We start from the raw sequence: 144,179 nt of genomic DNA, 5'->3' as shown, positions 1-144,179 counted from the left end.
TTGCCTAGATCCATTATTTCGTTAGGAACTGAAAACTGGTGATAGATCAATTCCATCATTCCTCCTACGTTTATGAGTTGGAATTCTTGTATAAGTAAATACAGTTCAGTGATCCCAACGTGAAGTTCATACCAGAAAGGCAAGGGTTCGATTCTTTCCCTTTATGTAGAGATTTCATATTTCAGTCAACTCCCTAGCCTCCACAAAAGGTAACCAATGAATCATCTTTTTTTAAAGGTCATTATGAATTGATGAATATTAATATACTTGATGTGTTTCTAATTTTTTTCTGATACTTATATTATCCCATAATTTATCCTACAATCATACAGGATATGCATAATTATCCCATTATCCCCTCAGAGAGAACCCCTTTGATTTGACTTCTGGGTTCTTTTGACACAACCTGGTAATCTTAGTTTCCTTGCTTTGGGGTATGACAAGATGTCCTAAGCTACCAGTGTTATTTCCTGCTAAACCCAGACTTAGCAGTGTCTCCAAGAGAACGTTCAGGGGGAAACGGTATATAGAGACCACAAATTTGACTAGGGATGATTATAGCCACTGGGGTGGTTTCTAGACTTCCTCAGTAGGTGAAGCCGGAAAAATGTAAAAAAAAAAAAAAAGTGAATATTATATAAATTTAAATAGTAAATATTATATGAAATATAATATTATATATAATATTAAAATGTATAAATCTATTTTAAAATACATACTTAAATATATAAACACATACTTAAAATATATACTTAATTAAAAATATACAAAATATAGGAGCACCTGGGTGGCTTAGTCAGTTAAGCGTCTGGCTTTGGCTCAGGTCATGATCCTGGGGTGCTGGGATTGAGCCCTGCATCGAGCCCCACACGGGGTTCTCTGCTTGATGGGAAGCTTCCTTCTCCCTCTCCCACTCCCCACTGCTTGTGTTCCCTTTGTGTCTGTCTCCCTCTCTGCCAAATAAATAAATAAAATCTTTAAAATAAAAAAATATATAAAATATAAATATATATCTGAGTTTATACTGATTTCATATAATTTAGGATTACAATGTTTTCATTTAGCTTTTTTATTTCATATTTATACTACATTTTTAAAGCTTGGTAAAAAATAAAATAAAAATCTTAGTTTCTAACAACATTAACATATTTATTTGCTTTATTCTATTTTTTCTTATTCTATTTTTTCTTTATATTTATTATACATAAGGATTTGGGGATAAAAAATTAAATATTGTAACAATATGATTGCAAAACAAAATGAAGGATTATTTGCAGTTGCTTTCTGTCTTTAAGCTATATCTCACAAGCAATGTATAATATTTCTGTGTTTTAAAAGAATTTCATAATACAAAATGATCTCCTGATCCACCATAATCCCTATCAAAATTCCAACAGGGCTTTTTTTAAAAAAAAATTCTTTTTCTTTTAAGATTTTATTTATTTGTCAGAAAGAGAGAGAGAGAGCACAAGCAGGGGGAGCGGCAGGCAGAAGGAGAAGCAGGCTCCCTGCTGAGCAAGGATTCCAAATGTGGGGCTCATTCCCAAGACCCTGGGATCATGACCTGAGCTGAAGGCAGACGCCTAATAGACAGAGCCACCCAGCCATCCCTCTAATAGTGCTTTTTGCAGAAATAGAAAAAAAATCCTAAAATTCATCAGGAACCTCAAGAGACTCTGAAAAATACGACAAAGCTCAAGGTCTCACACTTTCTGATTTCAAGACATCTTACAAAGCTAGTAAGCAAATAGTGTAGTGGTGGCAAAAAGGACAGCCATACAGACCAAGAGAACAGAATAGAGAGCCCTGAAATAAACCCTTATGCATATGGTCAAATAATCTTCAAGGAGGGTGCCAAGACCACTCAGTGGGGAAAAGACAGCTTCTTCCACAAATGACGTTGGGAAATTTAGTTATTCACATGCAAAACTGGACCTTTATCTTACACCTTATACAAAAATTAACTCAAAATGGATTAAAGATTTGAACATTAAACCTACAACTATACAATTCCTAGAAGGAAACAGAGGGGGAAAACTTCATGACTTTGGATTTTGGCAATGATTTTTTGGATATGATACCCAAAGCACAGATAACAAATTAAGAAATTGACAAACAGGGCCATATCAAACTTAAAAATTCTGTGCCTAAAGGTCACAATCAACAGAGTGAAAAGGCGACCCATGGAAGGGGGGAAATATTTGCAAATAATATATCTGATAAGGGGTGAATATCCGAAACAGATATATAAGAACTCCTACAACTCAACAACATAGATGAATCTTTATTTTTTTTAAGATTTTATTTATTTCTTTGATAGACAGAGATCGCAAGTAGGCAGAGAGGCAGGCAGAGAGAGAGGGAGAAGCAGGCTCCCTGATGAGCAGAGAGCCCGATGCAGGGCTTGGTCCCAGGACGCTGAGATCATGACCTGAGCCAAAGGCAGACCCACTGAGCCACCCAGGCCCCACAAATAGATGAATCTTGAGGACATCATGATAAATGAAAGAATCCAGTCACAAAAAGACAGCTACTTACATGAGACATCTAATGAAGTCAAATTCATAGAAACAGAAAGTGGAATGGTAGTTTCCATGGGCTGCGATGAAAAAATGGGGAGTTGTTTAGTGGGTATAGGATTTCAGTTTTGGGGGGCGCCTGGGTGGCTCAGTGGTTTAGGCCACTGCCTTCGGCTCAGGTCATGATCTCAGGGTCCTGGGATCGAGTCCCGCATCGGGCTCTCTGCTCGGCAGGGAGCCTGCTTCCCTCTCTCTCTGCCTGCCTCTCTGCTTACTTGTATCTCTCTGTCAAATGAACAAACAAAATCTTTAAAAAAAAAAAAAAAAAAAAGGATTTCAGTTTTGTAAGATGAAATAGTTCTAGAGATTTGTTGTACAACACTGTGAATGTACTTAACACTACTGAACCGTGCGCTTAAAACGGTCAAGATGCTAACTTTGATGTTGCGTTAACGACAGCTTTAAAAAATAATAATTTGAAATAACTTATCTCTGTGTGAATAAAGCACCAGCTGAATACGCCACTAGATTCATTGGTTTCATTTTGCTTTCAATTTTGGGGGCTTGCTTTTAGTTTATTTCGTTTTGATTTAATTTCGGATTATAATTTTATGAAATAGTCACATGGTCCCAACACCAAACTTACAAACAAATCTACAAATAAGACACATGCGTGGAATCCTAGTTTTTAGCCCTGTCCTCTCCATCCTATTCCCACCCTCTCCCTACACATAATATATGTTGATAGTTTTTATATTCACACTTGCAGGATAACAAAATGATAGCACACTACGCATAGTTTTGCACTTTGCTCTTTTTTCAGAGATATTTGTAAGGACCTATTTAGAAACTGTCCCTGCTCCCCTTCCGCCAGGGGGTTTACTTGGAGACAAGTTGCGGAAACCAGCTCCAGGTAACAAAGCCCAGATAACCAGGGTGGGTCAGACCAGGTGGAGATTTCAGACCAGCGGGGGTTTGCATACTGTCTCCCTGGTTACCAAGGAGTAGGGACCCCCGCCCTCTGGGGGCTTTTGGCGCCAATCCTAATCAAGGTGTAATAGGCTGGTTCTAATGTCTACTAGGGTAAATTGTAATGCAGTTGGTCACCTAGCATCACTGTGCAGTTTTCTGTGTGTGTTACAATTTCATTGGCCACCTGTGCGTGGCCAGGCCCAACCGCATGGCCTTTGCCCTTAAAAGCTAGTCTGTGAAACAGAGAAGGGTCGCCCTCTCTTGTAACGGGTGCGGGCCCCGAACGTTCGGTTAGATTCTTGATGCTTGGTGCAAAATAAAGCTTTGCTTGGCTTTCGCCTTATATCAATCTTGCTCGCTCCTTTAATCACGGACCCATTATTTGGGCATAACAATATTCTTTGGTTTTTTCCAGCTGCATATTATACTATTGTGTGGATGTGCCTGTGATCTTGTAATTTATAGTAAGGTATATATGTATTTGGGGGGCGCCTGGGTGGCTTAATTGGTTGACCAAACGGCTCTTGAGTTCTTCGGCTCAGGTCATGATCTCGATCATGAGATCAAGACCCACATCGAGCTCCATGCTGGGCATGGACCCTGTTTCCAATTCTTCTCTCCCCTGCCCCTTCCCCCACCTCACATGTGTGCATATGCTTGCTCTCTCTCTCTCTCTCTCTAAGACAAATAAAATAAATACAGTTTAAAAGCAACATATATTTGGTCTTTGTCCTCTTTTCTGACATAGAGCTCCTTGGAATTTCCTAAGGGAGAAGAGCTCTAAAGATGCCTTTTATTATGTTAATGAGGCCTTTCTGCCCACACCTGCGGATGGAGGATGGTGGACCTTGGAGCCAACCATGTGACTGGAGAGCTGGAACTTTCTGTCCCACACATGTCAACCTGCGGGGGGAAGGGGAGGAGCTGGAGATTGAGTTCAATCATCAATGGTCAAAGATTTAATCATCCATGCCTATGTAATGAAGCCTCCATGAGAATCCTAAAGCACGGGGTGGGGGAGCTTCTGGTTTGCCGAACAACTGGAGGTTTAGAAAGAATGACCCACTCAGGGAAAACAAGGGAGCTCGGCACCCTTTCTCCATACCTTGCCCCGAGCATCTCTTCCATCTGCTATTCCTGAGTTCCATCTCTGTTTAGAATAAAGTGGTAAGATGGTGAGTAAAATGTTTCTCTGAACTGTGAGCCGCTGCAGCAAACTGAACGCAGAGAGGTGTCCTAGGAACCTCTAATCTCTGGTGGGTCCTTCAGAAGCACAAGAGTAACTGGCATTTGAGGTGGGAGGGGGTGGTCTTGTAGGACTGAGCCCTTAAGGCACCTGATGCTATCTATCTCTGCGTAAATAAGTCAAAATTGGGTTGAATTGTAGGACACTCAGCTGGTATGGGAGAATTGCTTCTTGGTGTGGGAAAATGCCCCCATCGCCCAACACACATGCGCACTGGAATTGGATGCAGAATCTCTTAGTAGCTTGGTTCAACCTGTGGACATTTTGGATTGTTTCTCATCTTTTGCTATCATAAATAATTCTTCAGTGTATAGCCTGTGCATATCTTTTTGTATTTTTGCACACTCTCTCTCTGGGATAGATTCCTAGAAGTGCGATTTTTGTGCCTAAAGTTAAGTGCTATGTAATTTTGCTAGATACTAGCCAAAGGACTTTTTGAGAATTCATTCAAATCCTTTGTTCCTACTCCACTTCAGGAGAAGGTCCAGGCTACTGTGATGGGAAACGGGTGTTGGAGGTGAGGCCTGAGAGGCTCTAGTGGAGAACCTGTCTCCTGAGAGGCCAGGGGAGCTAAAACCAAAGGAGTGAGCAGGACTGGGAACCACATGGAAAGCCAAAGTCGAGAAGCCAGGAAGAAAGCTAGGAGATTCCAAATGGGGGCCAGGAGGAAATATGGAAGCTTTCATCCAGGAACAGAAGCGTAGGAATAATAAATGCAAATGGGCTGGAGCAAAGGGGGAAAGGTCCAAGGTAATTAACCCAGAAGAGTGCTGCTCTTCCACATTCTCTTCTTGGCCGGCTGACAAGGAGTCATCGTATGTGTGTGTATAAGGGCAACTAGCTGAATTTAGATGGGGTAGCTGCAATGCAGTCTCTACCTTACACACCAAAGAAGCATGATGCTGTATCTCCAGGGGCAGAGCAATGAGGGCGGGGGAAGACCACCTTCTTTAAATTTGCACAAAGGTGCCAAATGGACTAACCAAACCTTGCTCAGGTTGGCTTGGTTTAAGGGCTATGCAGAATGGACAACAATTACCCATCCAGCTCCTTCTACCCAAGTGGTTATATTCACTTCTTTCTTCATAATTTAGTTATATTTCAGGCTTTAATATTGTACTCTAGGACTATCTCTAGGAGGAAGGTGAGGCTAAGTTTTATGGTCTTTTGCATTTGAGCCATAGTAAGGAGTTGTTTATTTTAATAAATTGGTTTATTTTAATACATAATTTTTTAAATGAAAATGGCTTTTAGGGAAGACTGTGACTGCCTACTGGTGAAACCTGTGTTATGAGAGGTGAGGCATGTTGATACTTTTGTTAATTTGGAGATGGGAGTGTCAGGAAAACAGCAAACCATGCATTACCTGAAGATGATATAGAGCTTTATTTAATGAGCTTTGAGCTTTAGAGCTGAGAAAGACAGGGAACTCAGGGCTGGCTTGACCATATGCTAGTTTAGATAAGTGGTCTGCAAACATTTCTGCTCACATAACCTCTAACCAGAATTTTGAACAACTATGTAACCTTTCCTCTAACATGGTACTAGAAGTTCTTGCTAATGCAATAAGAAAAGAAAAGAAGAAAAAAAGAAAAGAAAATGTGTACAGATTGGGAAAGTAGACATAAAACTGTCTTTCTTCACAGACGACATGATCATTTGTGTGGAAAATCTGGAAGAATCAACCAAAACACTCCTGGAACAAATAAGCAATTTTTGCAAGATTGCAGGATACAAGGTTAATGTACCAAATTCAATTCCTTTCCTATATACCAACAACTAATAAGTGAAGTTTTAAATTAAAAACATAATACCATTTATACGAGCACCCCTAAGAATGAAATGCTCATGTATAACTCTAACAAAATACATGAGATAAACTACAGAACTCTGATGAATGAAATCAAAGAAAAAATAAATAAATGGAGAGATATTCAATGTTCCTGGATAAGAAGACTCGGTATTATCAAGATTTAGATTCAATGTAACCTCAATCAAAATCCTAGCAAGCTATTGTACAGATTGATTCTAAAGGGAAGCAAAAGACCCAGAATCACTAACACAATATTGAAGGAGATGAGCAAAGTCAGAGGACTGACACTAACAGACTTCAAGACTTCCTATAAAGCTATAGTGACCAAGTGTGGTAATGGTAAAAGAAAAGACAAACAGATCAACGGGAAAGAATAAAGAACCCAGAAATAGACTCACGTAAATATAGCTAACTAGTCTTTGACAAAGGAGCAAAGGCAATAACATGGAGCAAATATAGTTTCAACAAAAGGTGCTGAAACAAATGAACATTCATATATGAAAAAATAAATTTTGAAACAGACCTTATGTCTTTCACAAAAATTAATCCAAAATGGGTCATAGGCCTAAACATAAAACGCAAAACCCTAGAACTCCTCAAAAATAACAAAGGAGAAAACCCAGATGATCTTGGATATGGTGATGCCTTTTTAGATACAATACCAAAGACACGATACATGAAAGAAATAATTGACAAGCCGGACTTCACTAAAAATAAAAACTCCTCTGATAAAGGACTGTCATCCAAAATATACAAAGAACTCCTTTTTTTTTTTTTCTCCAAGATTTTATTTATTTGAGAGAGAGAGCATGAGCTGGGGAGGTGGGATGGAGGAGGGCGGGGGAGGAGGGCACACAGGCAGAGAGAGAGAGGGAGAGGCAGGCTCCTGCAGAGCAGAGAGTTCAAAGCAGGCCTTGATCCCAGGACCATGGGATCACGACCTGGTCTGAAGGCAGACAGTGAACCGACTGAGCCACCCAGGTACCCTACGAAGAACTCTTAAAACTCAACAATAAAAACACAACCAGGGGCACCTGGGTGGCTCAGTGGGTTAAGCCGCTGCCTTTAGCTCAGGTCGTGATCTCAGGATACTGGGATCGAGCCCTGCATCGGGCTCTCTGCTCAGTGGGGAGCCTGCTTCCCTTTCTCTCTGCCTGCCTCTCTGCCTACTTGTGATCTCTCTCTCTCTGTGTGTCAAATAAAGAAATAAAATCTTAAAAAAAACCCCCACACAACCAAATTTTAAAAATGGACCAAAGACCTTAACAGACACCTCACTGAAGAAGAGAGACGGAGGGTGAATGAGACTATGAGAAGAGGCTTGATGTCACATGTCATTAGGAAAATGCAAATTAAAACTACAATGAAATAACAATGAAATAGGTAAGACATACCTATTAGGATTTCCCAACGTCCAGAACACCAAAATTCCAGTGAGGATGTGGAGCAACGGAAGCTCTCATACACGGCTGGTGGGAAGGCAAAGGGCACAGCTTCTTTGGAAGACAGTTTGGCGGTTTCTTACAAAGCAAAACACCCTTTTACCAGATGATCCAGCAATCATGTTCCTTGGTCTTTACTGTAAAACAACTAAGAGTTTCTGTTCACACAAAAACCTGCATACAGATGTTTATAGCAGCTCTCTCATAACTGCCGAAACTTGGAAGGAACCAAGTAGGTGATGGACAGATAGGTTCTGCTACACCCAGATAACCAGCGCTAAGAACAAGTGAGCTAGCCATTATGAAAAGACATGGAGAACCCTTACTAGCACATTTTTAAGTGAAAGAAGGCTACATACTGTATGATTCTAACTATGTGGCATTCTGGAAAACACAAAACTAGTGACAATAAAATGATAAGTGGTTGCTAGAGGTCAAGGATAGGTGGGGAGTGGAGGGGGTGGGGAAGAGAGGAACAGATGTTTAGAGCAGTGAAAACACTCTGTATTTTCTCTGTCATTACATCCTTGTCCAAACCCACTGAATATACAACACTAAGAATGAACCCTTAGGTAAACTATGGATTCTGGGTGATTATGACATGTTAGTGATCCTTAGCACAACAAGTACCGTTCTGGTGAGTGATGTTGGTAATGGGGGAGTCTTTGTGTGTGTGTGGGAGCAGGAGGTATGGGAAATTTCTGTAGCTTCCCTTCCATTTTGTTGTAAACCTAACACTGCTTTAAAAAAATGAGGTTGTGGGGTGCCTGAATGGCTCAGTGGGTTAAGCCTCTGTCTTTGGCTCAGGTCATGATTCCAGGGTCCTGGGATCAAGCCCCGCATTGGGCTCTCTGCTCGGCAGGAAGCCTGCTTCCCCCCTCTCTCTGCCTGCCTCTCTGCCTGCTTGTGATCTCTCTCTCTGTGTCAAATAAATAAATAAAATGTTAAAAAAAATGAGGTCATTAAAAAATAGTAAACTCTGTAAGCTTTCACACTTTTTACATAGATGTTTTGGTTTAATTGGTCAGAAGGAATATAATTTCTAGCATATTGCAAATATTGACATTTTATTTTTTTATGATTTATTTATTTATTCATTTATTTTTTTATAGAGCATGGGCAGGAGTGTGGGCAGAGGGAAAGAGAGAATCCCAAGCAGACTCCATGCTGAGCATGGAGCTCGATGGAGGGCTCCATCTCAAGATCATGTCCTGAGCTGAAACAAAGAGTCAGAGGCTCAACTGACTGAACTACACAGGCGCCCCTTTATTTATTTATTTATTTATTTTTAAGTAGGCTCCATGCCCAGAAGTAGCCCAACCTGGGGCTTGAACTCACCACCCAGAGATCAGAACCTGAGCCAAGATCAAGAGTTGGACGCTTAACTGACTAAGCCTCCCTAATGCCCCCCAAATATTGAGATTTTAAATAAATTTGTTTTATTACTCTTTTAAAAGTGATTTGATATCCACCATTATCCAATGAAGAAATCATGACCAAACTTCTCTTTTACGTTTTTTTTCCCCTTTATTTTTTTCTCTCATGAAATCATACCCACTCCATTTCTCCTGTAGAATTTCATCTGTGTATAAGACATTTTTAATGCTTGAAAGCCTTTTATTTCCTATCCATCCTATGTCTCTGCAACAAAATGTTTATATAACTTTTCTTCAATCCTATGATCATAAGGCTCAAACTATTAAATTTTCTCCTACATTGAGTTTTCACAAATCTCTTTATTGTTATAGTTTCCTGTACCTGATTGATCAAATGACACCAACGAATTTTATTACTTTGTAAATAAAAAAACATAAAGTTTTATCAAAGATGATTATTTTGATGGGCCAGAAGGAGGTTCAGAGTTTATGAAAGGAGGTTTGCAGGCATTGATTTGAATCGTTCTTTTACTTGACAAGGTGGATTTTTTTTCTTATCCCTCAGGGCAATGCACCATATTAAACTATAGGAAGACTGAAAGTTTTGGTAAAGTGGGAGAAGAGCAATCCTGAAATGGGAAGCAGGAGAAGAGTCAGCCTGATGCCCCAGAGCAGGTGGTTACTTTCTCAGGGGGGTCAATATCAAGAAAGGGTATAATTGCAGATTTATGATCCCTGGCCGAGGACCCCAGGGCAAGTCTTCGTCTCCGTCCAGAGATACGCACACCCCGATTGGAAGACCACTGGCTCATGTGAGGTTAGGCGAGATCCTTTATCCATAAAATGGAGAGTAATAAAACCTGCCTTGGAGTTGTGAGGACGAAATAGGACAGCGTGTGAACTGCTCACACACGTCATGCTATGTGAGCACACAGTAGGCAAACACCCTTGGAGTTAGACTTATTCTTTTGCTACTGTTACTGGCAGTAAACCTCTCACTGATCATTAAGATAAGGGATAGATATTTGTTGCAAGTTTGCAACACACCTTTATCCCACTGAGTTGTAATGGCCCGTTTTCTTGTCCATCTTCATTCTTGGACTTGCTGGCTCCTTGACGTTGGGGGACTGTCCGTTGTCAACCATAGATAGCAGAGGATCTGACCACAGTAAGTGATCAGGAAATGTTTGTTGACTGAATTAATGTGATTTCTCCTAATGGTGCCTATGCAGCATTCAAACTAGAAACAGAAGTCATCTAAAAGAAGTGAAAACAGGTAGTTCAAATCTGGCACTTCAGAAAAATAGCTCTTTCTCAAGCTGGTTCGTTTTAGAGACAGACACTTGGAGGAAGAAGCAAAGAAAAAATGGGCCAAACCATTGTTTTTATTTGCACTGTTGCCCACGTGGGGCCATCACAAAGCTCTGGCTGAGTGTTTCCTTGGGCCTAAGGTCCACCATTTCCCCAAGGAGCTCAATGAAGACAAATTATTGTCTCGACCAAAAGAAAGAAAAGCTTAGCCAGCAAAGGAAGAATTCTTTATAAAAATTGTTTAAGAGTTAATATGCTCATGATTGTCAAATTAAGTGTATTTTATTGAATTGAAAGCTGTTACAGTTTCTACAGCTATAAAATCAGTCTCCTGATGAATTCCAGAAACACTTCTGGTTCTAAAATTATGTGTAATGCATAATTTCATGCATTAGAATTACCATATGCGTACCGTTAGTGGCCAGTTTTCACTAGACTACCACATTTTCACCAGCGTTTTTTTATTTTTTAAAGATTTTTAAAATTTTATTTATTTGACAGAGAGAGAGAGAGAGAGAGAGAGAGAGATCACAAATAGGCAGAGAGGCAGGCAGAGAGAGGGGAAGCAGGCTCCCTGCTGAGCAGAGAGCCAGATGCGGGGCTCGATCCCAGGACCCTGAGATCATGACCTGAGCGGAAGGCAGAGACTTTAACCCACTGAGCCACCCAAGTGCCCTCATCAGGGTTTTTTTAAAAGTAGGCTTCACCCACAGCATGGGGCTTGAACTCATATCCTTGAGATCAAGAGTCACATTCTCTACCAACCAAGCCAGCCAGGCGCCCCACCAGCTTCTTTTTTAATTCAAATATTATTTTTCACAGCAGTGTAAGGAATAGTAGTGCATCGAAAGCAGAAATATATTTTCAAGTGGTTGAAATGTTTACGTTATTACAAACTTATTTCTCTTTGGCTTGGTCTAATTTCTTTTAGATCTTTTTTTTTTCTGTGTGTCTAATTTTTTCCCCTAGTTATAAATCGAAAATCTGCACAAGAAAATAAGCTCTGATTCACTGGAGTTTTAACGAATTTGGCAGATCGTACAGAACGTGTAGGGGACAGTAAAAAGCACAGATGTTGACGTCTGTGTTTTGCAAGCACTTCTGGGAGCTGACTGCGGACTTCTCAATCTGCATGATTAGGCAAGAAGTCATGTGGATTTGACAACCACGACCCCTCAGGAACCCCGTGCTCCTCATGTTACCCGCAGATCATCACCCTTTTAATCTGGGCAAGAAATTCCTTGAAAAACTATTAATTGTTGTGGAAAACCATCAGGGGCCAGGTTGGATACTGACCTAGAGATTGGGAAAATGTGTCGGGGACCCCTTCAGGGTGTGGCTTTTAGGAGAAGGAGTCAGGAAAATAATGATCCAGGTAATCTGGCCCAGGAGCTGGAATTTGAGGCTACCAGCTCTCTTGCTGCTTATCCTTCTTCCTTATCTATCATTTAATAGTCAACTAACGTTATTAACACACCCATTGGGGTGTGTTAGGTAGGCGCTGGGGGCAGAGAACTATACTAAGAGCTATAAGCCCCACTCAGAATCAGAGCTATTCAAAGTGTGAATATTGTCAAAATTCGGTGTGCCGTGAGGTGGGGTCCTGAGAGCCATACCTCATAGCACAGAGACTAGACCCTAACACAGCATCTTCAAGGAGAAGAGGCTCTGGCCATAGTTGATCAGGAAGCTGATCAAGGAACTTGATCTGTTTCTAGGAACGGAGCCCTTTGCTTCTATAGGCCCCCACGTGAGTCATAAGGACAGTCTAACCTTTAGCACTTTGGGTGGTTAGTGTGATGGTTAAACCACAGTAGTTAAACTTAAGGGTCAAATCTTTCTAGATTATGCATATGAAAGAGCGGGTCTTCAGAGAACCAGCCCAATACCCTTGGAGGGTTTTCACAAATGAAATCCCAAGATTTGGGAAGCAGGACTGTGCAGGAACCAGTCCAGGCATTTAAAGCTGGATTCAGGGGGTGCCTGGGTGATTCAGTCGTTAGGCTGTTATGGGTTGGGGGCTGGCCCTTGAGGAGCTTGCTGCATGAGGGGGAAACCGCAATCAAAGCAAATCATTTCTTTGACCTGAAGATTCCATCATAAGGCAGTCTGGCTAATGTGATCTCAGAAATATGGGATTCATATGAGTGCTAATGGACGTGTGTCTGCGAATTCAGTGTGCCTTCTCTCTGGTAAGCCAGGTTCCACTCTTCCTTTTTCTTCTTCAAAGCCCCAAAGGCTGAACCTTTTTTTCTTTGCTTTCCTAAATTTGCTGCCATCTACATGGCCACCAACAATCCTTTCAGATGGTGGAAGGGAATGCAACTGGTCTAGGGCTCCCCCCAGCTTTCCTGTCCCCTACCTGTCCCTTCCTTCCTCCCTTCCTTCCTCTCTTCCTCCCTCCCTCCTTCCTTCCCTTTTTTCCTTCCCTCCAAGATTTTACTGGATTCACTCTAGGGAAACCGACAGAGCTTTTGAAAAATAACAAGAGGAACGAAATTGGAGACACTCCAGGAATCTTGTGACTTCCTCATGGTAGTCATTTCTGCATGTGTGTTTCTTCACTTCCTGTCCTTAGGTTGTTGTGAAAGCAGAGCTGAGCCGTATGGGGCAGAGCCTCTGGGACCAGACCATGTGTTGGGATCTGGATGCCGCCACCCACGTGACCTTAAGCAAGTGACTCAACCATTCTGTGCCTTGGGTTTCTCATCCATAAAATGGAGATAAGAGGAGTACTTACCTCATAGGGCCCTGAGGGCTTAATGAGTTAATTATCTGTAACATATATAAACAAGTTATAAATACCATGTAAGTACATTAGCTGTCATTACTTTTAAAATTTGGGAAATCCCAGGTGCCTTTTGGTTTGGCAATGACTTTTGCCATATTTGAGTGCCACAGTTCTTACATCCCAGAGGTACCCCCAAATTTCTCTCATAGAAACAGAAAATAAGAGTAGGTTATACCTTCACTGAACTTGTATCAGATTTTGCCTAGGTCTTTTTTGCAAAATAAGACAGGCTAGGAGAGCCACACCAATGGAGGTGGCAGGAAGTGGAAACGTTTTCTGACTCAAATCCTACAACATAGGCAGCCACTATCCCCACCTAAGTTATGGGGATTTAGGAGGGATGTACAGGCCAGAGCCAAGACTGGGCTTTAGATTCTCCAAGGAAAAGGAGGGTCTTGCTCTTTAAATACCCTTGGCATTTGGCCCTTCTTGGTGTTCTGAATAACTGTATATTCATCCTTGTGCCAGTCATTCTGTTTCGTGATATGGAGAATGAAAAAAATACAACTTCACATATGTGGCTCTTAGAATTAGCTTATTATCTAACAGTTTGATCAACAGGGCACTCTTTTTTTTTTTTTTTAATTTTTTTTACTTATGGGAGAGAGAGCACAAGCATGGGGAGTGGCAGGCAGAGGGAGAAGCAGGCTCCTTGCTGAGGAAGAAGCCTAATGTGGGACTTGATCCCAGGACCATAGAACCATGACCTGAGCCAAAGGCAGATGCTTAACTGACGGAGCCACCCAGGCACCCCAGTAGGGCACCTCTCAAAAGCATAATCAAAACACAGCGATAAAGAGCTGTCATTCAGGTTTCCTGACTTAGCTAGAGTTAAGAAGAGTGTTCCTGCTTTCATTCAAGGTTATAAAGTCCTTCTTTTCTGACTAAAGTGTTTGTCTCACACACAGTTGGAGGTATAGCTTTTAAAATAAATAAATAAATAAATAAATAAATAAATAAATAAATAAATTTGTTACAAACGTGTGTTCCGGGTGCCTGGGTGGCTCAATGTTAAGCCTATCCCTTTGGCTCAGCTCATGATCTCAGGGTCCTGGGATTGAGCCCCGCATAGAGCTCTCTGCTCAGCAGGGAGCCTGCCTCTCTACCTACTTGTGATTTCTCTCTGTCAAATAAATTAATAAAAATCTTTTTTAAAAAATCAGTTAAACGGGGCGCCTGGGTGGCTCAATGGGTTAAGCCTTTGCCTTCGGCTCAAGTCATGATCTCAGGGTCCTGGGATCGAGCCCCGCATCGGGGTCTCTGCTCAGCGGGGAGCCTGCTTCCTCTTCTCTCTGTCTCTCTCTTTCTCTCTCTCTCTGCCTGCCTCTCTCCCTACTTGTGATCTCTCTCTGTCAAATAAATAAATAAAATCTTTAAAAAAAAATCAGTTAAACATGGGTGCTCAGGCTTCTGTGAGATCTCTGGATAAGTACCCAGGAGTGTGATCGTCGGATCATACGGTAAGGGCATGTTTAGTTTTGTAAGAAACTTCCATACTGTCTTCCAAAATGTTTGAACTATTTTGTATTCCCTCCAGCAATGAAGACGCATTCCCATGGCTCCACATCCTTGCCAGCATTTGGTGGAGTCAGTGTTCTGGATTTTGGCCATTCTGAGATGTGTCTCGTTTCCAGTGGCAATTCCCTGATGACATATGACGTGGAACATCTTTTTATGTGCTTATTCACCATCTGTGTATCTTCCTTCCTTTTTATTGAGGTATAATTGACGTTAACGTTATATTAGTTTCCGGGGTGCAACATAATGATTCCATACATGTAGACATTGTGGAATGATCATAATAAGTCACATAGATAAAAAATTCTTTTTTTCATATTGAGAATTTTTAAGATTAGTTCTCTTGGCCACTTTCAGATATACAATATGGTATTGGTAACTACAGTCACCTTGTGGTACATGACATCCTCATGACTTATTTATCTTATGATTATTAGTTTGTACCTTTTGAGTCCCTTCACCCATTTTGCACCCCCCTCCCGTCTCCCTCCCTGGTCTCTGTCAACCACGTATCTGTTTTTCTGTATGAGCTTGTTTTTAGATTCCACGTATAAGTAAGAGCATATTTCTCTGTCTGACTTACTTCACTTAGCACCATGTCCTCAAGGTCCATCCATGTGGACCTACCTTCAATGATTTCCCTAAGCCCTCAATCATTTTTATTTTTTTTTAAAGATTTTATTTATTTATTTGACAGAGAGAGAGAGAGAGAGAGATCACAAGTAGGCAGAGAGGCAGGCAGAGAGAGAAGGGAAAGCAGGCTCCTTTTGAACAGAGAGCCCGATGCGGGGCTCGATCCCAGGACCCTGGGATCATGGCCTGAGCCGAAGGCAGAGGCTTTAACCCACTGAGCCACCCAGGTGCCCCCCTCAATCATTTTAAAAAAGTAAACCAATTTCTAAGTGTATTAGAGATCAGTATTTCCTAAAAGTATTCTAGGTTCAGTCAAATATATTGATGTGCTATCATGAGTTAACCTTCTGTGTCAACCTGACTGGGCCACAGGGCGCCCAGACATTTGTCAAACATTATTCTAGGAGTGTCTGTAATAGGGTTTTTGGGTGAGTTTAACATTTGACTTGGCAAACCCAGTATGCAGAATGCCCTCCCCAGGGTGGGTGGGCCTCATTCAGTCAAGGGAAGACCTGAACAAGACAAGGGTCTGAGCCGCCCACAAGTAAAAGGAAGCTCCTCCTGTCTGATGGGCTTGAACGAGGACTCATCTTCTCCTGCCCGTACATTTCAACAGAAACATTATTCTTTTTGGGTCTTGAGCCAATAGGCTTCCAGACCGGAACTTAACACGACCAGCTTTCCCAGGTCTCGCACTTGCCAACTCACCCTGTGGATCTCGGGATGTATCAGCCTTCATAGTCCCATGAACCAATCCCTTAGAGTAAGTCTCCTTTTGTATTAATATACGCACCCTAGTGGTTCTGCTTCTCTTAAGAACCCTACTACACATGCATTTGGAAATTGCCTCTTTAGCTAGGATGGGGGGAACCTGGCCAGGTAGACCAGAAGCTGCTAGATCTAGCACTTAGTGGGGGAGGGACATGGCTGAGATGGGGCAGTGAGGCTGGGGTGGACTGCCCCATCCATGGGCACGTGGTCAGAAGGGCAGGATCACGCCTACCCAGTGCCTCAGGGTCTGGCTTGGTGCTTTACACAACAGCATTATTTGTGAAAGGAATGAAGCTTTCAGCAACCTTCCAGTGAACGCCCTCCTCCATTTGAAAGTTTTCTGATTAAATATTTAAATGTTAAGTTCAAGCACCTTCACCGATGGGGACAGGTATTTGATTTGGCTGGTGGGGGGGTGGGTGGGAGATAGCAGAGTGCACGGGAAGCAAACAAAGGAATTTAAGCAGAATAGTAATCTGACTTGGGGTGGTGAGGCATAAAGGGAAACTGGTTGGGGGTTGGGGAGACCAGTTATGATGACAGCAGTAGGGCTGGACAAGAGTAAATGAGCCCATGGGCTGGTCTGGGTGGTAGGGACTGAGGCAGGACCAGTGGGACTAGCGATCACTAGCATGTGGTCACGAAGGAGGGCAATGCCAAGCCTGACTTCCGAGTTCCTCACTGGAGTAAATGGGCACTCTTCTCTGAGGTAATTTAAGGGGAAGAACAGATATTGGGTAGGATATGATGTCCGCCATTTTGGATGTATTCTATTTGAGGCAACTGGGACTTGTTCAGTGGACAGTTGCATTCTGTATAGGGGCACAGGAGGTGGTCAGGACTAAGCAATGGGATCGTGGGTTACTAGCAGAGAGGTTGTAATTGAAGTCGGAGAGATTGAGTAGAACATGAGAAGGGCAGGAAAGGAAAAATGCAACACTGAGAGCCACAACTATTTAGTGAGACACTGAGGCAGAGGAAGTCACAAAGGGGATGAGAAGGAGAAAAATCAGAAAAGTAGAAAAGAACTGGGAGAAAATGGAGTCTCAGAAGCCAGGGGAAGGACGAAAGAAAGAAAGAAAAATTTCCCTAGCTTCTCACTTCTCCCTGTAGACAGGAGGCCCGCGGCACCCACTGAGTTCTCTCCAGGCAGAAATGCTTTCCTGGGAGTCGCTGGTGACATCACCTCTGGGTTTTTCTCCCATGGGATCCTCAGGCTTCTCTGGATAAAGCACTTTCTCTCCTGGGCATGGAGGGTCCTTCTCCAGCCACACGGCTGTGGCTCTGGGGATCAAAGGCCCTGCTGGTCCCCACTCAGCTATTCACAGTTCTGTTCTGCCATAGCCAGCCTGGGCAGTCAGGGTGCCAAAGCTCCAGGGGAATTTGTGACAGAGTGAGGGGGCATCGTTCCCTCCCCTTTGAGCCACAGTTTGTCAGAGGTGTGGTATTTGTTGATGGGATCTCCAGGTTTGGGGCATCCACTGGTGGAATATTCTAGAAGCACTCACTATAGTATGCTGAAAACTCCTACTTCCTTCCAATGACTATGTGTTGGTAGCTTAGGAGTTTGTTGTATACTCAGTTCCTTTTCTCAGATTGTGCTCTATCCTGGGAGAGAGCCCCTGCAGATATGACTTCGGTGGGAAGGCCTGTCCCATTCCCCCGACATGTCCAGATCCAGCCAGCAGTAGCCAGGGCTGGAGTCTCAGCTCCGCAGCTCCTCGGATCCCGTGCAACCATTCTCTGTTGGGTCTGTGCTGCCACTTCAGCAACAGATGTGAGCCTCACCAGTGGACACTAGAGGCCACGCATGGAGCGATAAGGCCTGGTGTGGATGAGTGGTCGCCTCAGTAGTTAGAAGGTCATTCTTCACCTCTGCCAGATACTTTCACTGGAGTCAGACTCCAGCAAGTCAATGAATCCAGTGGGAAACTAAGAGTTCTAGACCAAAAGAACAGAAAAATTCTTTCAAGAGGCTAGGCTGTGAAGGAAAGAAGAAAGATGTAGATGGTAGGCAGCTATAGGCAACATGAAGTTAAACTTGTTTTTTTTTTTGTTGTTGTTGTTTTTACAGTGGGAGAAGTTTGAATGGAAAACAAATACCATAATTTATTTGTCTTCAATTTATACTCCCATTTGTTTTTGTGGTCCAGTTGGTTCTCTTACATTATTTACTGAGTCTATACCAAACATATGATGATTTTCTGTAACTTGTACAAATCTAACAGCAACAGCCATGATCACTTGGGCCTCTTTGGTGTTTTGTCCTGTTCTGACCCGGGAAAGGGAGTGGCCAAGGTGCCATCAGGATATGGTCTTTGGATGCATGCTGGCATTGGGAGCACAGTCGCTCACTACACAAACCCTCTGAGGAACCGGATCTTCAGCTCTGAGGCACGTGGAGAGAAGTGGAAGGCAGGGCTCCAGGGTGATTCTTGTCACTCTGCTGTCACGAAGGAGATGGACCACAACTGGCCTGGTTCGGAGGTCACAGAGCAGTCTTTTTTTTTTTATTTTTTATTAATTTGACAGACAGAAATCACAACTAGGCAGAGAGTCAGGCAGAGAGAGAGGAGGAAGCAGGCTCCCTGCGGGGCAGAGAGCCCGATGCGGGGCTCCATCCCAGGACCCTGGGATCATGACCTGAGCCGAAGGCAGAGGCTTTAACCCACTGAGCCACCCAGGCGCCCTGTCACAGAGCAGTCTTAACTGGCTGTTAAGACCAGCTCCCTGTTCTGCTCATTTTCTGGTTTTACATTTATATTTCATTTTATTATTGTTTAGATTTTATTTATTTGACAGAGAGAGATCACAAGTAGGCAGAGAGGCAGGCAGAGAGAGATGGGGAAGCAGGCTCCCTGCGGGGCAGAGAGCCCGATGCGGGGCTCCATCCCAGGACCCTGGGATCATGACCCAAGCAGAAGGCAGAGGCTTTAACCCACTGAGCCACCCAGGTGCCCTCATTTTATTATTTTAAAAAGAAAATTTTGAGTGTAGTTGACACAGCATGTTAACATTCATTTTTGGTCTGCAACCAGCAGCTTCTTGCTGGCCTTTCCACTTCCTGCCTTCTCCCTGCCCGCCCCCCCCCCCGCCCCCCGCCCCCCGCCCTCAGCTGCAGGCTCCTGTCTCTCAGCTGGTCTTTCCGCCTCACTTTTCTCCTGTGGGGGCAGCGGTGATGATTTTTTAAGCTCTTTTCCTCCCCCACTTGGAGTACAATTAACCGTTCATGAGATTCACCGTATTAACCATTTTCAAGTGCCCGATTCAGTGGCTTCTAGAATATTCACAAAGTTGTGGGCCCGTCACCACTTTGTAAATTCCACATTTTTGCTTTGACCTTTTAAGCCCATGGGAAGGAGGGAACGGGTGAACCTCGAGAGGAACAAGAGTTCTAGTGTCCAGAGGCATTCATGGCTTGGAGAGGGAAGCCCCTTGTTTTGTACTTTCTATTTAAAACATTTTCCTCCTCCCAGGCCGTGTAAAGAAAGATGGCTTTATTTAGCATCTTTATTTATGTACTAATTCCATTTCATTCATTCAGCATATTTAGAATCTCTTCGAGGCCAGTTAGTACTCACCAGAGGTGAGTAAAGTGGTCACTTTTGCAGTTCGGGCTGTGGAGTAGACGACAGGAAGACAACCATTCTGGGATTCGGGGCAGTTTCTCTGAGTTACTGGTGTTGAGGGTGAAGCCTGGAGCTGAGTAGGGTCAGCGGGGAAGGGTGCTGTATCCAGGTATTAGTTCACCTATGTGTGGACAGGGCAGAGGAAGCTGCATGGGGTGAAGACACGGGCAGGAAAAGGAATGACAACCTTGAGGACCTAGGATCCAGCGAGGCTGAAGCGCCAGGAGCGGTGGGAGAACAGAGCAAGATGGTGCCGGGTGGGGGGCAGCCTCACAGTAATTTACCTCACAAATCAGAATCCATAGAAGAGGTTAAGATGGTGATGACAGGATCCATCCACTGTGTGGAAACTGGCTGGGAGGCCCTTACAGGGTGAGGAAGGGAAGACTGTTTGAGTTAGGATAACAGCCATGAAGACGGGGAGGAGGGAAGAGAGTTCAGCAACATTCGGGAGGTGGACTTGGCAGGAAAGGAGATCTTTATGCTCACTTAAGCAACAGGGTGAGTGGTGAGATAGGTGACTCTGGTGAGAAGCAAGTCTGGAAGGAAGGGTCACAAGTTCAGTTTAGGACAGGTTGACTTTGAGGACGCATCCGTGTGGAAAGGTCAAGGTCATTAGTTCGTGATATCTGGCAGCTTGGAGGACAAGCCATGGCCAGAGACAGAAAGGTAGAAGAGGCAGGAAGTAACCATAAAATCATCCTTCATGTACGGATACCAGAGTGTCTATTTACCTGTCTTTCTTCTTATCTCAGTGATTCTCAATTTTGTTTGCCCATTCCTAGACCTCATGTACACTGCTCTTCCCAGGAACGTCTCTCATGGTGTACAGGGATTCACCCTCTCTACAGCCTCCTTGAGGGTAGGAGGGTGTTGCTTATCTTTGTATCCCCAGTGTCCAGAACACACTTTAAGAAACTCACTAGTTTTCTGACTGACGACTGACCAACAGATCACATGAATCAATGATCGCGTTGGAATCCACATAAGAGCACCAGTCCAAGATAATGGCTGACATCAGTCTCCAATGTTGCAGTACCCATTGTTAGAGTTATTATAATCTTTAGTTGTTTATAAGAAAAATACAAAATCATACAAATGACATCAAAATGAGAGCAGCTTAAAAAGTACACCGTTAAGATATATAAATGGAGTATCACAGAAATTCAGTCGTTTAAAAGCATCACCTTTATCAGCTAAAGAAATGTCCTCCAGGAAGCTTCTGAGGGCATGCCTCAAAGGAACAGGGGTCACTGGCTGTCACATCACATGGAAGAGCGTGGCTCAGCTTGGGAAGTCAAGAGAAGCTACCCTTTTTTTTTTTTTAATGTTTCCAAAAGTGTGAGTAAACTCAGTCATTTTCATCTCAAGTTGCACTGTTGACTGATGACTTCAGGTTAGCTGTGGAACTGTTTTCTACAAGGTATCCTCAGCCAAGCACAGCTCCAGGAGGGAAGAAAACAGGCTCTTGTCTGAGGTGGGGAGCACCCCACTGAGGCCCCCACACACCCCCAGGCTTCAGCAGGCCTAGCACAAGGGTTAGGATCACGGCCATGAGCTTCTCTACTCACCAGGGAAGCAAGACTTGCCCTCATCCATTTATACCCAAATGCACACGCTTCAGTCTGAATTCCCAAGCAGGAACTCGTGCAGCAAATCAGGGTGACCATTTCTCTTCCCTTCTTTGGGTGAATGTAGTTTTGTGTGTTTCAGTTACAAGGGTAGGAAACGGTTTGAACATTATTAGGCCCAAAGTGTCATTAAATACGAAAAATGACCCAAAGCATCGTTTCTGCTTGTGTAAGTGAACAGAGGAAGCTGATGTTAATCCATACCTGGGAGGGAGAGGGCCGTGGGCACAGCAAGGAAATCTGATTCAGAAACAAGTGAATGGCTCTAAGATAAGAACCCAAAGCAGAAACATGGGCTCCAGGAAAGGGAAAGTATAGAACAGGAAGGGCAGGAGCGGAGAAGGTTATAAGGAGGATGTGGTCTTGGTTCAAAACAAAGTATCTATTGCTTTAAAAAAAAAAACAACAGGAAACCTGCCTAGACCTTAGTTATGAATGTTGTTTTTAAAAGAATATGTTTTTATTTAAAAGACTATATTTTAAAAGAATATATTTTTGTACTTAAATTATACAGGAAGAAGAAAGCTAGTGTTCGTGGTCGACAGCTGCTGTAACAGAGCGATGGCTTCGCCTTTTCACAGGAAAGTCACTGTTGCTCACAGCCACTTCCCTGAATACAGAAGAGCGCCGCTAAATCAAAAGGGAGAAAGAGCAAACATCCACAAACAGCGAGCTCTAGAACTACATGGAGGACAAGTCTCACTGACTGCATTCCCAGAGCCTGGACCTATTCGGAGAGCAGGCTGGTCACACAACTGACGAGGACGAAGGGGCTACTGGACCCTCATCTCCGCTCTGCCAGCCTCCTTCCGGAAAATAACTGAGCTCTTCCCATCTTTCATCATTATAGGTGGTAAACTATAAGGAATACAAGGTTGATTCTGGGCTGGTCTTACTTAGGACAGCAGCCAAACCAGAAAGGATGTGTGTGCCCACTTTATGCTCCAGGAGAGGGCAGCAACACATACAAATTACTCTCGAGGAGAACCTGAAATGTACCATCTTTTGTCTATTACTGCAAATTTTCTGTGTTGTTGAATGATTGTTATTTGGTACCACTAAAATGGGTGCCTTCTCTGTACGGGGTATCTAGAAATATTGGTGGGGCACCTGGGTGGCTCAGTCAGATAAGTGTCTGCTTTCAGCTCAGGTCATGATCCCAGGGTCCTGGGATGGAGTCCCATATCCGGCTCCCTGCTCAGCGGGGAGTCTGCTTCTCCCTCTGCCTCTCTCTCATGAATAAATAAAAAAAATCGTAAAAAAGAAATATTGGTGGGCAATCCTGGCAAACAACTGAAGCCCTAACCATTTTAAGTTTTACAATTGAAGGAAAGTGTGGCTTGAGTCTCTCCCAAGAGCCTTCCTCCTCGTGTATGTGTCTTGGGTGTGTGTGGTGTTTATTGTGGCTTTGCTTCCCTTTCTCACATGAAATCTACACATTTTGTATTGGAAGCAAATAAACTGCGCTCAAACATAAAGTCTCACTACGTAACACAGCAGTACGCAAGTGCTGTTTGAAAGACTGTATTCTGGAACGTAGCTAAAGTGATTTCATCTTTCTACTGGCAAAAAAAACCTCATCATAAGCAGTTTCGTTCATAGCATGGACAATTTAACGAAGATCCCCAGGAACATATCATATAACCCCAGGAAAACTCTTACGTATTAATGAACCTACATTTTAACAGTTATTTGATCAATTAATTATCAAGTGATTTCCTTCCTTTCCACTCCCATTTCGTGAAGTCTCAGCATATTTATACTGTTACAGTATTTGTGCTAAAAATTTATTTATTTTAGAGAGAAAGAGAATGACCCAGGAGGGGCAGAGGAGAGAATCCTCAAGCAGACTTTCTGCTGAGCTCAGAGCCCCAGACGGGGCTTGATCCCATGACTTGTGAGATCACAAACTGAGCCGAAACCAAGAGTCCAACACTTAACCGAATGAGTCACCCAGGTGTTCTGCTGTTAAAATATGTATTTGCTGAAAATTAACTTAAAAAGTATTCTGGGTTATTACACAAATGAGTTCTGGTTTTATTTCTGTTGAGGATTATTCTTTGATATGCCCGTATGTGACAGAGACAAAAGTCACCCTACATTTAATCCAAGTCTAAAGTCCAGATGAACTTGTATTTAAGAAAACGTCTCAGCTAAATTTCTGTCTGCTAATATATTTCTTTCTTTTTTTTTTAAAAGAATTTATTTATTTGACAGACCGAGAGAAGGAGAGAGAGCACAAGCAGGGAGAGCAGCACGGGGAGAAGGGGGAGAGGGGGAAGCAGGCTCCCTGCTCAGCAGGAAGCCTGATGAGGGACTCGATCCCAGGACCCTGAGATCATGACCTGAGCCAAAGGCAGAGGCTTAACCCACTGAGCCACCCAGGAGCCCCTCTGCTAATGTATTTCTAATAATTCAAACTTATATCATAAGGTAAATGCCAATCGCTAGAGATGGCAGTAGGTGCAAATAATGGTAGAATCTATTCAAACAGTATAGTCATTTCAACTCCCCTATTAAAAACAAACAAAAAAAAAACCCACAAAAAACCCTGTCTACCCTGCCATTTCCCACATGCAATTATAAGCAGGAATTTTAAGCTTTCATAGCTAGGATTGGAAATCATTCTCAATGAGGTCTTTGGTAGTAATGATGCCAAATGGAGGGATTGGAGGGTGGGGGGGATGACTCTGTGGTCACATGCTTTTCCCGGAAGTCCTGAATTTGACCGTAAAGGAGCCCACACCACTCCACCCATACCCGAATCCCCTGAATTCCATCTTAACATTTTTGATCTAATTCAAGGTTAAGTTCAGCAGACTCTTAGGAACAATAGCCATGCTGAAGATACGTATGTTGGTAAGTTCCACTGAAAGTCAGTTTTGAGATTGAAAGTTTGAGTTTGGAATTGGAAATCTGCCCCCCAGAAGCAGTGCCAACAGGGACGCGCGGACACACGTTCCCAAGCCAGCTTCCAAAAAAACTTTAAATTCAGGAATTTGTGAAATCTAGAACTGACAGTTCTAAAGAACCTGATCTCCATCTGTAACTGTGTTTCTGTGGGAAAATTTATCACAGTATTTTCCAGGTTTCACATCTGGGATATTAGGACCTTAAACATTTTTCAAAACTTGCAGCTGTGGCCCTAATAGAAGGAAATTTAGAAGCCCACCTCCCCCCTCGCTACTGTTCAAGGCACTGGGGGGAGGGCGGGGGGTGGTCTGTGACTTGCCAGGGTCAACAGAGCTGGGCACCCACTGAGCTGGGAACTCCAGGGGTAGGGGAAGGGAAAGACCAGGGAATTTGGTGGGGCAGCAGCAGAGGCAGGGCAGGGTAGTGGGGGTGGTATTATTCCAATCCTCTCCTCCCTTAGGTTGCTCTTTCTTCCCATTGCACCTCTGTTCTGTGTGAGAGGAAGTCTCTGGAAATAAGGGAAACCTCCCGCCCTCCCCCCACGCCCACCCCCTAACGGGAATGATGGCTAGGGGTAGGGGTGGCGTTAGTACCTGTTATTTTGGGTCTCTGTCTGGGAGAGGTGGAGACCTAGAGACTGGAGGAGGAAGGGGCACGCTGAGGAAAGGGAGCCAAAGGGCTTTTCCCTCCCATCTTCCTCCCTCCCCACTCTCCCCCTGCTTCTACCTGGTCAGACCCCCCACCCCCACCCCCGCAGCCGGCTGGTGCTGAGCTGGGGTGACCAGTCTGCCAGGATGGAGATGGGCAGGGGGGAACTGTAATAAAAAGGTGGAGTTCCCCAGCAGCATGGAGAGGGAAGGGACTTCCTGTGGCACCTGGCCAGGCAGCAGTCAGCTGGACATTTGTCAGGCTCCTTGTACTCCAAGGGTGGCGGGATACAGGTGACAGCATCCCCCGCTGGGGATCACACCATACCGCACTGAATAATCACAACGCTTTTCCATTCCGCTTCCCTAACGGGTCAGGGACGAATGCCGAAAGCTCATCTGTATTTTCCCACAGCGAATTTTGGGCTAACATATGGGGGGGGGGGTGTCACATGTAGACTTAACGAGAACATGGAACATAAAATCAAATTCCTACAAGACTGGAGCCCCCTTAGTGAGTTCTGTATGATGCCTAGAGCAGGGCTGACGATAAATATTTAACAACCCGTCATTGGACATCAACTGCAGAAGAATCTATTATTAAAAATCTCCACCTTTTATCACTGGCTGCTCCTTTAAATACATCCTGTCACAAACCTGACGTTCATTGGATCAGTCAGACAAGGGAAGACGAGCTGGGTGCAAAGAACCCTGGATGAGAAGTGACGAGGAAATTTCTGTAGCTTTTCCTAGCGTAGAGTTTACATTTGATAGTGAAGCTGACTGTATGTATTAGCAACCTAATAAAAACCACTAAAACCGTCCATGGAAAAATACGCTGGTGGTTGAGAAAATAATTTTCTTTTGCGTTAGTCCTAATCTTTTTTGGTACTCCCGTCAATGCTCTTTGTCATTTTTGCTTATTTGAATTGAGGGTGTATACAGAATCCAACCAAAGTGTAACAAGTGCCTTAATTTTCTGAACCCACGGCCAAAACCAAACAGTGCCTTTTCTGGAATTGTCAAGCAATCCTTAATATGTTACCTTAAAAAATTGAGAAAATAGGATCTCTCCAGTAACAAAACCTTTCATCCTCCACACTTCACCTTCCTTTAAACCATCAAATAAGAACATCAAATATTGCTTGGACCCAATTTTTCATTTGGTTTAAAATCCTTTTAAGTGTGGATTTTGATACTGATTCCCTGTTCTCGGCTAAACGCTATGTAGTGCTTGTCAGTGGCCCTGGACAGGGGCTAGAAGAGTGGTTATACTTCAACCATGGGCCAGGTGATTTTTATTTATTTCTTAACTGAGCTTGATCTCAGGGGTGAAACATTCAGCCTTATCTAAAAGACATAAAAGTAATTTAAAAGTTAATTTAAAAAAAATCTTGGGTAACAAAGGGCATTTTTTGGTACTCTCTTTGTCAAACACCACGCCCAAGGTCCTTATTCCCTTGCTGATTCTGGACTCTGTCCTCCCACCACCAATTTTGCATTTCTTAGAAAAAAACACTTGGACGAATGCCATTTTTGATAGTGCACAGATTACCAAAGTATATCAATAAAAAAGATGGCACATACGGTCTGAAGGTACCATAATACCAACACTTCACTTAAGTACTTTATGACTGAAAAAGGTACAAATTAGGTTACTTCTCTGTGCTGTTTTCTTGTAAGCTGTGGGAACATTGTCCATCATGAAGGATCCCATGGGCGACGATCATGTGGGGCCATCAACAATCCTAGTTCTTATTTCAGGCTTCCACAGCATTGAAGGGAAAGGGCAATTTTATTTTTATCATGGCATGAATCCATTCCGATTGTAGTTCTTTGACTCCAGTCCCTACAGGAGTCTACAAAGTATCTTTCCTGATTCTGGATTCTGATATTAAATTAAAACCGATGTGCAAAACTAAACAAACAAAAATCCGCCACCAAAACATAGCCTCACCCTCAAAAAAAAAAAAACAAAAAAAACAAAAAACCAAAAAACAAACCACAACAGCTTCGGGGAAAACCAATGTCCACGGTTCCATCCATGTCCTTATCCTAAACTCTAAAAAAAAAAAAAAAAAAAGAAAAGAAAAGAAAAGATCCCTATTCCGCCTTAACTTGTGGTTGTCTCCAGGTCCAAAGAGGCCAGTGCGAAGAAGCAGAGGTCTAGAAGTTCCTGTGGTGGTCTCCACGCCCCCTCTTGGGCCACTCCTCATCCACCCACCTGTGCAGGACCTTCTCCACGTCAGCCCTGTGGTACAGCCTGCACAGCTCCATCAACTGACCCACTGGCCTCTGGCTGTTCCGCAGCAAGAACTCCAGGGTGGGGCTCTGAGGCCTCTGCTCCAGGAAACACAGTTCATCATAGGGCATGCCCCATTTGCTGGCAAAATTCCTCCAGTTTTTTACTGTCGGGTGACATGGATCCAGCTTTATCCTGATGACGTCAAGTAAGTCCTGATCATTGAGTAAGTCACTTATGGTCGGGGCCCGGAGTGAGCAGGAGGGACAAGTACAGTTCTCCTTGCAGGACTCGCCTTTGCTTACATCTGCGGGGACAAGCAATACAGCCCACAGGTCAGCCAGAAAGTGAACGCGTGTGTCCACCTCTCCCGTCCTCGATTTTCCTGCTCACATGCCAACAGCGCCAGTGCGCGTGTCGTACGGTGGATCTTATCGACACTCAGATACCTTCAGGATACTCATTCCTAGAGCCTCGCACAACGAACGGGGCATTCTTGACAGCCAAGGGATGGGTGGCTTTGCTGGAAGCACCAGTGGGGTTTTATATAGCTAGGTTCCCTTTCTTTTAGAGGCTGAGTCTCACATCGTGCATTTGCAAGACCGCTGGCTGGAATGTGGGTTGTGAGGAGTGGGGCTGTCTCTGGGGGTGGGTTCCCGGCAGGAGTCACACTCCACAGTCCCACAGGTAAACCAGCCCAGACTTGCCTGAACCTCCACTCTTACCCCTTCCAAGTTACAAGTTGGCCCTGACAGCTTTTTAATGCCGAACACCGCACAATGGGGTAGGAAGGATTGCACAGCTCTTTAAAAGGCCTTTAAACACATTCATACATTGAAAACTGGAATATCTACTCCATACGCATGTTTGAAATGGAGTGATTGATAACTGATAATGCCAGAAAACTTACTCTTTTAGATTTATGGCCACCTTATCATTTTGCCTTTATCTGTGTTTTCTTAACCCATGGGGCTGCCTTTGAAGGGGAGCCAGTGCCCTGAGGTGGGCGCCGTGGGATGGACGAACAGGAGGCTTCTGAGCTGAGCCTCAGCAAGAAAGGCACAGCCCCAGCCCAGAGGAAGGGCAAGCATTCTTCCATCAGTCATCTTTAGCCTCATTTCAAGGAAGCATGCTAGGGGGAGGATGAAGGAGGGAAGTGCTGGCAAGTCATTTATTTTTTTTTTTTTTTTAAGATTTTATTTATTTATTTGACAGAGAGAGATCACAAGTAGGCAGAGAGGCAGGCAGAGAGAGTGAGAGGGAAGCAGGCTCCCTGCCGAGCAGAGAGCCCGATGCGGGACTCGATCCCAGGACCCTGAGATCATGACCTGAGCCGAAGGCAGCGGCTTAAACCACTGAGCCACCCAGGCGCCCCCGGCAAGTCATTTATGATTAAGTTGTTAAGTGGTGTTTGCAAAACGTGGCAAGGGGAGTGTCTTAACTTCTGCATCAGCGCTGGGGCTCCCGACCCTTCTGACTGGGCATTGTAACGGCCAAAGGCTACACCGGAGATCACCGGCTTGGAAGATTCCAGGAGGCTGGTTACAATGACCTTTACTATACTGAGCCCTGGACTTCCCCATTTAGGAAAGTAAAGAATTTGGGGAAAGGGAGTATCTTCGGTGATCCAAAAGTAGAGAACCAGCCATCTGGAGGGAAGTACAAAAGATAAGATGACAAGAACCATAAAAATCCTGCTCCTACTCTTTGACCTACTCACATAACTTCTGGGATTTCAGCCCAAGGAGATAATCTAGAATATGACAGATTTTAATTATAGTTCATTTTATTTGAAAACAAATGCCAAAGGTAAGGGACAGTGGAATAAATTATTGTACTCCTTGATGGAATTTTTTTTAAAGTAATAAGCATACTTTTATATTTCTTTAAAGATTTTATTTATTAATTTGACAGAAGGAGAGAGATCACAAGTAGGCAGAGAGGCAGGCAGAGAGAGAGGGGGAAGCAGGCTCTCTGCTGAGCAGAGAGCCTGATGCGGGGCTCGATCCCAGGACCCTGGGATCATGGCCTGAGCTGAAGGCAGAGGCTTAACCCACTGAGCCACTCAGGAGCCCCTCCTTGATGGAATTTTATTTAAGTACCTATGAAGACTATGCAGGGACCCAGAAAACGCATGTGCTGTAATGTCAAGTGAAAAACGCAAGATGTACATAATGTGTGTCCTTGACGTTAGGACTGTGTGAAAACTCTGTTACTATTATTACGGAAGGAAATGCACAACAATAGTAATAACTATTGTTTTAACTCCTAGGATTGTTTCTGTTTCCCACACTTTCTCCAGGGGTGTTTTTTATCTCTGTGGTAACCAACACAACGTGTTACATGGACAAGCAGGTTGCCACCTGACTTTGAAGGTCACCTGGATCTCCTGTGGCTTCTAATGTCCCCCTCACACCAGCTCCCTTCGGATACAGCTGTCTCTGGAACTGGGCCCAAGTTTCCTTTGCCCCTTCGGACACTGTCTATTTCACAGTAGGGTGTATCCTCCCAGAAGTTGCCTTCTGACAGACAAACCCTAAACACCCAACCCCAGGTCCCAGCTCTAACCCTCCCCCTGTCACCTGGCTGCTGAGATCCCAGCCTGTCTCGCTCACTCCCGAGTCCTTGAGAGGCACAAGGAGGTGCTCCCGTTGGTTTTTAGCCCAAAGCTCTCCCTTCCCACACTCCCTCCCCTTGGTCACCTCCTCCACTCCCAAAAGCCCCCACTGTGCACTCCCACGAGAACGGAAGGCCCCTTCTTTTTGCATCTGTGGGACCGTGCAGAGCCCTTGGCATACAGCAAATGCATAAGCAATGTTTCTTGAATGAGTGAGTGACTGCATGAGTAAATAAATGAGTGCGGAGCCCTGCCTGTTCTTCTGGGCTCCACCATGACCACTGGAAAGCCCCTCTTGATGTCCAGATGACATCTCCAACTCAGGGGACCTAAAACAGTCCTTAGAAATGTCTCCCGCAAAGCATCAAAAGCACTTCGACTCCCCTACTGACATTTACAGCTTCATAGGTGTCCTCGGAGACTTTTTCACTGTATCCAACCAGTTACCATGTCACAGCATCCCCTGGAAGCTCTCCGTGCTACAGTTCCTGTCTTCCTTCCCAGAACTTCCTTAAAGATAACCTGTACTCCAAACACGCGGGACCCCTCCGTTCCCCAAACTTCATCCGGCCTGCAAAGCCTACCTCAGATTCATTAAAAGAAAGGCAAATACCAGCTCAGGGTAGAAAAACTGGAAGTTACAGACAATCACATATTTTCTATCAACTATTGAACATTTAAAGTTTTCCCAGGTTCTCATGACTAAGAGGAACAATTTGATGCAGACTTTTGCATATATATTTTTGGCCACACCTCTACTCATCACACCAGTAGTGGGATTATTGGACCCAAAAGTATAAGCTTTCTAAGGCTATCAATGCATGTGCTCCAAACTGCTTTCCAGAAATAAAGGTGATACTAATTTACACTCCAACCAGGGAACAGTGATGCTGCTTATCTCGCTCGACCTATGTCAGCACCGAGTGAACAATAGCTGTCAGTTTCACAGGTGGGAAATTGGGCCTCCTAATTCTTCTACTTCCATGTCTTTCCTGGTGTTTTCTCTCTGATCAGTTTTCTCTCTCCTCTCTCTCTCTCTCCCTCTCCCAGGACTTCCTCTGCGGAACTTACTCCATCCTATAAAATCCACCTCAGATTCACCGCTGGCATGAAATCTCCCTGGCTCCAGCCTGGAATGCTGCCTTATTCAGAATGCCATCATTTTATCTGTGTCTCCTAACTGTGCCTTGCGGTGAGATATTCTGCGTGGTTTTTTTGTTCCTTGCGACACCTTAAATGCCCCGAGAACAGATCCAGATCCTTCTGCAGCGTACTCTTACCTCTTAGAGTTTAAAAATGCTGCCTTAACAAAAACAGACACATAGATCAGTGGAACAGAATAGAGAGCCCAGAAATCGACCCTCAACTCTATGGTCAACTAATCTTCGACAAAGCAGGAGAGAATGTCCAATGGAAAAAAGACAGCCTCTTCGGTAAATGGTGCTGGGAAAATTGGACAGCCACATGCAGAAAAATGAAATTGGACCACTTCCTTACACCACACACGAAAATAGACTCCAAATGGATGAGGGACCTCAATGTGGGAAAGGAATCCATCAAAATCCTTGAGGAGAATGCAGGCAGCAACCTCTTCGACCTCAGCCGTAGCAACATCTTCCTAGGAACAACGGCAAAGGCAAGGGAAGCAAGGGCAAAAATGAACTATTGGGATTTAATCAGGATCGGAAGCTTTTGCACAGCAAAGGAGACAGTTAACAGAGCCAAAGGACAACTGACAGAATGGGAGAAGATATTTGCAAACGACATATCAGATAAAGGGCTAGTATCCAAAATCTATAAGGAACTTAGCAAACTCAACACCCAAAGAACAAACGATCCGATCAAGGGGTGGGCAGAGGACATGAGCAGACATTTCTGCGGGGGGGACATCCAGATGGCCAACAGATGCATGGGGGGGTGCTCCACGTCACTCGGCATCAGGGAAGTGCAGGTCAGAACCGCGATGGGATATCACCTCACACCAGTCAGAATGGCTAAAATTAACAGGTCGGGAGATGACAGATGCTGGAGAGGATGTGGAGAAAGGGGAGCCCTCCTCCACTGTTGGTGGGAATGCAGGCTGGTGCAACCACTCTGGAAAACAGCATGGAGGTTCCTCAAAATGTTGAAAATAGAACTACCCTATGACCCAGCAGTTGCACTACTGGGTATTTACCCTAAAGATACAAACATAGTGATCCGAAGGGGCACGTGTACCCGAATGTTTATAGCAGCAATGTCTACAATAGCCAAACTATGGAAAGAACCTAGATGTCCATCAACAGATGAATGGATAAAGAAGATGTGGTATATATACACAATGGAATACTATGAAGCCATCAAAAGAAATGAAATCTTGCCATTTGCGACAACGTGGATGGAACTAGAGCATATCATGCTTAGTGAAATAAGTCAATCAGAGAAAGACAACTATCATATGATCTCCCTGATATGAGGACATGGAGAAGCAACATGGGGGGGTAGGGGGATAGGAGAAGAATAAATGAAACAAGATGGGATTGGGAGGGAGACAAACCATAAATGACTCTTAATCTCACAAAACAAACTGGGGGTTGCTGGGGGGAGGTGGGATTGGGAGAGGGGGAGCGGGCTATGGACATTGGGGAGGGGAGGCGAACCATAAGAGACTATGGACTCTGAAAAACAACCTGAGGGTTTTGAAGGGTCAGGGGTGGGAGGTTGGGGGAACAGGTGGTGGGTAATGGGGAGGGCACGTTTTGCATGGAGCACTGGGTGTTGTGCAAAAAGAATGAATACTGTTACGCTGAAAAAATAAATAAAATGGGAAAAAAAAATGCTGCCTTACATGGAGCACTGGGTGTTGTGCAAAAACAATGAATACTGTTAGGCTGAAAAAATAAATAAATTTAAAGAAACAGAATGTTTAGAACAAAAAAAAAATGCTGCCTTACATCTCTATGTAACATAGCTATTCTCAAGCCGCATTAATAATGATGCATTAAGGGGGCACCTGGGTGGCTCAGGGAGCCTCTGCCTTCAGCTCAGGTCATGATTCCAGGGTCCTGGGATTGAGCCCCACATCGGGTTCTCTGCTCAGTGGGGAGCCTGCTTCCCCCTCTCTCTGCCTGCCTCTCTGCTTACTTGTGATCTCTGTCAAATAAATAAATAAAATATTTTAAAAAATAATGATGCATTAAGAAGTAAGACTTTGGGCTGCCTGGGTGGCTCAGTCCATTAAGCGTCTGCCTTTGGCTCAGATCATGATCTCAGGGTCCCCAGATGGAGTCCCGCATCAGGCTCCCTGCTCATCGGGGAGTCTGCTTCTCTCTACCCCTCCCCCCTGCCTGTGCTCTCTCTTTCTCTCTCAAATAAATAAAATCTTAACAAATAAAGAAGTAAAGCGTTAGCAGCATAACGGGACAGAAGTCTATTTATTTAAAAAATGAACTTTGTAATGGTAAAAGTGATTTCTTACTAAAAGGGTATAAGGAATATCTTGCAATTTTCTTTGCTTTTACATAAAGGTAAGGTCAAATGAACAATATTCCGTCAAATGGCTAAGAAAGCAGGTTACCAAAAAGTATGTATAATTCTGCTTTTGTAAAAACAAACAATATATAGGGGCGCCTGGTGGCTCAGTTCCGTAAGCCTCTGCCTTCGGCTCAGGTCATAATCTCAGGGTCCAGGGATCAAACTCTGCATCAAGGCAGGTTTCCTGCCCAGTGGGGAGTCTGCTTCTCCCTCTCCCCTTCCTCCCTCCCACTCTTTCTCAAAAATGAATGAATAGTATCTTTTTTAAAGAGACCAGAAAACAATAGTTATTCATATCCATGTAAAGCATATATTGTATACATATTCACAGACACAGAAAAAGCCTGGAAGCATGTATAACAAAAATGTTACCGATGGGTATTTCGTAATTTTCTATGATGATTGTGTTTCTTTGGATACTTCAAAAATATTTTTAAATGCCATGGAAAAAGAAAGGAGGATTTAAATCTTGAAGTCCAGAATTAAATGTATTGGTGCTCAAAGGTGATCTCTGGTATCACCTTTGTAAGATTCAGTGTTGGCAAGGCTTTCTCCTTCGGTATCAAGAAGAATAAAAACAATATAATAATAAATAATATAAAGAAGAAAGACATCAGTAAGGTTTGTGTAAAGCTCCTTTAAGCCCTCTGGTGTAAAAGAAGCTTTTCTTTGAACAATTACACTGACCATTTATTAGTTTGTCTGAAAATAAAGGATGCGCCAAAAATCTATCAGTGTTTTCCTTTCGTATTTTCCGCGACACAAACCACAAACCATTTATTGAACTGCAATCTCCACAAACTGCCAACACTCGTGAATTTAAACCTGCCTTTTAGAATCATAAACTATAATTAGCTCTCTGGCGGACTTAAGTGGAGAAACATGTTTTGTTTTGTTTTGTATCAAATATATTTTGTCCTGCCCTGCTTTAAACACCTATCCTGTAATCGTGCGCATAAAAGGCTAGGCTAGGTGATGCCTTGGGGAAGAAACAATTGTAGGGAGAGAGACAGACAGAGGACCAAAGAAGCTTTCATCAGAAATGGGGAAAAAATGGGATTATTATTATTTGATGTCTCTCAAAAAACAAGCATAGGATTGCTGTACAGTTGAAGCTCAGAAATTGTTTTTGCCAAAAGAATGAAGAAGAACTAGCTTTCTCCTCAGGAGACAAGGGACACTTGCTATTTTTAAGGACGTTCTACACCAGATGTGGGGCTTGAACTCACGACCCTGGGATCAAGAGTCACTGTCTCGGGGCACCTGGGTGGCTCAGTGGGTTAAGGCCTCTGCCTTCAGCTCAGGTCATGATCCCAGTGTCCTGGGATCAGGCCCCGCATCCGGGCTTTCTGCTCAGCAGGGAGCCTGCTTCCTTCTCTCTCTCTGCCTGCATCTCTGCCTGTCAAATAAATAAATAAAATCTTTAATTAAAAAAAAAAAAAAAGAGTCACTGTCTCCCCACTCAGCCAGCCAGCCAGGTGCTCCCGGTTGACTTGTTATTATTGTGTGATGAGTCTTAGGACCTGAGGAGAGAAAGTTAAAAGGAAAGGGAATATTGCTGATGTCTCCTCGTGATAAACAGATATGGATGGAAACCAATTCAGCATTGGTCTTAAAACACAAGAGAATGGATTGATTCTAGATTTTAGGGAGGAGAGGAGAGGGCTCTTTCAAAAAGGAAGTTACTGATGTATAAGAAGTCACTCAGATTCTCTAACGAGAGTCCCCACTTGCCATATTTTGGTGCTTGACTTGTGTGTCTTCTGCTGAGGCAAAGCCAGAACAGAACACATCATTGTACGTACATATGTACGATGATTCCTTATTCTAGAGGCCAAAGCCCTAGATTCGCTCTCTGTGAGTCTAGTCTGAGTACCAACTTACACTTGGGGAGAATTTTCCAGGGGAGGAAGCGCTCAGTGTCTCTGCATCACACCAACTGTCATTTATGGAAGGGCTACCATATGACCACTGCGGCATGGAACACTTGATCCTGTTTCATTCTGACCTGTGTCACTGGGGCTCATCAAATCTCAGTGCTCCAACCTCCTAGAGCTTGACTTCTCCAGGCTAACCCTCCACAGACTTCAGATTCCTCATCCCTAAAATGAAAATGGTAATCTCTATATCTCATGAATTAAATGTGATACGGGATGTGAAAGCATTTTTGTCAGGTCTTATAAAGTAAAGATAATAGGGTTTTTTTTGTTTTTGTTTTTTGTTTTTTTTTGGTAAGGACATTGGGAAGAAAAGAGTCCCTATGTAGTCTGGCCTCTGCTGATACCTCCCAGCTCACTTCCTCCTCCATTGCTCTTCTCTGCCTGCCCTCGTCCCTAGGTTGCTAAGCTCAGGCCTGCCTCAGGACCTTTGCACCAGCTAGCTTTTCTACTTGGAGTCCTTTTCCTCAGATCTTCACACAGCTGGCTTCTTTGCATTGTTCAGGTGTCCACGTACCTCTTCGGCTAAAGCAGCATCATCCCCAGGCAAAAATCCCATTACCCTCGTTTATTTCCTCAAGGCACACCAACCACCATACATAATGCCTTATTTGTGTTTATTGCCTGTCACTCCCATCTCGTTTATAACCTCCAAAAGGAAAGAGACTTTTGTATCTAATGTTGCCATTTCATCCCAGCCACACAGTAGGTGCTCAGTAATTTTTGTTGAGTCAATCAAGTGAATGAAGAATCTGTCATAGAGAAATAGTCCAATCAGAAACCTCTGGGCAGACTGAGAGCTATCTGGAAAATTTCAGATCAACCAAACTTTTTTTTTCTTTTTTAGTGCTGAGCATATACAGGGCAGAAGAATGATGCGTGGTCGCTATGCAGGAGTAGCCTGTGTACCACAGAGATTAGGAACAGCTGTAGAGGCGTGCCAAAGGACTGTCAGTACCAGCTAGCAGGATGCAGGTGTGCAATTTGGACAGGTAACTGAGCTCTCCGAGGCCATATCCTCACTCTTTGAACAGGGACAGTGAGGTCTGTTTCACAAGGTTGTTGTAAGGATTGCGTGAGATCGATTAAAGTCTCAACCCATGGCATGGTGGGCAGGCAACAAAGGGTTCATAGCTTTGGGTAAGGAAGCACAACCAACAGCCTTTTTTAAAGCCGTAGTTCTCGACCTTGGCCACAAGATGGAACTCCTCCTCCCGGCAGAACCCCCGCCCACACTCCTAACCCTCTCGCCCCACCCACCGAAATCCTTATTTAATTGGTGCAGGAGGGACTTGGGAATTTTTAAAGGGGGCTGGGAATTCTAAAATGCAGCCAGGGTTGAAAACCATTGCCTTAAAGACATCCGCGGAGTAAGTTCTTGGGCAGAACTTGGCCTGCCACAATTCCATGTTGGAATCAGAGCTACTTTTCTTTGAGAGAGGGTGAGTCTGTTCCCTGATTAGGTCTTTGAAGAGATAACATTTCCCCACACTCAACGGTGATGAGTGGATTTTCCTGTGGGGTGCTTTCTGTCCTCTCCCCTACTCTTCCTCCTCGCTCAGACACACATTTACACAGACTTTAAAGAAGCCTTCAGGATTCCAAATGTTTGCCGACAAGGCGTGGCAATGACATTTAAAACGACAGTGAGAAGTTCACATCCAACGGTGCAGTGTCTAAGTCCGGTATGGGGCTGGCGGGTTTGAAAATACTGGTCAATTAACAGTTAATTGTGAATTGGAACAAGACTCAGGATTCACAAAGGTCATGATTACTTGAGCCTAGAGATTGGCTCCAGTCAGGCTGCTGGCAATAGATCACAGATTGACTTAATGTGTCTCCCTGCAGGGTGGATGCCGTTCTATCTTGTACACTCTGCGATTTCGAGAACTATTACCACACGGGTGTTTCCCTCCGGTGTGCTCAGGACCGCTGTGGGCTCTTAGATCATTTATAATAACGTTCGGCAGGGTAACGAGGGCTTGAGTTAATGCAAACAATTAAACGGTAAACATTTTTTTATTGGCAACTTTGCAAACAGCACAATATTGTGGTCCTGAAGTAAAATAAATCCATCCCAGGTGTTTATAAATTATCAGATTTGGAGCTTGCAGAATACCAACAAAATGTCAGCATGGTGTCAAACACTTCTGCAGTTACGTATAAACGTGGGCCTTTTTTCTGTGTGTGTGTATGTGTGGTTTCCAGTGTGGTTGGAAATAAATACATTTAAAATGTCAGTTGATGGCTTTGATATATCACTAGGGCACACAGACACTGCATTTTTCATTGGAGGTAGTTTATATGCTCTGAGCTGGAATATGATGAACTATTTTTATCTCCCAAGAAACTAACCCAAGGGCTTTTGGTGGGCGTTTGATCTCTTAACCAGAGGGAAAAAACAATGCAATTTCATTCTCTCTCTCTCTCCCTGAAACACGCTTTTAAGGAGACATCAAGTTGGCAGCAGCACTGGGGAGTCTCACTGACAGACTGGAAGGATCTGGGCTCGGAGAGCAAGCCGTGCCTTGATTTTGTCATCTAACATAGCCGGAGTGTAGGAGGCACCTGAAGAAAAAAAATTCAGCACAGATTGCCATTTGGGTTCTGAAACTAGGGGACACAAACGTAGGAACAAAGCGTCCCGTAATGGACCCAAGTTGAAAAAATGTAACAGTCGTATTTGACCTTCATTTCTGTGGGGCAATTAGGTTTAGGTTGGGCAAGTGCTGAATGATGCAAGGTCGCCAGAAAGTTATCCTTGAGAAACTGGCCAGGTGTCGAGAGCAGGTGGGTTGATGTATTAGTCTAGGACACCACAGTGAGGGGCTTCCTTCTCGTGCTCTGACCTCCCGTGGGCATTTGCTTCCCCAGGCACTGGCCCCAGGAAGGAGGCTGTGCTTTTCTAGTGCTGGGTCATTCTGGTTGGTATTCTTTTTCTTTCCTTGTTTATAAACTGTCAGCTGTCATTTCTCATGTCTGTCTAATCCCTCCCTCTGTGGCAGTACCTTCCATTCTCCCCACATTGCTTGTTTTAACCAGCTATAAGCGGGATCACAGATCACTGAGGTTTTCAAAGACAAGAATAAAATATGATCCAGGCTCTGAGTTCAGGCCCAACGGCCTGATCTAGGGAAAGCAGCGAGCTTTTTGTGGACGGTATTACAGCAGTTTAGAGACTGACTTTGGGGGCGGAGGTTGAGGGGGGAATGCGCGGGCTTTGGCTTTCTCCCAGGTTAAGACTGTATCTGAGATAGTTGACCCTGACCCCTCTGTGTGACACTTCAGCATTCCAAGTGTAGACGACCCGGGCAATGCTTCTGACTAGTAGAGAGGCAGCCTGGTGTGGTGTTTGGGACTGAGCTCCCACTTAGGACTCCTGGGAACCCAGCATCAGCCAGGTGACCCAGCACCAGCCACGTGACCCAGCACGAGCCGCATGACCCAGCATCGCTTCTGTAACCCCCACCTGGTGAGGAAGACAAGTTTGGAACTGTCATGGGCAGTTCTTCTAAGCAGCTCTTTAAAGTGCTTAGAACAGGGCCTGGTATACGGTAAGTGCTAAATTCGTGTCTATAACTAAAATGATAAAATAAAGCTTACTTAAGGAGTTACTCTCACTCAAAGACCAAAATATGCGGATCAGCTTTTGCCAGTTTATCCAAGAGCAAAGCCACTAAGTCTGTGTCTCTCATCCTTTTGTTTATGAAAAACAAAAACAAAAACAAAATCCAACCAAACACCTGAACACTCACTCTCATGTGCAAAGCAGCAAGTTGGGTGTGAAAGGTTTTGACTTCAAGAGCATCACCTGCTCTCAATCAGTTTACCTGCGGTCACGTGAAAAGTTTATTCTCTGCAAAAGTCTTCCATTTCATTTGGACACGGGTAAAATTTTTTAAGAGACAATTGAAATTTGGTTAAAGTTAATCCATTAGTCAATAACAACCTTGAATTATAAAGGTTTATAGATATTCCTAAATAACATACTTTATCCATTTTCATTTTAGCTCACATCCCACGTTAGTGTATAGGGTGTTAGTCTTTTAAAAGTTTAAATACAGATTTTTTTTTTTTTTTTAGTTAGAAAAGAAATATGTGCTAATTGCAGAAAATCTGAAAATTCAGATGAGCATCAGGGAAAAAGAATTCATGTTCTTACCACCGAGGTCACTCAGTAGCCTTTTGTGGATTTCCTTGGTTACTTTACATCTTGGGTTTACATCTGATCATTTGTTATATACACTTTGTATATACAAGTTAAAGCTTGGGGGGAGAGATTTTTTCTGATATCTACTAAAGTTAGAAATTTTAAAAATATAGGAGAGTGGAAAAAAAAACAAAAACTGACTGCTTGGATGCAAACTTTTGCTTTCTCTACCTCACATTACCCAGCTAGTGCTTCTAATTGAAGCATTTGTGGAAGGGGGATAATTCCTGGCCAGAGGTCCCAGCCTCTGGTAGCGGTGGGGAGGAACTTGCCAGGGAAGGCAAGTTCCAGTGGGGTATCCAGATGGGACACTGACCTTGGCCCTGTCACGTGAAACCTGGTGGGAAGGCACCACTGCAAATTCAGCTAGCTCCCTTTCCCCTCTGACTTCTCTAATCACAGCAGGGTAGTGGCTGGACTAAAACCAGGATTCCAACTTCTGCCTCCCAGAGCTGTATTTTTGCTCTGGAACCCACACAGTAAGTCCTTAATACATAAAAATCTACTGAATGAAAAAAAAATCACCTAGAATCTCACTACCCAGAGATAACTGTTGTTAACATCATGTTTCTTTCCTTCTTTTTTTTTTTAAGTGAAGCCCAATATAGGGCCTGAACTCATGACCCTAAGATTGAGACCTGAGCTGAGATTAAGAGTGGAATGTGAACTGACTGAGTCACCCAGGTGCAGCTCACATCATGTTTCTAAGGGGATAAAGAAAGTTGTGTTGTACACCCCATGTTCTGATTTTCAGCAGAGTTACACGGGCACAGTCTAGGTAGGATCAGGGAGAGATTATCTTGAAGGTGTTAGGGTCCACCACCCTTCCCCTAAAAAAGAAAGATACATAATCCTGATGAGTCAGATCCTTTGATATGTGTTTCTTAAAGTACAGAAAACATTAGGGAGGTTTTTATGTTTTTTAGTTATTCTTTTTGGTAGCTTATTTTAATGCTCACTCCAGATTTTCTCCATGATGAATTAATTAGAAATCTGAAGATTGGGCGCCTGGGTGGCTCAGTGGGTTAAAGCCTCTGCCTTCGGCTCAGGTCATGATCCCAGGGTCCTGGGATCGAGCCCCACGTCTGGCTCTCTGCTCCGCAGGGAGTCTGCTTCCTCCTCTCTCTCTGCCTGCCTCTCTGCCTAGTTGTGATTTCTCTCTGTCAAATAAATAAAAAAATATTTAAAAAAAAAAAAAAAAAAGAAATCTGAAGATTGCCAAAGTTTCCAGCTTACAGTAACAAGTGGGGAAGGAGAAAGATCTTAGTGTTTCCCTTGTTAAACACACCATCAGGAGACCAGGTCAAGCATATGGCCGGTGCGGGAGGGGATCTTTGGCTCACTGAGCACCCCTGCACCGAGAGGGCAGTGGCTTGGCCCTTCCCACATGGACTACTTGGCCCCAGCCCCGTGGCTTTCTTCTAGCTGGCAGTTTTCCATCAGTGCCAAGGCTCCCAGGACTCTCAGAGAAGAGGCTCTGCTCTGTTCTGTTCCCTGCTCCTAAACTTTTCCTACTGAGAACCCAGCTGAGCCCCTCACGTAGGGTCAGCTCAGAGAAAGTACTCTTTGAAGGCTTTTGTGAGATCTGGTTAATATTTCCTTCCAGTTCCCCTTGGCCTGTGGTTGGAAAGTTCCTCTAACCTGTAATACGGACTTTTAAAGTTAATGATAAACATATTTGCAAATTATCTTCAATTCCGATATGCCAGTTATCAGAGAAGGCCAGACATCTGCAGAGTCAATCCTTTACCTGAAAGGGGATCTCCAGTACTGTCTGGAAAGCTGTTTTCTTCTCCCTGTCAACCAGAAAGCAACCTTCATTAGACTCATACTCAGACACGAACAGAGATAGTATCAATTTTCCAATGTAGTTAAGTTTCCACCAGAGCCTGGCAGGGTGGGTGGTGATGGATCTCAACAGTATTGTAAGGGGTAGGGAATGGACCAGAAGCTCCTGGAAGGCAGGAACTTTGGTCTGTTTGCTCCCTGTGCTGGGTCCTCCGTGCCCAGGACAGTGCCTGGCACGCAGCAGACCCCAGTGGATGAAACAATGCGCTATCGTTTTACTTTTACTTCACACGAGGGATGATTTTTATTTTATTCCCCATCTACTCTTTGTTTGGGCTTGCTGTCAGTCTAGGTGGTAATTCGTTTCTGTATCTATAAAATTTTTTAAAAACATATTTTGATCTCTTTGGACAGTGTCCATATCTCTAGAGATGACTGCGTTTTTGCCCTTCTCCTGGGGCTTCTGTTTTTACAAGCAAGGCTGTGCTCTGGGATAGGTTCCATGGAGGGATTTACTGTGACCCTGCTGGAGGCTGTGTGTGTGTGTGTGTGTGTTTTCAATGAAGTCAGCAGAGACCATCCTCAGGACATGTTTGTTTATGTTAACACCATCTTCAGACAGTGAAGGTCTCTGTCAGCAGTCTGTAGGACCCCCTCCATCGAGTTCCAGAAGCAGCACCAGGCATGGGCTCCCAAGCCCTGGGTTTTCGTCCAGCTGCCCTGGTCACCTGAAGGACCTCACGTACCAGCTTGGCTTTCTGGATCATCATTTGTAAGTCAAGGTGGCCACAGACTGGCTCATCACTAAGGTGCTCTGCCTTCTCAGTTTGTCCCTGAAAGTCGCACTAACTCCCTGGGGTCGAGCCTTTTGAACGGTGTTTTCTCTTCATCGTCTTAGAAGCCCTCCCCCTCCCCCCGAGCTCATAAATCCCCATGTCTCAGCACTGTAGAAACATTTGTCTAATTAGGAGCCTCACTTTTTTTTTTTCCACACAAGAAGCATTCCAATGTTTAACCAGCCAGATCCCCACCCCCTCCTCCCCCCAGCAACGAATCTAAGTATTTCTTGTTTCTGTTTGAGTCTTTCTCCTCACCATTGCCCTAACTGGAATGAAAAGCAACCTGCTCGCTCTGTGCATACAGGGAGTCAGGGTTATAAGAAGTTTTTGAAAGGAGAGGGAGTTGAGGGAAACTGGAAGGGGAGATGAACCATGAGAGACTATGGACTCTGAAAAACAACCAGAGGGTTATGAAGGGGCGGTGGGAGGGGGTGGGGTGGGGTGGGAGGTTGAGGAACCAGGTGGTGGGTAATAGGGAGGGCACGTACTGCATGGAGCACTGGGTGTGATGCCAAAACAATGAACACTGTTATGCTGTAAATAAGCAAATAAAAATAAATAAATTAATTAAAAAAAAAAAGTTTTTGAAAGAACAAAAATCTTTTTTTTTTTTTTTTTTTTTACTTTTAAAGGCTAACCCCAGAAGCTCCCGAAGCGGAGGGCCACTGTTGGACGGGTCATGCAGGGACCTGCCTTCCCACATCTGTGCAACAGCGGCAGGACCGGGCACGCGTGCTTCTGTCAGCAAAGTCACGGTGCTGCTCACCGAATTGGAAACGCACACGGAGCAAACAGAAACAGCCCCTTCAGCTGGTGTTGACAGACACAAAGGTGGAAACTTGACAGGCTCCGTGGGACGACGGAGGTCCCCACTCCCCCATGAGCTTTCCTTTCACACGAGACTACGTTCCATGGCATAGGTGACGTCTCATCTCACGACCCGGAGAACGTTTTTGCCAAAGACCATGTCTGGCCAGAATCATCCCCATGACAGAGATGAGGGACATGACGTGACTCGGGATGACCTGTGAAGGTCGGTGGAGACAGCATAATAGAATAATGTCTCTGATCTCTGTTCTTGCTCTGATCGTTATACTACTTCTTAGATTAAGTTTTCTAAGAGTGAAGTCAGAAGAGACTTCTTTTTGCATTTTTAAAAAAAATGCCCCCCAATTGAATGAATGAAACCACACTCATGCCTTTACTCCACGCCTATTGCCGGAGCATCCAGTATGTACCAGTTCCCCGTGTCGGAACCTATATACAAAGATTAAGAACTCTGAACCCTTGACCTCAAGGCCTGCCCTCATATGCTGGGGAAGCAGAGACACACACAACTAACTACAATACAAAGCAGATAGTGTGGAGTTTCAATAGGGAGGTGTAGACACAGAGAGGAGACGTTTCCTTTGACAGAGAAAAACCACAGGGGGTTTCTTGGAACCAGAGATGTTTGAGATGAGCTTTGCTGAGGATCTGGCAGTGGGCACTTGAAGGCAGGCACTGAGCCAAAGGCCCAGGTGAGCCGGCAAGAAGTGGCAATATGGCGCCTGTAGGGCACTTTGTCCAAAGCAAAGGCCATAAGAGGTGATAGAGGGAGATGCTGAGGCCAGACTGAGGTCTGGAAGGCCGTCTAAGGAGCTGGGCTGCAGCTCACAGACAACAGGGTGGGGTTGGAGGGTCACTCAGGAGCTCTCTCCAGAAGCAGAGCAGTAAGTGCCACCTGGCTGTGTGTGCAGCACAGGAACATGGCAGTCAGGGAGCCTGCACAGGCCAGGTGACTGTGGGGTGCGGGCGTGGGGGAAAGCAAGATGGCCTCGGACATGGTGATTAATGAGACCCCAAACCACTCATCTGGGAAACGTAGGAATAAAGCCGGAGCCACTGTACAGATACAGTCACAAGGTCAAAGAAGAGGAAACCAAGAGATTTTGGAAGAGTGATGGATAAGACCACCAGACGTCCGTGGGTGCTGACAACATGGTGCTGGTCCTTGAGGGAGGTCAGGGCCAGAGAAGAAAATATGGATGTTGACAGGATTACAGAAGAAGAGAGAGATGGCTGGAGAGCAAGATGTGGGATCACAGCCTTGAGGAGCATACTGACACCTACGTTTTGGGGGCAGGGAAGGCATGAGGGGCAAAGCAGAGAAGGGAGGTCAGAGAGGAGGGAGAAAAGCAAAAAGTGACGACATCAAACCAGGGAAAGTTCAGGAGCTCTGTGGGTCCTGCCGGACAAGATTTGGTGAGATGAGTGGTGACATCTGAAGGCAATTCCAGCCAAAAGATGGATACGAAAGCCAGCTCCTACCAGGTGGGTGATGAGGACAGAGGTTGTCAGCCTGCAGCGCTACCCTCCCCCCAATCCTTCTGTCTGCTTAACCTACTCTTATCTTTGAGGTCCCAGCTCAGACATCACTTCCTCTTGAAAAGCCTTCTGCAAACTCCCAGGGTCGGTCAAGTATCGGGGTGTACCCACAGCATCCTGTCCGTGCACCCCACGGGACGCCTGATACACTGGCTGTGGGGGGTTCGAGTGTCTCTCTTCCGCACTAGACTCTAGACTGCCAGGCAAGGGCCCTTGTCCAGATTGTCCTGTGATGAGCACGCTGGAAACAGATAACACATAATATCTGTGTAAAGGACAGCGAGTGGGAGGGAGGAAGGAAAGAAGACACAAATACGGTGTGGAGTCTGTGGTCTCCAGAGCAGGGGAGGAGCTGCCGTCCTCCATGATGCTCTCCTCATGCCTTGCTCATGCCCTCTGATCCTACTCATTGGCCTCACCTTCTTAGTCACTGGTTCTGTGGTCTTCACCCCTGCTCCACTGTTCTGGCCTTGCCTGGATTCCTGTCCATTCGGTCATGGTCCCGTGTCTTAGCCATGTGTTTATAAACACCCTAGACTTGTCCGTCAGCTGTGGGCCCCTGGCCAGTCCTTAGCTCTGCCCTCCCTTCCCCGTCTTGCTCTAAACTGCTGACTATTCCTTGGGGAAAAAGAAGTGATAAACTCTCACATTCATAAGATCACATAACTGATCTCAGCTGGGTCTCAACTGCTCCTCGGTCACGCTTGGTTTTTCTTCCACTGTCTTCCTTAAGGCTCTCTCCGGTGTTGTTCCAAACCTCTTCCACCCAGCTGAAGGCCTCATACCCATCTGTGTCTCTTACCCCGAGAAGGGGCTGGGCGAGTGTATTTGTCCCCATTCTTCTCCTTTTCTCCTATCTCTGAAGAGATGGTAGCTTTTCATCTTCAAGGGCCAACCTTTATTCTTGAACTATGGTCCTGCGCATATGTTTTTAATGGCACTTACCAGGAAGGGACATATCTTACCGCTGCCTAGCACTGAGCTTTGGTGCTGTGTTCAGAAGTGTTAGTTCAATATAACTGAACCCAGAATCATTGCAAGGGGGCCTCTTGCTACAGCACAGGACTTGCCTCCAGGATCAGACCAACCTTGAGGAGAGGTCTGAGGTGGGCCAGGAAGAAGAGGATCACCTCATGGACAAGGCCCAGGATACAGAGGACGTGGCAAGTTCTGTGATGGTTCTGAAAGCGGCTGATGCAAGGGATTTCCAAAAGGAGACTGTGGGCTCCACCTGGCTATCAGAGGGACATGACATACCAGTAGGAAATGTGGACAGATGATCCCTGGTGGCAGACAGGGCCAGTATCAGCCCTCAGGAGATGTGCTGGTGATGGAAAACTAATGTAAGCCCAGTTCTAGGAAATGGGAGTTCAAGGGACCAAGCTATGACTTGAGCACGGAGGCCCAGCCTGTGGCATCCTTGGGACCTAGGACTGGGGCCTGAAGGAATGAATGGTGCTGAGTTGCACAAGCTGGACATCTCGCTGCTCCCATTAAAACGGATCCAGGAACATGGAGGACAGTCGTGGGTCAGAGTGGCACCAGACTTAGCTGTGAACAAGCCAGGACAGCGCGGGAAATGAGCCAAGGGCTCCTATCACATACGAGTCTCCCCTGCTCTAAGCCAACCTCTGAAACCAGTCCCCTCCTTCTACCGCTTTCTTCTTCCTTAATTCTTCCCAGACTTCTCAAGGACTTATTGCTACAGAGTGGATACTATCTGCCAGGTATGTCAAGCTTAGGGTTAGCTCACTGACTACTCCAAGTACTTCTCAGAAGTGAAGAACTACCATTTACAAATGACGAAAAAGATTTCTGTGTAAAGGCCTTGTTTTAATTACGAATGAAGTTCAAGTATAAACCATTGGTTTTGCGGGAAAGAGCAGCTTCTAAGTATGGTTGGATCTGTGTGCCAAAAAAGAAAGGTCTAGATAAGAAAAAAGATGGAAACAACCCAAAGGACCGTTGACAGTTGAATGGATTAAACAAATGTCCAATATGACCCAGCCTTAAAAAGGAAGGAAATTCTGACCCAGGCTACAACATGGACTGACCTTGAGGACATTATGGGAGGTGAAATAAGCCAGTCACAAAGGGACAAATATTGTATGAGTCCAGTTATTTGGGGGGTACTTAGAGGAATCAAATTCAAAAGACAGAAAGTAAAATAGTGATTACTGGGGGGCGGTGAGTGGAGAAGGGAGAATTACTATTTAATGGGTATAGAGTTTCAGTTGAGGAAGAAAGTTCTAGAGATGAATGCTGGTGATGTTTGCTCAGCGTGAATGAACTTAATGCCACAGAACCCTATACTTAAAAATGATCAAGATGGTAAATATTATGTGTATTTTACCACAATAAATTTTTTTTCTTAATCTCCTCAGGAAATCTGAAGGGACCACAAAGTTGAACACCAACGTTTTATATATCCCAGGAGGCTAAAGAAAATCTCTCTTTTGTAAAGCCTTCTCATTGTGAATAGGGGGGGAATTACCTTATACTTGGGCAAAGATGTTAACTTCTCTAAGAATTCTCTGAGCAGAAAGTTGGCTAGGTTACACTCGTTCTGTACTTCAGTTAGCTTATAAACTGGTTGCCAGGTCCCATTTCTGCTTCCGGAGCCGAAGGCACCAGGTGACGAGAAGCCACCTCTGGAGATTTCACACAGGGCTCACATAGGGCTCTGGACATTTCACACAGATTTCACACAGCAGCAGAAACCCCAAGGTCAAGAACGCACTGTGGGGAAAAATTTCTCCTCAGAGATGAATGTGCATCCCATGTGGGGATGGACTGAGAGGCGGAAGACGCTGACAGATTGATGGGGAGGGTGCTAACCGGTACCTAGGAGCTAGTCTTCTACAAAACATGCTCTTCTGGACTGTCTAGTTCCATCTTTAAATGTCTATGCTTAGCTAATTAATAAAGAGTTCCATCTTTGTTATTTTGTAAAGTAGGGAAAAGATAACTGGGTGGGAAAGCACTCAGCAGGTTGGTTAACCTGATTTTCACCTGAGTCTGGCTGGAAACCACCATGAAGACCAAAACCAAGTTATCACGGCTCACTTGGGGGCAAAAACCTGAATTCTACCCAAGGAGTCAGAAAAGAGCTACCTTCCACGCAAATGCTTGCCCACTTGAGGTACCAGTACAAGCAAATTCCTTAAGTAGCTTCTTTGGGAGAACCACCAATGCTAAATCTTGATCTCTCTGCTTTAAGACAATATTTTAGCAAATGGCTTTGAAAATATGATTTTAAGAGGTGGGTGTGCAATAGTAACAGATCCTCTATAGCATGGATTTAGACTGTTCTAGACTCTCTGCTGTCACACAGCCAGCGAAACTCAAGCCACTTTCAGTGGTATAAATTCCCAACACACAGCAGGTATCCGTGTAACTCTCCTAAACGCATTTATCTGTCATCTGCTTATACTCATTAGGGCTAGACTATGAGGTTCCTGTTGTATTTTTCTAAAGCAATTTATACTTAATTCTTTTTTCTACAAATTAATTATGATTACTACAGTTAGCTATTTACACTTTTACTGAAGTACACTATATATAGAAAAGTTGGGCATATCTATTTACTTGAAAGTATATTCCAGAAACTGGCCTTTCGAAACGTATTTAACTGAGGATATGCTTACCAAGCACTGACACAGTGTCTGAGACCACCATAAGGCTTGGAATATGGAGACAAAGAATCCATACCCTCACTGCTTCAAGCTTACAAGCCGGTAATGGAACAAAGACGTGAGCATAAATATTGACACCACAAGGAATGAGTAATGTGTTAGAAAGGCACAGAGAGAATGCCAGGGGAGCACAAAGGTGGGCAGGAATTCAAGTGAGACCTCAGGGAACAGGGAAAGTTTCATCGAGGATGAAAGAACGACATGCAGAAGAATGGGAATTTGGAATAAAGGCTGCACTGCTTTGCTGGGGTGAGAGTGAATCTGTGGGTTTGTGTACACTTGGTTCAAAGGGGGTTCTCTCCAACTGCGAGGAAGACCTGCTATTCTGGGAGTTGAAGTGGGGGTCAAAGCCTGGAGGGGCTGCCCCTGGGGCTTGGAGGCTGGGCGTGTGCAGGTGTCACTTCATACCCTCGCTACAGTTTCAAAGGCGAAGGAGGGAGGGGTTTTCCCCTGGAGCATGAAGTGTGGTTGATTACTGCTCCGAAATATCGTCAAGTGTTTCCTGGGAGGTTATGGTTTGCACATGCAGGGGCAGAGGCTGTCCTGGAGAGGGAGGGGGTTTCCGCCCAGATTCCTAACACTCACAGATCCCAGGTGGAGGACGCACAGGATGCCGGGCCACAGACTCGTGCAGGGCTGCAAGACCAGCCGCACACTCCCTAACGCCGCAGTTCACCCTCCCGTCTTCCCGTGCTGCATAATTACGTGTGGGCTGAAGACACACCACTTGGTTCCAAGGGCCAATACATGGAAGCTGGTTAGGCCTTTTTGTTGTTGTTGGTTAGGACTTTAAAAAAAAAAGATTTTATTTATTTATTTGAAAGAGAGTGAGAGACTATGAGTGGGGGAGGGGCAGAGGGAGAAGGAGAAGCAGACTCCCCGCTGAGCGGGGAGCCTGACTCGGGGCTGGATCCCAGGACCCTGGGACCATGACCTGAGCCAAAGGCAGACACTTAACCGACTGAGACACCCGGGTGCCCCTGGAAGTTGGTTAGGCCTAAATACCATCCAAATGTTTGGATGAGTTATTCCACGACTTTAATTTGAAAAAAATATCAAAATACTCACAAAATAAAAAATCCAGATGGCTCCTGATTGATGATTTAACAACAACAAAAAAAGGTCCATGTTTTTTCGACTTTACAGGGGTACAAAAGTGATACATGTTCAGTAGAAACGCCACTTTGGAGTTTGGATTGGAATCTTTTTCCCAGGCTAGCGATCCCCAGTACAATCCTCTCTCCCGATGCCGGCCAGCGGCCCCGGCTCCCAGGCAGCCACACAACCACAATGGTCAGCAGCCAACACACCGACAACCCTTCCACACCCACACAGCCGTTCTGCTCCCCACTGTCGGTATGGTGCTCAATCAGTGAAATGAGATCTTCAACACTTTCTTAAAAAATAGGCTTCGTGTGAGACGCTCTTGCCCAACTACAGGCTAATAAAAGTGTTCTCTCTCTCCCACTTTTTCTTTTTTTAAGATTTTGTTTTTGTGAGACAGAGCATACACAAGCATGTGCACAAGGGAGGGGAGGGACAGAGGGAGAAGCAGACTCCTCACTGAGCAGGGAGCCTGATGTGGGACTTGATCCCAGGCCCCTGAGATCATGACGTGAGTTGAGGGCAGATGCCCAACTGACTGAGCCACCCAGGCACCCAGTAATGCATTTTCAGCTTAAATTTATCTTTAACTTATGTTTGTTTTGTTTTTTTAACTTACAATGGGTTGATGAGGGCATAACCCCACTGTAAGTTAAGAAGTATTGTTATTCAAACAGTTTTTTAAAATTTATTTTTTAAAATTTTTTATTTGACAGACAACAAGAGAGGGAACACAAGGAGGGAGAGAGGAAGAGGAAGAAGCAGGCTCCCTGCTGAGTAGGGATCCTGATGCAGGGCTTGATCCCAGGACCCTGAGATCATGACCTGCACCAAAGGCAGTTGCCCAACCAACTGAGCCACCCAGGTGTCCCCAAAATGTTTTTTTAAAAAGCTTGGGCGCCTGGGTGGCTCAGTGGGTTAAGCCGCTGCCTTCGGCTCGGGTCATGATCCCAGGGTCCTGGGATCGAGTCCCGCATCGGGCTCTCTGCTCAGCAGGGAGCCTGCTTCCCTCTCTCTCTGCCTGCCTCTCTACTTGTGATCTCTCTCTGTCAAATAAATTAAAAAAAAAAAAAAAAAAAAAAAAAAAGCCACAAGAGATGTGAAAATCTTTCTCTCAATCTCTCAGCCCATCTCCTCCTCCAGAGCTTACTGGTTACAATCTGGGGCATGTCCTTCCTGACTCCTTAGTCATAGGAACCGAGACTGAGACAATTTTTTAGCCCCAAATCATAGCAGTCTATACCTTTTATTTATTTTTTAAGTGGAAGAGGAGCAGAGAAAGAGGGAGAGAGAATTTTAAGCAGAATCCCCATCCAGTGTGGAGCCCAATGTGGGGTTTGATCTCAACTTGAGATCAAGATCTGAGCTGAAATCAAGAGTTAGACACTTAACAGACTGAGATACCCCGGTGGCCCCACAACTTGTTTTATTTAATAATATCCTATGGAGGGCACCTGGGTGGCTCAGTCAGTTAAGCTGCGGTCTTTGCCTCAGGTCATGATCTCGGGATCCTATATCGGGCTCCCTGCTCAATGGGGTGTCTGCTTCTCCCTCTGCCCCTCTCCCTGCTCGTGCTCTTTTTCTCTCAAATAAACAAATAAAATCTTTTAAAAAATAATATCTAGGGGTGCCTGGGTGGCTCAGTGGGTTAGTCTCTGCCTTTGGCTCAGGTCATGATCTCAGGGTCCTGGGATCGAGCCCTGCATCAGGCTCTCTGCTCAGCTGGGAGCCTGCTTCCCCCTCTCTCTCTGCCTGCTTCTCTGCCTACTTGTAATCTGTCAAGTAAATAAATAAAATCTTTAAAAAAATAAAATAAAAATAAAAATAATATCTTACAGATATCTTTTAAGGCCATTAGTCTCCCCCCCCCCTTTTTTTTTAAGATTATTTATTTATTTGTTTGACAGAAAGAGAGAGATCACAAGTAGGCAGAGAGGCAGGCAGAGAGAGAGAGAGGAGGAAGCAGGCTCCCCGCTGGGACCCTGGGATCATGACCCAAGCTGAAGGCAGAGGTTTTAACCCACTGAGCCTCCCAGGCGCCCCATGTCTCTCCTTTTTTTTAATGGTTTTAATTGTACTAAGTCAAAGTACTAAAACATATCCAAGCAGTCCCTACAGAAGGGCATGTAAGTCATCTGCAATTTGTATTGATTTCAAACACACTGTGCTATGATATCTGTAGGATCCTTAAAGGGAGATTGCCTGATCAATGAGTAATAGATGCTGCCGAACATGGTTCTGGAAGTTTTATCAATTTCCACTCTCAACCGTGCATGTGGGTAACGACACCCCAACACCCACATCAGCGGGAAGTCTGAGTGAAATTCTAACTCACTAGTGAAATTCAAAGGCATTATAGTCAATAAAGCACTGAATGATAATGAGAACAGAAGCCTTTAAGTCAAACAATTAGAGTGGATCTAATGAGGGACTGTATAATTTAGTGATTAATAAACTCCTCTTATGTTGTTCCTAGGGAAATAATTACTAAGTGCTAGAAAGCCGGCATTTCTGCCCTTTGGCTCATATGTGTCTGACCACAAATATATTATTTTGACTTGCCCCCAAAGTAGAAATAAGTTAATAAAACATCAAATTAGACTATCAAATCAGAATACAGATCTTCCTTGACTTACACACAGGGTTATATACCAATAAACCCATTGGCAGTTGAAAATATCCTACATTGAAAATGTGTTACTATGGCTAACCTACCAAACATCATAGCTTAGCCTAGCAGACCTTGAACGTGCTCAGAACACTTACACTGGTGGGGAGTCTGGGTGGCTCAGTTAAGTTTCAGACTCGGTTTCGGCTCATGTTGTGATCTCTGGATTGTGGGATCCAGCCCCACGCTGAGCAGCGAGTCTGCTTAAGCTTCTCTCCTTCTCCCTTGCCCCTCCCTCCCACATACTCACTCTCTCAAATAAATCTTAAAAATAAAAAAAGTGGGAGAGAGAGAGAGAATAATTATGTTAGCCTATAGTTGGGCAAGAGCATCTCATACGAAGCCTATTTGATAAGAAAGTGTTGAAGATCTCACGTCACTGACTGAGCACTGTACTGACAAGGGGAAGCAGAACGGCTGTGTGGGTGTGGAAGGGTTGTCGGTGTGTTGGCTGCTGATGCTCTGTGGTTGTGTGGCTGCCTGGGAGCCGGGGCCACTGGCTGGCATCGGGAGAGAGGATTGTACTGGGGATCGCTAGCCTGGGAAAAAGATCCCAATCCAAACTCCCAAGTGCCGTTTCTACTGAACACATGTCTCGTTTGTACCCCCCATAAAGTCAAAAAACCACTAAGTTGGCCCATCCTAAGTTGGGAGTTCTCTGGCCAAGTTTCTTAAAGAAGACATTTTCAAGGCCGTGGAATGATGACTGCAGGGGACACCATCAATTTGTCATGGGGACAGCAGTTTACATCTCATTATTGTGTCTGGCATTCAGAAACACAGGATACATGTGGTCCTGGTCTACCTCAGCCAAGGGCAAGGCAAGACACGTTCCACCGAAAATCAGCAAGAGCAGTACCAGCCAGAAATAAATGCCTGACAAGGGGAGGGCTGTAGAGAGCTGAGCCTGCGGGCAGAGGAAAGGAGGAGGTGGGAGAGGGGAAAAGGGACAAGTTTGGGTGTGTGCTGGGGGTTGGGTGGAGGGTTTGCTCCCTGTGACCATGTGGTATCACCTGCTGTGGTTCCCAGGGACGCACAAGCAGAGTGAGGAGGTGGGCCAGCAGAAGGTCACCTTGCTGGATACACAAATTGAGTCTAGAGCAAGTAAGATAGTACAACCTGAGGAAGTTAAGTTCTATCCTCGCAGACAAAGTCAGATCTTTATGTGTTTTAGGCAAAACCATGTAGCATTTCAAGACAAAGAAAAGATCAAATCCTTTGAAAAATCCTAATCAAATTCACCTGGTATTGCTTAAGTTTAACTTCCCTGGAGTTTGTGTATCTGTTCCCCTCATGGGGCACCCCAACCCCCTTAGTAGAGGTGAGGTGATCACGTGTGCAGACAGGGGGTGGGGTGGGGAAGGAGAGAGGGTGCAGGGGACATGGGAGATGCAGAATACTTACATTTACAGAACAGGTGGTTTCCCTCCCAGCAAAACCCACCCTTGAAATTCCTTCCCCTTCCTTGAAACGCCTAGAAAGCTGCATCTCGAGAGCCCTCTCCCAGCCTGTTTCAAGAAGGGGCCCTCTATTTTGGACTGGCAGCTAGTGACCACAAAGCTGAAGGAAGTCCCTCTCACCAGAGTTAAAAATAGCGAGTTCCGGTGCCAGGGAAAGTTTTCTAGTTTTACCAAACAGCACTGCTTCCTCATTCTCCAAACGTGGTCTCAGGGATGAAGAGGGCCGACCGAGTATTTCCGACAGCCAGAACTCTCTGCCTTTCCCTCCAAGAACAAACCTGAGGGCTTACCGATCTGTTGCACAGATCTTGTTGGCGCTTGAACGGATCGGGGTAGGAGGGCAGGTGGTGGCCTGCTGGGCTGCCTCCCGTCAGATACCATCTACAGCAAACGCTGCCTGGGTCCGTTCCCTGTTATTAAAACGCGCATAATTGCTTCGGGTTTGCAGAGTCTGCTGGATCAGTGGCTCTGCCAAGGCAATGAGGCGGCTGGAAAGGATTTTGTCAACGACCTCTCAATCCAATTTAAAGAGAAGAGCAACCCCATCGTTTACGGGTTTTGTTCTAGTCGCTTTGACCCACGCTGTGCTGCCAGACAGAGAGCATTCAGAACTGTGGGAAAAGCCAAACATCTACCCTGACAAGAGGCCCAGCATCAACTGGGGACAGCGGCTGTGACTGATTTAGGGATGCTGGGCATTGAGAGTGGGGAGGGGGTGCGGGGGCGGGGTGACCCAGGACAAGGCACAGGTCCCAACTCTGTCCCTCATCAATGGTCTCTGCTGTAAAACAAAAGAAACCAAGAACGACATGATTTCTGGGGGCCCCTTGGGCTCAAACGCTGCCAAGGTGTCCATCTGCACACTTGGGACCAAACCCACGTTCTAAATTGTCAGGATCTCTGGGAGCTGGGAGGAAGGTAAGGACCCAGAGATGGAAAATGAAGGCATGGAGAGGCGTGGCTGGTGCAGCTGGTTCAGTGGCTGACTCTGGGTTTTGGCTCAGGTCATGATCTCAGGGTCGTAGGATCGAGTCCCGCTTGGGGCTCTGTGCTCAGCACAAAGTCTGCTTGAGAATCTTTCTCCTTCTTGCTCTGCCCCTAGCCCCTGCTTGCTCTCTTCTCTCTCTCTCTCTCTCTCAAATAAATAAACAAAATCTTAGAAAAAAAAAGAAGAAGAGTAGGCACGGATGGTAGTTGAGGGGTCAAAGCCATGGGGGAAAGTCCCACCAAAGATACAAAACATGTGTCTTTGGAAATAAAAGACTCCTGCTTCTTTGGTGAATAAACAAGATCCAAGATTACGCACATCTTGGGTGCCTGTCATTAACTAAGGCAGTCCTCCAGCTTGCAAAGGGTTGAGAACTTCAGTCTTGGTCCTTGTAGGGTACATCGTGGAACACTATCAACAAGCATACTTGGCATTCCATGGCTTAAAAATTGGGGTGGGCCCCCTGCCCGCCATCTCCTCTGGGCAATACACTGTGCGGTTTTATCTTTGAAAGGTTTTGTTCAATTTCAAAGAAATCCGTTACTGAGAGGCTTTCAACAGATAAAACAGCATTTTTTTATTTGGTGGCATTTTGTTACTAGGCACTGATGCAAGCTCTCATAACTTGTTGGGAGGAAGAGGGGACTGGAGGGCTGTCCTGCTAGGTCTAGTCTGCAAATCCAGATGCAAATGTAATCTAGGAAATCTGCAGCTTCCTTGGGGGGCGGGAGAGGCAGGGGATGGACGTTCACCACAGCAATATTTCAAACAGCAAACAGTTGAACCAACCTCAAGTTCCACAATAAGGAAACTCTTCAATTACTCTATGGCCAAGAGTATAACAGGATATGAGATGGACATTCTCCTAGTGTCTCAAGAGCTGTGACTGGGGCCCCGAGTGCAGGACAGTGGTATGCCTCCATTCCCCAGTGAGGCGCCAGGTAAATCCCAAAGGACTAGCTATGAAGGGGCCAAAAGTGGTGGTGTGACCATTAATTACTCCAACCCCACCTTCAGCTTATGTAAGAAGAGATTTCTTTGAAGGATCTGAAAGAAGTGAACACTGTGGCTATTCCCCTTCTCCGGCCATTAGAAGGAAGAGGAGCCTTTCTGTACACCCAAGCCAGGTGAGGGGGCTTCCGGATCACCACCTGTGGGTGTACTTGCCAGCAGGGGGGAGACCAGCTTCTCACTCCTCGATCAGAAGCTGACTGATGTGTAGACACTCCAGGCCCAACCCTCTGCCCCTGGGAGGTCCTCACCTACAGGTATGAGGAAGTGCCAAGGGAGCCGTCCCTGTGCCTGACAAGTTCCCCATGGCCAAGTGGACAAGTGGACGGCGGGAGCCATCTTGAAAGGGCCCTACTCAGGTAAGATGGTGTGATAATGGCACTGGGGGAGAAGTGGCTGGGGTCGGCTGTTCCAGGCGGATGTAAACATTCAGCTGGGAGTGCTCTGTCCACACCATGTCATTATACGGTGCTGTGTTCTCACTTGGGGAAGGAGAGGGGAAGCATGTCCACATCTTTTTGGGCTTTAAAATTTCAGGTGCAGAGAGGAGGTGAGAAGACAAGTTTTGAGTTTGAAGGTAAAAAGTTAATGAGGTATGGTATGGTGTTTATTTAAATGCAATACTAGGGGCACCTGGGTAGCTCAGTGGGTTAAGCCTCTGCCTTTGGCTCAGGTCATGATCCCAGGGTCCTCAGATCGAGTCCTGCATGGGGCTCTCTGCTCAGCAGGGAGCCTGCTTCCTCCTCTCTCTCTCTGCCTGCCTCTCTGCCTACTTGTGATCTCTGTCTGTCAAATAAATAAATAAAATCTTTTAAAAAATTAATAAATGCAATACTAACCAGGTATTTATTGAGCATTTACTATGTGCCAAGAGATTGGTACCCATTTTAGGAAGGAGGAAACAAAGAGGTCAGGCAACTAGCTCAAGGTGACAGGGGCCTCATAGGTCCGTCTAGCTCCAAGGCCCGTGGTGAGGCCAGTAGCAAGCATGGAGTCTGGCGTCAATATGCCTGCATGGTTAAAATCTTGGCTCCACTGCTCAGTAGCTGAGTGACCTTAAACAAATTATTTAACCTGTCACAATGTGCATCTATAAAATGGGCACAGTAATAGTATGTCCCACACAGGGTCATTTGGAAGATTAAATGAATTCATACAGGTCAGTGCTTGGAATAAGTCTTAGCCTTAAAAATGTTCATTACTATTCTTTCAGTTACATCCCATTAACCTCATAGAATGCTTAGGATACCGTACTAAGATGAGAAAGGAGGGGCGCTTAGGTGGCTCAGTCGGACTCTTGGTTTCAGCTCAGGTCATGATCTCAGGGTCGTGAGATCGAGCCCTGTGTTGGGCTCCCTGCTCAGCACAGAGTCGGCTTGACACTGTCTTTCCCTCTCCCACTTGCACTCTCTCTCTGTCTCTAAAATAATCTTTTTTAAAAAAACATTACATTGTACAGTGTGATTACAACTACATACAAAATTGTTATATCCTCATAAAGAGAAAAAAAGAGGAAATAATACTTCCCTTTTCTTCATTTCATAAGAACATGACTTTTATTTGGAGGTTAGTTAGTTGGGAAAGCTCTGGTTTTCCACTTGGAAGAGGATGTAAACAATCAGGGTGTATGTTTTGTGCACGGATTAGCGACTGGTACACACAATACCCCTGGTGCTAGAGGACAGTTATCATCCGTCCATCCCACTTGTTAAATGCCTACCGAGTATCAGATTCCAAGATAAACGCTATCATATAATCAACACCAAATCACTGAATGCTGATTAAGGTTGAATAGTGCCCCGCTTACCCCCGCTCCAAATTCATGTCTTGGAGTCCTAACCTCAGTACATGACTGTATTCAGAAATAAGGTCTTCATGGAGGTAATCATGTGAAAGAGAGGTCATTAGGGAGGACCCTCATCCCAGAGGACGGACGTTCTTATAAAAAGGGGACATTTGGAGAGAGGTACCACACAGGGCTACACCTGGAGGCAGCCGGTGGGAGCAGCCCACATGCATGGAAAATGAAGAGTTAATGTTGTGGGCATGTCTGGACCCCTCACGTCATGGATACGTGGTCTACATGCCTCAGCAGTGAAATTCCCAGGGCATCAAGGGCTAGCAGTGATGGAAGCCTACACCAAACCATCTCAGTCAGAATCTCTATGGGATGGAACCCAGGCACTGGAGTATCATAAAAGTTCTCCATGTGGGGCACCTGGGTGGCTCAGTGGGCTAAGTGTCTCCCTTTGGCTCAGGTCATGATCTCAGGGTCTGGGATCAAGTCCCGCATCGGGCTCCCTGCTCGGGGGGAAGCCTGCGTCCCCCCCGCCCCCGGCCTGCTGCTCTGCTTACTTGTGATCTCTGTCTCTCTGTCCAATAAAGAAATAAAAAATCTTAAAAAAAAAAAAAAAGTTCTCCAAGTGATTCCTATGTACAGTCAGGGTCCAGATCCACTGGGCTGAGCAGATCGTAGGAGAGACAATTTTAGTAAGAAAATTTCAATCTGTTTTCTGTGGGTCACTAAGAGGTGTTTCCGCGTTTTGTAAATCTGTCCCTAACGATTCTCATTCCTGCCGGCAGCGTCGGATCGTACTTGATGTGCAAAGGACCCCTGCCCCTTCTCTCTGCAAAGTCATGTGTCAGGCTCACAGATGACCCAAAAATGGCCAAGACGGGTACGGTGGTGACAGGTTATGCTGGATGAAGGGTAAGAGGTACTTTTGTGATGAATCTCGCAGTAACTGCAACAGCAGACTTATGTTAACGTTAGCTAAAATTATTCATACAGCAGCCTTGCTGTGGGACGGGTGAATTTCACCCATGGCTGGATTTTGTTTGTAGGAGAGGAAGTGGGATGCATCACAATCACCTGGGGGGCTTTAAGAATCTACTCCTAGGTTTGGGAAGGTTCTGCCCTCCCTCTTCCTATTCTGGAAGCTCAGAGCTCCTACAACCTGTCCCACTCCCTTGCCTCTACCGGGCCTGCCTCTCTTCTCAGCGATGGCCAGCAGGGTGGTCTCACTAAGGTCTCTCCACCCCCTTCCCCCTGGGTAACAGGACTGACCCAGTGCAGGAGAGAGTCCTAGTCTCGAGGAGCAGGAGTGTGACTGAACCCCCAGAGTCAATGCCTCGAGCACTATCTCCAGGAGAAACACTCAATATCACACCGTTTGTTCCTCATCAGTCTTACTTACTAGTTCCACACCCATAAAGCATCTGTGATGTGCTGCACAACATTTTAAGAGCTTCAAAAAAGATCAATTCATTTTCATCCCCACTGCCCAGATTCGTGTTTTCCTATTTTTTTTTTAAATATTTTATTTATTTGACAGAGAGAAATCACAACTAGGCAGAGAGGCAGGCAGAGAGGCAGGCAGAGAGAGAGGAGGAAGCAGGCTCCCTGCGGAGCAGAGAGCCCGATGCGGGGCTCGATCCCAGGACCCTGGGATCATGACCTGAGCCGAAGGCAGAGGCTTTAACCCACTGAGCCACGCAGGCACCCCGTGTTTTCCTATTTTTGACAGTGACCCCCATGCGCCCGGTCACCAGCAGTCACCAGCTTCTCTTCTCTTCAGTCCCAAGCCCCGACGGATGCAAACCCTTTCACCTCCTTCCAAACATCTTGTTATTTGTTCTCATTTTGTTCTGTTTGCAAATGTTCCTATGAGTTGACTTAGGTACCCCCCACAAAGAGATACTTTGGTGTCCTAGCACCCAGGACCTCAAAACATGGCTGTGTTCGGAGATGGGCTCTTTACAGAGGTATCAAGTTCCAGTGAGCTCATGAAGGTGGGCCCTAAACCAGTATGACCGGTGTCCTTGAGAAAAGGGGATGTCTGTACAGAGAGCCACGCAGAGGAAAGACGGCGGGAAGACGTAGGGAGGAGATGGCCATTGACAAGCAAATGCAGAGCCTGCCCCCAGCGCCCAAAGAAGGATCCACCTTGGACTTGCAGGGTCCAGAGCAGCAAAGCAGCCCTAGACACCAGCAGGGATGTTTAGAATGGCACCCTCCACATTCTCGTACCCGAGCCCTGGGGACCCCATTGCTGGGTGAGTACCACTGCCCCTGTGTTCTTCCTGGGCCCTCCCCTGGACAAGCCACTGCTGGGAGGACTTGTCTAAAACTCTGTTCTGTGCCATCACTCTATGGGGAGACTCTTCCAGGAAGCTCCTCAGGTCTGGGAGACCAAGACCGCTTTGCCCAGAGCAGCACTTTGCAAAGTGGAGCTTTGGAAACACTGCTGGATGCCTGGGTTAACAGGCGCGGGAGATGGGAGGTGTTTCTCCCAGGTGGTGGGAGAAACAAGGCTTCTTCCTCTGTTCAGAGAAGTCTGATTACCTGTCAACTGAACTCAACCAGCGGGCTCCTCTCTTTCCCTTCCCTGATGGAGATGTGCTGAGACTCTCTGAGAACATAAGGGAGAGTTTCTCAGCTTACCTGCCTACAGAGCATTTCGAAACATTCCTACTCTGCTTTCCAGGCCGGAGATGTCAAATGCTAACTTTGGAGCTCCAAGCATTCACCTTTATATCCCAGCACCTAAGGAAGTGGCGGTATCAAAGACTGGATGGATGGACGGCCGGATACCCAATACGGCATTATCTATCCTGTTGCAATCCATTTCCAACTTATCAAATGCCGCCACGCCCCTGCCTCATTCCCCCCTACCTCATTCACAACAGCCTCTGGTCTCCCTGCTGTATGGACGGAACACACCCTTTAACCTCCAATCTCCTCACTAGATTTCCCCCCTTCTGCCCCACTCAGGGGTCACCATTCAAGGCGCTACTCAAATCTGCCATCAGCTATCTCAGCTTCTAGAATCTTTACATTTAAAAAGAAGGCTTGGGGTGCCTGGGTGGCTCAGTGGGTTAAAGCCTCTGCCTTCGGCTCGGGTCATGGTCCCAGGGTCCTGGGATCGAGCCCTGCATCGGGCTTTCTGCTCCACAGGGAGCCTGCTACCTCCTCTCTCTCTGCCTCTCTCTCTGCCTGCCTCTCTGCCTAGTTGTGATTTCTCTCTGTCACATAAATAAAATATTAAAAATAAATAAATAAATAAAAAGAAGGCTTGTGTCTTTACCTATCCAGGCTTCTTTTCATCCTGTCTCTGAAAAAGTTGAGATTCTTAAGTTTTATTTATTGTTGAAGATTTTATTTATTTATTTGAGAGAGAACATGAGCAGGGGGAGGGGTAAAGGAAGAATCAGACTCCCCACTGAGCAAGGAGCCTGATGCAGGCCTCCATCCGAGGACCCCGGGATCATGACCTGAGCCAAAGACAGATACTTAACCAACGTAGCCACCTAGGTGCCCCGAAATTCTTACTTTTAAAATGCTAACTCATCAATATGTGCATCGAGTAACTTTATTTATCTAATATATGTTTGCATTTATCTCCCTGACAGATTATACATTCCTTGAAAGAAACCAATATATTGGATGTTCCCCATAGAACATTTTTTTTTAAATAGGCGTCATACCCAGTGTGGAGTCCAAAGTGGGGACACTAAGACAAGACCTGAGCTGAGATAAGGAGTCAGACACTTAACTGACTGGGCCACCCAGGTGCCCCCACAGAACATTTTTAAGCACATTATCCATCAGTATTTTCGAGGAACATTAATCCTGTAAGGAAAACAACCCCACTAATTGTCACTTCTCCTTCTCCTATTTCTGATCACTCCACTCCTGGTGATATCTTATCCTTTAAAACCCACTGTTTCCTGTCTTGAAAAGAATCAGCTTTTACTGTATTTTCTAACATCCTCAAATAAGAATTTAGTATTTTTTCCTTGCTCCCTTAAGGAATCTGACAGGACTGCATGAACTTTCTTATCACCCACTCACTCTTTAAGCCTAGCAATTACATTTTGTCCCGAGGACTGATTTCTGCTTCCGAGCTCCTTTTCTTCCTCTGGCTTCTAACAGGATGTGTTCCTCAAGCTTCCGTCCTTGGGTCCCCTCTTTGCTTTTCTACAAGGACTCCGTCCTTGAAAGTCTCTACTCCTGAGGCTTCAGCTATAAGCTAAAGATGCAAGAGGCCTAAACCAGGACCCAGAACTGCATTTTCTAGCACTTACGGGGCATGGCCACAAACCTCCCACACCCCAACTTCTAACAAACCTTCACATCCTGTCTCACAGCCCACAAACAAACAGAACTTAATCCCCGCAACACGAATCTCTTCTTCCTGAATTCTCTATATTTTTGGTAGGAACAGCTCCCAGTTACAGGTTTAAAATTTACCCTCATCTTTTCTGCAGTCCCCCTGGGCCCCTGGATATGGTTACTGGGCCATCACTCCCCACACCCAATACCTTCCATCCACCTGTGCCTGGCATTCAAGTTCTGGGGCCTGGGCTCCAACTCATCCTTCAGTCTTATCCCCTAGAATCTTCTTCTCCTTCTCCTTTTTTTTTTTTTTAAAGATTTTATTTATTTATTTGACACAGAGAGAGAGAGAGAGGAGAGAGAGAGAGAGAGAGAGAACAAGCAGGGGGAGCAGCAGAAAGAGAGAGAAGCAGGCTTCTCCACTGAGCAGGGAGCCCGAAGCAGGGGCTCGATCCCAAGACCCTGAGATCATGACCCGAGTGAAGGCAGACACTTAACTGACTGAGCCACCCAGGCACCCCTCACCTAGGATCTTCTAATACTTCACTCCAGGCAAAGTACTTGTCAGTGGCTCTCTCCTCAGAGCGCTGACAGGTACCACCGCTGGTAGCAGGGATGCTTCCGTCCTGCCCTCAGGCACGCATCCCTGAATCACTTCCATGTCAGAGACGGTAATACCACACAGCCATTCAAACTGATGGCATAGCTGTGTCGCAAGCTGGATAAAGTTTGTGAAATAACATCACAAGACAAAAGCAAGATATATTTACAAAGTTTTTATAATCATTCATATAAAAAATGTATGAAGGATACATCCAAATGACAAAAAAAAATGGTTATAGTAGAGTAGTGGAATCGGGAATGAGGTTTTGCACTTTTCTAGATTTTAAATTTTACTTAGTGTGATTTTTAAGGTACATTTTTTACTCTAGGGGTGCCTGGTGGATCAGCGGGTTAAGCTCCCGACTCTTGATTTTAGCTAAGGTCTTGGGATCGTGGGATTGAGCCCCGCATCTGGCTCCATGCTCAGCACGGAGTCTGCTTGTGAAGCTCTCTCTCTCCCCCTCTGCCCCTCCCCACACCTGCACATACTCTCTCTAATTATTTAAATGAGATAAAACACATTTTAATTTTAGAATAGTTTTAGACTTACAGATAACTTGAGAAAATGGTATAAAGAGTTCCTATATACCCTCTACCCCATATTCCTTTATTGTTATTATTTTTTAAAAGATTTTTCTTTATTTATTTGACAGACGGAGATCACAAGTAGGCAGAGAGGCAGTCAGAGAGAGAGGAAGGGAAGCAGGCTCCCTGCTGAGCAGAGAGCCCGATGCGGGACTCGATCCCAGGACCCTGGGATCATGACCTGAGCCGAAGGTAGAGGCTTTAACCCACTAAGCCACCCAGGCGCCCCCCATATTCCTTTATTATTAAACAACTTTCATTAGTATAATACTTTTGTCACAACTAAATGAGCCCAGTACTTTCATGTAGTTTCTAAAACTTAAAAGATAAAACTTTTTGTTTGGTGAAATCAAATAAATAATTTAAATAGAATAAATGTCATTCTTTCTATAACCTCTAACTCTGAGTTAGCAACCTGATATTTATTATTTTTATTATTACTCCAGTTTCCTCTTGGCACAGATTGTTGGCTATAGACTGGAAGAAATTTTGCCTTATTCTCATTTGCCTGACGTTTGTGTATGTAGTTCACATAACTGAAAGTTCATTGTTGGCTAAAGGTTGTGGAAAGTGTTTTCTTGAAATAAAGTTCCACAGACATTTTCTTTTCTTTTTTTTTCTTCTCTAAGAAGGCTCCATGCTGAGCGTGGAGCCCGGCATGAGGATTGAACTCACAACCTGGAGATCAAGACCTGAGCTGAGATCGAGAGTCGACACTTAACCGACAGAGCCACCCAGCTGCCCCAAGTTCCATGAACGTTTTTAAGCCCTGTGAACCATCCCCACACCTAGAATCTCATGCTGGGCGCTTTGCTTCTCCAATGAGTCTGTGAGCTCTGTGGGGGTCTTCTCTCACCCCCTGCCCCACCGCCTGCTTTTTTTTTTTTTTTTAATATTTTATTTATTTGACAGAGAGAAATCACAACTAGGCAGAGAGGCAGGCAGAGAGAGAGGAGGAAGCAGGCTTCCCACGGAACACAGAGCCTGATGTGGGGCTCGATCCCAGGACCCTGGGATCATGACCTGAGCCGAAGGCAGAGGCTTTAACCCACTGAGCCACCTAGGCACCACCCGCCTGCTTTTTCTTATGCCCAAGAACAACCAGTCCAGGTTTGGTCTCAGAACATCCACTCAACAAATGCCACTTGTAATAAACTGCAGAAGTAGGACAGGCTCTAGCAGATGGGGTTTGGATTTTAAGTTCCTAAAAGTAAAGGATTCTTCATGAAATTTTGTGTGAGAGGTTAGACTTTGACTTTGCACATCAGGATGCCTCATTATTTTGTCTGCTTCATTCAAAGAGGTAGATTTTAGTTTTCAAATGATAAAAAGCACTCACACACCAAATGTTACATATTCTGAAGAACATATTTTTGGCTTGCTTTTAATGTCAGAGTTCTACAAAATGGACTGTGGGGGTTTTGTTTGTTTGTTTTTTTAAACGTGTCTCCCCCAGTGAGTTTTCTTTGTTCTAATTGCCAAGTTGGTTTCAAAGAATCCTCTGGATATCTAGCAGTTAGAACAAATCCTATAGATTATGCAAAAAAATAACGAACTGAATTAGCTAGGTACAGTCTTCCTTTTCATAGGAATATGAACGGTTTCTTTTACAACAGAATTGAAAAAAAAATCTCAAATAGGTTTCTACCCCTTTTATTCGTTGATAGATCTATTTTCATCTTTTAGGAGAGTCTTTACTTCAGAGAGCCAGAACTATGACATTAAAATTAAACAGCTTCTCAACAGTGTCCTGAGGTATATTCCATACCTAATCTTAACTGGTTTTGGAAAATCCCTAAAAGCAGGCCAAACAAACCATGTAGCATTCTTGCCTCTTCCTTGAGTCTATATCATGTTACAAAACATGCGAGGAGCAAGACTTGGTTAAACAAATTGAGGAATGCGAGAAGAGAAAATTTAATACTTTGGGTTTACTACATTGTTTAAATTTAGTCGGTGCCAAACTCAATCATTAGATCGTAATTCCAAGGAAAACACTAAGGATGACTAAATAAGAATATGATGTTCATAGGAGGTGACCCGAGAACCCCAAACCAATGTTAAAAGCAGCATCACTGACAACTTTCGAGAGAGCTGTGTACAATTAAAATTGGCCGTTCTATCAACGACAGTATAATTTTGTTTTTTCCAAAAGTGATCTGACTACCCAGGAGCATCACTATTAATGATTTATGACAGACTGACATTTGACAAGCAAGCCTAAACAGAACTTTGAATTTGTCTCGCTAAAAATCACTTTGGTGTTATGGAATGGGCAGGACCGAACTAGCCCATCTTGAGGTAAGACATGCTTTTTGAGACGTTTGATACTCTAAATATACTTCAGTTGCTATGAAGCATTGTGCAATTTTGCCAATGAGCTTTGAAAGAGTGGAAAGCAATGGGCTAGACAGTACCAGAAGTAACTGAACCACACGGTGACCCAAGGAAGCTTCTAGAAGGATGTACCTCAAAAGTAAAAAATGGAATGACAGGCAAATCTCAATTTTGGGGGTACATTTCTGTCCTATCTGAAGTTTAAAATAACAAACATTCTTTTATAGTCAGAAAACAATCCCTGGATTTGCATTGTGGGAAAAGACCCCCCCAAAATAAATAAATAAATAAATAAATAAAGTGTTCCTGAAAAAAGGTAAAGTTTTATAAAAACATTACAAAAATGTTATTAGACTGTCCAGTTTTGTTGTGGCTTAAATAAAGCTTCACATTCACAGCATACCAACTTCATCTGAAAGAAAGCAGGCTCTGCTCCTTCATTCACTGACATTGCTGGTCTGTGTTTAGCCTACAGACAAACGCTTTTTTTGAAGAATGGATTAAAAGTACCAAAGTTACTGGGAGTAACAGAAGTTGTGTGCATGTACTCTGTCACTGGGCTGTTTAAAGATCATTTCCAGACTTATTTTAGTACCTAAAAATCCTCTTCTTTTTTTTTCAAAGCTCTGGCAGAGAATTTCTAAAAAATTCTAGATGGATTAGCAAGAATCCAAGGGTGAAAATATAAATGAAACGAGTCTTACCTGATGTTGCACGTCAGAGTCCGTTGGGCAGTTCAAAGTAATGGGATCGCATTCTTCAGCTGGGGAGGGAAAAGGACACAGGCTTGATAAGGAACACGGTCTGCGGTGTAAGGTCTACCACGAGGACTTAGTATTATGTGCTGCTTGGACATCTGGTGAAAGCAGGAAGGCCTCAGGTATCTGCCCTCTCTGCAGCCATGAGTAAGGCCCCTCAGCTACACCCCACTGCCTGGGAGGGCACCAGCCACCGTCCCCACTCAGCCCTGAGTACTGAGTTTCAGGCCCCTGCCGGCACACAGAATTACTCAGACGAGCCAGTCCCATCCCTGTGGGGGAACCAGGGCCCTCCATCCTCTCGCCACCCTTACAACCTGCAGCCCCTGCTTGTTCACGCGCTCCCGAGGGCAACCCCATGTGACCCTGCATGGCTTGCAGTGTCCCCTCCCCCAGGTGAGGATAAAGGACTCATAAACCGCCGTCCATCTCATCCACCCAGTGTCAGGTACATAAGGCCGTCCGCCTAACCCCGGGGCAGGGTCCTTCCCTCACTAGCCAGGTGAAGGGGAGGTGGGGTGACAGCTGACATCAGGAACAGCACGGCCCAAGTACTGTGGCATCTGTCCTCTCTTCCCAGCTAAAATGTCCTCATCCTCAAGGTGAAAACCATTGTTCAGAGTCTGTCCCCCAGTGTGATGTGTTGTCAGGGTCCGCTGATGTTTGGCAGGCGAGCTTGGAGAATTCCAGCTCGAAGCGCCCTGGCTGGTCACTACTTAAGTCCCAGATACCACAGTCTGGGCTAGAGCTCTCCGGCAGCTGTGTCCAGCCTGGTGGATACCTGGGGACAGCCACACTGGCACTGTGATCGTACAGGGCCAGTATGGGTGTGGGGAGGGCGCTTTGGGAGTTTTGCAGAAAGCCATGAGATCACCACCCCAGGGTGAGTGAAACACGGCGCCCTACTTGTGGCTGTTTGGGCACAAATGGCGACCCTGCTGCATCCTACACCATATGGCTTCCCTTGCTGCTGGCACATGTGCTCTCCTGACCCCCAAGGGCATCAGGATATATGACCATGGCAGCCCGTGGCCCAGGAACCGGGGGAAATGGGGAAGGAGCATTTGGCACGTGGCTGTCGTCCCCATGCCACGCCCCCAGCCAGTGTGTCTGGGCTTAGCGCAGCTGCTTACAGAGTGCGGAAGGACCAATTCTGGATCGCCGGCCTGCCAGACCCCACCCGACCCCTGGCAGTGGGACCTTCCTGGAGGTGAACCCTGACCCCAAGCAGACTGACTGGCATTCCTTGGAGGAAGAGATGTAGCTCCCTATGAGGTGGACTATCAGCCTCCCCAGCCCGTCCCTATAAGCCCCCAGAAAGTCTGCACCATGAATGGCCAGAAAGTGAATGCTGGGGCTTTATGCAGGTAGAAATAAAAATATTCCAAGGGAATCTGTAGAGAAAGCATAAAAGAAATGAAGAAAAGGCAGGGCTGTAGCAAACCCATTTCAGCCCACTGCCCGCTGGGCTTGTGGGCCACTTCTGCCTGTCTGCAGTGAGGATCCTGACCCTCAGTTACAGGGGAAACCCACCCACGGGCCCCCAGCCGCATGACGAGGAGTTGGTTGGAGCCTGACGCAAGCTCGGGGTTCTGAAACCATATGAAAGCCACCACTGCACTGTGGCAGGCAGCTGTGGCCGACCCCAACCCCCATGGTAGTGATTTGAGTCTCTGTGGAGGAGGAAGCAGAGGGTTCCCCCACCTACTTGCACTCCGAGTTTATCCAGTGACGCAAAAAGAAAAGGGGAGGGGACATGAAAGCAAGATGGAAAGAAACCTGGATACTGGGGAGGAGATAAAAGGGAAAAAAAGAACAGAAAACAGAGGTCCACAGTGTGACCCAGTGGCAAATCCAATATTTACTACAATAATTTACACAGGCCATAGATGAATTCATGGGGTCACAGGACAGGCATGCCTGACCCTGACCATGAGGACTACCATGTGGCCTCAATTTCCTAGGGTCACAGCCCACACTCTGACCCCATGAATTCATATTAAATCTTCCCAGTTAGTTGACTTGACAAAACGGGACCCCATAGACTTCTCAGTTCAAATGACTACTATGGCCCAATGTAAATTAAATAGGACCTCCAGGGGCGCCTGGGTGGCTCAGTGGGTTAAAGCCTCTGCCTTTGGCTCAGGTCGTGATCCCAGGGTCCTGGGATTAAGCCCGGAATCGGGCGCTCTGTTCAGCAGGGAGCCTGCTTCCCTCCTCCCCTCGGCCTCTCTGCCTACTTATGGTCTCTGTCAAATAAATAAAATCTTAAAAAAATAAACAGGACCTCCAAAGATCAAAACTTATTATATAAGACCTGAAGAGTAAAAGGCTGATTATCTCCTGCTTCTCATTTAACAGCTGAATGTGGCCTCATCTTAAACCCAGAGGAAAATGAATGGCACCTCAAAGAGCATTACTGCAACCTTACTGCTGTGGTCCCACCCATGAAAGCCCTACACCCCATGCCCAGTGTTATTGACATTACTGACTCCATCCCATCAGCCACTAGTAAATACCTGTATATTACAGTTTTGGCTGCTAGGTTCTGGCTAGTGTCTACTTGCGCAGCCTCTCAGCTGCAGTGTGCCTTCCTCTGCAAAGGCACCCAGTGCGTGGTGACCAGGATACCCACGGGGTTCCTAACAGCTTTGTCCTAGCACACGGACTTTGCAGGCAAGATCTTATCAACACCAACTCTTCTCCAGGTTCACAGGTTCACATCCTCCTCTGAGGACATCCACGTGACACAGTCATCCAAGCCATACAAATATCCGTAAAAGAGCTCACAGAAAGGGATCAGGACATTGCCCCCCAGGGCAGTGCACCGCCCTGCCAACTTGGTTCATTTCCTAAGACTTTTCTGGTAAACTAAGGGCTGCTTCATTTCTAACAAGGTTATTAAAGAGTATCTATACATTAATACAAGTCCAACATCTTTTAGTTCTTTTGGAATTCTGGAGACAACCCATTCCCCATTTACACACTTCACTTACTCCCACTGCCACGGTTACTTGCAAATGGGTCCACCATGAATTTGGCTCCTTCCAACAAAAGTCTACAGTGAGCATTCTCAGCAACCTCTTCACTGACAGGGTTTCAACCTCCTTCCTCGTATTCCTCCCGAAGTCTCTGGACCACCATGGTAGTCCTAAGCTGTCCATAGGCTTCTAATGCAAGAAACCACCCTCCTAGGCCCTTCTCTCTATATACCATTAGAGCAGTGATCGCTGGCTGCAGGCTGGGCTCTTCTGGAAATAGAGGCTCTCACTGACCCTGTACCTGTGAAGCTCCAGGCGCTGCTGCCCATTCTGCCTTGGGTCACGGAAGCAGCAGCCTACAAGCTTGACATGGCTTCTGTGGCCTTGCTACTGAGTGGAGTCAGACTTGGACCCTCGGGCATATTCCACTCATGGGAGGGGGAGTCCCTCACTCTCCTTAGTCTCTTGCCAGATGCCAAGGTGCTGGAAGAGGTCACTCTTCCCAGATGCCTGGGTTACCTGGGGGGCACCCTTCAGACCCACTGAGCGAATAGCTGTGGGAGACTCTAGACACTACAATGAGATGGCCACCACCAGACAAGGTGGAGCTCATGGAGAGCTGTGCTTTCCAGCCCTTTCAGGATGTCCCTGATAACAGATGGGATTCAAGAGTCAGCACAGTTGGCCAGACTTCAGGCTGTCATCTCAGTGCTGCATGCCCCGGCCAACAATGGTCGCATCAGCACTATCATTATTATTATTATTACTACTACTACTACTACTACTACTACTACTACTACTACTATTAATACTATTATTTACAAACTCTTGAACCATTGCTGAAGACTTGCCCACTTTGAAGTAAAGAACCCTGGGAATCTCTTGCCTCACACATGAACAGAATATAAATCAAGGTAACAAATGTCTCTACCTCTAGTAAGACCACAAATATAAGGCCTTTCTGGAATACTCTCTATCCCCTTGGAGCTCCAAACCAGGGGACAGAGAGTCCCTACTGGATAGGGACCAAGACATTCATTTCACTTCTCAGAATGCACAATGCCTGGCTCTAAAAGGAGCCATTGGATGGAACTTCCATTTACTCTGTAGGCAACAGGCTACCTCAAAAGGTATAATGGGCCCCTCACAGAATTCCTGTTTTAGTTACAAAGCGTAAACAGAGCCTTTGCCTGGGGTCGCTATTGCCATAAGCTTCCGTTGTCTGAATTCACGCCCTCGGGGGCCAGGCACTCACTCCCCCATTGCCACACCACAGGGCCCATTCTCTCCTGGGCAAGTGCCTGTTTTGCTATTTAGGGAGGCCCTCCTCTACCCTGTAAGTCTCAATAGTCACTAAGATTTACATTGATGTAAAGGCACCATGGAGTCAACTGGGGCATAAGATCTAAGATTAAGACTCAATATTCTGTGCTGACTTCATATCTGGTAAAATCAGGAGGACCTGGAACGGCCAAGGTATAAGCTCTCGGCGCTCTGCTCCATGGATAAGGCCCCCTAGCTAAACACAAGCCACCGTCCCCACTCAGCCCTGAGTACTGAGTTTCTGGTCCCTGCCGGCACACAGAATTACTCGGATGAGCCAGTCACATCCTCCCTGGGGAACCAGGGCCCTCCGTCCTCTCGCCACCCTTAGAACTGCAGTCCCTGCTTGTTCATGTGCTCACGAGGGCAACCCCATGTGACCCTGCATGGCTTGCAGTGTCCCCCTCCCCCAAGTGAGGATAAGGGACTCATAAACTGCCGTCCATCTCATCCGTTCAGTGTCAGGTATGTGTGGCCGTCTGCCTAACCCCGGGCAGGGTCCTTCCCTGTCCAGCCGGGTGAGTAAATGGCACTCCAAACACATTTCCCTCTGCTTAACACCACAGCAGATGCCACTGGGCTCATCTGCTCATTGGACACTTTACTATGCCTGGCAGATAACAGACAGTGGGAATGACCCATGTCTTCAGAGCTCAGCCTCCTAGAGGACAGAGCAAAGCTACGTCAGCTCTATTGTCCAAGTGCGGATTGCCAGAGAAAGTCAAAGGAACCTGAAAGGCAGGTGCCATGTTTAACACCTTCCAAAAACTTGACTTGGGGAGGAAACCTCCATTCTTAGGTTGTTTGACACAGGGGTTAACTTTGCAGTTCCCCGACTTGTGGTGAAGACAGCACCAACGCGTGGAAATCAGATTTTGGTCCCATCAGATTGGAACCTTTGTAGAATTCAACACTGCGCTCTCAACTTGAAAGTTGACAGACATAGAGAACGTTATGAAAGAAAGGCTTATGCAAACTCTGAGAGTGATAAAGCTTTGAAGAAAGAATCATTTATCAGGGGCCAAGAGTTAAGACTGAATGAGAGATTGGTTGACTGATCTCTTTCTTACATTCTTTAACATCCATTCACCTAGTAAGCAGAAGGGTGCTGGGTTTGTTCAAACAAGGGGCTACGTTCACGGCTCCCACATGATTCCAACTAAAGGACACCCCCCCCCTTAATAGTACTATCTGAGAAATTTAAACTAAAGGCATAGTTTTTCACTAAGATTCTATGTGGTATCTCTTGAAGTGAGAGCAGTGGAGATCTTGCCTTGGCCTGTGCGTCTCAAGAGACAGAGCCCAGCTTTCTGGCGTCTGAACCTCCCGTGCTGGCTAACAATGCAGATTCCCAGGCTCCACACCAGACTTACTTAACTGGAATCTCGGGGCCCCCCCGGAAATCTGACATCCAACAGGCATCCCACAGAACTGAGGCACCACGGCAAAAAATAACGACGTGTGATTTCAGTCACGCCGGTTCTCAGAATGGCTACTGTCAAAACGGTCAGCCTGGCATTTTTGTAAAAGCACGGTTTTTTTCGCCAATGTGAGGACAACTTGAACTTATGTACTTTTGTGAAGTGGCACCCAAACACTCCTGTGGTCACATCCTTCCCTCTCCTCTCTGCCTTCCTCAAAAGAAAAAAAAAACAAAACTGTGCAGGGTGGGGGCACCTGAGCGGCTCAGTCATTAAGCGTCTGCCTTCAGCTCAGGTCATGATCCCTGGGTCCTGGGATGGAGCCCTGCTTCGGGCTCCCTGCTCAGAGGGGAGCCTGCTTCTCACTCTGCCCCTCCCTGCTCAGCTCGTGCTTTCTCTCTCTCTCAAATAAATAAAATCTTTTTTAAAAAATGGTGTAGGATGGTCACTTTTATATTCAAATCAAATTCCCCAATTCGTTGGGGAAGGACGGTTGATTTGAGAGTTTATTATAATAGGAGTCCCAGTCAAGGTTGAGTGGGAGGCCATGAACTTATGGAACGAGCAGGACCAGGACACAGCAGGAGGGGTGTTTGGCTTCCTTTTAGAACAGGGAAGCCTATTAACAAAATGCTTTAATCTATGAGGGGAAAGATCATATATAATATAGCATATTGGCTTGTGAGTTTTAGGGCAAGTATTTTTACTTCTGATTTTAGTGAATTCCTTCATATTTGTTTTTCTCCTCACTTTTTCAAATTGAACCACTACTTCTACATTTAGTTGACAAACTGCTCTAAAACATCCCCCCAAGTATCATCTACGTTTGAGTTCAAATGCCTCAAATTTAGCAACAATAGGATTAGTCTACTTTACTTCTCTTTAACTTAAAATTCATCACAAGATTTTTTGAACAATAAAAGAGCAGGAACCCTAGAGAAAAAGAAAATAAAATCTTGATTACTTTATAATGTATTTATGTGCAATAATTTCCCCTCACTGAGAGTAGTGGTTCAAAAATGAGAATTTTTTCCCAAACACACTTTCTCTCAAATTGTGAAGAGTCACATTTCCTTCAAAACATGTAAGCCAGCAGTTTCTACAAGATATCAGGAGCTCTTTGATATAAAATAAGCCCCACTCATGTCGCAAACTGTACAATCTCATCCTTCTTAATGGTTGTGTAATATTCTAACACACACACATATACACACACACTCACACCCCACCTCTCATCTTTTCATCCATTCATCTGTCCGTGCACACTCAGGTTGCTTCCAAAGCTTGGCTATTGCAAATAATGGTGCTATAAACATTAAGAGTGGATATATTTTTTTGAATTAGCATTTTTGTTTTATTTGGGTAAATACCCAGTAGTGGAATTACTGGAGCATATGGTAATTCTATTTTTAATTTTTTAAAAAGATTTCATTTATTTATTTGACAGAGAGAGAGATCACAAGTAGGCAGAGAGGCAGGCAGAGACAGAGGGGGAAGCAGGCTCCCGGCTGAGCAGAGAGCCCGATGCGGGGCTCGATCTCAGGAACCTGAGATCATGACCTGAGCCAAAGGCAGAGACTAACCCACTGAGCCACCCAGGCATCCCTAGATATTATTTTTTAAAAGATTTTATTTGAGAGAAAAAGAGCACGAGCAGGGAGAGGGGCAGAGGGAGAAGCAGACACCCCATTGAGCAGGGAGCCCGATATAGGATCCCGAGATCATGACCTAAGGCACCCAGACACCCCTATTTTTAATTTTTTTAAGAAAGCTCCATGCTGTTTTGTACTATGCCCTACACCTGAAACTAATGTAACATTATGTGTCAACAATACTCAAATAAAAAACCTTAATAAAATGAACCTCACTCTTATATTAGTCCTGAGTTTAGCGCCAGCAGACTCTCCCAGAATACCTCTCAGAAAAGAGGCCTGACAGAATGAACCCCTGAAATCTCTAAAATCAGGGGAGGTGGAAGCTACACATTTGTTCTTAATAAGAAAACAAGTTTAACAACATATTTCATCTCAAAAACGGGATGGTCATTGGAGCTGCGTTAGACTTCACTGTTGATTTATGGTGAAAGCAGCTAATTCAGAACCCCTCCATTCTGGACTGTGTGAGGAATGGTTTTATACTGCTCGTGGAGACAGCAGGAATATACCAGAAGTATCATATTTTGTGAAACACAGTTAGTCTACTTAAAAAAATAAATTTTGAAGACTTTTTAACCATATGGAAACCACTAAAGCTAATTACAGGTAAATCCTCTGTTAAAGAAAGCAGGACCCCCTAAAATTCACTTAAACGTTAGAGTCCAAGTTTGGACTTAATTAGATTATATTTGCTTTTGACTCTATACTTTGTTTCTGCACTGATTCATATGGGTTCTTCCCCTAAAAACATTTATGATAAAAAATTACCATAATATGGACATTGGGGAGGGTATGTGCTATGGTGAGTGCTGTGAACTGTGTAAACCTGGTGATTCACAGACCTGTACCCCTGGGGCTAAATACATTATATGTTTATAAAAAAAAAATTACCGTATATGTTTAACAGTGATATTGGCCCCATTGGTAAGTTTTTTTTTTTAAAGATTTTATTTATTTATTTGACAGAGAGAAAGATCACAAGTAGGCAGAGAGGCAGGCAGAGAGAGAGGAGGAAGCAGGCTCCCCGCGGAGCAGAGAGCCCGATGCCGGGGCTCAATCCCAGGACCCTGAGATCATGACCTGAGCTGAAGGCAGCGGCTTAATCCACTGAGCCACCCAGGCGCCCCCCCATTGGTAAGTTTTTAAAAATACTAGCAAATATCAGGTCATAGATGATATTATTATTATTATTAAAAGATTTTGTTCATTTATTTGACAGAGAGAGAGACAGCAGGCAAGCAGGAGGAGCAGCAGAAGCAGAGGGAGAAGCAGATTCCCCACCGAGCAGGGAGCCCGATGCAGGGCTCGATCCCAGGACCCTGGGATCATGACCCGAGCCAAAGGCAAATAATTAGCTGAATGAGCTACCCAGGCATCCCAAGTCATCGATCTTATTGAATGCAAATGTTGAAGTTTTTAAAAAAGAATTGATTCATTTATTTATTTATTGAGAGAGAGAGCGCGCATGCATGTGTGCATGTGAGTGAGTGGCAGGAGGTGTAGAGGGAGAGAGAATCTCAAAGAGACATTGTGCTGAGCAGAGCCTGACACAGGGGCTCGACCCCATGACCCTGAGATCATGACCAGAGCTGAAACCAAGAGTCAGACATTCAACCAGCTGAGCCACCCAGGCGCCCTTAGAGTAAGTTTATAAACTTCTAGACATTATGTATATGATGATGTATTTCTTTAGAGATAAGAAGTCATGTGCTTGGGGCACCTGGGTGGCTCATTGCGTTGGGCCTCTGCCTTCAGCTCAGGTCATGGTCTCAGGGTCCTGGGATCGAGCCCCACGTCAGTCTCTCTGCTCGACGGGGAGCCTGCTTCCCCTCTCTCTGCCTGCCTCTCTGCCTACTTGTGATTCCTCTCTCTGTCAAATAAATAAATAAAATCTTTAAAGAAAAAAAAAAAAGAACTCATGTGCTTAGACAGTTCTCTGTGAATCAGGACAGAAGATCTAGTCACATTTCCCATAAACGTGGTTTTCACAGTCATGTTACTTGTAAAATCTTCACCAGTTTAATTAAGGTTTTGTGAATCTCAAATTCCAGGAGAAACCCAATGATACAGTTACTGCAGTACCAGGTTGCTAAACAACCAGTCTTCTTTTTTTTTCCCCTCCAAAACAGGAAACCACTTTTAAGGGTGTTAAAATACAGTTCAAACCGTGACATTGCATTTTCAGCGTCACCACAGCTCAGCGGTTGTCTCAAGCAGTGCCGTTCTTGCCATGGGACTGGGAAAGCATCCTCAAGCCTGAGTTTGCACATTTCCTTCACCCGACTTCCCTCCACCATCTGGCTTGCCTGTGTCAGGCACCGTCCTGGACTCATTTCATTGGATTCTCCTTAGCATCCTGGGAGGAGAGGAGAACACTGTCCTTCCTGCACTGGGAGACAGGGAACTGAGACCCTGAGAGGGTCAGCCACAATTCCAAGGGCACTCAGAGTCCAGCTAGTGGTCTGGCTACAGATTGGTTCTCTTGTCTATCTGCCTCCCTGGTGGACATACCAAATCCTTGACCTTCTTAGGTTAAAGTGATGTCTGCCTCCCAGCCGCTCAGGTATGCATTTACAGGTTCCTGGGCCTGGCCCCACACCTGCCACATGGTGATTTCAAAGCCGCTGAGCCCAGAATCTGGATTTTCAACAGCTCCCCCCATGCCCTCAATAATTCTTCACTGCACACTGAAGTCGAAGCCACACCACCTGAGACTGCCTCCCATGTCCCTGGTCGCCTGGTTTGCATCTTCTACCTTCTGGCTGAACTGGAGAATCTAATCATGGACTGGAGGATTCGGGACACTTAGAGGTCACTCACCACTAGGGGAAGGGGAGCTTGCCACAAGCCTCCCTGAATACAGCCAGGATTTGGACTCAAACCTGGCCTTCGGTCTCCTTTTTCCACATCACTGCCACTCCCAGGACATGCACAGATGGCAAAAGGAATGAAATGCTGGAGGTTTAATTTCTGGGTGTAAGTAGAAGAGTCTGGCCAGTAAGGACTGGAGGGAGAGGAACCTTGGCAGAACCCTGGGCCTAACCCCAAGTGGACCCTGGCAAAGAGCTCCCTCCTCGCCCTCCAGCTGGGGGACCCTACGGCTACCCGGTTACAAGGACTGCCAGGAAAACGCACAGCGGCAGGTGCTGGGAAGTCCCACCATCTCTCTCAGGGGCCTCCCAATGGGGGCCCCTGCCATCTCTGAAGCTGTTCAGACCAGATTGTCCCTCACCCCGTCCACCCCTCCTCTCTGGCCTGTCAGAGGAGCACAAGGTAAGACTCCAGAGGGCAACCAGATGACCCTACAACAGACTGCCCCACGGAAGAAATCATGAGAGGCTGAGCCTGGCCATGTCTACACCATGGCTAAACTATTAGTCTGTGAATTACAAAAGATAGGTTTTTTTGGATTTGTTTTTGCTTTGTTTTGCTTTGGGGCCTGACAAGCATCCTTTGCCCCTCTGTCTAGTAACAGAGGTCTCTTTCCTGTGGTTTGGGTAGAATAACTCCATGCCCTCCCCCACCCAACCTCAAGGCACAAACCTGATCCACATCCTCCATCCTCCTAAGGGCAACAATGGAGGCACGGACGGCCATGTGACCCAAACTCCCCATATGACAGCCATCCCTAGAAATTGTGCCGTGGGCACTAGGGAAAGGCACGCCCTTGCTCTGCCATCTCGATGGGCACCGTGTACAGCCGGAGGTGTTGGTGACCATCCTTCCGGCCATGAAGGGAAAGCCTGCCTCAAAATGGAGCCAACACAGATGAAGATAGAGAGATGAGATTAGAGACACACAGAGGCTGAGCCTGAGAGCATCCTTCAAATTTGCACCTCACAGTATCTAAAGAGCCTAAGCCAGTACGTCCCATCCCTTTTTAAAACGAGCTTGAGTGAGGTTTCTGTCATTTGTAACACAGAGCGCTGGCTCTCTTCATTTTATGCATCTTAAAAATGCCACAGGGATTTGATGTATAATTTGTAATGAAATAATTTGTAGATTTTAATAAGAAAATCCATGCCCGAGAGAGTCAACAAGTCAAAAGCTAAACTGTCAGTATGTTTCTGTTTAACAACTTTAAGGAACAAGAGATGACCTTCCCTAGTGCTTTGTTCAAGACATTAAAATAATCATAAGTTCAAGTAGTTATATTAAGTGTACATACCTTTAGGGAGTCCCGTATCTTGAATGGGATATTTGTCTGACTGTGGAAACCAACAAAAGAAGAGAGTTATTTTTAAACTCCATAGTTCAGTTATAAGAGCAAAGTGAAAAGAAAGCTTTGTTTGGGGAAAGTCATAATTTTCGTTTAAAACCTTGCAAGTTTCTAGCCATGGATTTATCAACAGGCCTGACCCATTGTTCGTTATTATCCTCGGTCTACAAAAATGAAATCAAAGTTGACAAGAAGTTAATGTTGGAACATGAGACAGAATAAGGCTTCCAAACTGCGTCAGCTCTGACCGCTAAACCACACTTCCTCTCTTTTCTGCTGGGTTATTCCCTCCCCCCCATTTCCTGTAGTTTAAAATTGAGGAGCATTTGTTATTGTGAATTATGGGGATAGACCCATTTCTTGTCCCCATTTCTGTGGCATTCCTTTGGCTCAACAAGCCTGTGGGCCAGGCTGTATCTCACTCGTGTAGACCTGTGTCCTGGAGTGAGTAGGACAGGATTCAAAAGCCAACCAGACTACCGACCACACAAAGATCTACAAAGATCTACTCATTGCACACAATTGTACAGAGTTGCTCAGTGCACTGGCTGGCGGCAGTACCATTGGAGGGAATTCAAAATAGAAAAGGCTCTTGCAATCACATATTTCTTTCCTGGTACCTCCATGCAGGTATTCTGGAAACTTTGACTTCCGATTAAACAATGTGGTCATTCTCCGATGACTTCCATGAGCAGAGTGGAATGTGCCCAGTCTCCCTATCCTGTCCCCTAACCCCTGTGCAGCTCCCACTCCCCATCTGGGCCTTTGGGTCCATGCCTCCAGACTTAAAAAAAAAGGCTGCACCTTCCAACTTGCCTGTAGGTCTCATGTATGTCTTTCTCTGACAGAAGAGAAAAACAAACAAATGTGGAACCAAGGATTTTGTTTTAAAACTCCTTCCTTGCAGTTTCTTTGAAGCTGAACAGTGAAGTTTCAGAACCTCTAGAAGCTTTGAACCCCTCTTCCACAGAAGAAATCAATCAGTCAGTCATCAGTCATGGAGAACTTAAAGTCAAATTCTCCCTGAGACTAGATTCTTCTAGATAGTCTGGTCCCCGGAGCACAGAAAACACACCTGTACAGTAACACTTATCAGGCTGTTTTTAAAGTATGGACTTGCCTATTTCCTCAGATAGACTCAAGAGTTTTTTTTTTTTGTTTTTTTTTTTATATTTTATTTATTTGACAGAGAGAAATCACAACTAGGCAGAGAGGCAGGCAGAGAGAGAGGAGGAAGCAGGCTCCCTGCGGAGCAGAGAGCCCGATGTGGGGCTCGATCCCAGGACCCTGGGATCATGACCTGAGCCGAAGGCAGAGGCTTTAACCCACCGAGCCACCCAGGCGCCCCTCAAGAGTTTTTTTAACAAAAAGGAACTATGATCTTTGCAGCCCTGCATTTTGACTCAGTGTTAAATAAATATCTACCAGGGGCGCCTGGGTGGCTCAGTGGGTTAAAGCCTCTGCCTTCGGCTCAGGTCATGATCCCAGGGTCCTGGGATCGAGCCCTGCATCGGGTTTTCTGCTCAGCAGGGAGCCTGCTTCCACCTCTCTCTCTGCCTGCCTCTCTGCCTACTTGTGATCTCTGCCTGTCAAATAAATAAATAAAATCTTTAATAAATAAATAAATAGATAAATATCTACCAGAAGTCTGTGTGAGGGAACCCACAGGCTGGAGCAAATGCAGGTTTCCTGGAGAGACTGACATTTGAGCTTGGTGTGCAGAATGCCCAAGAACTCGGGTGACCAAGACGAAGGAGCACGGTGTCACAGGTGGTGGGCCCAGGGGAGCAAGTCCAGGTGGTGTGAAGTGTGACAAGTGTAGAAGCAGAGAGGCACGCTGGAGGGGGATAGGGGAGGATAGGAAATGACAGAGCCAGTTTACATGGAAGATTCTGGAAGCAAGGTGAGAAGATTTAGGTGGGTACCATTCCAAGTTCTTGGGAAGCTTGGCCCGTCCACCTTTGCTTTGTGTCCAGTGCTGAATATGGGAAGACATTCAACACAGTCTTGCAGGAACTCACACAAGCAAACAATTCCAGCAGTGTGATTAAAAAGTAGGGGTTAGGCTGTAGAGAAAGGAGCCTCCCAAGGCCCCAGGGTGGGGCAAAGAAAGCGTCGCTGGGGAGGAAGCACACAAGTTCCTTAGTTGAGGAAGCTGGGAGATTTTCCTCGCTGCATGGAACAGTGTTAGTATCCCTGGAAGGTGAGAAGGCGTGGGGTGTTTTAGGCGCAGCAAAGAGCTACACACAACTGGCTCATCGGGAGGGCTGCTGAGATGAGGACCTCATCTGCCATGATGAGGAGCACAGATTTCATCCTGGGAGCCCCTGGAATGTTCTGGGCTGACATGTACCTCCCCCCCAAAAATGTGCTGAAGTCCTAACCCTGAGTACCTCTCCCTGGGACCTCATTTGAAAATAGGGTAGCTAGACATCTACAGACTTAGAGGACTAGTGAGGATGAGATCCCACTGGGGTAGAGGGAGCCTCAATTCGACAGGACTGCTCTCCTTACAAGAGAAGAGACACAGAGATGGCCACCCACAGGGAGAATCCGGCCATGGGCCAAGGGAGCGAGGGCACTGGTGGGATGCCGCTGGAAGCTGAGAACCACTAGGGGTTGCCGACCACCACACATGAGAAAGGATTCTTCCCCACCAGTTTTGGAGGGACGAGAAGGGCTCTGCCCTTTCCAACCTGCAGATATGGGGAGCACTTAGGTCACCCGCTCTGTGGTCTTCTGTTGTGGCAGCCCCAGCAAACCGACCCAAGGAAGGTCTGGGGAAATCACTGTGCCCCGGCACTGAGAAGTGAGCGTAGGTGGAGATGACTGTGACCCTAGGCGGGAAGAGAGCGGGAGTCCAAGAGCAGTGCGGGTTGGGCGCTGGGTAGGGGACTGGAAGGACAAACTGAGGGCACCTTCTAGCAGCCAAAGGCCCTCGTTCAGGACCACAGCACAAGGAATGGGGAGCGACAGCCCCAGGGCTGGCCCATGCTCTGTCTTTCCGGAATGCAAGGGCAGAGGGTGTTTTCCTCTTGATTTCCACTGCGTGTCCAGCTTTGTCCCCAACGGGGCCCCCAACGAACTATGCAGTGGGGACTCAAGACTTAAGGACACACCCCTCAAGACACTGAGGGTGCCTCGTGAATCACCAAAGACTTCAGGACATTTCATCGAATTATATTGTCTAATGATATTGACGTGTGTCTTTTACATCATTCTAAGGATTTTTCGTGGGCTGCACAGTTCTTCTCCTCCAAACACTCTTTTTCTTTTTTTTAAAGGAGTGCGTCACTCCCCTATATGCACAATAACACATGTGATGTTGCCAGAGGCATGGATTTGGTCATAAGCAAGAGGCAGTACCACACAGGAGAGCAGGGCTCCCGTCTGGGTGACTTTCTATGACTCCGTGAACTTTCATCGCTTCATCTGTACAATGGGGTGGCTGTCCTCCCATCTCACTGATTACTTGGAGGATAAAGAACCATGTATGTGAAGTCCTCAGTAAGCCTTAAGCAGCAGACACACCACAGTGTGGTTCTGGGAGGGCAGGGCAGGGACCGGAAGCCAGCTGCTGGGTCTGCATCCCACCTGGGCTACTTCCAATGTGGGCGACTTACCCCAACCCCTGAGTCTCAGTGGTTCATGTGTGAAATGGGCAGTGCTTACCTTACAGGGTTACTGCAGGGAATAAATGCAGTAACATGAGTGAATCAAACATTTGTGCCCGCTGGCCCCCAATAACTGTATACTAGTCCTGTTTTTGCCTTTCCATCTCACACTAAATATTTTGAACTTTGAAGAAGGGGAAGTTAAACTGAGGACTGACAAGTATTGCAAATAGACAAGAATACAAAGACCTGATATAATCTAAGATCACAAGAACAGAATCCAATACCATTTTTAGCCCCGAGAAACCCAAACTTCATTACATCACAGAGAACACCACGATAAAGAAATTTATCTTGGGAAAACCTGACTTTGGGGTTTCTGATCTTCATGTAAATACTGAGCAATAAAAACGTAACAAAGGGAAAAAAGAAGTAACAACGGTTGTCCCCACTGATGTAAAGATTGTAACCTACCGGGTTAAAGGATAACGTGCTCGGGTCTGTGTCTTCCACTGGCTCCTTTGCCATCTGATCTGTAAAAAACAAAACAAAAAAATGGAGATTATTTTAATGTAAGAGCACAGATGTATCCTCTGAGAGCCGTCTTCCTATCGATGCAAGCTACCCTAGTCACTGGAAACAAAACAGGAAGGAATGGGGTCAGATAGCACCAAGAAAGAGATTAAGACAAACTTTTCTTAAACCCTACCCCCCACACAAAAAACCCACACCATATTTTAGTCAGTTCACTTGTAGAGGTCTACAGACACTCAGAGTTCTACATAACTATGGATATGCAGACGTGGTACCCATGACTCTTTGGTAAAATTTTTAAAAAAAGATATTATTTATTTATTTGACAGAGATCACAAGTAGGCAGAGAGGCAGGCAGAGAGAGAGGGAAGCAGATTCCCTGCTGAGCAGAGAGCCCAATGCGGGGATCCCAGGACCCTGGGATCATGACCTGAGCTGAAGGCAGAGGCTTTAACCCAGGCGCCCCTGTTTGGTATAATTTGATTATAATTTTGAGCAGGAATGACATGATCCTGATTTCTTCTTTTCTCCATGTTTCCCACTCCTCTGTAATGTTTTTTTAAAAATCATTTTAAAATATTAAGCTTCTGGCTGTGGTTTAGGTAAATTAATAAAGTCAGCAATCTCCTGGGATTATCATCAAACAAAAAGTGATTTTTCACGTCCCCAAATTTTGCTTATTTATCATTTGTTGCATTCAAGAAACTGAATGAGGAAAAACAGAAAAATGTATAGGCCTTGGTTGAGGCCACCACTAGATCTGAAGAATTTATTCAAAGTAGAAAAGAGCTCACACTCCAAGACACCTGACCAGACATCTGCCAGAAAACTATGTTAATGAAGAACCAAATCCGTTTGAGTGGAGTCCTCTAGATCTGTGCAGTGCACAACTTACAAAACCCTAAGTGTAAGCCTTAAATCAGCCAAGAGTCAACTTAAACTGAATTAAGTAAACACTGTGGACGAGGCACCAGGCCCAGGAAATGCCTTTGAGGATCCAAACGAGCACATCAAGACGATTTATTGATATACTCATTTGCATTTGTTCTCCCTCGCTGTCTCCTTTCTAGAATGTGTCTGGGCTTTCCACAGGTCTCTGCCTGGCAGGTGTTGAAAATGCCCAGAGGAGAATGTGTGTGAAGTGTGAAGGGAACATCTGTTTGTTTTACGACAGCCTCGTCACTGGGGAGATTAAACGAAGTGGCCCAGAGGAGTGAGGACGAACGGAGACGGCCTTCTGCTAGCATCCTCCCATGGAAGTGGGGACCGACGTCTGCAGTTGCACAAGTAGGGACAATGCCCTGGTCCCTGGCAGGGACCAGAGGTAGCAAGGCCACATCAGGGGATGCACAAAGGGGACTTCCCCACACTAGCAAAGAAACCCATGATGTGTGCCTGGCCCCAAAGCAGAGCGTTGCTGGAGCTCAAGGGTTTTCTATGGCTCAGACCCTGAGGATATCGATGCCTACCGAGCTGCCTCCCTGGTTTTCCCAGCAGCACATCATCCTCTCACATCCTTGTGTGACCCTAAAGAGCGGACCAGGGCTCCCAGTTCAGACTGAGATGGAATCTCCTGGCAGCCCAGTAGAATACAGACTCGAATATGGATTTAAATCCATGTAAAGAAAGTAAGAACCACTTGTGCTAATTCCACCCTGAGTTGGCAGGGCTTCTGCGGCCCAGGTAATAGGCACTCATACCACAGGCACCCAGAGTTCAGTAACAGAAAGGCAGAATGATATGGAAATGAGAGGAGCAGCCCCTGCCCAGCCTGGGGTGCACAGGGCCGGGGGCAGAGGGGTAAGAGCAGCAGGAGAGAAGAGCCTGCAGGGGAACTGACAGCTGGGCCTGGAAGGAGGAGCTAAAGTGAGCCAGGAGAAGGGGTTGTGTAGGGAAAAGCATTGTAGATAGAAGGAACAGCATGGGTGAAGGCTAAGAGATGAGAAAGAACACGACATATTAGTGTGCTTCAGATATGTCTGGCCAGACACACAGAGTTTGGTTTTTGAGTTTTTCCTTTCCATCCTTCTCATTCTGGTTCCTGGCTGCGGGGAGGGTAGGTGGCAGAGGTCACCTCAAGTTCCTTCCTTCTGCCCCCCCGCTCCTCGCAGCCTTGTTTCCTCAATTCCATTTTCCCTGAAGTGTAGCCGGACAGTAATACTTTAAAACATGCCCCAACAGGGGTGTGGGGTGTGCATTAGCAGGTGCCAACAATGGAATTTCAGGTCCATGGGCTGTGCAGCGCCTGGGGAGCTGGGGTGTGCGTGGTGAGGGGCGAGGGGAGGTGGTTTCTAATCAACCCTCAACAAGATCCATGCAGACACCACCCACTGCATCCGAGACAAGTAAGTTCTGTTTCCTACAGAAACACTAGCATGAGAGGAAAGAAACGGAGACTTTGCTGGGAAAGGCAGAGTTACACCAAGAGTGGCAGCAAGGATGCCGACAGCACAGTCAAAAGCAAGGCACAGTGGGCTTGGGTGCAGAAGGCCTTGGCTCTCCCTGACACGCCGCTGTGGAGAGCAGCGGTTTGACCTTGAACAAGTCCAAGGGTGTGACCTTGGATGACTCACGTAAGTACTTGCTGCCAGGGGGACCTAGGAGAGTTGTTCTGGGGAGGCCGGGAGTGGGAACCCTGTCCACCCCACTCTGGGTCACACCTGAGCATGTCTCCTGTCAGGCGAACAGGAAGAGCCAAGCCAACAACAGCACCTATCTGGCCGCCCAGAGTTTCTTGCTTTGTCTGAAATCTCTGATAACAGATGGAAGTTCCGATAGGAAGGGGACAACAAATTCAGGCTCCTCATTTTCTGAGACACAGTCGCAAAGCCAAAGGGCAATTGGGAAAAGAAACAGGTTCGTGACCTGCCAGGGAGGCACCTCCAGGACTTTCAATCATGTTTGCTGGAGCCTCTGATGGGGATCAGACCCTGGAGGAAGTTCTTCCAGACGCATCATTGCCAAGTTCGCTCATCGACCCAGGCCCACGTGGTGCCCGACGTGCTCTGCCTGACCCTGCGCCTTCCTCCTGGTTCGCACTCAATCACCTTGTTTTCAAGGCCCGGATGGCTGTGTACCAAAGAGATCATTTGGAAGAGGGCTGACCCTTGTTATTTGATACTGGTCTGGAAGGAGGAAGTTGTCCTAAAGGATTTCTGAGAGCTCTTAGAGCTGCACGGTATAATGTTATTAAGTCTGAAGTCATATCATTTGGAAGCATTAAAATGTTTATTTTTACAGGCCCCAGGAAACAGCGGGCAGGGCTCTGATATCAGATGAGGCGAGAGGCACAGGAAGGGCTGAACCAGAAAGGGGGACCATGGAAGCTCAGGCTGGGGTTGCACAGGGACCTTCTTCTAGCCCTCAGCTGGAGCTCTGCTGTCCCAGGAGGTCCTTTCCTCCCAAAGCCACCTCACCTCTCCTGGACTGGGGACTCCAAGCAAGGCACAGACCACCCCAAATTACTGGCAACTAGCCAACAAGGATCTCACTGATGGCAGCAAGAATGATGTTTAATTTATACGCACATCTTCTGGACAGTTCTCAAAAGGTGTGAGAGAGGCCCAGGGTAAACTCACGCAGTGGCCCTTGGAGGGGCACCCAGCCTCGCTCTTGGAGACCACAGGTGAGAGCCAGCTAGGCGGGCTGTGCAGTCATTTGTTTCTCTGGGGCTCCTGTCCCTAATCTGTAATATTTGGGGGTAAACAGAGAGCCTCCAAGTGTCCTTCCAGCTTCAAAAGTCAGTGAGTGGTGAAAAGTGGAGGTCGCAGGGTCAAAGAGCGTCTTCAGGCTAACGTCACTATGACCTGGGAAGCTGAGTCCACAGCATCTTCATCGGAAATTCCGCTAGAGCTCCCATTTACCTAGTGCCCAGCCTGTGTCTGTTTTCCACTACTGTCAGGGTTCTAGAAGTTCATGCGCTGCCCACCACTGACAGTAGGGGCATCTCTCTGCCCAGATTTTCCCTTTTCATAAGGATGTCAGTTACAGGAGATTAGGGCCCACTCTAATGACCTCATTGTAATGTGACTGCATCTGTAAGGACTCTAGTTCCAAATAAGGTCACGTTCTGTGGTACCAGAGATGAGGACAGCAGCAAGGTTTCTGGGGGAAATGCAGGTCAGCCCTTAACAGTCCACTCTCTGGCCCCCCAAATTCGTGTCCTTCCCATGTGCAAAATACCTTCGCCCAATGCCCCCCAAAGCACTAATCATTCCAGCATCAACTCTAAATCTGAAATCTCATCTGTCCTCCTCCACTTGAAGACCCAGATCTCACCCGGAGCATGGGACCCAAGGACTGCATCCAGAAGCCACAATCTCCTGGTGAGCTGCCCAACAGCCAAGCGGTCCTGACATCACCTTCATTAGTCCCAGCAGCCAAGGGCCTACAGTTCCCAGAGACAGTTTCTCCGAGGAAGTTCGAACACCACCTCAGAGGACGTTCTTTGGGAGCGAACAAAGAGGGAAGGGGGTCAGAGCCTCCTGCCATTCCCAGGGCACCCGGAGCCCAGAGAGTGAGGCCTTGGGTGCTTTCTAGTGACAGATTCAAGGCAATTCTTCGAATTTGGGAGTTCAGAGTTAACTTAGTTTTCATTTGTGATTATTATTTTTGTGTGGGGCCCATAACTTTTCTTTTGACCTATGGCTGTTTTCATTCCCCGTTCTGAAGAAGCCCCTAAGTCCTATCCCTGTTGAGGACTCCGAAAGCTCTCAGAGCAGCAGTGCTGGGGGGCAGTGTGGACACATGGTTTGGCTTCTCCTCTGGCCTGATTCTGTGGCAGCCCCGCTCTGTCCTCCTCAGACTTCAGAGCAACAGCTGAACGAGCGGAGAAAGGACCAGGGGGTCAGGAAGGTGGCCACTGAAGAGTGACTTCTCTGGAGGGTGGCCGAGCTAGCGTGTTAGTCCGGCTCTGCCTACAGTCGGCATGGAGCTGAATGGGGTCAGGGAAGGGGAGGAGGGACCAAAGAGGTGATTCAGATGAGGGAAAGTAATTGGGAGGAAAGAGGAGAAAATCTAGAAAAGAGGCATGTAAGAAAGGAAAAGGGATGAAGTGGGCATTAGGAAAGGGCACCACCAGGGAAGGAGAGAGGGGAAGGGAAGAGGGAGGAAGAGAGGGAAGGGGAACGGGAGAAGGGAGAAGTCAGCATGCCAGGGCTCCCCCGCATCTGAAGAAGAGGGGGCTGGTCCAGCTTGTCAAACAAGGTGCTCACTCTTTGGTCCCAGTTTCTGCTCCCAGTGCTACTGGGCTTTGCAAGGAAGGCAGGCTGTCCCCTGGGACCCACTGGAGCTCACAGAAGGGTGGGAGAGGTAAGAGGCCACCCGGTCCTGTCCTGAGCTGCTCCCAGCCGCCAGCCTTGCCACATGGTATAAGAGGGACCCCAGAACAAAGGAAGGACACAGGCCTGCATGTCTGCCGGTGGCCCTGGGCACTTAGCTCATCCCAGTGAATCGCACCGCCTCCTCAACCCAGGCTTTCAAAGCCTCTTTCTTCGTTCCTGGCTTTCACATCTGTACGAACATGAGCCAGATCTAACTCACCTCCGACAGACAATTCTGACTCACCCCGTGTCAGATTTTTATTAGTGGCCGTGATAGAGTAAGATAGCAACGCTCCTCCTCCCACGTGACCTCAACAGTCTTATACATTTTCTTAGCGTAAAATCTTGTCTCCTTCCACTAAGCTCATAACGTGGTCTAATAGTATACACATGCCTTCATTAGATGCGAAGCGATACAGAGGTCCTTTTTTTTTTTTTTTTAAATTTTACAAGGTAAAGTCAGTGAACACATCTAACTTGAAGAATACGTCTCTAAAATGTCAATCCAGGCAAAGCTTTTTCTGCCTACAGTTTGAAGCCTATGTGGCGACATTTTTAAAAACGCTTTCAGTCACTCAGTGAGGCTCTTAGAAGCTAGCCAGGGCTTACAACGTGCAAGGCACTGTGTCAGGCGTTGGAGCTAAACGGACGGAGAGCTGGAGGCTGGCTGGGGAGGGACATCCGTGACACAGCCACAGCTAGAAAGGGAGGCCAGTGCTAGAAAAGAGGGAGCAGGCTGCATGGAGAGTGTGTACCATGGGGCTTGTGAGTTCACAAATAAGTGGGAGTAACTGGAGTGGGGAGACGGAGGGGGAGAGGAAGAGGGTCTTCCCATCAGTGGGAATCACCTGTGCGAAGGCTTGGAGGCAGGAGCCATGAGGGGTCTCCAAAGGAAGAGGGAGGCAGTGTGGTTGAAGGGCAGGGAGACGGGGCAGAACAGGCATCAATCAGTTGGAGGGGTAGGAAGAGACGGATGGGAGGACTATGGATGCCCTTGGAGGACGGAGAATTTGTTAGAAGATCAGTGCAGAAGAAGTTAGAAGATCAGACAAATGCTAGGAACTGATAGGTCTTTGAAAGGTCACTCTGGCTGCCTTTTGGCAAAGGGGTCGGTAAAAGGCATGTGCAGGTGTAAACACACCAGGTGGGAGGTGAGTGCAGGAAATCAGCTTAGGGAGCATGGGAACTTGGTTGGGGGGGGGTATATAAAGGAAAATGGCCTTTAACGAGTTCCACATTGGAAATTGGCATCATCTGTGGCTTCCTTACAGTGTTGGAAGGGGTAGGTGGGCGTGTCCTGGCGGTTACAGAAATTACATGAGAAACGGAAGTCATTTTAGATCTTTTTTTTTAAACTAGAGGAACTCTCACCTTATTGATAGAATTCCAGAGTGGGAACGGATGGACATGAGGACGTCTTTGAAATGTCTGAATATGCTCTTCGACATCTTTGCAAGTGACAAGGAGACCTCGACCTTAGGAGGCCTCAGCCCTCTTTGTAGCAAAAAAGATTTCACCTACAAATTTGGGTTCTCCCTTTTAAAGTCAAGGAGACAGTCCTTCCAAAGGACACCTCCTATCATTCCACCCTCTCATCATTCCTCACGTGCTGGGATCTCCAAGACCCTCCGTTCCAGGTTGTGAGTATCCACTTTGGCGGGGCTGGGCTGGCCAAGAACACCACCACAGGAAATCTAGACTCTGTAGTGCTATTAAAAACATCACCTAAGACAGTATTTGCTGCCCTGATGGCCTCTTCCCACCATGACTCACTGAAGCTTTTTACACGTTGTATCCATTAAGCTATAGTTCCCAAGCCTCATCTTCTCTGGTGCCATTAATTTTTAGGGGACCAGGCAAACCTTAAACTTGTCCTCCTTCATTGGATCCCTGTGCCCCCATGATCTCTTTGAATGCCCTTCACCATGATCCTTGAATGAGATCTGAGACCACTGCTGGTAAAATCTGGCTTAACACTTCTTGGCACCTTGTCCGTTAGGTTCTTGGAAGAGGAGGTGGCTGTGGAGGTGAGTGGGGATGGGAGTGGGAGAATTTCTCCCTTCACTTCCCTTTTTGTTTTTTCAAATAATGGGTTTTGAGGGGGAAGGAAAGGTTAACCAGACAATTTATTTTCCATCTCCCATCAATAAAATGTTTACCACTCCCCACTGGAAGAATTGAGATCTTTCTTTTGAATCTCCAGGAAAATCTCCCAAATCCAGCCCACCACCATGCGGATTCAGCCATCTTCTGATTCACTTTCAGACTGTCGCCTCTTAACCGCTCAAGCCACAGATTAAGGGCAGAATGTTCAATGCCCAAGCAATTAAGTGGGGAACACGATTATCTAAGCAATTGCATGCAGCTCTGTATCTGTATACAGGGGGTCTCTCCCTAGCCTTTCCAACCTCAGCAAAACAAGAAAAAGCCCCAGCGATCTGGGTATGTATCATTCATTCATTCCCGTGTTCAACACTCACGGCGGATCCCCGCCAAGACTGTAGGAGAGCAAGGACAAGAGAAATCCTGGAAGTTGAAGTCTGAGGAGGATTTCAAATTCAAGTAAGAGATGAAAGAAACATCTGGACTCAGTCCTCAGGTACACGCAGTATTCTAAATTGAGGCTAGAACCAGAGACCATTCTAATTAAAGGCCTCTACAGGTGGGTTCCCGCTCTATATCCGTTCATGAAATAGCTCTGCGGGTCAACATACAGAACAAAACCATTTAATAAAAGTGAAAATGAGGAGAGGAAAGAGACGCGAGATGGCATGTGAGTGGGGAGAGAGGAAGAGCCAGGGAGGAAAAACCAAGAATCCCTCCCTGTGCTCCTTGCTGCCAGGGAGGTTTGAGGGACTAGTTTCAACCTGGGATCCCGAGTCCAGAACAAAAGCGGCCGGGCCACCGCGCGAGACGAGGGAAGGGGGGGTCCTCGGCACGCGTGGGGGTGCCGAACGATGGGGGCTAGCGCGCGCGCTTGCGGGGGGCACCTCGCTCGGCGCCGTGCCCGGCCCGACCCCGTGCGGACCCGGGTGCGGCACGGTGTCCGGGGTGGTCCCGGTGCCCCGGGGGTCGCGGGAGGCTGGGCCCCGACACCCCCGCGAGCTCGCGACCCGCGCTTCCCCCTCCAGGTGAGGTCGCGGCGCGGTGTCACTTTACCTGCGCGCAGAGGGTCGTCCGGAGAAGCCATGGGGCGGGGAGGGGCAGCCGGGCGCCCGAGCGGGACTGCGCGGCCTCGGGGACTGGGCTGGAGCGCGGGAGCGCACAGGAGGCGAGTCCCGCGGGTCCTGCAGTCACTACGGGGCCGCAGCACAGCACCGCGGCGCTGCGCGCCCCTCCTCCGCCAGTCCCTCCACCTCCTCCCAGACTCTCCGCCGCGTCCTCCTCGAGCTCACTTCCTGCTTCGGCAATTAGCGAAGCCCCTTCTCCGCGCCGCCGCCTCCCCCCTCCCTCCCGAGGCGCGGGCCTGGGCCGGGGCGCGGGGCGGAGTCCCGGAGGGCTCGGAGCGTCCCCAGCGCCGGTTGCGGGCAGCCTCCCAGCCTGGCGCCCAGGCTACCCCAGCGGGTGTCCGCGCGCGGCCTGGCTGCGAAAAGATCATCAGCCCTAAACCCGGGCTGCACTCTCCCGTCGCTTTGCTGGCTTCCTAATCGCGCCCGAAGCCGGGAACCATCTTCCCCAGCACAGGCCTGGGCTGAGATGCCTGCCAGCGATCTATTTAAGCAGTCTCCTCGTCTTCAGGCAGGGTGTGCCGTTGCATGATGGCACACGCGAATAACTTCGATCTGGATGTTTTTTTTTTGTTTTGTTTTGTTTTTTTTTTTTTTGTCATTGGTTATTACATGACCTCCAGGGAAGGTGCTCCACAAAGGGAGTGAAAAGAGGACGCCTGATACATACGCATACGGCCATTCTAGAAAAATAGCTTGGGGTTCTCTCCGAAACGCGGAATTGGTCCTTAAAAGGAAAGCAGCACTATGGTTTAATTGAAAAGGGATTATGCACCAGTTACTTAAGTGAGCATAGGTTGGAATCGTTTACCGAGAACATATATTTAAAAGTTATATTTTAAGTAAATCTATCATCAATCATAAATCTGTTACACGAAGGTTACAGGCAATTTAAATGTAATAGCACTCGCTTCAGGTTTTAAATAATCCGTGTCTGCCTTGGCACATGAGAATGCAAAGACAGGAAATGGTTTGTAAAAGATCATATAATAGCTTTTACTATACGGTATCAGCAATTTATCATAAAGGAGTGGCCCCCAGCTAAAAACTCAGCTTTGAAAAATGCAGAAAAACAGCAAACGTCTACGTACCCTCTTGGTGACCAGAGGCTTGCTTTGTGCCCCTCATCATCTCTTTCGTGGTTCTGAGGCCCATGGCGCTCTGTAGTTTAGTGTCTTATTCTCTGGAATAGACCATTGAAGAAATACCAGACCCAGAGAAGAAGGTCCTGCCGGGTGTCTGAAGAAAGTACAACCTTTTAGATGAAGCTTTCTGGGGAATTTGTTAGTGGGAGGATAAACTTCCCTTTGGTCTGCTTCTGATAGGAAGGAAATTTTTTTTAAGAGTATTTTCTCTTTGAATCTATTTTGAGGTTTGGTTTGTGGTTCTTTCTGACTTCTCATGAAGATGGAATTATTTGTGAAGTTGGTTGTCAGGAACCTCGAGCTATCTTGTTAGCAACAAAAGCTCAAGTGTTGGTATAAAGCTGTTTTGCTTTTCAAAACCCTTAACTCTAATTCATGTATCGTGGTCATTCTTTATCATATCAAACAGGAGAGAGGTGGCAGAAATGCACTTTCGGGTTAATTTTTTTTACAAGAAAGATTGACTTATGGACCTACTTTGTTATTCCCTTTCATTCAATTTCCCTGTACCTCCTTTTCTATGAATTGTAACCGTAACCCATCATTATCTTTATTGTTGCCACGTGCTTTGTGAACTATAAAGTGTACACTATAAATGGGAGTGCTTTTCATTTTTTGCAGTTTACGAAAAACTAATTTAAAAACATTCATCCGGGGCGCCTGGGTGGCTCAGTGGGTTAAAGCCTCTGCCTTCAGCTCGGGTCATGATCTCAGGGTCCTGGGATGGAGCCCCGCATCGGGCTCTCTGCTCAGCGGGGAGCCTGCTTCCTCCTCTCTGCCTGCCTCTCTGTCTACTTGTGATCTCTGTCTGTCAAATAAATAAATAAAATCTTTAAAAAAATAAATAAATAAAAAATAAAAACATTCATCCACTAGAGTACCCAAAGGGCTCCCATATAAACTATCTGTTGTTACATTATGTCATTCTGCTTTCGCTTCTATTGCTGTCCAGTGTTTTAAAGCACTCTTTAAGAAAAAAAAAAAAAAAAAAGATTTATTCATTTGACAGACAGAGATCACAAGTAGGCAGAGAGAGAGAAGAGGAAGCAGGCTCCCAGATGAGCAGGGAGCCCAATGCAAGGCTCGATCCCAGGACCCTGGGGTCATGACCTAAGCTGAAGGCAGAGGCTTTAACCCACTGAGCTACCCAGGCGCCCTTAAAACACTCTTTAAAATGGGCATTTTTTACAAGATTTTTAAAAAAAGATTTTATTTATTCATTTGTCAGAGAGAGAGAGAGAGAGAGAGAGCACAAGCAGAGGGAGAGGCAGGCAGAGTGGGAAGCAGGCTCCTGGCTAAGCAAGAAGCCTGATGGGGGACTCGAGCCCAGGATGCTGGAATCATGACCTGATCTGAAGGTAGACAATTAACCAACTGAGCCATCCATGTGTCCCCAAAATGGGCATTTTTGACATTTCCTGATAGCACCTACATACTCATGAATCTCAGACTCATGATATATGGGGCTAGTGGACTTCACAATCATGGAGTCAAGCATGCTGGATTTGACTCACGGGCCTGTCACTGTGAATTTCGGTGGCTTACTAAACTTGCTATATATAAACCCAAGCGTGTAAGAATTTGCAGGATTGTGACAGTTCAGTGGCACAATGTATATATAAAAATGCCTAAGCCAGTGTCTCTCACAAAGTAGGTACAAATATACCAGCTCCCTTCCTGCCTTCATTCTGTCCTTGGAATTCTGTCCCTTGGGAGAAGTTCCTACTGCCTTTGTTACAAGAAATGAACAATATTTATTACACTGTTGGTGCATAGCATGGATCAATACATTGAGTGATAGTATTAACAAACTTCTTGAACTGCCCATTGCCCCCCAAGCACTAAATAAAATGTCAAGCCCTGGGGAAACCAAAGTGACAGGTCCCCAACTTTTAGGAGTTTACGGACAGGAGAGATTTGCAAATACTGTGTCAGTGTAGAACCTGGGTAACTAATGTTTAAACCAGGAAGAGAATGTGTGTGGAAGAAAGGCACTGATGATGTATAAAGCCATTTGGCTGGGTGGTGACTACCCTCAGACTGACAATTTGCCATGGAAGCTTCCAGGCAAATTTGAGATCTTTATTAGTGACAATATGGCTATAGCCTTAAGGGGAAGAAAAAAACCAAAACCCAAAAAACAAAACACATATACACACAAACTGTTGGTCTTGTGTCTTTTCACAAATAATGACAGTTATAAATTTTATCTTTAAATGGGGAAAACAGCAACTGAAAATGTATTTCATTTGATTCATCACAGAATATGGTGTTTTAGTTCATTTTACACCATTTTCGTTGTAATTTAAATTAATGCAATCTGAGATAAAATGTTAATATTCTTGAGGGTATGGACATTGTATACAAATGAAGCCAGCTAAGTGGGCTCCTGGACAGGGTCTGATCTATATATAAAAGTAGCTAGAGCTAAATGGTTTGTTCCAGAACGAGACAATGCCTTCCCTCAGTTGCATTTGCTTGCTACAGCCTAAGTGGGAGTTAATACGTTCGCTTGTCTCCTTAAATTTTGTCCAGAGTGTGTTAAAGCAGTCACAGGGGACCTGGGTGGTTTTGCTGTCTGCCTTCTCATAACAATGCCCAGTTTTCTCCTGGAGAATCAACGTTCCCACTTCCAGTCCATGCAGTTAGGCAGCGGCAACTTCACCTGGCTCCTGACTCTAGCAGTTGGCATGTGACCCACTAATGGCCTTTGAGAACATCACTGAGTGAGCCGTGAGTTTAGGAGTGCACGAGACCTTTGCTGGGTGGGGGAGGAGGTGGGTCTCTGAATAACTAGCCCGAGATCCACTTGCGTGTGGTGGAACAAATAAGCAGAGTGATGTGTTGGCCAGGGTGCCCATCACAGAGAGCCCTGAATGCTAGACAAAAGCATTTGAGACTATTTTTTTCAGCCAACAGGAAGCCAGGAAGCTAGTTTTGAAAAGCAGCACACGAAAATTGGTGTTTTTGGAGGATTAGTCGGGCAGCTGTGTGTAGGATAGGGTGGAGGGAGGAGAGAAGGCAATCCCTGAGTGCATTTAATCTTTACGATGCACTGTAATTTATTACAGAGTTGAATTTGCATCCTTATCCGAACGTGAGGGAAACTCCTGTCTGAAAACTGTAAATGTTTTTTGGTTGCCTTTTTTTTTTTTTTTAAGATTTTATTTATTTATTTGACACAGAGAGAGAGAATACAAGCAGGCAGAGAGACAGGCAGAGAGAGAGAGAGAGAGAAGCAGGCTCCCTGCTGAACAGGGACCCCCACAAAGGGCTCTGTGCTCAGCACAGAGTCTGCTTGGGACTCTTTCTTCCTCTGCCTCCGCCTTTAAAATAATAAGTAAATCTTAAAAAAAAAAAATTGGAAGAACTACAGAGCTTTCCTGAAAGCCATAAAAAGGAACTCTGACTAAAGAGAAAGCTGTACCAGGTTAATAGGCAAGAAGCATCAATATTGAGGCCCCTGGGTGGCTCAGTATATTAAGCATCTGCCTTTGGCTCAGGTCATGATCCCAGTGCCCTGGGATCTAGCCTGGGAGCAGGCACCCGGCTCAGTCTGCTTCTCCCTCTTCCTCTTACCCCCATCCCCCAGCTCGTGCTCTCTCTCTAACAAATAAATAAAAATCTAAAAAAAAAAAAAAAAAAAAAGAGGCTTCAATATTATAAAGACACTCATGATTCCCTAATGAATCTATCAAGTTAATAAAACCCAATCAAGCTAATAAATTTTCTTAGAACATGAAACTGGTTGCAAATGTATATGAGAGGGTGAATAAGAGAATTTTGAGAAAGAATAACAAAAAGGGGAGATTTACCCTACAAGATAGCAAGATATTATAAAGCAACAGTAATTAAAACAGTTGGTGTAAAAAAAGACTAATGGGAGCAGAAAATTCAAGCACAGACTCTTGTGTCTTTTGGTAATTTGCTGTATGACAGACATTTAAATGGTGAGGGGCATCTGGGTGGTTCAGCCGGTTAAGGGCCCAACTCTTGGTTTCTGCTCAAGTCATGACCTCATGGGTCTGTGTGGTAAGCCCCACCTCAGGCTCTGTGCTCAGCAAGGATTCTGCTTGCTCTGCCACCCAGGTGCCCCTAAAATATTTATATTTCTAATTATAAAATAGAATAGTATATAATATTATATTTATGTATATAAAATAAAAGGTCAGGATCAAAAGTTTTCAGTATTCATTTAAACAAATTAAAGTATGTTAAAAAATAATATAAGGTTAGATAAAAACTAAGTAGAAAATTCCTAGGAGAAACCAAAATGACCAAAAAAATATGATAAGGTGCTCAACCTTATAAAAATAAGAGAAATACTAGGGCACCTGGGTGGCTCAGTGGGTTAAAGCCTCTGCCTTTGGCTCAGGTCATGATCCCAGGGTCCTGGAATTGAGCCCCACATCGGGCTCTTTGCTTAGCGGGGAGCCTGGTTCCCTTCCTCTCTCTCTGCCTGCCTCTCTGCCTACTTGTGATCTCTGTCAAATAAATAAATAAAATCCTTAAAAAAAATAAGAGAAATACAAATTAAAGTATTAGTGAGCTAGCAGATTAGCAAAACCTTAAAAGCTTCCTGATATCAAATATGGGCAAAATTGCAAAGAAACAGGTCTTCATACAGTGTGGGAATGTAAAGTGATAAAGGTCACATCTGGCCTAAAATTGCTAAATTAGCTAAAATTGACCTAAGATATCCGTTACATGTGATACAAGGAGGCACGCAGAAGAATGTTGGTTGCAGCATTGTTTGTAATAGCAAATATTAGAAACAACATAAATGGCAACCAATAGGAGGATGAATAAATATATAATCACGCAATATAATATTTTATAGAAGTTACCAAAAATAAGCTAAAAATTTTTTAAATGAAAAAAACAAGTTGCACAGTGATATGAGGGGTAGACACAAGCCAATCTATGTTCTCTATAACCACATGTACGATTTAAAAAAAAAAGGATATATGTCAACTTTGCCTTATGACCAAGGTAGAGTAACAGGAACCAGATTTACCCTTCTGCCTGAAATAAGAACAAAAACCTCAAGTAAAATATATGAAACAAGAGTTTTTAAGGCACTACACAGCAGATAAAAAAACGTCAGTGATTTCTAAGAGCCAGGATATAAGCAAGATGATTCCTATAATTGTCCCCGCTTACTGTCTTAAGGGAATTTCCCAGTTGCAGTGCAGAGAGGGGGAACACAGACAAATCCCTATGACTCCCTGATGTGAAGAGATGTAGCTAGACGTCACAGGACAGAATGCTGTAGAGACTTCACAGAAGGTTCCTCAGAGATCCATGGAATGTCCCTCTTGACTACTCAACATAACATTTACTGATGGAGGCATTCATGTTGGAAATGACCCAGAGTTGGAGAAAGGATGATTAGAGGGACTATGTCAGAGAGTTAGAGGGGACAATGAGTGGTGCTCACTCAGAGCCACGAATAGTGCTTAGTCCTACCAAAGGGACTAGAAAAACCTATTTCATGGGAATTTGGCAGAGTACACACAAGAGTCTTGCCTCAGTAGTGGAGAAGAATTAGGAGAATAATTATCTCTGGACTGATTGAGCACTGCCCCATTTCCACCCAACAAATCTTAAAAGCAAGACCCAAAAGGATCAAACTCTTTTCAAGTAACTTAGCTGCATCCTGAAAAGCTCAATAAACACAAATATAAAATATAGAAATACAAAAATATCCAATACCCAACAAGGGACATGCACAGACTATGACATAAATATGAATGTAATAACTGATTTTTTATCCATTTTACACAATTAAGTGGTGGTTAGCATATTTGAAATGATTTGAGACTTTTCCTGTCTGAGATTGTATACCAACCATTCCTTTGTGTCACACTGTTTTGATCTCTTTTAAAAGGCAAATAGTTTCATGCTATTGTCAATTATTTTTATCCAATCAGGTTTTCTCTGGGGAATTGGGGAGCATTAGGAAGAGAGGAAATAATGAAGAGGAGCAAGGAAGTGCACCGAGAGGGAAGGTAGAGGGCACCAAAGGCAAACACAAGTACAGAGGACCTATGTGTGAGCCATCTCAAACCAACATCTGTTCCAGCAGTTTCAGGGGAAGAAACGTGTACTTTTTTTTTTTTTTTTAATTGAAAAGCCAATTTTATTTTTATGATAGACAAGACATTATACATAACAGGATAATATAAGGCAAAAGCTGCCTTTTGAGAGTTCTGGTGACATTTATGTGTCTGAAACGTGTACTTTTTTATCACTAAGTTACAGTTGACATAATTAGCATGGAGAAAAATTTAATTCCGTTGAACAGAAGGGGAAGCTTAAGTTGCACATTGTAGAATACAATTTCTCATAGGTTAACAGAATTTAATTGACCTTCCTTTTGTGATTATTGAGAACCTGCATTTTAGAAATGCACATCACCAGCATTTCCATACAAGCTTTCTCAGTTTCAGGACTCTTTACTTCTTCTTCTTCCTTTTTTTTTTTTTTTTAAGATTTTATTTATTTGACAGACAGAATACAGAGAGACAAGCAGAGGGAGGGGAGAAACAGGCTCACCGCTGAGCAGAGAGCCCAACGTGGGGCTCAATCCCAGGACCCTGGGATCATGACCTGAGCCGAAGGCAGCCGCTTAACTGACTGAGTCACCCAGGAGCCCCAAGGACTCCTTACTTATTCAGTTGAGAGAATGGGTTGTCACTTAACTTGTTTCAACAGGCAACTCCTTATGATACTCAGACATTTTCCATTTCAATCAGTGCAAAGATTTGAAAGTGTTGAAAGAGGACTAATCCTCAACTCTCTCCTCCCCCATCCTCCTTTCCCAACCAAAAGATCCAATCAATCATGAATATTATAGTCATTTTCTTAATAGATTTTGGGATTGGGATTTATAGATGTGAACTTGGATATAAAAGGAAAATAATCCAAAGAAGAATAATTTCAAGTCCGTGAAGATAATCATTTCAGCTGAAGTATAACTAAGAAATAAAGGAAGAGTAGATGCACCTAAGTGTTCAATAATAGACTGGTTGAATTATGATACATTAATGATGATCACAAAAGTATACTGATATAACAATAAAATCATTATTTTGCTTTCAAATACTTAAAACTTTATAATGGCCAGCATGGAGCCTAAAAGTCATCACCACTCCTCCCTGACAGCAAGTAAAAACTCAACAAACTGGAAAGTCAATAGCCCTCCTTAGATCCATCAGAGAAGTGGGGTCACAGCCAAACCACTGCCTTCTCATTGGAGAAACCAACAGGCCTGTATAGAAGATTACAGTCTAACAGAACGGAAAGCCACACACAGAAACCTTCACTGGAATTCGTAGGAAGGCAGGAAAACCTGAACTGTAATTGTTCAATTGCTGAAGCCTCAGTGTGGATTTCTGAGAAATAAAAACTTCGGGGTTGGGGCACGTGGGTGGCTCAGTGGGTTAAAGCCTCTGCCTTCGGCTCAGGTCATGATCCCAGGGTCCTGGGATCGAGCCCTGCATAGGGCTCTCTGCTCCGCGGGGAGCCTGCTTCCTCCTCTCTGCCTGCCTAGTTGTGATTTCTCTCTGTCAGATAAATAAAATATTAAAAAAATAAATAAATAAAAATAAAAACTTCGGGGGATGGGGGGACGGGGAACCACACATTTTTAGGAATTTTACCTCATAAGTTTGACCAGGTTCTCACAATGACTATCAGTAGCAAGAAGAGAAATGGAATCATTTTGAAATACTCAGAGCATTCTGTTATGAAAAAGGCTTCCCCCTCAGAGGAACTATTCTACCAGAGTCTAAACTACTGGGGTTTTATCACAGCCTAACCAACCCGGAGGAAGGAAATGTCCAACCTTGGCTGGCTCTCACCTTCCACATGGGGTAAAGGAAAGACCCAACTCCAACCCACTCTAGCAATTTTGTCTCATCTCGGGGCGAGAGTGGACTGAGAAGCATTTGTGAGGTTCGCAGTCCAGAGACACAGACTCACCAGAAGACTGAAACCAAATAATAGGAATACAGAATGCTTCCTCTCCCTAGCACTCACCACCACATTACTAAAGGCTGGCGTATTGAAGGCCTATGTGCCGCAGTTCCTTTTACCTGGTATGTCAAGTCTGGCTATCAAGAAAAAATTACAAGGCATACTAAAAAGGCAACACAATTTGAAGAAACAGCACTGGAACCGGCCTCAGATATAGCAAGATTGTTGGAATTATCATCCAGAGAACTGAAAACTCTGATCAATATGGTATGGGCTCTAATGGGTAAAGTAGACAGCAGGCAAGAATGGATTGACAACTTAAGTAGGAAGAAGTAAATTCTCAAAAGAAAAATTTTTTAAATGCTAGGGGAAAAAAAACACTGTAGCAGAAATAAAGAATGCGTCTGATGGGCTCATTAGCAGATGGGATATGGCTGAGGAGAAAAATTCAGAGCTTCAGAATAAAACAGTAGAAAATTTCAGAATGGAAGAGAAAAGGTAAAGAAGATAGAAAAAGAAACTAGAACAAAATATTCTGGAACTGAAACGTAGCTACAAGTTTTAACATACATGTAATGGGAATATCAGAAGAAGAGGGAAAGAAACAAAAGAAGTATTTGAAGTGATAATGACTGAGAGTTTTCCTAAATTAATATCAGAGACCAACCCATAGATCCAGGACTCTCAGAGAACACCAAGCAGGATAAATGACAAAAACCAAAACCAACCAAGACAAACAAAACTACACCTAAGCATAATATATTCAAACTTCAAAAAAGCAATGATAAAGGAAAAATAAGCCGGAGAATAAAAACACCTTACTATAGAGGAATAAAGGTAAGAATTACATCCAACTTCTGCTCAGGAACCAGGCAAACAAGAAGACAGTGAAGTGAAATATTTAGTGTTGAGAGGGAAAAAAAAATGCTAACCTGAATTCTGCACCCTGAAAACTTAACCTCCAAAAGTGAAAGAAAAGTAAATGTTTTCTCAAATTAACAAAAATTGAGGGAATTAATTGCTAGTGGACCTGCCTTACAAGAAATGTTAAAAGAAGTTCTTTAGAAGGAAAAAACTCAGACCTACATAAAGAAAGGAAGACCATCAGAGAAGCAATACATCAAGGTAAAATAAGCTTTTATTTTTCTTACTTTTAGTTGATCTAACAATAATTTGTTGAAAATAATAATAGCAACAATGTACTTAATTATGTGTGCTTATGTACATATATATGTTTAGTATGCTTATTGTATAAGTGAAATGAGTAACAGCAATGATACAAGGGAGGAATGGGATTACTTATGTTATTATAAGGTACTTGCACTACTTGCATTATTTGAAAGTGGCTTGTATTATTATATTGTACAAGTCTAGGACAGCCACTAAGAAAGGTTTTTTTAAAAAAGTAATGTAACAGATATTCTACAAAAGAAAAGAAAATGGAATCCCATAAAATGCTCAATTGAAACTACAAAAGGAAAAAATAAAAATAAAAAAATAAAACTACAAAAGGTGGGGCACCTGGGTGGCTCAGTTGGTTAAGCATCTGCCTTGGGCTCAGGTCATGATCCCAGGGTTCTGGGATCGAGTCCCACATCAGGCTCCTTGATGAGCAGGGAGCCTGTTTCTCCCTCTGCCTGCTCTGCCTGCTGCTCCCCCTGCTCGTGCTCTCTCTCTGATAAATAAATAAATAAAATCTTAAAAAAAAACAAAACTACAAAGGGAGAGAAAGATAAAAACAGGAACAAAGAACAAAGGCACTAAATGGAAAATGGTAACAACTATGGTAGGTATCAATCCAAAAATATCAATAATCACTTCAAATGTTAATTGTCTAAATATACCAACTAAAAGACAGAGATTATTAGAGTGAATCAAAAAACAATAACTAACTATATTTTATCTATAAGAAACTTATTTTAGGGGTGCCTAGATAGCTCAGTTGATTAAGCATCTGCCTTCAGTTCAGGTCACGATCTTGGGGTAATGGAATTGAGCCCTGTATCAGGCTCCCTGCTCAGTGGGTGGTCGGCTTTTCCTTCTCCCTCAGCTCCTCCCCTCATTCATCTCTCTCTCTCAAAAAAATAAAATCTTAAAAAAAGAAACTTATTTTAAATATAAAGGCACATATAGAAATTAAAAGTAAAGGGATGGAGAGATATATACCATGTTAACACTAATAAAAAGAAAGTAGGAATAGCTATATTAATTCCTGACAGAGCAGACTCCAGAGCAAAGAAAGTTTTCAGAGATAAAGAGGGGCATTACATAATAATAAAGCAGTCAATTTTCCAAGGAGACTTAACAACTCTTAATATATATATGTCTAACAACAGACGTCAAAATGCCTGAGGCAAAAACTACTAGAACTACAGGGAGAAATAGATGAATTCATTATTACAGCTGAAGAATTCAACACCCTCTGTCAGAAATGGGTGGATCTGGGTACCTGGATGTTTCAGTTGGTTAAGCAACTGCCTTTGGCTCAGGGCATGATCCTGGAGTCCCAGGATGGAGTCCCAGGATCGAGTCCCACATGGGGCTCCCTGCTCAGTAGGGAGTCTGCTTCTCCCTCTGACTTCTCCCTTCTCATTCATTCTCTCAAGTAAATAAATATAAATAAAATCAGGAAAAAAAAAGAAATGGGCAGAACCAGTAGAAAACCAGTAAGGACATAGTTGAACACCATATGTCAAGTGGACCTAGTCAACATTTATCAACTATTTCATTCAACCACAACAGAATACACATTCTTGATAAAGAACATATACAAAAAAATCCCCCATAATTAACATTACACTTAATGGTGAGAAACTATAAGTTTTCCTGCTAGATTAGGAACAAGACAAGAGTGTTCCTTCTCAACACCATATTGGAGGTCTTATGTAATGTAATAAGACAAAGAAAAAGGAAATAAAAATTATGCTGATTGGGAAGGATGAAATAAAACTCTTTGTTTGTAAGTGACATGATCATTTATGTAGGGAACAAAACTATCAAAAAATTCCTGGAAATAATAAGCAATTATTGCAAGGTTCCAGTATACAAGATTAATATACAAAAGTCAATTACTCTCCTGTATACTAGCAATGAAAAAATGGAATTTGAAATTAAAAACACAATACCATTTACATTAGCACCCCTAAAATGAAATACTTAGTTATAAATCTAACAAAATATTTATAACATCTTTATGAGGAAAATTATAAAACCCAAAGGTAAGAAGTCAGAACAACTAAATAAATGAAGAGATATTCCATGTTCATGGATAGGAAGACTCAATATTGTCACAATGTCAGTTATTCTCACCTTGATCTATAGACTCAACAGAATCCCAATAAAAGTTCCAAAAAGTTATTTTGTGGATATCAACAAACTGATTCTATATTTCATGTGGAGATGTCAAAGACTCAGAATAACCAACACAATACTGAAGAAGAGCAAAGTCTTACTGATAAAAATCAACTTCAAGACTTCCTACAAAGCTACAGCGATCAAGACAGTATGATTGGCAAAAAATAGACAAGTAGATCGATGAAACAGAATAAATAAGCCCATAAATATACCTACATAAATATAGTCATATAGTCAACTGATCTTTGACAAAGAAGCAAAAATATTCTTTTCAACAAATGGTGCTGGAACAACTGGATATCCACATATATTAAAAAAAAAAAAAATCTAGGGGCACCTTGGTGGCTCAGTGGGTTAAGCCTCTGCCTTCAGCTCAGGTCATGATCTCAAGGTCCTGGGATCGAGCCCCGCATCAGGCTTTCTGCTCGGCAGGGAGCCTACTTCCCCCTCTCTCTCTGCCTGCCTCTGCCTACTTGTGATCTCTCTGTCAAATGAATAAATAAAATCTTTTTTTTTTTTAAGATTTTTATTTTTTATTTATTTGACAGAGAGAGATCACAAGTAGACAGAGAGGCAGGCAGAGAGAGAGAGAGAGGTAAGCAGGCTCCCTGCTGAGCAGAGAGCCTGACGCGGGACTCGATCCCAGGACCCTGAGATCATGACCTGAGCCGAAGGCAGCGGCTTAACCCACTGAGCCACCCAGGCGCCCCAGTCAAATGAATAAATAAAATCTTAAAAAAAAAATCTAGACAGAGCCCTTACACCCTTCAAAATTAATTCAAAATGGATCATAGACCTAAATATAAATCCAATTATACAACAGATGACAACACTGGAGAAAACCTAAATGACCTTGGATATGGCAATGATTTTTTTTTAGATATACACCAAAGGCACGTTCCATGAAAGAAAATATCAATAAGCTGGGCTTCATTAAAACTGAAGGCTTCTGCTTCACAAAAGACATTGTCAAGAAAATAAAAAGATAAGCCACACACTGGGAGAAAAAATATTTGCAAAAGACATATCTGATAGAGGACTGTTATTAAAAATATATGAGATACTAAAACTCAAACATAAGAAAATGAACAACCTGATTGAAAAATTGGCAAAGGACTGGAACAGATACCTCACTGAAGAAGATATAGAGATGGCAATAAGGATATGAAAAGATCCACAGCATGTATAATTAAGGAATTGTAAATTAAAACAACAATGATCTATCACTACACATCTATTAGAATGGCTAAAATCCAAAATACTGACAACATAAAATGCTTTTGACGATGAGGAACAAGAGAAACTCTCATTCATTCTGGTGAGAACACCAAAATGGTGCAACCACTTTGGAAGACAGTTGGGCAGTTTCTTACAAAACTAAACATATTCTTACCATATGATCCAGCAACCGTGCTCCTTGGTACTCACCCAAAAGAGCTGAAAACATTGTGCACACAAAAACCTGCATACAGATGTTTATAACAGCTTTACCCATAAGTGCCAAAAGTTGGAAGCAACCAAGATGTCCTTCAGGAGGAGAATGGATAGATAAACTGTGGTCCATTGAGACAATGGGATATGATTCAGCAATAGAAAGAAATAGCTATCAAGCAATGAAAAGACATGGAAGAAACTTAAAATTCATTGTAATAAGTGAAAGAAATCAATATGAAAAAGCTACATGTTGTGTAGTTCCAACTATATATGACCTTCTAGAAAAGACAGAACTATGCAAATGGTATAAACGTCAGTGGTTTGTAGCAGTTAGGGGAGGAGGAGGATGAATAGGCAGAGCACAGAGGATTTTTAGGGCAGCGAAACCATTCTGTATGATATGTATGATATTTTAGGTACATATTGCTACACAGTTGTCAAAATGCATAGAAGGTACTATACCAAGAGTGAACTCTATGAGAATAGTTTTTTTTTCCCCTCAAGATTTTATTTATTTATTTGACAGACAGAGATCACAAGCAGGCAGAGAGGCAGGCGGAGAAAGCAGGGGTGGGGGGAAAGCAGACTTCCTGCTGAGCAGAGAGCCTGATCTGGGGCTGGATCAGAGGACGGTGAGATCATGACCTGAGCCGAAGGCAGAGGCCTCACCCACTGAGCCACCCAGACGCTCCACCAAGATTGAACTCTAATGTAAACTCTGGACTTTGGGGTGATAATGATGTGTCAGTGTAGGGTCAGTGAAGGTGACAAATTATCACCATGGTATAGGATGTTGATAATGGGGAAGGCTGTGTGTATGTGGGGGAAGGCTGTGTGTATGTGGGGAAAGGGAATTTTACTTTGATCCCCAAACTACTCTAAAAAATACAGTCCGTTAAAAAAAAAAAAACTTTATAATGCAAGACAATACAAAACAAGAATGCATATCAAGAGGGAAATAATGTTTAAAGGGAATGAAAAGCTTGAGTAATGTGTACTTGGGATTTTGATTGTACATTTGTAGGAAGTTCACATTGTCATTAGCAATTGTTTATCTGTGAAAGCAGAAGTAACATAAATAGTGAAGAAAACTCAAAAACACAACCTTAAAAAATGCCATCTATGGGCTCTTAAAAAATAGAACAAAATTATTTCCCATCCAATACTTCTTGGCTTTATAAGGGTTGTGGGGAATGAAGGAACAGAATTTAAATTCAGTTTTATGATTTTTAAAAGATCAGATAATATGTTTCTACAAAGAAGCCTCCTCTGAGTAACAAAGAAATGAATACGGTAGCAGAAAGTGGAAAAAAGCCTACATCTCTTGTCAGCTCACTTTCTCTGAAGCCCTGTCACTTAGTGGAGACTCAGGAACTATTCGATGAATAGCAAATGGTAGTCTTTCAGATTCCTGAGATTTTCACTAAGGATCGTGAATGGACTTTTAAAAAAATATGTAAAGAATGTCTACAGTGCAAGTACCTGTAAATAACTGACAGTTTGGAGAGAATATTTTAATCAGCAGAGAAGGTCAAAATGACAAAGTTCCAGGATCGGAGTAAATATATGGGATTAAGAAAAAAAGAAGATTGGGGCGCCTGGGTGGCTCAGTGGGTTAAGCCACTGCCTTCGGCTCAGGTCATGATCTCAGGGTCCTGGGATCGAGTCCCGCATCGGGCTCTCTGCTCAGCAGGGAGCCTGCTTCCCTCTCTCTCTCTCTCTCTGCCTGCCTCTCTGCCTTGTTGTGATTTCTCTCTGTCAAATAAATAAATAAAATCTTTAAAAAAAAAAAAAAAAGAAAAAAGAAGATTTTTTAAAAGGACTTTTTTTTTTTAAAAAAAAGGCTTTTAAAAAAGTCCTTTTAAGAGACAGTTGGCTGTTTAAACCAAAAGTATAACTCACTGAGAGAATCACCACATTATTTATTTGGGTAGAAAGGACCTGGGGGCCCATTCTGCAGAGGAAGAAACAGAATCACGAACAGGCCTCATGCCTTGCACAGCCAGTGGCTAGAATCCCTGCCTCATGGGCTAGAATGCCGCGAGAACCATCTAGAACCATGTTAGTCTTTCTTGGAAGCCAACAAGTGTTAGACCAGTTAAGAGCACAGTAACAATAAGTCACATTAAGTTATAATGATTATCAATATCTTTAAAAGTCTTGTAAAGTTCCTTTTTGAGTAACCCTCACCCCACCCTTAGAGAAATTTATCTGTGATTTACCTCTTGGAAATACCTCATTGTTGTTACACATTTACCATAGCAAAAAAAAAAAAATGTTTTTTAACTAACAAAGTGTTCAGAAGGGGGCGCCACTGACAACAATGAGAGTTCTTGCTGCCTGGACAATTTTGTTGCAGAAACAGCTGAAAGCAATCAGGTCAGACAGAGCCAAGGGCTGGAGAGATTTTTAAAATTATAAAAACCAAACCAAATCAATCCAAAACAAAAATCAAAACCAATGGCCAAGATTTCAAGTTTGCTACTAAAGGTATGACATGTTCCTAAGACATGCGAGTGACTTGATCAATATATTTACATATTTATATTTGAAGAAGGAACTTTTGATGCAGCAAATCCACGTTGACTAAAAATTACTGGGTATGAAACACATCAAGGGTACGGGAAGGAAAATGCTTTCACCTGATCTGACTAGGAAGTGGTTGAAGCCTGAATTAAAGTGATATAAAAAGAGTAAAGATGGGGCACCTGGATGGCTCAGTGGCTCAGGTCATGATCTCAGGGTCCTAGGATCGAGCCCGGCATTAGGCTCTCTGCTCAATGGGGGAGTCTGCTTCCTCCTCTCTCTCTCTCTCTGCCTGCCTCTCCATCTACTTGAGATCTCTGTCTGTCAAATAAATAAATAATATCTTTTTTTAAAAAAAGACCTGGGAAATATATGGGGAAAAAATCCCTAGAAAAACAGCAATAACCGGCTGCTATTTATTGATCCAGATCCTGCAGTAGGCAAAGAAGAGCTGGTTTTAGCCAGAGGATAATCTCCATTTGTCTTCATGATCCGGCATTTCCTGCAAGCCAGGCATGGGGCTCTGCACTAGAGCTGCAAATGCTCGGGGGCCCTCACTGCCCGCTTTCTCTTCTCAGGGGGACAACGGGCATGTCCGTGGTGCAGAGTGACAGGCTTTACCAGAGGAGATAAAAGACTGCCAAGGGTAGGTTGGAGTTGGGAAAAGCCACTTAGGAACAGATTTTCAGGGGAGGTGATACACAAAAGCAAAGCAGAAGAATGAGGATGAATGTGTCGAGTTTCAAAGTGCCAGGAGGCAGCACAGTGCATTTGGGAAACTACAGCAAGTTCATGACAACTGACAACTGATCTGGCAGCATCGCCTGGGGATGGAGGCCGAGCCCCGGGGTTAACAGTGGGGGTGAGATGGTTTGTATACTATGCTGAGGAGGTGAGATACTACACTGTGGGGGCAGATGGAGCCACCGGAGGATTTAAAATAGCAGAATCGTAACCATAATATTTAATTGCATCCTAGCTTTCATCAAGGCTAAGATGCACTATATTTTATGTTCGACTAAGAAAGAGAAATGCTGGGCACCTGGGTGGCTCAGTGGGTTAAGCTGCTGCCTTCAGCTCAGGTCATGATCTCAGGGTCCTGGGATCGAGTCCCGCGTCGGGCTCTCTGCTCAGCGGGGAGCCTGCTTCCCCCTCTCTCTCTGCCTGCCTCTCTTGTGATTTCTCTCTGTCAAATAAATAAATAAAAAAAATCTTTAAAAAAAAAAAAGAAAGAGAAATGCTGTCAGTTAAACTAGGACATGTCGTCAAGTACAAGGTGAGTGCCACCTTAAGAGATATTAAAATTGGGGGGCGGGAGGACAAATCTTAGAACAAGTAAATTGTGGTACTAGGATAATTAAGAAAGGTCGAACACTTGGATCAACAAAAAAAGTGATTATTGCTTACCATGTGCCCCAAACTATCTTAAGTCTTAGAACAAGAGATGTTCTCGTCTTGACGCCCCGCAGCAGTTAGACCCAAGGTACAGAGGGCAGTAGCCAACTGCCAGCAGGCACCATGTACCATGTGCCATGTGCAGACTTGAAGAGCAACGGCCTTTGAGAGAGGAAACGGTTGAGAGTAGACTTTCTGAGGTAGAGAATTACTAGCTGGGAAAGTAGGAAAATCGACACAGAATCGGAGTTGACGCCACTACGTGACAGAGTTGGTGAAACTTCCCTTCTCAGAGATCTTGAGGCTCCTCAGAAATGTAAGTATTTTTCATTTTGGACAGAACATTCAGATAAATATGATCTGTTCGAGTTCCTGGTTCTCTCAACAGGAATGTTTCTTAGGGCTTCACTGGCACAAGAAGAAGTTCTTGATAGTCCAGGGTGAGTCCTGACAAAAGCAAAGCACGGTGTCTACGACAAACTAACCACTCAGAAGAGAACAACAGATAAAAAGCCAGGCTGGTCTGACCCTGCAGGATAGGTAAGGTTGGTCCGGCAACAGGGGCAGATGGGAAGTGCCCATCTCCTGCTAGAAGAGCTAGAAACGACCCCTTCTGGAGAGACCACCAGGAGAGGAGAGCAGTGGGTGCTGAGAGGCACTAAGGACTTTGCCTGAAGGACCGGTGCCTGAAGCTGGCACCAGGGAGTTGCAAGGGAGCTGAGCAACCTTTAGCTCTTGAGAACTGGGCTGGAGGGAGAAGTCCTTGAAGGAAGAAGATCCAGAACTTGTGTAGGGGCTACAAGAAAAGCAGCTCGGACAGTGGTGAAACCTGGCATCTTACAGTAAGGAGTTCTTTCCCTGTTTGAAGCTTGACAGACCAGTGAGGAACCATTGCCAGGCATTCCACCTCCAGAATGACCTTGTTATTGTTCCCCATTAGAGGCAGTGAATCTTCTTCGGGAATGAGGAATGATGATGGATTTTTGGTATCACCTGAGTAGCTGTTAGACTCATTAGCTCACACTCAGTGGGAGACAGGTTTTGTTTTCTTAACAATATGTGTTTTAGTAATAAAGTAACCTGAACCTGTAGTGAAAGATTATTGATGTGAAGGACAGGATTCTAAAAAGAAAATAACATCTTAGTGTATTTAATTTAAAAACCATACGGACCATCAATTTTTAAGGGAAGGAGTCTTAACTCTTTTGTTTTCTCCATTTTTCTACCAGAATCAATAAATGTGTAGTTAGAGTAGTGTCTGAGCAGGCCTCTTCCTATGAATTATTAAATATTAAGCCTAAGAATCGCAATCTAATCATCCCCGTATGGGGTCTGAAAAATATTGCTACCGTGTGTATATAGAATTCTGTATAATGCACAAAATTAGATGTTACCAGCCCCAGTACCGAAAATATAGCGAACACTTAAACGGATCATTTCATCAGCAGGCACTAGGCATGAAATCTGGTGCATTGTTTGGAATCCTGATCTGTTGGTTTCATATTATGTTTAAGATAGTATCCAAAAAAAAAGCCACCCTTACTTTCTGCTTCCAGCAAAGATACAGTAATACGGACTCGATTCATTGTCTAGCCTGAAATATGCCCCGAAACAGACAAGATAGATGAAACAATGGTTTCCAAGTAACTCTACACCAAAGAACAATGATCTCTGAGACAAAAAACAAACAAACAAAAAACCCCAAAACAAAATAAAACAGAAACCCCAAAGCTGGTGAGTCCTAGACTGTTCACCGCACTACCTGGACAAAGTTCTCAGGCCCGTGAAGGTGTGGCTGGTAAGCGCCTGGGAGGTAGGAGGTCACCGGCGACCGGCTGGAGGAGAGCCCTACGTCTGGGCGCGCCGGGCCGAATCCTGGCCCCGGCTGTGCAGGTGCGGGGCTGAATGGCTCAGTTCCAAACCTGAGGGGAAGCTCGCGGGAGTGAGGGAGTGCGAGAGGGCGGGAAGGGCGGCGAACCGAAGGGAAAGCGCCCAGCCGGCTACTGCTCCTGTTTTGGAGACTCACGTGGTCCTGCCTAATTGGCCGCCGTGGAGCCAGAGTCCCCGGGGAGGCGGAGGCGTCCTCCACTGCTGTAGTCCCGGGTTCTTCCAGCTGCCAGCCCCGCCTTCCCTCAGGAGGCTCGCGGCCGCGCGGGGACCACAACTCCCATAAGGCGCCGCGCTCCAACGGAGCGTGTCCGATAAAGGGGCGGAGTCTGCGTGGAGGGGCGGGACCGTGATGCAGGGACTTCGGGGCTCAGCGTCTCCGCGTGGCTTCCTGGAGCTCGGGCGCTTTCTCATTGCTGGACTGGCATCTGGCGGCTGGACTCATTTGAGTCCTGGGGCGTCGCCTCGGACCGGCTCTCAACGGGTGGAGTGTAACGAAGTGTTAGCTTAGGAGGCGCAGTGCTAGGGACTGGGTAGCGCTGAAGCTGCTGGTGGTCCTGGGCTTCCTGAGGAGCCTGTCTGAAGAAGTCACAGGTGCTGGTAGGGGAATCCCGGGGGAAAACTGGGGCCCAAACCAGCACTTTGAGACTCCAAGCCGGAAGCCAACAATAACTGGGAAAAAGTCCAACCGCGGTGAGGTGCTTTACTTTTGGCTGAGAAGATAAGCAGGAAAGATGACAAACCAATGGGATGTCTGTAGACCTCTGCTGAAACTTTGAGGTCTGTCTTCTATAATTCCTTACCTGTCATTCAGAGCTTTTATCTTTTTTCTTCCTTGGGTTGCCTTCTTAGAGAATTCCTTAGCTTGATATTCCATCTCTCTGGTTTGGTTTTAAGCAGTGCTCATTCTGCTATTCAGCCCATCTCTTTGAAAGGTTTCTTTTTACTGTGGTTGCTATTTGTATTTCCAAGATCTCGGTTAATTATTTTCATAACTGCCTGCTCTCATTTCATGATAAGATATTCTGGCTTATCCCTATGATTAATTTAATTACATTGATGTTAATGTATAGCACTTTTTTCCCCCCTTAGGTGCATATTCTCTCTTGAAAGAAAGGATAAAACATATTAAAGCTGTTCTTTTTTTTCCGTGACTTGATTTTTCTGAAACGTTTGTGATTGTTGGTTTCTGTCTCACTCATTTTTATGTACCTCGAGAGTCACTGTTTTTTACTCTCTTTGCAGGAGGGAGGGGGATGAAGAGGATGAACTGCAGGGTATTTTTTTTTTTTTCTTTTTAACGAAAATGGGTAGAATCAAGGTTTGTAACCTACTGGTCACCTGGGTACCCCACCCCATTCCTCCTGAACCTCATAATCATTGGGATTTTGCTTGTTTCTTTTACCCAAGCTCCCATACTCTCCAAGCTGGAAGCAAACACCCCATTTTCTACTTCCTGGAAGGCTATACTTTGGTGAAGCTTCAGTTCTAGTCTCTCAGCCAGTTCCCCTTTCTTTTTCTGCTGGCATCCTCACTCCAGGTTTGCACCGCCTTTCCTTAGGTACAAATGGGGATGGTAGGAAAGAGTGACTGAGGAGCCCTTCCAATTTTTTAAAAAGATTTTATTTATTTATTTGACAGAGAGAGCACAAGTAGGCAGAGCTTCAGGCAAAGGGAGAGGGATAATCAGGCTCTCTGCTCAGTAGAGAGCCTGATGATGGACTCGATCCCAGGATCCTGGGATCATGACCTGAGCAGAAGGCAGCCACTCAACCGACTGAACAACCCAGTCACCCCTAAATAGTTTTTAGTATCTTCTTTTCAGTACTTCAAGGGGAACCAAACATATTCACCAGGACTCTCAAAGATGAATGAAAAACCAGTAATAATTTGCTACAAAAATGACAAACATCTATTTTTTGTACTGCATCTAAACAAGTAAATTTTAAAAATTAACATTATGGTAAACATAAGAATTTGCTAGAGGTAATCCTTTGAAAGTTGATGCTTGTATACTTTTATATCTCGGTAAAGCAAGGCACCATAGAATCATGGTGACCATCCATATTCTATATAAAAACTCTCAGTTCTGTTAAGAACATGAAACAAGGGTTGCCGAGTGGCTCAGTTGTTAAGCATCTGTCTTAGGCTCAGGTTATGATCCCATGGTCCTGGGATTGAGACCCACATCGGGCTCCCTGTTTGGTGGGAAGCCTGCTTCTCCCTCTCCCACTCTTTCTGCTTCTGTTCCCTCTCTTGCTGTGTCTCTCTGTCAAATATATAAATAAAATCTTAAAAAAAAAGGACATGAAAGAAATTCTCCAGGGAGAGGGAAGAGAACAAAGTTCAAAATTAGAATAAGTTCAAATTTAAATTTGTACATCAAAAGCTCTAACTGCCTCTCTTACACATAATTCTACTAAAATAGCAAACCCAATAGAGAACAAAATTGTTTGTTTCAAAATACATAGCGTTAGACTTTTGTTATATAGATAGAAAATTACCCAGTTGCTTCCATTAATTGGCTAGAATTTTGAGAGGAAGCTTGTGTATAGAAACGGGGATTTTTAGCACCGAGAGGCCAACAAACTGGAGGACGCTAACACTGCCTGCAATCTAGCAGCAACTCTCTGAGGTTACACACTGATTCTGGATGGTCGTCTTTTTCCTCAGGGAGGGCACGACTGTTCAAAGTGAATGTGTATATTTGAAGAGAGGACCTCAAGACCTCTGGAAGTCTGCATGCCTCATTCACTGGGCAAGGGACTTCCTGCTTCAGGTACTTGCACAATAGACTCTAGTTAAAGTCCGCCTTCAGCTACGAGTCAAAGCCATGATTGTTAAGAACACAGAATAGGGTCCTACCTAGCATATACGATGTGACCAATAGTCATTAACGGTCACTCAGGGGTTCTGGTACATTGTCCTCCAGTAGATTGTAGAGGTAAAAAACATCTGAAAGGCTCCCAGGAAGCAGTGGGTTTTGTTTTGTTTTTTGGAAAGCAGAGGAGGATGGGGTTTCTAGACTTTAAGAGGTCATGAATAAAGCAGGAGAGGTAGGAACTGAATCATATACTTTTGCCATTAGCTTGGCAGGAGTTGAGGTATAAAGTCCTGGGTCTTCATGGAGGTGGATAGGTCACAGGGAGATAGTGAGGTTAGTACTCCAAAGGGGAGCTGGCATTTGGGCTTGGGTATCAAGAAATCACCAATGAAATTAAGTGGGATAACCATCTTTGTAGTGTGTGTGTGTGTGTGTCTCTGTGTGTGTGTGTCTGTGTGTGTTAATTCTTCATAGCTGGGGATACTGAGTTAGATGGTTCTTGATCCCCTATCCAATTCCAGCATTCCTAGTATTTATGACTTCTCTGGCTCAAATATTACCAACGGCTTTGGAGAGAAGGGTTAGACCCAAAAAGCATGGAGCACAGTGTATAGAAAGTTTCTCCAAAGCTTGAAAGAAGACTTTGTCAGTATATTTTTGTCTACTCAGGCTGCTATACCAAACACAGGGTTTAAATGACAGAAATGTATTTTCTCATAGATCTGGAGGCCAGAAGTTCCAGATCAAGGTGCCAGCAAGGCTGGTTTCCAGTGAGCCTTTTCTTGTTCACCTGTAGATCGCTATCTTTTCAACTGTGCCCTCAGATGACCTCTTCTCTGTGGGCCCCCAGAGGGGACATAGGGAGAGAGCTTTCATGTGTTTCCCCCTTATGAGGACACCAGTCCTAGCAGATTAGGACTCCCGTGACCTCATCAAACATTCATTACTTCCTACTAGGCCCTATCTCCAGATGCAGTCACACTGGAGATTAGGAATTCTACATATGACTTTTGTGGGGACACAATTCAGTCCATAACAATCAGACAGGAGAAAAACCATGGAGTGAATTCTAGAGGAGTCACACTGTGATGTTATAAGGTAAGTGGGTATAAAAGAGCACCTCTGAAGTCCAATAGGGCATTAGAGCTAGAGGCCGACAGGAAAGTCCCGTACGTGCCACAGTTTTGAGTCTGATGCAAGCGCAACTCTGAAGGGAAGATATTTGGGAGGCCTTGGCCAACCACTGCTTCCAGCCAGGGGTGATTCTGGAGGGAGTATCTCTCAGAGTGCTGCCTAGAATCAAGACTTTGGGCCTGGAAAAGTGCCACTCCCAACGCTGGAGAAGGATGGTGCTGTAAGTTACTTGAAGAGTACTGTTCTGGGAGATAGGAGATCTGGGGTGTCCTCTTTGTTCTGCTGCTGACCAGATGTGAAAATGCAGATTAACTCCCTAACCGTCTCAGTTCGACCACCATAAGCTGCTGTCACGTGTCCCAAGTCCCAGAGTTAGTTTTATCCATAACCAGAAGCAGGTCTTTTAGTTCCCAATCTCTTAATCGGGCTGATGGTCACAATATATAGTGGACACGTGACAGCCTCTGGGGAGAAGTAAAGGTTCTCTTCCCCTCAGGGAGAGTGGAAAGGCTCTAGGAGAGGGCAGACCACTAGGCCAAAGATAGCCAGTGCCTGGGAGTGGAGGCACGGGGAAGAGTGTGCTGATGACAGCCTTGTGGAGGGAGGGCAGAAAGAGCCACCACCGTGACACTTGAGTCACAGATCGAGCTTGGGGACTGAGAAGGGCTTAGGGCACGATAGAGCAGCAGCTGGCAAAGGATTCTGTTGAGCTTAAGCTCATAGTGCCTTAGCGAATTAGAATGGGAAATGGCTTGCTATTGTCTGTGACTCTGTGTGCGTGTATGAGTGACAGAGTGGGGAGACGGAGAGAGAATGCATTAAATTTTAAAGAAGGACAATAAGGGATGCCTGGGTGGCTTACTCAGTTAAGCGTCTACCTTTGGTTCAGGTCATGATCCCAGGGTCCTGGGATTGGATCCCATACCAGGCTCTAGTGGGGGGCCTGCCTTCCCTCTGCCTGCTGCTCCCCTTGCTTGTGATTTCTCTCTCTTCCTCTGTAACAAATAATAGTAAAAAATAAACAAGGGAGATAAGTAATGTTTACTTTTGTTTCTGATGTCAGACATAGGTTCAGAGGATTGAAGAGGGAGATCCAAGGAGCTAGCCTCTTAAGAGGAGTGAATACCTAGTCATTGGTAAGACCCCTGGTCCGGCAATACAATATGGCTCCTGTGATCTGGGTCCTGTTAAACGCCTCTCGCCATCTTTAATCTGATAGTTTGATTCTTCATTGCACTCAGTGTGGGGAACTGGGAGAAGCTATGGCACTTGGCTCTTTGTGGAGGGAATTTTAGTAGTGTAAATAGCAATAGTTATCAGTTCTGGAGCACTTCCATGACTCTGCTGCAGGCACTGTGCTGTGATCTGGGTTTATAGCAGTGAGATTAAACATAGAAATAAATGTGGGCTCTGTTTCCAAACAGAATCCACTGTTCTCCTTGTCCCCTTCCCATTCTGTCTTCTCCAGCCCCTGTGCAACCCCACCAAGCAGGGAGCCTGCTTCTCCCTCTCCCTCTGCTGCTCTCCCTGCTTGTGCTCTCTCTCTCTTTCTGTGTCAAGTAAATAAATAAAATCTTTTTAAAATTAAAAAAAAAAAAAAGCAAAACGAATAACCCGGTTCTGTAGAGTGATTTTCTGAATGCAATTATGGCAGTGCTGGGTACTGAAGAAATTACAGAACAAATTCCACAGGTCATTGAATGTATCACTTTCGTCACCCCAGCCATAGCACTCATTAATCTCTAGCCCAGCCAATCTGTTGGTTATAAAAATGAGCTTTCTCCAAACTAACAGTTCTCATTTTAGCAATATAAATCATTCTGATCTTTATCACTAATGCGATCTAATCCTGTCTAGTAAAGAAAGCTTGAGAGTTCTATAGCTCTGTAAACATTTAAGAAAAACAATGGACTCAACTCTAGTTACTTTTTAACTAACTTGACTTGCCAAGGGAAGGAGAAAGTAAATATCAGAAATCTTATCACCAAGCACAAATTGCAAGTTATACCTGCCAAGATGTGGTTCAAAATATATATCATCAGTCTTCTTATAAGCCTTTTACCTTCTTGTATCTGTTATGTTGGGTAAATGAGTAGTTACTAGAACCCAGCTGGCTCAGTGATCACAATTCAGCTTACTCTCAGAAGTACAAATAAATTACATGTTTAGCCCGGTAACTGGATACTGATATAGAATTATTCACTGGCTGATTCCTAGATCAGAAACCACAAAAAATTTTTTTCTTTTTTATGGAAGTATGGCTGTTACAATAGTTTCACCTGTACTACATAGTGATTGATTTAACTACTCTATACGTTACAGCTCTAGATGTAACCTTTTAATAGAACAACAATATCCTTGATGGTATCATGGAAATGTAAGTGCCTTGTGCACTTTTCTTAATGTGTATAATTACTTAAACATCATAGTAAATGAATCAAGGCCATTGTCAAGCTTCCGTCAAGGAGAGTCCTTAACTAGAGGGATTTCCCATTGCTCTCAGGATGATAACCTCTGAGTGACAGGTTCCATTAGTTGGCCACACACATTTGGAGCCTTGTGGACTTTCTGACAGCTGAGCAGCATATCTCTGTTTCAAGCATTGTGATCCCTGTTCTTAATGCAAGAGTGACAGTTGTCACTTTTCTTGTTATCCCTGTCTTTAGGAAAGCGTTTGACTCGGAAAGTTGAATCAGTCCCCCACAAAGTGATTTTCAGGAGAACCACCTCAAAGATGATCACCTGAGATATCGTCAAGAAAAAAACTGAAATTCTAAGCAACATCCATAATAAGTCTTTTCATGTTGATAAGGAAAGATTTTCCCCTAGATACCAGATAGGCTCCATGAAAGTGAGATCTTTACCTGTTTTGTTCACCGTGTCACCAGTCCCTAGAAGAGCACCTAAGACATCACTGAAGATCAGGTTGTTTTGAATGAATCAAATGAATGAATGAACTGTGGCCTTTGATAGTGAGGTAGTTTATGGTCCTTAGGCAAGGGGATTTGTGTTGGGATTTCAAGAATGGGAGGAGCGGAAGAGAAAACTGAGAAGCTAAATGTGAAAGTATGCAATTTACTGACTGGGTAGGTCTAAATACATTTCAAACATAATTAAACTATGGCTGTGGGTCTGTATGCATTTTCATAATTTTCCCTTGAAAATGTGAGGCATACAGATGTCATTTCCAGTGAATTCTCTTTGTCTGTATACAGAATCACCAAAAAAAAAAAAAAAAAAAAGATAAAAAAGAAAGGCATTCTGACTGGCCTCAGCCCAGCCACTCCATGATTGTAACTCTTTCTTCCCCATGTTCTTTCTGACATCGTGGACTTTCAGGTTGACCTCTCCCATCTTGGGTCCCACTCTCATCAGCTGTAGAAGTCATGCGATGTTTGCGATGTGAGGGTGGCAATACTCTGAACTTTGGTTACAATATGTCTTTGAAAGCCAACGTTTATTCCGCTTTTACAGCATTTCTCCATTTGAACTGGCCACCTTTTACGTGGTCATTAGCCACATGTGGCTGCTAGCCATGGGACTTGGACAGCAGAAGTGTGGAAAGTCCGCACATTCTTCCACTCAAAGGATATTGTGAGTTATGCTCCATCTTTTTTTTAAGTGTCTTTTGTAGGTATTTAAATTCAATTAGCCATTAGATAATACATCATTGGTTTCAGACAGACTTTAGTAACTCATCAGTTGCAGATAACGCCTGGTGCTCATCACATCATGTGTCCTCCTTAATGCCCATCGCCCGGTTACTCCATGTCTCCCACTCCCCTCCCCTCCAGCAACCCTGTTTGTTTCTGATAGTTAAAGGTGCCTCATGGTTTGTCTCCCTCTCTGATGACTTCCCATTCAGTTTTCCCTCCCTTCCCTCTGATCCTCTGCACGACATCTTAATCTCAACAGTGAAGTCAAGCAGTGGTAGTAACTCGGTCATGGAGTCATGTGTATTCTAAATCTGATGAGGTGGATTCCTGTACTGCCTTTGTCTCTGCTAGAGCGCTTACATTTGTTATTATTATTGCTTCTGTTTTCATGTTTCTTGTTCACTGAATGTCTGATAAAAGAATTAGTGAAATGTGTGACTGCAGAAAATACAATGAGTCATGGATGATGAAGACTTTCTCCTTGACCAGACTTGAGTCAGGTTCCTCTGAGTCCTCTTTCTGTCCAGGCCTTGACCTCAGGCTCTGCCCACTTAGCCCAGTTTTAGCAAGAAACCTGCTCAGTCAATTTTTCAGCAATCTCCTATTCTACTCTTGATATCTGATCAAATTCCTTATCTCTCGCCCCTGGTATCTTACCACTTTTTTTTTTTTAAGATTTATTTATTTTGACAGAAAGAGAGAACATGAGCAGGGGGAGTGGCAGAGGGAGAGAGAGAACCAGACTCCCCACTGAGCAGGAAGCCCAATGCCAGGCTCGATTCTGGGATCAGATCATGACCTAAGCCAAAGCCAGAGAGTTAACCAACTGAGCCACCCAGGTGCTTCAGTATCTTACAACGCTTAATATCTGATCATATCCCTTATTCCTGGGGCACCTGGGTTTCTTGGTGCAGTTGGTTTCTTGGTTTCTGCTCCAGTCATGATCTCACGGTCCTGAGATCAAGCCTCACATCAGGCTCTATGCTCAGTGAAGAGTCTGCTTAAAATTCTCTTTCCATCTCCCTCTATCCCTACCCCTGCTCCCTCTCTCTAAAATATATAAATAAATCTTTTAAAAAATTCCTTATCCCCTGCTCTCAGTATTTTATGACCCTAGCCTTCCTTCGACAATATTACTGTCCAGGTGGTTTAGCCAGAATCCCTTCATCCTTACCCTTGATGTTCCCTCTTAATTTTACATTCAATGACCCCCACCATGCTCTTTAGCTATAAATCTCCATTTGTCTGAGCTGAGCCAGATCTCTCTCCCATAATATAAAATAAAATCCCATCGTAGTAGCATCCCTTGAATAAAATCTTCCTTACTGTCTTTAACGGGTGTCACAAAAAACTTTTTCTTTAATGGTCAAGAGGGTGCTAATGGAGTACCATGACAAAAGGCCTAACTTCCTATAATGGACATTTCCTGGGTTTCCCTGACAAATACTCTTTTCCTCTTCTAAGGAAAATTTCCAGTTCTTAGTATAACTGCCAACTGGTCCAGGGGTGGACAAGTGAGTCAGATGAGACCAAAATGAAAATTCTGTTGAGACACTGGACCTTGAGGATTCAAACCAAGGATGAAAAAGTGTTGGTACTCCATTATTCTGATGGTCCACTAATTCTTGCTTTTTTGGTTCCTATGTCTATCACAGTCCCTGCCTTTTTGAAGATAATGACCATTCATCTGAGTACACAGTTCGCAGAATCCCTTTGCAGTGGCCCATGTGGGTCAGGGTAGTAGAGCATAATAGATCTCTGTAAGTTTTTAAAAAATGCCTTTGTCCCTGTTGCCCATGGCCATTAAAAACAAAAGGTCAGGGGTGGGGGGATATTGGAAAAGGTGAAGTTATAGCTACTCAACTGGTTTTGTGATTGGTAGAGAGAAAGCAACACCTATGTACAGGGCCAGTGGGTGAGTGGAGAAAACATCCTTGGCTCTAGGAGGAATGGGGGAAGGAGAAATATTAATAATCTTTGTCTTTGGAACTGCCCCTGAAGCCTTCCCCACACAGGAAAATGACCTAGTGTGACTCTCCTAAACTTTGGCAAGTCCCTTAAATTTAACTGACTGCTAGATCTGATACTCCCTGCTGGATAGCTCTGATCATGATTTGATTGTTACTTATTTTATTTTAAAATTATTTTTAAATAAATTTTTAATTTAAATACAATTAATTAACATATAATACTAGTTTCAGACATACAGGTTAGTGATTCATCAGTCTTTTATAACACAGTGCTCATTGTATCACATGCCCTCCTTAATGTCCATCACCCAGTTACCCCATCCACCCATCCCCCTCCCCTCCAAGAACCCTCAGTTTGTTTGCTATGATTAAGAGTCTCTTCCAAGGGGCACCTGGGTGGCTCAGTGGGTTAAAGCCTCTGCCTTTGGCTCAGGTCATGATCTCAGGGTCCTGGGATTGAGCCCCGCATCGGGCTCTCTGCTCAGTGGGGAGCCTGCTTCTTCCTCTCTCTCTCTTCCTGCCTCTCTGCCTACTTGTGATCTCTGTTTGTCAAATAAGTAAATAAAAATCTTAAAAAAAAAGTCTCTTCTGATTTGTCTCCCTCTCTGATTTTATCTTGTTTTATTTTTTTCCTTTCTTCCCTTAGGATTCTCTGTTTTGTTTCCTAAACTCCACATATGAGTGAGATCATATGATAATTGTCTTTCTCTGACTGACTTATTTTGCTTGGCATAATACCCTCTACTTTCATCCACGTCATGGCAAATAATTGCCCTTTATTTTAACTCGACAGAGGAGGTCACTGGAAACAGCAGGTGATGGCCCCAGCTCCTGTCCCTCCATGCAGCACATCTGTCAACACCTATGGACATCTTTTCTTCTCCCATTCCTCTGAATGTTGCTCAGTTGTTACATGGTGTGGACAAATGCTGCTGGTTGGTGGCGTGGACACACTGGACAAGGTTGGCCTTCGGTAAAACAAAGACTGGATTCAATTACTCAAACGGAAATGGGAATGCTTGGGCAAACAGGCCTGCCAGGAAGCCCCATTGGAGGTACTCAACCTGTGACCCTTCCCTCTTTGGACCAAGAGCCTGAACCTGAGAGATGAACGGCTTATCCAAGGTTATGGCAAGGTTACACAGAGCTGAAACTAGACACAGGTGTACATGCTTGTTGGTCAAGGCTGGCTGTGAAGTCGAACTGCCTCAAATCTTGATTCTTTTTGCCACTTCTTATTCTCTGACCCTGTTTTTCGTAGTTTAGGACGTAGGGATAATAACAATATCAGCTAATGGGGTATCCTGACTATTCGATGTTTTAGTTCTTGTCAGACATTTGCCATAATGCTTAGCACATGGATGTGTGTGTGCACACACATGCACATGCTTGACACTCGAAAAATTGTTCCCTGATATTAACTTTATCAGTGCACTTTGCATCCACCACCAATTGGCTGTTTTCTCACAAACTGATTAAAGCAGAACTGTCAAGTGAGGAACTTCAAAGCCAAAGCATTAAGTGCTGTGAGAAACCAGCACCTGGGAAGTTTTGTCTCAGCATCTGTGATTAGAAGGCAGCAAAAGAGACTTTGGGGACACAGTTTGCCCCTTCATGAAGCAGCCATTCAGAACTTTCTCAGAAGGGCTAATGCCTAATCTTCCAAAGACCAGCAAGAACAAGCTTATGGCCTGTTAAAATCAGATTTTTAAAAGATCTTTATTTATTTATTTGAGAAAGAGAGAGAGTGAGAGAGAAAGCACGAGAGGGGAGAAGGTCAGAGAGAGAAGCGGACTCCCCATGAAGCTGGGAGCCTGATGCAGGACTCGATCCTGGGATTCCAGGATCAAAATCAGATTTATTGACTCAATACAGTCAGGGAGGACATTCCTCAGGAGTCATAGCATGCTGCTTGCCATGAGGGAGGAGGGAAGCATCTTTTACAAAGTCTGGGCTCCCACAGAAGGAGTCTGAAGCAGATGTATGGAAAGCAGAGGTCAGTTCTGGATTAGAAGCTGAGTAGAAGCAGGGATTAACCAGGACTTGGGTTCTGCCTTATTCAGTTCAGGCTGCTGCAACAAATGATCACAGACTGGGTGGCTGAAACAGCAAAACATTTATTATTCCTTGCAGTTCTAGAGGCTGAGAAGTCCAAAAGCAAGGTCCTGGCAGATCTGATATCTAGCAAGAGCCTGCTTCATTATTTATAGATGTCCATATTCCTGTTGTAGCCTTGCATGGCTGACAGCTGGCAGAACAAGCTCTCAGGTCTTTTCTCAGAAGTGCTTTTATCTCATTCACAAGGGTTCCAATCTCATGACCTCATCACCTCTCAAAGCCCACACCTCCTGATGGCATCTCCTTGAGGATTAGGGCTTCAACATCTGAATTGGGGCAAGACACAAACATTCAGTCCACTAACAAGTGTTGTCATGAGGACGGCGTAGCTTACAACTGGGTATCCCCAGGAATCCATGGGACTAGCAAAGCAGAATCTGGGGGCGTCACTGGTAGGAAAGCAGGGCTTCCGCAAGAGAGAGTCCTCATAGCATTTTACAGAGACAGCATGACCCTTGAGAAACAATAGTTTCCTTGACTTATACAGCAGCCTTATCTATGCTTGTCCTCCCTGCTGGATTCACAGCAAGCCTGCTTCTTTCTTTTCCAGTACAAAGGGATTTCCACTCTCTGAATCCTGATGAATTTTTGCTCTTTTGCAGTTGGTAGGTTGTCCCTCAGGATTTGCATGTCTGGATTTGCAATCGTGGAAACTGCCAAAGGTCCAGGGTCCTGGGTGGCAGAACCTGGCCTCTGCCACTATTGCCCAAGGTAGGGACTCCGGTCCCTTGAGCGTCCTGTGCTGCTGTCAAAGGTTTGTGTGCATTGGCTTGTTGCTTTTTTTTTTTTTTTTAAATGTAATTGCTTATACGTGTGTTTGATCATGCTCAAGCAGCTTTTCTGTGGGAACAGTGGCTAAGCTACACCTAGAAGTCACTGAAGAAAGTTCTAGGAACTCCTGGTTGGTATGAGACTAGAGAGAGAGAGAAAGAGAAGAAAAGAAATCTGCCTCCCTGCATTTTGCAAGTCCCTGGGCAAAATGCTTGGGCTGTGTACTCCCCACACGGAGATTCCAGGCAGGGAGGCCCTCCTGAGCCTCATCTCCCTGGGCTCCTCCTCCAGGAGCAATCCCTAGTTTGAGACCAGGGTTAGGGAAGCAAGAGCAGCAAAGCAGGGTCGAGAAGGAAGGACTGACACAGACCACAGGGCACCAGAGGGCCAGCCTGGTACCTGCTCACTGTTGGGGTACAAATGGGCACAGCTCAGCAGGTACAGGGTGTCCTTGGCCCCTCTGGTGGGCTTTCAGTGCCCCAAACTCAGGAAGGAAAAAGGCTGGCTCAGGTGACTTATTTTTGGCTGGGAAGGAGCTGACGGCAATGGAAATAAAGGAGTAGGGAATGATGTTGGAAAGTTGGAGGGTTTGTCCTTTATATCTCAGCTTTCTCTCCTATCTTCCCTTGCTCCGTATTGTGTTCTCAAAGAAGTTTTTGGCATGATATTCCTTTTCACTGATTTACTCCTGAGCTGTGTCTTTTCTGCTGTTCAGCCCATCTGGTGAATTCTTTTACTGTAAAAAGTATCTTGCCCTTGCAAGGTCTTGTCTCGCCCTCTCCCTGGGGAGACCTGAGGAATCCCAGAGAACTCAGCTTGCCACCCAGAAGGAAACCAGGCTGTTTGGAAGGCTGGAAAGGATTCAGAGTAGGGAAAATCTGCTTGGATATCTGAGGCCACCCCCACATTCAGCAGTCCCCTGGACACAAACCCAGACCTTGATACTGATCCTGAACCATGCTCTCAACTCAGACCCCTGTGATCCTCACCACCGTGCTTTCAGATCAGTGCAGCCATGCCCGTCGGCACAAACTCTAAGCCTAGATTCTGTCCTGAGAGGTCTGTCCCCAACGGCCTGGCTCCAAAGCCCCAGAGATTGGGGACAGCGAGGAACACCATAGGACTCACCCTGCCACCCCAAAAGAAACCATGCCATTTGGAACTCCAGAAAGGATTCAGAGGAACTGAAACCTGCATTCCCACCTCTGGACACCCTCATATTCAGCAGGCCCCTGGATGCAAACCTGGAGCTTGACACTCACCCTGAACCAATCCCTTGACTCCCTCCCTCCCCTCCCAGAAAGATGGACAGAGGGCTGGCAGATCCGGCCTGCCATGTGGTGGGCCCTAACCATAACCGTTGGTTTGGTTCTCAGGGTTCTGACCCCAGAGGCCTTGCAGTAGAAGCCCTACAATTTGGGGACACCTGGGCAATTCCAGAGAACTCAGCCTGCCACCCAGAAGGAAACCATGCCATGTGGAACTCCGGAAAGGATTCAGAGGAGCAGAAATCTGCATGCCCAGCCGAGGACACACTGACACTGAGCTGACCCCTTGACACAAAGTCAGAGCCAGACACTCACCCTCACCTACACTGGCAACTCAGCCACCCAGACAGCTCTCCACGGGGCCTTCACATCAGTCCTGCCATGTCCCTAGTCCCTAACGCTACCCCTTGGATGGGTTCTGAGAGGACCTTCCCCAATGGCCTTGCTTCAGATCCCTAGGGATTGGGGACACTGGAGCAATACCAGATGACACAGCCTGCTAGCCAGAAGGACACTGTGATATTTGGATCTTCAGAAAGGTTTCAGAGCAGAAATCTGCATGCCTAGCTCAGGCCATGCCCACATTTAGTGGACCTCTGGACACAAACCCAGAGCCAGCATCACCCTGACCAATGCTCTCAACTCAGCCCTTGGAACACTCCCAAAAGTATCTTTAGCTTGGTCCTTCCATGCCTCTAGGCCCTAACCCTAACCCTTAGTTGGGTTCTTACTGGTCCATCCCCAGCGAGGATGCTCCAAAGGGCAGGAGTTTGGGACACCTGGCCAATAGCAGAGGACTCAGCCAGCCTCTGAAGGAAATTTTGCCCTTTGGAACCCTGGAAAAGATTCAGCACTGGAGAAATCTGCATGCCCATCCGAGGCCACCCCCACATTCATCAGCCCCCGGACACAAAGCTGGAGGTTGACACTCACCCTGACATTCTCTGTCAACTCATCCCCCAAGAGAGATTGAAACACTCTGAGCAGTTCAAGCCTGATATGCCCCTAGGCCCTAACCTTAACCGTAGGCTGGGTTTTCAGGGTTCTGTCCCCAGAGTCCTGGCATGAATGCTCTACATGTTGGAGATACCTGAACAGTAACAGAGGACTCTGCCTGCCACCCAGAAGGAACCTGTGCCAATTAGAAACCTGATTCAGAGCAGGAGATATCTGCACGTTCACCTGAGGCCACGCCCACATTTAGTGGACCCCTGGACACAAATCCAGATGCTGACACTCATCCTGACCCGGGCTCTCATCCCAGCCCCCAGGGAAGCTCGTCTATGCACCTTCAGTTTGGTCCCGCCATGTCCTAGGCCCTAACACTTACACTAGGTTGTGTTCTGAGAGGTCTGTTCCACGGGTCTGCCTCTAACACCCCAGAGACTGTGGACAGCTGAGCAACACCTAAGGACTAAACCTGCAACACAGAGGAAAACTCTGCCATTTGGAATACCAGAAAGGTTTTAGGGCAGGAGAAATCTGAAGGCAAAGCTGTAACCATCCCAGAAATCCCCCACTTTCATCGACCCCCTAACGTGAACCTGACCCTCACCTAATCCCTAAACTAACCCTAATCCTAAATCGTAAACCATAACCTGAACTCCTAACCTCTAATGCCTAACCCTCACCTTAAGCAGAAGAAGAAACCTGGAGAATGGTAAAAGACATTTCAGTCAGTCGGGCAGGTGGACACAGTTGAAGTGACCCTGTTTTTTTTTTTTTTTTTTTATGAGTTGGAACCTGTAATGATCTCATTTCAGGTTACGTGGTGGTTCTGCAGGACATTGTCCTGGTGTGGGGTCCAAAACACTGAAGCATCCCTTGTGAAGTGGCAAACATGGTAAAGAAATGACGGCTGGGGAATCTGAGTGTGGAGACAGCACGCATTTGTGCTGCTATAACAAACTGACTGTACTTTGAAATCAGCGCAGAAGAAGTGACTCTTCCAAACATCCATGTTAGCACGACGACACAGAAGCAGAGAGGACATCAGACTTCGGGGTGGAGGCCACGCCCTCCCAGATCCAGGTCACCCAACATGGAGAAGGCCACATGTGAGCAAGAGACTGGTGGGAGGATTAACTCAGGGGCCCCCGTGTCTCGGTGCAGTAGAAGCAGTGGATTTGGAATTCCAGTTTTCCACAACGCTCCACCACAAGCTGGTTAGAACTCTGCACAAGCAGGAAGGGAAGCCCCAGTAAAGTGGACTGGGGACGCCAGAAGGGGAGGCTGGAAGGGGGCGCCTGGTGCTCAGTGCCCATTACAGACCCCACATTGCAATTCCCCACAGGAGAGACTCACCTGTTCCAGGCCCCACAGGGGAAGCTGGAGGTTCATCTCCTGGCTTCTTGTAGGAGCTTGCAGCTTGTAGGAGCTTGTGCAGCTGGTGAGAATCCTCCATCACCCCGAACCCCTGCCTTTCTCCAGGGGACTTTCCTTCCAAGCACCCCTCCCAACATCTTCCTCCTTCTCCATGAAATAATGTTCCTCTCCTTTGTTTCTGGCACTTGCCTGTGATGGGAGCATAGCTTGCTCGGCCCAGATTGCCATTCTCTGCTCTTCCCAAATAAACCCATGCTGCGGGTCAAATAACTGGCAGTTTGAGTTTAAGGCAAATCGAACTAATAAATTCAAGAAACTTGCAAGGAACAAAACCAATATGCACAATTCAGTGCCATTTCTACGTGCTCGCAAGGAGCCATCAGAAAGGGACTACGGAGAACAATCTCATTTACACCTGCATCCCAAAGAGCAAGATACCCGGGAGTCCCCCGAACCAAGGTGACAGACCTGTCCTCTCACAGCCCCGCAACAGTGACGACAGACAGGGAGGGAGACACACGGAGACGGGGAGGCACTGTGCTCAGGGAAGAGCCCACACTGGGAAAATACCTGCTCTCCCCAGAACCGGCTACAGAGTCCGCGCTGTGGCTCCCGAACTTCCGGACTCGGGGCCAGCCCGGAGTGGGTGTGGACACGGGAAGGACCCCGCAGGGCCGAGGTGGGGGGAGCACAGGCCCCGAGGCAGGCGGAGGCTCCCTGACTGCAGACCATCTGAGGAGCCCCAGGATCCGAATCCGCGGGCACACAAACGCAGACGGAGGACCGAGGAGCATCCGAGCCCAGAAAGGGGGGACCCCACAGCCCCGCGCACAGCACAGCAGGAGGCCACGTCACCGCACACAAAACGACGGAAGCCCCAGTGTCTACACAGGGCGCCCTTCCTCTGTGGGGTCCTGAGACCACGTACCCCCTTGCCAGTCCCCGCTCAGGCGGCTTCTCCTCACCTCCTCCAGCGTCCGGTCCTTAGGAGGCTGGACTGCTGTCAGTGTGGGCGCGTCCTCCACAACGGGTACTGTAGTGTGGATGCAGAACCACACCCTCCTCAGCTTGTCCTGTCAGGGTGGGAGCCGCCCCACATTCTCCAGAAGTCTCCACAGTGGGTCCTGAGGAGGCCGGGCTCCTGTCCCAGCTGTGGCTGCGCAGCCTGGGCTCAGGGCGGGAGCTGGCGTCTGGCGCCCTCTGCAGGCGCTGGAAGGCAGTGCGGGACTGTGGGAGCTCACCCTTCAGTGGAAGCTCCTGCTCCCTCCCAGGGTCCAGCTGAAGCCAATTCATTCTGGAAATTCAAGCTGCATGGAGCCCAATATCCCCCAACTTCTCCAAATATAGCTAAGGAACAATGAATTGGAAACAATGTGGCAACAGTCCTTGACCCAAACAATGGCACTGAACATGGCCCTGATGCAGACCCACACTCTGACCTCAGCTTGGTCTCAAGCCTGGACCTGACCCCAATCCAAGACCCCAACCCTAGCCCCCAACCCAAACAAATGTCACAAGAATCAAAAGGTAGAAACTGCAAATATCCATCAATGGCAAATGCATAAGCAAAATGTGGTGAAGGGTTTGAATTTGGATTCAGGTTCAGGTTTTAGTCAGAGTTCTAGATCAGGCTTTGGGTTTAGTGTCAGGGTGAGGATTTAGAGTAAAGGGCAAGGGAACAGAGTTAGAGTTTAGGGCTTTAAGTTTATGATTTAGGCTGTAATACTCAGGACTTATGGGATAAAGTTCAAGGTCAAATTTGGGGTTTGGTTTCATGCTGAGATTTGGGTTCGGGGTTCATGACTTGGAGTTCTGGTTTAGGGTTTGGGTTCATGGTTCAGGGCTTGCATCCAGGGCTCAGGTCCAGGCTTTGGGTTCCATTTCAGGTTTGGGATTCAGGGTTCTAGTTTGGGCTTTAAGGGCAGCTTAGGTTTCAGCGTTGTTAGGGGTTAAGGTTAGGGTTAGGGATGACACATTTTCTTCAGTTGTCATCATGGACACAAAATTTCTATCTGAAGTTTCTAAGTCAGAAATGTATTTCATCTGGGGGTGCCTGGGTGGCTCAGTGTGTTAAGCCTCTGCCTTGGGCTCAGGTCATGATCTCAGGGTCCTGGGATAGAGCCCTTCATCGGGCTCTCTGCTGGGTGGGGAGCCTGCTCCCCCCACCCCCGCCTGCCTCTCTGCCTACTTGTGATCTCTGTCTGTCATATAAATAAATAGGATCTTAAAAAAAAAAGAAATGTATTTCATCTGGGTGTCAGGAGCTGGTTTGGAATTTAGGATCCCACTAACTCCCTACCAAGAGCATTCTGATCCTAGAGTCTCCCAGTCACCTAGAAGCGGCTCTTGTCTTGGTTCAAACTTGGCTTTCTGCCCTTGACAGAGAAGGGCAAGTTGGTGCCAAAGTTGGGATTTCACAATGGTAGAGGTGTGAAACCAAATATTGTGGAACTATCATGGAAAATGAGACAGGAGACAAATAACTGGTCGTCTCCCGATTCTTCCACAAAGACAAAGACCAAGTTTCCAATAGAATCTGATAATGTTCCCTAGGAAGGCCTATGGTACTCATTACTAGTACCAAAAGAGGACCCCTCCCCTGGTTTAAACTAAGAATCACAGCAGGATATTTCCTACTTAGTGTCAAAAATAAAATTTTATTTTTTGGCTGTTCCAGTGTACACTTTGTGGAAGTACTGACAACCTTTTCATGCTCAAATCCTCATCAACACAATGCAGGCAACGTTGTAATGCATTGCTCCTTGGAATACCAAGTACAAGGAGGGCTATTAGAAGTAGTAAAAAGATACCAAATATGAAATTCAGAAAAAGCACCATTTATGGGCACCTAATGTGGATCCCTAACCATAAGATCTAACATAGCATCCTATAGATTTCACTTACAAAAATCATCAATAACAGTAGCCTACTGACCACTGTAACCACCCCACCATTGACCTCTAGGCCTGTAATACACACTCCAACAGCTGGAGACACAATTCTCAGCAGCAGAATGGGACTTGCCCAGTCCGGGTGGACCAACTCTTATAGTGAAGCCAAAAAATCCCGCTCCTTGGAAATCCCAGCCATTAGGACACAGTCACAGAAACCACACCCAGAACTCAATAAAGGACAGACATCTCATGGAGCGGATGCTGCAGATCACCCCCACTCCCATGAAGTAGCTCTACAGTGGACTCCAGGTCTGTCCCCTTCCCGGGATCACACGGGGCACCACTTCCTCCTCAGAACAAAACCATGAACTGTCCTCATCAGGTCTGTGTGCAGGCTCACAGAAAGCCAGACACTTTCTTGAGAGCACTCAGCCTCTCATGCCTATCCCAGTAGATGGAGGGTGCTGTCTTCCCGACTTCCGTACTGACTAGAGAAGACTTGGAACAAGTCTTGCCAGACTCTATGCAAAGGCATATTCTCCATCTGCAAAATGATGGATGGTGAAACACCACGGATTCCCTGCACCTTCTTGAACCTAGGTAAGTTGGAGTTACAGCTTGGCCAGACTTATTATCTCCGATCCCCTAAAGACACACACTTCCCTTGTGCACTCTGGGCCAGTTTCCATCCACTTTGCTCCTTCTCAGCCATTATCTCTGCAGAGAAGTACAGCAGTACTGAGGTGCTGGGACTGAGGTGCTAGGTGCTAAGCCAGCACCTTGGACCCACTTACTATCAGAAATTAATATTCATTTTATTAACAGATGCATCTCATAAGATCTTGCCACCACAGCCATTAGGAAAGTCATTACAACAGAGGTCCTAACAACATGTGCCAGCCTCCATGGCTCTACTCCCTGGCTCCAGGGATTGGTTCATTCATGGGCATGTGACCTGGTCCCAGCCAATGAGGTGGGAGGAACCTTGGGTCTTAGCCTGCAGGGCCAAGAATGGGGTGAACTGCCCAGGCCAGGGGGTTTTTCCATCAGGACTGCAGAAGTGGCCTCAGCCAGGCCTGTGCCAGTGCCACAGAGAGCCCAGGAAGCCAGATGCTCCATAACATTGCTGAGGGCTGAATCAGACTTGTCCTGAAGCCCACACATGCTACATCCTCTGCTAACTCAGGAGAACCCTAAATGTGCTCATGGTCTTGGCCTGAACAAGGTGACCATCTGTGTGGTATATAACCTGCAAGATATACCCACCAGGCAATGGGGACTGACTCAGCCAAACAATACCTACATGGAATTCAACCACAGACAAACGTCTTGTGGCAAGCTTGAAGCCTACAGAGAAAGGCAGGAGAATTCCTGAGGCCTTCATTGTTGGCCAATCTCACTATCATCTTTTTTTCCTTTCAAGTGGAGGGGCCAGGGTCAGGCAGGATATGTCCCAGTGTACTCCCACTCTGCCACTGGAAAAGAAGAGTCCTCTCCCCATCATCCATCATGTTGCAGATCTGGGGTGTGGGAAACTATCACCCATGGGCCAAATGGGACCTCTCCCTGTATTCTGTCAATCAAGTGTGACTGGAACGTGAGTTATGGATGTTCTGTGGCTGCTCTCAAGCCACACTGCAAGAGTGGAGTCATTGTCAGAGACACCACATGGACAGCAAACCTGACAGAAAATCTTTACAGAAGACTTTATGGAAAAGTCTGTGCCGATCCCTGGTCTCAAAGATCCTAGGACCGTGTCACTTCTTTGAACAGAGCATAGCACCTTCCGGATAAAATGTAATTTCTTCACTCCCAGAGGCAAGGACTTCCATCCTTTTAGCCAGAACTCCATCTCCATCCTCCTCTATTTAAACCTTAAATGGCATGTCTACATGTCTGCAGCCCAACAGGAATCCACTGTAGTTTACATGATAGTGATGCTCAGAAACAGAGGTGTAAGTGTGAACTTGTGAGGGTGAGCGTGTTCTTCCCCTTTGTTAGCCACAGTGTGCAAGGAGGATACAATATAGTAGCGTGCTTTCTGTCCCACAGGAACGGCACGCAGTGTGGTCGCATTGTGATCTTAGAAGGAAGCCACCTTCATAGAACAAACTTCATCTGGGAGGACTCCCATGTCCCTTGTCCTAGACACTATGTTCCACCGAGGCTGGGGGCACACAGAGGGACAGAGACTCCCCTGCCCATCAGGGTTTTGAATAATGCCTGCTGTTCCGGGACAAAAGATCCTGAAACGATTCATCCACCTGTCATCCAGCCAGACATCTCTGAGAGAGATCTACTTCAAGCAGAAAGGGCAGACCAAGAGACAATAAATGACAGCCTCGTGTGACAAGTGACATGACAGGGACACTCAGGAGGACTGGGGGTGTGCAGGGTTGGCCAGACCAGGTTCCCAGGAGGACTGGGAATGCTCCAGGAGGGTGATCACAGCTGTGTCACTACAGGGAATTCTCGGGAGGACTGGGGGTCTGCAGAGTTGGTCAGAACGGGGGGTCAAAGGGACCAGGAGTGCTCCAGGAGGATGTCGCAACTGGGCATTGACCAGACCGGAAATGACAGGGCGGGTGAGGGGCCATGTCCGTAAACTGTCTTCTACAAGGAAAAATTTCAGTAACGAGATTTATTTCAGTACACTTTCATGTCACATGGGTCTGTGAGTCCCTAAAGCTGACTGTGTAGAACATGAAGTACATAGTTTGCCATCGCTTTCAAGCCTGAGGTGCTGGGGACAGAGCACACTGGATATTTCATACTCTGCTTTCAGAGTATGATGACTTTTCCCACCTTCATCTCCGACCCAAGCACAGCGAACAAAGGCAACACAGATCCACACTTCAAAATGTCAACAGAAATCTCCAAACCCAAGTTCTCCCAGGATGCGAAGGTTCAGGACCAGGGTGACGGAAAGGGGAGGCAGAGAGCAAGGAACCAAAAGAACACATCATGTGCATGTGAGCTGGCCCACTTCTCCACCTGTCGGAAGCAAGCCGTGCCTGACACGGGGGAGTCCCACCTGCACTCGGTCCGTCTGTTTGCTGCCCTTGAGCAGAGCAGAGGACGGGCTGAGCCCGGTGTGGGTGTCAGGGGGAGACGGCCAGCTGGCCACAGACGCTACCTGCCATGTACGTGTAGGACCAGCTCCCGATACTCAGCTAAGATGAAACAATCACTATGTTTAGTTATCTATGTCCTGGGACAGGGCATGTGCTCAGTGCTTTTCGTGACTATATCCTCTCCCATTTTATTTTTTAAAAACACCTTAGGCAGGTTAAGATTGACATACAAAAAACTGTCTGTAGTTAATATACGCAACTTGACTCTCACCCTAACCCTAATATCTAGTTAAGATATACTCAATTTAGACTATCGCTCAAAAGTTAGACGGTGGTTTTTAGGAGCTAAGGAATTCAGGGACCAACCTCTGTCTTATTCTCCCTTGAATCTGTTAAGTTGAACAAGTTCAGCCACATGCTTTCTGGAGAGTGGCCACACGGGGGCAACAGTGAATAAACAGTGACGCAAACCCCACTGTAAAGCCAATTCTTCCTTCACCCCGTCAAACCTTGTACATTCAATGTTTACAGGTTATTGTGTACATTATGAAAAGTGCGACTTTGTTGAATTTTTAAAAAACCAAACTAATTCTTTCAACCTGTTAAGAATAGAAGATGTTTTCTAAAATCTGGGAGTTGGCGAGCCCATGAAGACCCAGGGGTCTGGGAAAAGGCTATTACTGTCGAATCTATTCAGGTCTACTTAGAAAACAAGGATGACTTCTATTCCACTTCTTTTCAGGAAGAATTTGTGTCAACTCCATAGCACTGAATCCACACAAAGTAGTGCAGCTCAGAGGAAAACAAAAAGAGAATCAACAGCCTCCAGGAGCAGAGAAAGAGCCACACCCAGGAACAGAGAAGACGGACCACGGAGGCTCTGCTCAAGCCAATTTATATTTCTGTAGATCCTCTGGAGCTAGAATGCCTCTGGTGCCCCTGGGGGTCGTGGGTCAAGCAGAGAGCACACCCTGATACTGCACTGTTGGAACCCATGACAAGCCTCCTGGTCCCTTCCTCCATGAAACACCCCCTACTCCCTGACTACTCCAGCCTGCTTCTTGGAACTCTCATTCCCCTTTCTGACACCATTGTTCACTTTTCCCATCACTGCCACCATATAGAGCACATAAAGAGTACATACTATTTTGTCATTTAAATGTTTTTCATCATGTTTGCTGTGAAACTATACTTTGCATCATCTACCTGGATGTAGATCACGTGCTGCTTTGCATGACATAACTGTGGATTCTGAGTGCCCTCATGGCATCACAGGGGCTAGTGTCCTGGGCAAGGTCCTCACTAAGCCGGCTCAGCTGTTGCAGTGAAGGCCTGACCCAGGCACTGCCATTTTGTGCAAGTAAGGTAGCACAGCCAAAGCCTTGGTTTGGGTTCAGAATTGCTCATGGCCCCTTGGCCACATCAGATGGCATGGGGACACACCCTGAAGACCCTTGCTAATCCAGTGTTGCTCTGGGGAATTTCCATGGAACAGCCATTGTGTCCAATGGAGGAACTCAATAGGAGTGGGAAGGATGGGAGGCAGAACTCCTGAGATGGAATCCATCTTGGGGATTGCCCAGAACTTCCTAGAAGTTCATTCCATAGTCTTGAAGGAATCCATTAATCTAAAAACATTCCCTCGTTTTAGAAATAAGGAGCCTAAAGCTCCAATGAAGTGACTCTCCCAGGTCATACTGGAAATCAGTGAAGAGGCAGACTGAACTGGGAGATGGCCTCCAGCAGGATCCCCCAGAGTGGCTTTTGCTGGAGCCGCAATCACCCATTTATCTTTCCTGGACTCCCTGACTCTCATGGGACTCTTCATGAGACATATCCTGGGAACAAAGGTCATGTCAGTGCCACAGAAACCTCTGACATTGGCCATAATGAGACTGTGATGTCAACGGAGTCCCAAACCATGAGCCATTTCAGAGTTTGTCTGAAAAGATACGGTTGTTGGGAAACCCACATGCTGACAGAGGGTAGAGGAAGATGGAAGCAGCTACAGAAAGAGGGGGTGCCCACGTCACATCTGGCCTCAGATGACACAGTGGTGTCCAGCAGGAAAAGCCCCCCAAATGCCCCCCAGAACCTTCACAGAACTCACCCTAAGGTTTGAAGCTGATCTTCCTACATGGGTCAGGAGTGCTCAGCTAGCTCAGTGAAGCATGACACAGGGCATAAGAAAGCCACAGCCTTGACAGATGTGTTTTCATGGAACAATAGTTTTCTCCAAATATATTCTGAAGTGGTAAAAAAAATTCACTGATAAAACATGGATATTTTTGATTAAAAAGAAAGCCATACTTGTTGAATTAATAAATATTTATGGAGTATCTACTTAGTGCAAATGTAGAGCTCTAGTCCCACTTGGGAGCTTGCAAAGTACATGGGATACAATCAGTGGATCAATGGTAGGAAGGAATGCAGGCTGAGGGCTTAGAGAGCCATCCTATTCAGAGAGGCCCATTAAGGAAGCCCACTGAGAAGATGCTTTTCAGCCAAGACCAGAAAGACAGGCCCAGTGAATCCATCTGGGAGAAGAGTGACAGAGCAACTTGATTTTTCATTATTTTGACTATAAAACACAAATGTCAAGAAATATTATCTTAAGTGTTGACTTGGAACATTTGGTTCTTCTCTGTAACTATTTGGGTTACATGCTAACCTTACTCACTATAAAATGCTCTAAGAAAATGTCTTATTTAAGCATGGACATCTTGTATTAAAAGGCAAATAAAGGGGTGCCTGGGTGGCTCAGTGGGTTAAAGCCTCTGCCTTCAGCTCAGGTCATGATCCCGAGGTCCTGGGATCAAGCCCCACATCAGGCCCTCTGCTCGGTGGGGAGTCTGCTTCCCTTCCTCTCTCTCTCTGCCTGCCTCTCTGCCTATTTGTGATCTCTGTCTGTCAAATAAATAAATAAAATCTTAAAAAAATTCAAGGCAAATAAATTAACCTTAGCACAACCCAAAACCTACTCCTACCCCAACCCCTGACCCTAACCCTACCCCAAACCCCTAACCTTAACCCCTGACCCTAACCTGTGACCCTAAACCCTGACCATAAACCTGACCCCAACCCTGACCCTAGGTTGGGCTCAGAGGGGTCTGTTCCCAGAGACCTGATGCCAAAGCCCCAGGGACTAGGGACACCTGAGCAATTCCAGACAATTCCACCTGCCACCCAGAAGGAAACCATGCCATTTGGAACTCCAGAAGTGATTCAGAGCAGGAGAAATCTGCATGCCCACCTAAGGCAACCCTCACATTCAGTGCCGGCTGGACTCAAACCTGGAGCCTGACACTCACCATGATCATGCCCCAAACTCAGCCCGTCAGTAGTCTTGCCACACAGCTGGCAGATTAAACCTGCTATGAGACTAGGCCCCAACCCTAACCTAGATTAGCTTTTTAAAAGGCCATGCCCAGAGGCCTGGCTCCAGATCCCCAGGGAATGGGGACACCTAAGCGAAGCAGAGGGCTCATCTTACAAAGTCAGAAATCATGCCTTTTGGAGCTGCAGAAAGGATTTAGAGAAGAAATCTGAATGAAATCTTGAACCAATCACTGCTTATTTATAGTTCCATACAATACTGAATGCAAAGCCTGAGCCTGATACTCTCCTTAACTCTAGCCCTCAATTCAGATGTCTGTGAAGGTCTCCACACCTAAGCAGATCTCACCTTCCATGCTCCTGGGACCACCCCTATCCTAGATTAAGACATAGGTATAAATATGAACACAACTTTCTACCAAAAGGACATACAAGAGATCAAGAGACCCACGAAAAATTGCTCCACATCACTTAGCATCAGGGAAATACAAATCAAAACCACAATGAGATACCACCTTACAACAGCTGGCATGGCTAAAATGATCAAGGCAGGGAAAAACAAATATTAGTGAGGACGTGGTGAAAGGGGAACCCTCTTACACTGCTGGTGGAAAAGCAAGCTCGTACAGCCACTCTGTCAAATGTTATCAAGTTTCTTCAAGAACTTAAACATAGAGCTACCCTATGACCCAACAATTGCACTACTAGGTATTTACCCCAAAGACAGAGATTGAATGAAAAGTAGTGGCACCTGCTCCCCAATGTTCATTGCAGCATTATCCTCTCTAGTCAAAGTATGGAAAGAGCTCAGATGTTCATGGACAGAAGAATGGATAAAGAAGATGTGGTTCATATCTACAACAGAATATTATTCAGCCATCAGAGAGGATGAAGACTTACCATCACATCCACCTGGATGGAATTGGAGGGTGTTATGCTGAGCAAAATAAGTCTATCAGAGAAAGACAGTTGGTACATGGGTTCACTACTATGTGAAATAGAAGAAACACCACAGACAATCAGAGGGGAAGGGAGGGAAAGCTGAATGGGAAGTCATCAGAAAGGGAGAAAAACCATGAGAGATTCTTCAGTACAGAAACAAACTGTTGGGTTTGTTACAGAAACAAACTGAGGGTTGCTGGAAGGAAGGTGGCTAGGGGATGCGGTAACTGGGTGATGGACATTAAGGAGGGCATGGGATGCAATGAGCACTGGATGTTACACACACCTGATCTATTATTGAACACTACACCTGAAACTAATGATGTACTCTAAGTTGGCTCATTGAATTTAAGGTAAACAAAAAGAACTCAAGCAAACACTCCTAAAAATCTGTATGGAACCAGCAAAGATACTGAACAGCCAACAAAATGCTGAGAAAGGAAAACAAAGCTGGAGGAGTCACAATTCCAGATTTCAAGTTCTACTACAAAGCTGTAGTCATCCTAACAGGATGGTCCCGGCACAAAAATACACACAGCAACCAAGGGAACAGGACAGAAGCTCAGATATAAACCCGCAATTGTGTGCCCAATCAATCTTCCACAAAGCAGGCAAGAATATCAAAAAGGAAAAAGACAGTCTTTACAACAAACGGTTTTGGAAAAACTGGACAGCCACACACAAAAGAATGCAGTTACTCTGCTTCCTTACACCATACAGACAAATAAAGTAAAAAAAGTTTCAAGACCTCAGTGAAAGACCTGGAACCATAAAAACCCTACAAGAGGGCACAGACAGTAACTTCCTTTTTTTTTTTTTTTAATTTATTTATTTGTTTAAATTAAACAAATAATTAGAGGGAGGAGTCAAGATGGCGGAGAAGTAGCAGCCTGAGACTACATCAGGTAGCAGGAGATCAGCTCGATAGCTTATCTAAACATTGCAAACACCTACAAATCCAACGGGAGAGCGAAGAGAAGAAGAACAGCAACTCTAGAAACAGAAAATCAACCACTTTCTGAAAGGTAGGACTGGCGGAGAAGTGAATCTAAAACGACGGGAAGATAGACCGCGGGGGGAGGGGCCGGCTCCCGGCAAGCGGCGGAGCAACGGAGCACAAAATCAGGACTTTTAAAAGTCTGTTCCACTGAGGGACATTGCTCCAGGGGCTAAACCGGGGTGAAGCCCACGCGGGGCCAGCGTGGCCCCAGGCCCCGCAGGGTCACAGAAGGATCGGGGGTGTCGGAGTGTCGGAGAGCTCGCAGGTATTAGAACGGAGAAACCGGCTGCCAAGACAGAGCCAAGGACTGAACTCTCAGCTCGGGGTTACCTTGAACTGGTCGCGGGCTGGGTGAGCTCCGAGCGCGGCTAGAGGCTGGGGATACGGGAGTGATTGGGTGCTGTCCTCTGGGGGCGCACTGAGGAGTGGGGCCCCAGGCTCTCGGCTCCTCCGGGCCGGAGACTGGGAGGCCGCCATTTTCATTCCCGTCCTCCGGAACTCTACGGAGAGCGTTCAGGGAACAGAAGCTCCCAAAAGCGAACCCGAGCCGATTACTTAGTCCGGCCGCCGGTAAGGGCGGTGCAATCCCGCCTCGGGCAAAGACACTTGAGAGTCACTACAACAGGCCCCTCCCCCAGAAGATCAACAAAATATCCAGCCAGGACGAAGTTCATCTATCAAGGAGAAAGCAGATTCAATTCCTAAGACAGCAGAGCAATTCCAGAGGAGGAGAAAGCAAAGCACGGAACTCATGGCTTTCTCCCCATGATTCTTTAGTCTTGCGGCAACTTCAATTTTTTTTTCTTTTTTCAATTTTTTTTTCTTTTTTCTTTTTTCTTCTTCTGCTAAATTTTTTAAAACTTTTACCCTTTTCTTTTTTAACATTTTTTGACTAGTTCATCTAAATATATATATTTTTTCTTTCTTTTTTGTATTTTTTAATTTGTTTTATTTTTTAAATTTTTTTCTTTCTTTTTTTTTTTCTCTTTCTTTTTTTTTTTTTCTTTTTTTTCTTTTTTTTTTCAGAAGCTGTTTTATCCCCTTTCTCCCCCCCACAATTTGGGGTCTCTTCTCATTTGGTTACAGCGCATTTTTCCGGGGTCTTTGCCACCCTTTTAGTAGTTTATTTGCTCCTTCATATCCTCTTATCTGGACAAAATGACAAGGCGGAAAAAATCACCACAAACAAAAGAACAAGAGACAGTACCGAAGGCTAGGGACCTAATCAACACAGACATGGGTAATATGTCAGATCAAGAGTTCAGAATGACGATTCTGAACATTCTAGCCGGGCTCGAAAAAGGCATGGAAGATATTAGAGAAACCCTCTCTGGAGATATTAAAGCCCTTTCTGGAGAAATTAAAGAACTAAAATCTAACCAAGTTGAAATCAAAAAAGCTATTAATGAGGTGCAATCAAAAATGGAGGCTCTCACTGCTAGGATCAATGAGGCAGAAGAAAGAATTAGTGATATAGAAGACCAAATGACAGAGAATAAGGAAGCCGAGCAAAAGAGGGACAAACAGCTACTGGACCATGAGGGGAGAATTCGAGAGATAAGTGACACCATAAGACGAAACAACATTAGAATAATTGGGATTCCAGAAGAAGAAGAAACAGAGAGGGGAGCAGAAGGTCTATTGGAGAGAATCATTGGAGAGAATTTCCCTAATATGGCAAAGGGAACAAGCATCAAAATCCAGGAGATGCAGAGAACCCCCCTCAAAGTCAACAAGAATAGGTCCACACCCCGTCACCTAATAGTAAAATTTACAAGTCTTAGTGACAAAGAGAAAATCCTGAAAGCAGCCCGAGAAAAGAAGTCTGTAACATACAATGGTAAAAATATTAGATTGGCGGCAGACTTATCCACAGAGACCTGGCAGGCCAGAAAGAGCTGGCATGATATATTCAGAGCACTCAACGAGAAAAACATGCAGCCAAGAATACTCTATCCAGCTAGGCTATCATTGAAAATAGAAGGAGAGATCAAAAGCTTCCAGGACAAACAAAAACTGAAAGAATTTGCAAACACCAAACCAGCTCTACAGGAAATATTGAAAGGGGTCCTCTAAGCAAAGAGAGAGCCTAAAAGTAGTAGATCAGAAAGGTACAGAGACAATATACAGTAACAGTCACCTTACAGGCTACTAATGGCACTAAATTCATATCTCTCAATAGTTACCCTGAATGTTAATGGGCTAAATGCCCCAATCAAAAGACACAGGGTATCAGAATGGATAAAAAAACAAAACCCATCAGTATGTTGCCTACAAGAAACTCACTTTAGACGCGAAGACACCTCCATATTTAAAGTGAGGGGGTGGAAAACAATTTACCATGCTAATGGGCATCAGAAGAAAGCTGGAGTGGCAATCCTTATATCAGATCAATTAGATTTTAAGCCAAAGACTATAATAAGAGATGAGGAAGGACACTATATCCTACTCAAAGGGTCTGTCCAACAAGAAGATCTAACCATTTTAAATATCTATGCCCCTAACGTGGGAGCAGCCAACTATATCAACCAATTAATAACAAAATCAAAGAAACACATCAATAATAATACAATAATAGTAGGGGACTTGAACACTCCCCTCACTGAAATGGACAGATCATCCAAGCAAAAGATCAACAAGGAAATAAAGGCCTTAAATGACACACTGGACCAGATGGACATCACAGATATATTCAGAACATTTCATCCCAAAGCAACAGAATACACATTCTTCTCTAGTGCACATGGAACCTTCTCCAGAATAGATCACATCCTGGGTCACAAATCAGGTCTCAACCGGTATCAAAAGATTAGGATCATTCCCTGCATATTTTCAGACCACAATGCTCTGAAGCTAGAACTCAATCACAAGAGGAAAGCTGGAAAGAACCCAAATACATGGAGACTAAACAGCATCCTTCTAAAGAATGAATGGGTTAACCAGGAAATTAAAGAAGAATTGAAAAAATTCATGGAAACAAATGATAATGAAAACACAACAGTTCAAAATCTGTGGGACACAGCAAAGGCAGTCCTGAGAGGAAAATATATAGCGGTACAAGCCTTTCTCAAGAAACAAGAAAGGTCTCAAGTACACAACCTAACCCTACACGTAAAGGAGCTGGAGAAAGAACAAGAAAGAAACCCTAAACCCAGCAGGAGAAGAGAAATCATAAAGATCAGAGCAGAAATCAATGAAATAGAAACAAAAAAAAAAACAATAGAAAAAATCAATGAAACTAGGAGCTGGTTCTTTGAAAGAATCAATAAGATTGATAAACCCCTGGCCAGACTCATCAAAAAGAAAAGAGAAAGGACCCAAATCAATAAAATCATGAATGAAAGAGGAGAGATCACAACTAACACCAAAGAAATACAGACAATTATAAGAACATACTATGAGCAACTTTACGCCAACAAATTGGACAATCTGGAAGAAATGGATGCATTCCTAGAGACATATAAACTACCACAACTGAACCAGGAAGAAATAGAAAACCTGAACAGGCCCATAACCAGTAAGGAGATTGAAACAGTCATCAAAAATCTCCAAACAAACAAAAGCCCAGGGCCAGACGGCTTCCCAGGGGAATTCTACCAAACATTTAAAGAAGAACTCATTCCTATTCTCCTGAAACTGTTCCAAAAAATAGAAATGGAAGGAAAACTTCCAAACTCATTTTATGAGGCCAGCATCACCTTGATCCCAAAACCAGACAAGGATCCCACCAAAAAAGAGAACTACAGACCAATATCCTTGATGAACACAGACGCAAAAATTCTCGCCAAAATACTAGCCAATAGGATTCAACAGTACATTAAAAGGATTATTCACCACGATCAAGTGGGATTTATTCCAGGGCTGCAGGGTTGGTTCAACATCCGCAAATCAATCAATGTGATAGAACACATTAATAAAAGAAAGAACAAGAACCATATGATACTCTCCATAGATGCTGAAAAAGCATTTGACAAAGTACAGCATCCCTTCCTGATCAAAACTCTTCAAAGTGTAGGGATAGAGGGCACATACCTCAATATTATCAAAGCCATCTATGAAAAACCCACCGCAAATATCATTCTCAATGGAGAAAAACTGAAAGCTTTTCCGTTAAGGTCAGGAACACGGCAGGGATGTCCATTATCACCACTGCTATTCAACATAGTACTAGAAGTCCTAGCCTCAGCAATCAGACAACAAAAAGAAATTAAAGGCATCCAAATTGGTAAAGAAGAAGTCAAACTATCACTCTTCGCAGATGATATGATACTATATGTGGAAAACCCAAAAGACTCCACTCCAAAACTGCTAGAACTTGTTCAGGAATTCAGTAAAGTGTCAGGATATAAAATCAATGCACAGAAATCAGTTGCATTTCTGTACACCAACAACAAGACTGAAGAAAGAGAAATTAAGGAGTCAATCCCATTTACAATTGTACCCAAAACTATAAGATACCTAGGAATAAACCTAACCAAAGAGACTAAGAATCTATACACAGAAAATTATAAAGTACTCATGAAAGAAATTGAGGAAGACACAAAAAAATGGAAAAATGTTCCATGCTCCTGGATTGGAAGAATAAATATTGTGAAAATGTCTATGCTACCTAAAGCAATCTACACATTTAATGCAATCCCTATCAAAATACCATCCATTTTTTTCAAAGAAATGGAACAAATAATCCTAAAATTTATATGGAACCAGAAAAGACCTCGAATAGCCAAAGGAATATTGAAGAACAAAGCCAAAGTTGGTGGCATCACAATTCCGGACTTCAAGCTCTATTACAAAGCTGTCATCATCAAGACAGCATGGTACTGGCACAAAAACAGACACATAGATCAGTGGAACAGAATAGAGAGCCCAGAAATCGACCCTCAACTCTATGGTCAACTAATCTTCGACAAAGCAGGAAAGAATGTCCAATGGAAAAAAGACAGCCTCTTCAATAAATGGTGCTGGGAAAATTGGACAGCCACATGCAGAAAAATGAAATTGGACCACTTCCTTACACCACACACAAAAATAGACTCCAAATGGATGAAGGACCTCAATGTGAGAAAGGAATCCATCAAAATCCTTGAGGAGAATGCAGGCAGCAACCTCTTCGACCTCAGCCGTAGCAACATCTTCCTAGGAACAATGGCAAAGGCAAGGGAAGCAAGGGCAAAAATGAACTGTTGGGATTTCATCAAGATCAAAAGCTTTTGCACAGCAAAGGAAACAGTTAACAAAACCAAAAGACAACTGACAGAATGGGAGAAGATATTTGCAAACAACATATCAGATAAAGGGCTAGTATCCAAAATCTATAAGGAACTTAGCAAACTCAACACCCAAAGAACAAACAATCCAATCAAGAAATGGGCAGAGGACATGAACAGACATTTCTGCAAAGAAGACATCCAGATGGCCAACAGACACATGAAAAAGTGCTCCACGTCACTCGGCATCAGGGAAATACAAATCAAAACCACAATGAGATATCACCTCACACCAGTCAGAATGGCTAAAATGAACAAGTCAGGAAATGACAGATGCTGGAGAGGATGTGGAGAAAGGGGAACCCTCCTCCATTGTTGGTGGGAATGCAAGCTGGTCCAACCACTCTGGAAAACAGCATGGAGGTTCCTCAAAATGTTGAAAATAGAACTACCCTATGACCCAGCAATTGCACTACTGGGTATTTACCCTAAAGATACAAACATAGTGATCCGAAGGGGCACGTGTACCCGAATGTTTATAGCAGCAATGTCTACAATAGCCAGACTATGGAAAGAACCTAGATGTCCATCAACAGATGAATGGATCAAGAAGATGTGGTATATATACACAATGGAATACTATGCAGCCATCAAAAGAAATGAAATCTTGCCATTTGCGACGACGTGGATGGAACTAGAGCGTATCATGCTTAGTGAAATAAGTCAATCGGAGAAAGACAACTATCATATGATCTCCCTGATATGAGGACATGGAGAAGCAACATGGGGGGGTAGGAGATAGGAGAAGAATAAATGAAACAAGATGGGATTGGGAGGGAGACAAACCATAAATGACTCTTAATCTCACAAAACAAACTGGGGGTTGCTGCGGGGAGGTGGGATTGGGGGAGGGGGAGCGGGCTATGGACATTGGGGAGGGGAAGCGAACCATAAGAGACTATGGACTCTGAAAAACAACCTGAGGGTTTTGAAGGGTCAGGGGTGGGAGGTTGGGGCAACCTGAGGGTTTTGAAGGGTCAGGGGTGGGAGGTTGGGGGAACAGGTTCTGGGTAATGGGGAGGGCACGTTTTGCATGGAGCACTGGGTGTTGTGCAAAAAGAATGAATACTGTTACGCTGAAAAAATAAATAAAATGAGAAAAAAAAAAGAAATTAAAAAAAAATTAAACAAATAATTAAATTAAAAAATTGTTTAAATTAAATTTAAATTTTATTTATTTATTTGTTAGAGAGAGAGAGAGCACAGGCAGACAGAGTGGCAGAGAGAGAAGCAGGCTCCCTGCGGAGCAAGGAGTCCAATGTGGGACTTGATCCCAGGACGCTGGGATCATGACCTGAGCCGAAGGCAGCTGCTTAACCAACTGAGCCACCCAGGCATCCCCAGACAGTAACTTCTTGACATGGACCAAGCAACATTTTCCTAGACTGTCTCCTGAGGCAAAGGAAAGAAAAGCAAAAATAAACTACTATATAAAAAATAAACTATTTTTTATATAAAAAAATAAAAAGTTTCCACACAGGAGAACTAGGAAGAAATAATAATAATAAGATAACCTACTGAAAGGGAGAAGA

General features: G+C 45.1%; 1 protein-coding gene across 5 annotated transcripts; it reads right to left on the bottom strand.

Annotated features, from left to right (window-relative positions):
* Positions 1-26,987: 26,987 nt before the first annotated feature.
* EDARADD (EDAR associated death domain) lies at positions 26,988-127,654 on the bottom strand. Of its 5 annotated transcripts, none has more exons than XM_046027565.1 (6): positions 127,100-127,654; positions 81,740-81,798; positions 77,601-77,640; positions 65,999-66,057; positions 41,482-41,527; positions 26,988-27,761 (listed from the first exon to the last, which is right to left on the bottom strand). In XM_046027565.1, exons 2-6 carry the CDS (start codon positions 81,791-81,793, stop codon positions 27,379-27,381), a joined length of 582 nt encoding a protein of 193 aa, XP_045883521.1. In that variant the 5' UTR covers positions 81,794-81,798; positions 127,100-127,654; the 3' UTR covers positions 26,988-27,378. The 5 variants fall into 5 exon arrangements, with proteins under 5 accessions (XP_045883521.1, XP_045883520.1, XP_045883519.1 ...); XM_046027564.1 differs by lacking the exon at positions 127,100-127,654 and adding an exon at positions 110,208-110,291; XM_046027563.1 differs by lacking the exon at positions 127,100-127,654 and adding an exon at positions 109,944-110,286.
* Between the last annotated feature and the right edge of the window lie 16,525 nt (positions 127,655-144,179).

This window comes from Meles meles, chromosome 13 (assembly GCF_922984935.1).
Source record: "Meles meles chromosome 13, mMelMel3.1 paternal haplotype, whole genome shotgun sequence".
NCBI lineage: Eukaryota > Metazoa > Chordata > Mammalia > Carnivora > Mustelidae > Meles > Meles meles.
This window is presented reverse-complemented; position numbering and strand designations above follow the sequence as displayed.

Excerpts from the sequence above, each read along its gene's own strand:
- EDARADD (XM_046027561.1), bottom strand. The coding sequence starts at position 91,502 with ATGGGCCTCAGAACCACGAAAGAGATGATGAGGGGCACAAAGCAAGCC. Across the intron at positions 77,641-81,739 it reads GCACGTTATCCTTTAACCCG|TCAGACAAATATCCCATTCA; the intron begins GTAGGTTACAAT and ends TGGTTTCCACAG. Across the intron at positions 66,058-77,600 it reads AGATACGGGACTCCCTAAAG|CTGAAGAATGCGATCCCATT; the intron begins GTATGTACACTT and ends TTCCCTCCCCAG.